At 38.9% G+C, this 144,179-nt stretch overlaps 1 protein-coding gene and 2 long non-coding RNA genes across 5 annotated transcripts; 1 reads left to right on the forward strand and 2 right to left on the reverse strand.

Moving 5' to 3' along the window:
- The first annotated feature begins 2,594 nt into the window (after window positions 1-2,594).
- LOC119157825 lies at window positions 2,595-95,624 on the forward strand. Of its 2 annotated transcripts, XR_005107679.1 has the most exons (5): window positions 2,595-2,657; window positions 23,022-23,119; window positions 59,669-59,805; window positions 81,968-82,063; window positions 95,170-95,624. It is a non-coding gene; the product is annotated as an uncharacterized LOC119157825 (long non-coding RNA). The 2 variants fall into 2 exon arrangements; XR_005107680.1 differs by lacking the exons at window positions 2,595-2,657; window positions 23,022-23,119 and adding an exon at window positions 49,471-52,414.
- CDYL2 (chromodomain Y like 2) lies at window positions 41,575-102,722 on the reverse strand. The gene is made up of 7 exons (XM_037409126.1): window positions 102,290-102,722; window positions 70,322-70,916; window positions 61,289-61,506; window positions 54,117-54,289; window positions 49,254-49,464; window positions 48,381-48,524; window positions 41,575-46,104 (listed from the first exon to the last, which is right to left on the reverse strand). Exons 1-7 carry the CDS (start codon window positions 102,311-102,313, stop codon window positions 45,946-45,948), a joined length of 1,524 nt encoding a protein of 507 aa, XP_037265023.1. The 5' UTR covers window positions 102,314-102,722; the 3' UTR covers window positions 41,575-45,945.
- Window positions 102,723-126,843: 24,121 nt separating this feature from the next.
- On the reverse strand, window positions 126,844-132,885 carry LOC119157616. Of its 2 annotated transcripts, XR_005107603.1 has the most exons (4): window positions 132,733-132,885; window positions 131,432-131,511; window positions 130,926-131,027; window positions 126,844-129,118 (listed from the first exon to the last, which is right to left on the reverse strand). It is a non-coding gene; the product is annotated as an uncharacterized LOC119157616 (long non-coding RNA). The 2 variants fall into 2 exon arrangements; XR_005107602.1 differs by lacking the exon at window positions 126,844-129,118 and having other exon boundaries at window positions 129,665-131,027.
- Between the last annotated feature and the right edge of the window lie 11,294 nt (window positions 132,886-144,179).

Here is a 144,179-nt window from a genome sequence, read left to right on the forward strand (position 1 = left end):
TACAGGAGGGCTAGTTCTTGCTCTGGTGATAAGCGCTGCCTGTAAAGATCACTGTACTGGTGCTCAGTTCTACTAGGAATAGTTTGAAACATCAGTTGTCTGTCAGGGGAAATTGATGTGAGATACATTCCAGTGAGTGCTCAGTGGCTAGCTTGCCATAAATTAACTTAGGACACCCTTAATCTGCAGCGAGTGCCCTGGCACAGCATAGCTTTGCCTCACAAGCACAATCCCAGAGCATAAGCAGCATCTATTGCGTATGCGTTTGTGGGCTCCCCGCTAACAAGGAGATAAGAATTCAGTACATTACCATCTAGTCTTTATGCAATTTAACCTTCATTTGTGTTTTCTTGCAGTTAATTTAATAATTAAGTTGATGAAGAGCTATAATACTAGCTTTCATGTACTGTTTTTTTTTTTATACTGTTTTGTCTCATCTCATGTGATGAGCCTGCATCTTTCATCTCATTTTTGGACTTTTTGCCACGAAGGGGCAAAAACATGCCACATCTGCATGGTTCTTTCTGGTATTACTGTTAAGCTGCAGTGCCAAGTGTTCATGTATATTATGAATATACTGTTTGTCTTTCCCTGTTTCACTCTAGTTGGTAACACCCTCCAGGAACTGCCGCAGAGGCATTTGTTGCAGATAAAGACTACGTGTAGTTTCTAGACCTTGCAGTCAAACCTCGATGCAGTTGAGCTGACCGTTTGTACAATTTGGGCAAGGACTGTTGTCCTGTGAGTGTTCTAGCCACTTGCTTTTTCCCGTCTGATTTCCAGCAAACAACACGCTGTTATTCAAACAGTTGGGGTAATTGCTCTCAGACACAGGGATGAGCTGATGGGGAATTTTATAGGCATGTGTAACTTCTTGAATACCGGGGCGTACGCAGAAAAACCCTGTGAGAAAATGTACTCCTGGTACACACTCCACAGGAGTGATTGATATAAATAACTATTACTGAAATATGTAGCTGAAAAGGTACGTTATGCCTACTGTAATTGTGTATCATTATAATGAAGATTTCCGATGTGTTACACACTTTGCTAAAACCCTACACCACATGAATAAAGTGTCTTCCACTGTCAGGTATTTCTTAATTTTGGCACTGCCCATGCTTTAAAAGAATGCATGGGATCTAATATAAAATGTTTCTGATAAAAATGAAAGCATATTTCTGTGGAATACCTAAAATTACACAAACAACAGGAAAACTATGATATCAAAATTGGGGAGTTTAACAATTTCATTATTAACACTTGTGCTTATCAAAAGGGGTTTTCTACCTGGACAACAGAATGGATTTTAGGGCTGTAGGCTTAAGTTACACATTCAATTTTATTGACATTGACTAAAATGGGGTATCATAGTAAATCTTACCGGGCCTATTAGATTCTGCGTTTATTTTGCAGAGCCTTGAGCTTGTAATTTGCTAATTCTAATTCTGCTTGGCATAACAGGAGGAACCTGATGAAGTTGATAGTCTTGTCCTGTTTTGTAGAGGCGTTTGCATCACTCAAGGAAGACAGTCGTTTGATGTAAGGGAGGCTCAGTGGTAGCCATGCTGCTGATCAACAGCCTGCTTCACGGTAACTGGGGGTCTGCTAATAAAAACTTCCAAGTGAATGCTAAATGCGCATCAGGTTCCCCAAACCTATTTAAATTGCTGAGTACTAAAAATATCGATGAGAACAAAATCGATATTTTGCCTAAAAATGGTTCTTGTGAACTGTCATGCTTTAAAATAACTCTCTTGAACTCTTGGGTGACATTTTAAAGGCTGGGAGCTTTGATACAGAGCTACCGCTTTAACCAGTGAGACTTTTATTGTGTTTTATGTAGACCCTTAGATAAAACAAGCTACATGTCAAGAAGGTAACGGTGCGGAAAGATCTGCGGGGGCATTCATTACCTGGGGAAGAGCTTGCTGACGGCTTCACCCCCGAAACAGACACAGGACGTCCACAGCCTGGTGGAAAACCTCGAACGCCTGGAAGGATGCGGAGCTGTGTAACCAGTAACCCGGGCACAGCCTCCCCGGGCAGGGGCTGAATGAGCAGGTTGGCAGTGTTTTGTTGGCGTGGATGCGGAGGGCTGGTAGCAATACTGTATTTTTACAAAACCTTTGATTAAAACCTGTTCTGACCTTTGATACCTCGGCCTAGGCCATTTTGACAGTCTGTAAACACGTCCAACAGCAAGTGCGCGCCTCCTCCGGCTGAAACGGCTGTTCCCCAGGCTTGGACGGATCCTGGTGCCCTCTGAAGCGGTGCTGCCGCCGCGGCGTTCCGCACCGCCAGCCCCAGCCAGCACGGCGGCCCGGCACCGGGCGAGCCTCCGCAGCCGGCCGGGGACCGCGCTGGGCACCCTGCGGGGCTTCCCCACGCCAACAGCCACCGGCCGCGTCTCCCCGCGGCCACTACCGGTGCTGCACAGGGCCGGTCTCCGCCGCCGCCCCGCCTCGCCGCCCGGCCCGGCCCGCCGGGGGACGGCAGCGAGCGGCCCGCCGCGCGCGGGAGGGGCGCCGTGTGGCCGGGCCGCCATCTTGGAGGCGGCCTGCCCGGCGCGGTGCTGAGGGCCGGCCGCGGGGCTCGGCGGGGCCGGGTGCTGGCGTGGCGGCCGTCCCCCGGAGGCCGTGCGGTCTGTTCCTCAGGTAAAAGTGACACCCAGGCTCTTCCCTCAGCCAGCCCTTTGGGCTACATGTTCCTACGGGCGGCCCCCGTGCCCTCAAATACTGCAGGGATGCTATCGATCACTTGCTGATGCCAGGTGCTCTTGCACAATCCTACTTCATTTGTAACCCGCTTTCCTTATTTAAATTAACTTGATGTTGTGCTCACAACAGCACTATGGAACTAAGCAGACTGGGCTGGACTTTGCTGTGCCCAGCTGTGAGCAGGGCCCTAGCATGGGGCTTCACATGCCATCACACATCACAGCAGGGGCCGCGCTGATACTTGTCAATAACCTTCTCTGTGGTGTTTGGTAAGGTTATGAGGCTACACCTCACTCCTTTCCACCACCCCCCCCCCCGGCTTTGTAGTTATAGCTATAGTAGGTATTTTAGAAACAGCCATGATGTGACCTAATACAGCATTTCTGTTTTCCAAAGGTCAGTAGGATATTTGAACTGGCTGATGCCCTGGCTCTGGAAGTGGCCAGGAACTTAAGGTTGTCCTCCAAAAAAATTGGCATTGGTGCAGTTTATTATATTAGCGATTCATTTTAGTTAGCGTAGTGGTTGGTTTGTCACTTGTTTTGTATATTCTACAATATTGTAATTAACCAGTGGCACCTTAGACTGTGCAGTTTACGAAATTGACCAGAGCTGTCTTTGTGAATTGAAGATTCCAACTTTTAATTCTTCCCCTTCTGTATAGCTTTCAGAGCTAAATAATTGTGTGGATAGTTTTGCTGTATTTTGGTTTGCTTGGTATTCTAACATTACTGGTGATGAATATATAAAATACTCTGTGTATAAGTAGCGTTAGTTAGCTGTGGTTGCAGGCAGCCCACATAATCATATTAAATCAATATTAAATGTGTGCTACTGAATAGTTGACTTTAGGATGCTGATGGTCCCAATTTAATTTAAACTTCAACCCACTAGTGCTTCCAAAAAACCTCAGGGGAAAACAAATCAAAAAGCAAATCCCCAAATGAGTAATTCCAAATGGAATAACAGATCTTCCGTAATTGGTCCACAGTGGCTTCATTTAGGTGGCTGTACAAGTGTGTGGTACGTGACAGCATGACAATCAAAACCTGGTCACTGTGCACTGTCATACAGCTAGCAGACGGCAGCTATGGAGAATGGGGTTTGAGATAACTTTTTTTGTTATAGGATAATTTGTTTATTTTAACTAGGAAGACAGAAGAGGCTGGCTGGAGTTAATGATATTTGAAGAAAAGATTTAAATACTAGAAGTTTCTTCAGAAAGCCAGTTTGTCCTTACTTTGGTGCAGCTGCGTTGCTGTTGGTTCTGTTTTTCAGGATGGCCAAGAATAGATAGTATGAAGGCCAAAGAAGGGTAGTAACAAGGAAACCTTAAACTTTCCTCTGGAGCTTCTTGGTATTCAAAATGGAAACTCTTAAATCATCTTCTAGTTACAACAGGAGCAAAACGTTCTCCCTTGGAATTTTTTCTGCACTGGGCTTGTGTTCAAGGGCTTCTGTTTCTGTGCCTGGGGCTGTGTTCAAGGTGAGGGGGAAAATGCTGTAGTTGAACTAAATCTCCTAGTTGGGAAGTTGCATATTACTTGCAGGGAGTGGTGTGTCAAGTGGAAGCCAATTCTAGTGTCCAGTACTTACTGGCGATGTCGTAATGTTATCTGGAATTGTTTATTAGATCTTACCACGTGTTAGAAGATACTGGATACAGAAGTTGTGTACCGTATGTTATACTGGGGAAGCAGAAAGGCCATACCTGCAAGTGAAGTGAGAATTCTCCCTTTGAGCAGAATGGCATGAAAGACACCTTTTCCATATGAAAATATCTCTGTTACTGGGTTGAATATCTGGGCGAGAACTTGGGACATCATTCGTAGGAGCTTTTATTTGTGGCTCGATGGGACTTGCATCGTTTGTGGTTATGGAACAACAGGCCCGTTTTAGTGTATTGTGGTGCTGCTAGGTTGAAGTTCCCTCATGTCCTTATACCACAGAAATGGTGCTTAAGAGATGTAGGTCATGCCTGGCAAGCACAGGTCGCGTGAACCTAGGTCTCTGGTGCGTCCTTTCCTTAGCTGTTGCATTGCCTTCCATTTGCAGCCAAGAGGATTCCAGAGGTTGCACGGTGATTCGTGTCTGGTTAATGTGAATGAGTTGGAAGGGGAAGAGGAAAAAGCAATGTACTTTTATTAGTAGTAGTATCTAAAGTATGTTTGAAGTGGTGTTGTGTGTGTGTATGTATATAATCTGTATGTATAAATGCATAAAAATTAGTACAACAGTGAAAGAAAGGAAATGGCAAATACAGCCAACATTGCAAATATGGAAGGTGTATGGTTCTTGTTTTCCTCTGAAGCTGCCTGCTATGTTGAAACCTAGCAGTAATACAACAGTGCAGCCTTAGTGATGGCGTTGACTTTTATTTTGAGGTTCTGATTCAGCATATGAAAATCAAGAGAGAAAAAAAAATGATCTTTCTGTTGTCTTTTGAGACACTGCAAATAGGCATTTTAATTTAGGTGTGTTTGACTTGGCTTTGACAGTGAGAGAAGCTGAAATAGCTTAGCAGCAGCAAGAAGTTTTGAATTATCATCTGCCTCTCTGCTAACCTGCGTTTTAGAATTATTTAAGCTAAGTGTAGAATTATCTTCCGAGTCTTGCCATTCCCAAACAAATCAAATTGCCAATACTAATGAAGGATGCAAATGGTGAACAAATACAGCAAGTAAGTAGACTGCCATTTTTCCGCCCAAGAGAAAGCTGGCTAGTAGATTTGCATACAGACTACACAGATGCTAAGTATTTCTCCTTAAATATGATAATTTCTTGTAACAAATACCTTTGTTTCAATTTGACCGGCAATGACAAATGATGCAAGTTATTTTTGTTGTTGTCATAAACTTTTTTAAGTAATTATGGCTTACTCTCCAAAGTTCAATCACCATATTCTCATCTTCATTTCAGCTTCCTACACAAGTGGTGATGAATAAATGCTTCAGCGTAGACCCTTGGGGTCTATGGTACATTACAGAGATCCAGTATTTAGCAGATACAGAAACAGCCAGTCTCAAGTGTATTGAGACACTTAGATTTTAGTTAGTGATGCCCCCCCACCAAAAAAAACCAACAACAACAAAAAAGCCATGGACTTCACATCTGTGAACTTAAGTTGAGATTCAGTTCTGTTTTTATTTTACAGCTTCCTCTTATCTTTTTAAGCAGAACCAAAACCATGGTTTCAAGTCTCTCTTGTCCTGAGGATTAGATGTATGGCCTTGAAGCTAAATCCAGATTTGGTGGTCTAGGCTTGTGCTAGTTTAATCTTTTTATTTTTTTCCTTTTTTTTTTTTTTTAAATGAAACAAAGTATGAACACCACCTCAGCAGCTGGCCATATAAGCTGCCGTTTCACCATAGCTAAATTAGGTTTCTCAGTTTAAGTGTAAAATTGGTCCTTAGGAAAGGGAAGAACACAAGGTGCTGCCCTGAGACAGTTAGCAGGTGGCAGGTTGACACAGCATTTTCCTCCAAACCTGTGCTGGGCCCCTCAGTCTTGCCTCGAAACCAAGTACTGTTGAGCAGAGACTGCTTATAGCGTAGGACAACAGTTGCATACATATAAAGTGTGTGAAGGAATTGGATTAGATACACTGGTGATTTTTTGTTACAAGCAAGTATGTAGACAGGGAATTTGTAATTGCAGCTGGTCTTCTGTAGAAATTGGTGTAATCTCTAACGTTCTTTTCCCAGCAACATTAGGGAGTTCTTTCAATTAGACATCTTTTGAAATTGGTTTAAAAAACAGGATTCTTCTTAGTTTACAAATAGACCCTGGAGCCAGGCTAGTGGTGTTGGTTTTGCATGGTGGTGGGGAATTGTTTAATTCTCCTTTCTGAGTCCTCTTTCTCTAGGTCAGCAGCCAGCGGTGAGGAACATTAAGTAAAAATAAATCTCCTATTTTTAGTTCAGCTACATAATGTCCTATTTATAATACTGAAATTTCAGCTACTACCTGGCCCCTTTCAGTTCAATTAACCATCTCTCCTCTGTTAGTCCTCATTGCTTTTTTCACACCTGCCCCATTTGATTATTTTGCAGTTTCTGCAACATCCAGATAAATGTTTGCTACTGGTTTCAATGCCTCGTGACTACTGAAAATAAAATACTTTAACTTCATTTTTCTCAGGATGATACATGACAGTCATTTTGGTTTTTTTCCTCTTTTGTGTTGTATAAATTTTAACATGGCTCACCACACTGACAATAGGCCAGCAAGAGGGAGACAAAAAAGAGCATATACAGAAACATCTCATGGCTAGCCAATAAGCTGCCTACTATCTGGAAGTGAAATTGTTAAAAATGTGTTGAAAACCTCAGGATCTAGCTGAATTTCAGGGTTTTGGCAAGTGAAAGATGGCCCTCAGCACAGGACCTTAGGAAGAATGTATTTGTGCAAAAGCAGTTTTTACCCTGTCCGTGGTCTTGGAGATAAGGCAGTAATTGTAACAACAGGAGTAGTTCTGAAATAGATTTTTCAGCTTAAAGAATTAGAAGGAAGTGTTGACAGGCTATGGGGCATGGTTCTGCTGCCATTGTAAGAGTGGGCTTCAAAATGTTAGTATCATTCTGGTTAAGCCAAAACTAATGTAGAATTCCCAGCTGGAAGCACCTTATGGAACCAGAGGGACCCTATTACCTACCAGGAACCAGGCACTGAAAATAACTTTTGTAAAACAGTGTTATTTATTTCCTCCATGTGATGTATCTCTTGAAATAAATGAAATGACTTGTAAACCTACTGCTTTTCAACTGGGTTGAGTCATGCTAGAGACTGATGAGGAGTTGGATGGGGGTGGAGGAGGAGGGAATGTGATTCTGGTAATGTGGAGACCTTGTCATTGTGTGGCAAAGTTTGAGTTTTAAGAGCCACGATTATGCTTGAGAGAAATTTTTGCATGATGTGTATGATACATAATGCCAGATATACTGTGCTGGGCTGGGCTGTATTGGAAACTGAATAAACGGATTGAGCAAGTAGTTAGCCAGGCATGGTCAGTTTGTTCTAACAGAAGTTGCAAAGTCTGATGGCTGGAAACAGCCATTTTTAGGAAAATGGGGAGCTGCTTTAAAAGAGGCAAAAATAATGTAAAGCCATAATCAAAAAAAAAAAAAAAAAAGCAAGCAACAAACCCTGTAACCCATGCTGCTTCACAAAATTCAGTGGCAGAGGTACAGAACACTTTATGTAACCAGATTACATATACAAACAGCTCCGTATTTCATGAAATTTCAGGTATTTTCTGAACAACAACAAAAGGCTATTGTTTCATCATGTCATGTTTCATCTCCTTATTTGAATACAGATCGAAAGAGAATTTCTTCTTCTTAGAAAGCTCTTTTTTCCCTTCTTTAATATGCATGCTTTAATATCAGAATAAAGGATAAGAAAAGAAAAATAAACAAGGTGTAAATAAAGGGAAAAGTCTATATCTTATGGCTGCTCTGTCTCAAAACCTTCATCTGTAGTTGGGTAAAAGATTCCTTTTGCAGCAAAAAAGGCAAGGGTTGGAATGAGGTTAGGTGGGATAAATGTGTAATTCTATTGTTATATTTAGTATTGCAGTATCTGTGAGAGCAGAGAAAGGTGGCAGGGTAGAGACAGGCAGAAGAGGAATATTTGAGGGTTGTCAGTCCCTGCTTGAGGAGAGACCACGTGAGTGAATGAGGTCAACAGAAGGGTAAAAATAGAAAATGTGAAAATGTGGTGGGGTGAGAAGAGCCCCTTGGAAAATGTCCACGATGTATGAAGGGAGGAGGAGGAAGAGGAGACTACTGAATGTAGCTCTGAGAAGAAAGACAGGGAGGAAGCCCACTGGGTATATAACTGTGTACCAAAGTGAAATCAGAGTGAGAGATGGGAAATCTGTGGTGTTAGAGATATCAGTGGGGGTTTGTAAGACATGATGATGAAGAGAAGACAATGCTAGGTCGTGAAGTTTAAAAGGCCACCAGTGATGCCTGTGACAGCGGTTTTAAGAGAAGCTAGGAAATGCATTTCTGTAGACCTGAGGTGGAGACTGTTCTGCACTCGCAACAGCTTCCTGAGTGATGAAATTCCCATTTTTAACCTTCTTTACCTTTAACAAGTTATGATCATTTCATGTCTTGTAACAGACATCCTCCAGCTATTCATTAAATGACTAATATTCTTGCACTTTATACAGTCATAAATAATGTGTGTTAGATGTGACCATTCCTGGCAGAGCTCCAAACTCTGTTTCTGCAAAGAAGCATTTGTTTGCCTTCTACTTAATAACAATCAAGGGAATCAAGATACTGCTATAGTATTTCTTCAAATATTTGGAGTGTTTACTGCAACATAATACATTCGCTAGTTAATGCATTTTCACAAATTATTTTTCTTAACGACAAACACCCACCTCCTTCCTGATCTCTGTTCCTCCATTCACCTTTCACTTTGAGCAGCATCCTTTCCAAAGTGTTCAGCTGGATCTGACCCAAGTACAAATATGCTAAGTTACGCCATTGTTATTTTGTTTTTCCTGAAGTCCCCCCCTACCCCTGACCTGTTTAATGCAAACCGATCTGATACTGTCATCTTGGCTTTGTGGTACACTGTGCATACATTTAGTATAGCCTTTCAATTAGTTTTGTGTATTTAAATTCAGTATCTCTTTTTGGCCAATTTTCATAAACCTTGCAAACAGTTCCAAACTGGAAAAGTTTCAAACCTGTTGCTTTACTATTTTCTAGAGCCTTAAGTGCCAATTTAATGTAGCTACATAGGCATCTGCAATGAAACATCTTTATTTGGAGACTGGGGTAAGATAGGAGAAAAGTAATTTGGAAAACGTGGAATTCAGGGACAGCAAGATATTTCCCGTCATTTATGTTAGAGAAGAACAGTTCACAGAAGGAGTGATAGTTTCAAATATTTTCTTTGAATTAAATAAAAAAAACTATGATCGCTCTAGAGCGTAGAATGTGACAGTAAAATGGGACTACACTGCTTGCTTTTGCACACATGCGTTCTGCCTGCTCTGGATGAAAAGTCATGACAGATAGTGAAAAAAGTGTGTAGAAACAGTTTGCATACCTCTTTAAGGTAGCTAGTACACTGAATGGGATTGAAAATATTTGCCCATAAGCAGAGGGGGTATTTATAAACACAGATGGTGAGTAATTTCTTATGGTGGTATAACTGTTCAGTTCGGGCTTGTCTGTTTCTTTGACACTAACAAAATAGATTGGTTTTGTTCCTTGTGAAAAGGGGCCAGAGCCTATCTGTTGGGTTGTGTTAACCAGAATTATCAAATTAAACCATAACTGAAGTTCAACCAAGAAGGTAGATGATCCACTGCTTTCTGGTAGATGTGAGGAATGTGACTGAAACACTGCTTCGGTTTTTGCTTTAAAAGTCTTGATTTTTTTATTAGTATCCAAAAAATTAATAAGATACAGGAGCAATAAAAATTCCATTTGGTATTTGAATATGTATGAGAAAGAGAAGGCTATCTTAGGAGACAGCTGCAAATAAGAGAGTCTTATTCACAGGAAATTGGGAGCACAGTTCAAAGAATAGATTTAAGAAAGTCAGCAGCATTGAAGCAGCTAGAGAAGAATGTGTGCTAAGAGAATACGATGCTAATAATAAATAGAAATACAATGCTACTGCAACCAGTGATAACACAGAAAACAGTATGTAATTGTCTTCAAATGAGATGAAGATAATGAAGCAGAGATTAATTTAAGCTTGAGATACAAACTGTGGCTTCAGAATCCAGAGTTTGTTCATGAAGTACCTTGGAAACTGAGAGCCTTCGACTTACTGCCTGTTCCTTGAATGGTTTTGTAAAATTAAAATACCAAATTAATTGCAGAGAAATCTGTTCTCCATATTTTGTCTTAAAATTAGGAATCTCAAAAATTATTTCCCATCCCAGCCAAAAATGTTTAACTTTTATTCAGTGAAACTAGTTGGTCAAGAAGCATGAACTTATCTTGAAATTAGGTAACTTGACAGTGTTATGTCTATGATAGCTTACTAGTAATCCAACAATTTCAATAGTAAATTAACAAACAGCATAGTAGCCAACTGTTAAGATAAACCCAGAACACACTGAATTCACAGATTCAGTTGACAGGTAATGCAGTCCTAAAATCCTTGCTCTGCTGAAACACAGTGCGACTAACTGAATAAGTCTACCAGAGAAAGACTTACTGTCAGTGATAATTGAATTTAATAAGGAATAAATAATAAATACTGAGGCCTTTATGATCAAATACAAGTTGTCCTTTGTCTTTGCTATATGCTGAGAATAAATGATTAAAAATATTGCTTGAATTTTATGGTTTGCTACCAGCTATGTTTAGAATTTAAGGTACTACTTTATTGTGTATCCTCCAGGTTTTCAATTCTAAATCTGTTTTTCCTGAATAGATTTGGCTTCTGGAAACCTGAATGATTGCTGTAATTTGCAAGTGCAGTTGTGTAATTGCATTTTGCAAACTAGGTGGTAAAAAATTCATTTTCTGGAAGACAGAACAAGGTATGAATTTATGTTTTAGAAAAGCTTTCTTTCCACCATTCAATATCATGATACCTGTATAAAAATAATAAAACAGCAGTACTACGTGAAGGAAGACATGCATGAACATCTGAGCACATATAGAGAACCTGGTTTTCTTCAAAGGACTGGGGATCCCAACCTCATGAAAATGCCATGAAAGCTTTGGTTTTGAGTGCCGTTCTGGAACTCCTCTGGAGCAAGAAGAAAAACAATGATGAACAGGCAGGACTTGTAGAAGGTAGACCCCAAAATCTGTGTGTGATGCTTTAAACATCAAGTTCTTTGCTGGTACATTCTTGCCCTTTCAGCTGAAACGGTGTGGAACTCCTGAAGACTGGCCTGGGATTCTTGAGTGCTCTGCTGTCCAGGACACTTTCTAATCTGCATGACATTCCCTTGCCCTTTTTCCTATCTTTAGACCCTTTTGGGGAGAAAAAAAAAATAAATCTGATTCATATTGTGGATTGCTGTTTCTGCATGGAGATTTTGCATCCTTGCGCTCGTGGCTCCAATGCAGTAAACTTGGAATGAGAAGGCAGCAAAGACTTACTTGTCCCTCTTGTCCCAAATGCTTAGTCATTAAAATGCACCAGCCTTAGAGAATTTTACATGTGAAAATTTTGTCATATTGTGAGGCTGTAATATTTCTGAAGTGATTGAAGTGAGGCATGGTAAAAAGCCACTGCACCAGGAAAGCTTCCAGTTGGTTAAGTAGGATGTTTCCCTCAAGAGTAGTTATGAACTTGGTCTGTTTCTGCAAACCCTTTCTTGCCACTAATTCACTTTCACATATGTGTAAGTAGGACTTGTCTGTTCTAGTGTTGGATGTCCCAGGCTTTAAAGGTTCTACCTTCATTGAATAAGTAGAGAAAAGCAATAAAATTAACAGGTATATGTCTATTCAGCTGTGGAAAAATCCAGTTGCGCCGTCAATTTGAGTGATGGCTTTGGATAAAAAATGATTGTATTTATCTTCCTCTCCATCGTCATCTTCGCTGTTAAAGGAAAGGCGAGTAGATACTGTTTCTCTGCTGGTAGTGTTCATGGCAGCATAGAAAATTAGCTTTAAGTAGGTGCATTTCTGAAACATATATTTTTTAGTCCATGTCACAGATTGGAATTTATTGGCTGTTGTGATTTTAGTTGCCAGTTAAGATATTTTTGTGTTTTATCCTTGGGACCTTTGTCACAGATGCCTGTGGCTCATCAACAGGTGCTCTGTGCATGTTTTGCATGGTAAAATTTGGTACAAAAATTAGGCTTGTACACAACCTCCTATTTGTCATGCTTTTTTGGTATGAAATCAGAACTGAGCCATGATTCTAAAAGTTGTGCTGTTTGAAGATGGTTAAAGTGAATCATACAATCTATTCTATGCAGAAATAAAGCAGATAAAGACCCTCTTCACTTACTGCTCTGTCAAGTTCTTGATTAATGATGGCACGTTAAGAAGAGGAGAAACATGCTATTCATTGTTTCTTTAGTGTTAACGTAAAGCAGTTACTCTTGATTGGAATTTGAAACAAACAGTGATGTTTAGGGAATTCTACCTGTCTTGATATACTTAGCGCCTCTGAAACTATAATTTTCATGCATTCTCCTGAATGTTATCCTCTTCTAAACTCTCTTAGTTTTGGCCCTTTCCCCTTTTTCTGTGTCTCCATTACAGTGCATAAACATAAATAAACACAAATTAAGCTATTAAGAAGCTTTTGATGCAGGTATGTGCAGTAGGAAACTTTCTCTCTTGCCTGACCCTTGAAGAATTGCATAAACATTGTGATGTTGCCACTAAGACTTTCTAGACTAATGTGATCCATTTTGGTTTTCAAGCAGAATGCAATGATCTTTGAGTTTCCTCTTGCTACTTTTTCTTCTGACATTTTGCTGTAATTCTGGAGAAGGAGGAATAGGAGCCCTTTTTAGACAAATCCCCACAACTCCCTCTGAAGGAGAGTTTCTCCTTTTCCCTCAAATGTGCACATTTTACAGGCTGATTAACCTTTAAGACAGACACAACTTTTCTTGTGCAATGGTGCATAAGGTGCATAATGGTTGAGGCCAACCCTTACAACCTTTCTGCTCTTACTAGGTACGAAACTTTAATAAGCAAGTGTTAGGTCTGTTGTGCCTTGGCTGTCTGTCTTGGTGCTGTTCTCTTTCCCAGTGTATCTGTAATCTTGGTTACAGCAGCTGTTGAGGCATGTTGAAATGATCAATGTAAACTACTGTCACTGCTGAAGAAACTGTGTGTGGCTGTGGTTTGCCTCCGTGACAGTCTCTCCCCTAACACGTGTGCTGCTTCCAGACGTGTGGGGTACCAAGCCAGGTAAGCTGTTTTCCTTGGGTAGCTGTGTATCATGCCTGTTTTCCCCCTACTTTTCCCCGAGCTGGCAGTGATTCCAGAGGCAACAAAGCAGTTCATTGACAATCATCCAGGAAGAATTGCTTTGTTTTCTTTATTAAACTGTGAGTTTATAAGACAGAGACTGGAATGGGCTTAGTTCTAGTAAGTTAGAACAGCCTAGAGGGTTTTCTGTGCTAAACCAGCAATCTCCTGTGTACCAATGGTAACATCCCTACTGCAGTGTAAATCGCTGGGTAGCTCAGCATACCTTGTATTTAGCTGAATATAAATAAACAGCAGGATACTTGAAAGAAATAACACTCCAGAGAAAACACAATCCTAGTGCAATTAGAGCATTTCTATTTAGATAATTGCTCACTGAAATTATAAGCTTGGATCTAATCCTCAAAGGATACAGAAAATTGGCAGTTCCAGGATGATCTGCTTCTTTCACTCTTCCCCCCCCCCCCGCCCCCCCCGAATATCTTTGTTTCTCAAACCCTAAATGCTGATTTTTTTTGTGTCTTTTTTTCCTGCTGTAGTGAGAGTGATACTGAAAATGACAAAATAGCAAAGGATGCCCTGGAGATAATCTAGTTTTTGAGGGAATCTGTGTACAGGAGTGATAACAAGCATGGTAATTTACTGCTGCTTGAAAGGAAAACATGACCTCATGCAGTTACAGAGGGGCTTGCCCTAATTATGGGTGCAGACAGGGTGGTCACTAGGGTATTGGTGAGACAGGCAGTAATCTCCACAAACAAGTATTTACCTCGATGAGACTGTTTTCTCATACTCTCTTTTTTATAGGACTATGCTTTTTGTGACTATTTTTTTCTATTTCTAAGAACTGTAGCTTGGTGCTTAGGCTAGAACGTAGAAGTAGAATTTTGTTCCTGACTATCCTATTGACTATGGATGTGAGTTTAGGCAGGCTAACTCCATCTCTTTGCATCTTTTCTCATATTCGTAAAGTGTGGATTACTAGCCATGGGCAGAATGCTTGGAGTTACTTCACATAATTTGTTTTCTTTCATTGCTTCTCTGTTTGTTGATTTATTTCTTTTTCAATCCTTAAATTTTCTGTTAATCTGAGATCCTTCAAAACCAAAAAACTGAGGGTACAAAGAGACTTCCCTGTTACACTACTCAGAATAGTGCTCTGAAAAAACAGTGTTTTGGCCAGAAAGAAACTATTTTTAAATACTGATACATAAACCAAAACTCCCCTGTAATCAATGTCACTGCTTTGTTCAGTTGTGTTTTCTTAAATGTCTCTTCAGTTCTCTGTTTGCCATGCATTCTATGAGACATATTTGCACTTGCATTTATAGAAACACTTGCTGCCTTGAACACTTGCCAAAAAGTAGATTTTTAAGGATGGAACTAGAATAAAGATCTTGGGGTATGTTGCAGTTCATAAGACTAAAATCAGAAGGTTTTAAAAATAACATTTCACCATATTAATTACTGACAAATGATTGAATTAGTTGGTAAAGCAAAATATGAAGCCAGTGAAGATGTGTAGGAAGTACCCTTACTGGTATTGAAAACTGGCTATGTATTTATTAGAATTAGAAGATTCCAGATCAGAAAAATTAAATGTTGCCCCATGTATGACTTAGAAATACTTATTGGCTAAAGGAGTAAAATGTGCCTTGAAATAGTTTTTCCTGTGTGCAATTTTTTCTGCATATTCGAGAGCTCAACTCTTTTTCACAAATATATGAAGAAATGGGTATGTATCCATATGCAGTTTCTGTGCACTAGGCCTCTTCCCCAGCTTTTTAACATTTAAAGGGAAAAAGTGTGGGTGTTGAAGTATGGGGGCAGTTTCAGAAGGCACTCTCTAAATGGTATGGGATTGTGTCATTCTGTCTCCTAAAGTACATCCTCAAACCGTCATTTACTTCTTAATCCTACTTTTGAATAATGAATAATCATCTAATCTCTTCTTGGTTCTCCGTGTAACTTCCATTGCTGAAGAACAGCTTTCCACAGCCATGGAAAGGCACTCTGACTTTCACTCTTCAGGACTACTATGACTTAGATTGGCAAGGGCTTGCTCTGCTCTGTTTTGAACAAGCCTGCAAGGTCTGGGTGCAGGAGGAAGAGATGAAACTGTTTGTTTTTCTTTCCACCCTAGAATGTAATGGCATGTATCTGTTCCAGTCTCTAGCATAAAGTAGAAATGATACAGACTAAGCCTCTGCCTCAAAGGACTGTTTTTATTGATTTGCAATTGGTAAAATACAGCAACAGTCTGCTCAGTATCCTCCCTGTTCATGGTCTGTTTGACACTCCCAAATGGGTGCAGTGTAAAAGCCACAACAATTGAGGATTCTTCTGAGCTGAGTAAATGCTTGTTGACAAATTTCCTTGATTTTAATTTTGAATCATGCTCTTAGATCAGGGCACAGCAGACTTAATGGCTGATGAAGTCATCTACATTTTCCTTTGTTGTTTGTGGTCTGCTGAATGCCCACTTGTATTACTGCAGGACACAAGTTTATGAAGTTGATGTGTTGTTATCAAAGCTTTTTAGTGTGGCCATTATACACCTCTTCCCCCCCCCCCCCCCCCCCCCCCCCCCTTTTCTTTAGCAGCCAGCCATCTGCAAGAGCTGTTTATTGTATCCAAATGATTGTGATAGGGTTCAGTTAGGATATAAACAATAGCAGAGCTGGTTTCATTAGCAAAGGGCTTGCAGAATCAATGTTTGGGTCTGATTCCTCCATTTTTAAACTTGTATCAGTAGAATTCATGTTTAAGTGGTTAACTTCTGATTTACTGGACCTCAAGTGAAAACATAGAGGTCCACAGACTGACACTATTCACATTGATGGGAAACCATTTATATTGCTGCCAAATTGTTGGGGTTTTTTATTACAGTGGCAGTGAATAAAAGCCAGAATAAATCATAAATTTCACTACCTATAATATGTGAGAAACTGAAACATCTTATAGTAGCAGCCCTAAACTAATTCACAGCAGTCATTTATCTTCATTGTTTTCTACAGAGATTGGCTGAACATTTTTAATACACATAACTTTATATGGGCACCGATTATAAAATTTTCCCTTTCTTAGTGTTAAAACACTCTTCACTGATTACATAGTATTTGTCCCAGAGAGGAAAAGAGTAGAAGGGTTCCCATGTCAAATTTTTATTGCTGTAGCTTCTCAAAGAATATATATATATAAATAAAATCTCATGAATCTGAACTTAGGCTGCTGGATTTCTGCAAGGAGTATATCACAGATGAAGCAGGGTTTCTCAGGGGCGGGGATTATACCTCATTACTTGGGAAAGTTAATTGGTAGTGCAAACCTCACAGAAGCATCTACATCTACAGACACAAGATACCTGAGCTGTCCACAATAGCCTCTATTTCTAGCCTTAGAAAGGAAAAAGGGGAGAGGCTTGTGCACTTAAATATTAAGAGTTTAACTAGGGTGAGTCTGTAAGCTGCTGAAGCAAATGATTCTACTTGTTACTGAATGCTGGCAGGAATCACGTTTACACCTCATCTCATGCTACACTACTGTTCTGCCATGCAGTTTTTAGATTGAATGCTACTGGGGGGAGGGTCAGTGTGCACAGCATAGAGGAGCATATGCATGGAGCATGGTATGTGGATGTTCAGGGAGGGAGTTTACCACCAAAACAGCTGCAGACTTCTCTGTGTCATCAGATTCCTGTGAATTCATGTGGAAGACAGTGGGACTGGAAGGCAGCGGCTTGCCTGTATGGAACATACACAAAGATGGGAGTCAGAGGGACTTGGACTCAAGAGCGTCTTCTGTCATATCATATAAAAGGCTGCCTGATACTTATAATAATGTACCTGATTTTCCATTTGCATGGACCTTTCTGAAATACAGTTTACTTTTCCTTTGAATCTCCTTTAATACATGTGTTGGTATTGTTACTGGAGTGAACAGGGGCCTTTTATTTCTGTACGTCTGTGGGGAAGGTCCCCTGCTCTGTTTAGCATCCAAGCTGAATGGATATTAAAGCTGGTGCTGACAATATCATGTCATCACCAGTTCTCTGGAACAGGGCTTGTGCTCATCACTATGTTGAGTGTTTCTTACAGTACTGCATTCTAGAAGGCAGAAAATTACCGGTGCAGGAAGGAGGCTGGATTCTGTGCGAAAATAAAAGCAGGATTGTGTTAAAATAAGACAATATTTGAAATGTCAGCAGAGGCTTTTCAGCATGTACTGCTGTAGCTGTTGTTGCCTCTTAGAGACAACTGGATATTATATGCCTGGAAAGTCTGTACCAGTTTTCAACGTTTCTATAATTTTTCTTACTGGCAGTGGTTAGCACATATCCATACCTAAAACTGCACTAAAAATACCCTTTCTCATTATAACTTGTCCAGTCAGAAGAATAACTGCTGATTCAGGCAGGTTTTGGGACACATGGACTGCATTGTGACTAGGTAGTTTCAAGAAATGGCAGGGAATGGCACTGTGTCATGGCACCAGCAACGCTGGCTCAGGCTGCAGCTAAGGGTTTTCATTAATTTGTCCAGCAGTTTGTACCTGTGCATAGTACAGGTAGGACATCACTAAATCAAAAAGGTTGCTTTCACAGGGACGGATTTATTGAGATGGGATGAAGGGCCAAGAGGGTTGCTTCTTGCCTCTCTCCCTACTCTGCATTGCCTGGTATGCTGACCCACATCCTGGGTCACATAAGCAAGAGCGGCTGTGCAATTCATCCATCCAGACTACAGCTGTTTCTGCTTTTATATCATCTCACAATACTGCAGAGGTTCTTGGGCTATGAACTGAAGCTCGTTTCACTGAGCTAGTGGAAGATCTGCTGCTCCCAGAAATGTATCTTTACCAGAGGTTTCTGTATTGCAACAGAAGCTGTGTGAATGCTCCCTAAGCAATTCTACCTACTGGTGTTAATCTGCCTTTGCTGGAGGGTACTGACCTAGTGGATAATGATGAGAAGGTAGAGATGAGTGAAGACTTCAGCTGAATCTGGCAAAGATGTCTATCTGTGGTTTCCAGTAGTTTGTGGACAGGTGACTGTCTTCTAGCCCTACCGGTAGAGCTACTCTGCAACCTATTTCTGTGAAATTCAAGAACTCCTCTGCAGTATTTCCTGTAGCCTGTCAGATTTGGCTGAAACATTTGAGGCAGTGCTCACACAGTGTGTCTGAGGAGATGGTGGCAATGGCATTGTGTTGGAGCATAAAAATTCCTTCTAGGGTTGTGGGTGTTTACAAGGTTTGAGATGCTCCCCTGTGTAAGCAGCGGTAGCCTGTATTAGTTCACACCAACAAAAAATGTAGCTTGTAAACATGGAGAAGCAGGAAAAGCAGATCAGAATGAGGATACAGGTGCTGTCAGTGTTTTTTCTCCTTTGTGCCATTTAGTCCAGGCTTTCTTCTTTGCTGTTCTCTCTAGTTGCCTGTTCTTTGGGACAATAATGCAGAATTTGAGAGTTTTGGTGTTAAAATATAAGGTCAGGACTAGCCAGCATATGAAGAGAGATAATGTTGTTATGTCCCAGCAATAATAAGGGGCCTGGGAGAGCTGAAGAAATGAAGAAATGCCTTGCCACATTATCTTTTCACATCTTCCCTCCTCTCAGCTTGCTCTGACTCTCACAGCCATGGTATAAAGGCTCCTATGCAGAGTTATCCATTGGTAAGTGTAGGAAACCAGCTGGGGGGAGTAAAGAGAAAGGGAATATTGTACGCTATGGTCTCAGTTATAAGGCTTCAATGATTTGTTTGCCCCAGGACCTAAAACAGCTTGTGGTCTGAGAGCTGAGGTTGAGCTGGAGTTCTGTGCTTTGGGGGACACACAGATCAATAAGTGCGTGTTGGTAACAAAGGAAGACCTGACCCTTGGCTGTCACTTCCATCTGGCAGCTGGAGGCCAGGGAAGGATTTCTTGCAGTGGGGGAAGGGACTGGTTGGTTCTGTAGAACTACAACATGGCTCTTGCTGCTGGCAGGGGCCAGTGACTGAGAGTGGCCAATCCTGATTTGAATCACTGAACTGATATTTCACAGCCAGTCCAAGTCAGATTGTCTTTCTTTTTTCCCTTATTGCTTTTGTGTGTTGATCATGAGCACTGTACTTGCTCTGGTGTAAGCACCAGCAGCTTTGAAGAACTCTAGAGGAGGAAATGCACACAGGGTCACGTAAGCATGCACACACACACAGAAGGAAATCAGGAGTCAGCAAGGCAAGGAGGAGTCAGCAACAGAAAGTGATAGAAGTGTAGGAAGGAGTATCATCTTGAGGAAATCTTATTAGAGGTCCCCTATTCATCGCATACATGTTTTAGTGATCAACCCAGTGAAAGGTTTAGTAATCTTACAGCAAAGAAGCAGAAAAGGAGGAAATTCTAGACAGCGTATTTTTTTCTTGACCAACCAAGCAGTGTTTGGATGAAGCAGACCTTTATTGTTCTGAAAATAAAATAGTGCTCAAAGCCATATTTGGTTTAGTACTTTTCATTGCATCATTAAAAAACCTAGCATCTGCCCTGAAGAGCTTACAGTAGACAAGGCAGAAGAATAAGGAAGCATGTGAAATGATGAGTATTATAATTTTTCAAACAGATGGAATAAGATCAGTAATTTGTGAGACTGTCCACAGCAGGTATTTTTTTGGGAGTGAGTGTTGTTTGAAGGGGTTACTTCCATCAAGGTCAGAGAGTATGTTGTTCCAGGGCACTGTATTTGTCAAGTGCCTAGACTGCCAGGGGTACACGGATCTAGTCTTTGTTGATTGTCAGTTGGCTCAAGCAGACTAACCCTAAGGGATCTGTTCTCCTGTCCTCTGGATGTTATTGATCCTGCTTGTACTGCTACTTGTGCATGTTCTTTCAAGGTGTTGTTAGGCTCTCTGAGTAATGTATTTCTGGCTTAATAGTAATATTTTGGCGCTTAAAACATTTTATTAGCTAGCCAGCTTTCAAAGAATGGGAATGAAATAACATTTCTGGTATGTTACACTAGGAGTTAGGACACGTAGTTAAGCTATTCTGGGTATGTGGTCCCAAAGGAAAAGATTCATGTTCATGCTGGAATGAGAAGCGCTTGGAATCCAGGTACGGAGCCAGGGAAGGGACTGTCTTGCACTGTAATTGACCACACGGCCTGACAGACCACATACAGTGCTTTATTTGCTAGTTAAATCACCACAGCTATACGAGGGTCTGACAGGGATGGGCTGTATGGAGGATTCACCTCCATGTGCCATCTCAGTGTGGAAGTGATCAGCCATGCCTTCTTGGGTCTCATCAGTTACTACTTGTGTCGGACCTGATGTTTCTGCCATCAGGGACTGTTACAGAGATGATTGCTCAGACTTTATCTTCTGTAAAAAAAAAGATAATCTTGCAGTGTTCTGCACGGAGCAGTTTTAGTGAATGGGTTAAATTCGTCATTGCAAAATTTACCCAGAATGCATTAAAGCATGTTAGGTTTGTGAAAAAAGACGAATGCTGCATGGCGAGATAGTTATCCACGCAGTGGGCAGGAGGAAATTGAAGAGCTCTGAGAGTTTTGGTCTGAGCCAGTTGCCATTGTGATGCAGAAATGCAGTTGCCCTATCTAAGGTGTAATTAGCTTTTAGGTTAATTTTATAGTGCTCTTGAATTACCTTCTCTAAAATACGCAGCAATTCTCCTTTTTTTTTGGTGGTTTTGTTTCCACAAATTAGAGACTACACATTAAACAATGCTCTAACATGTAGAAACACACATGCACTCTCACATTATTTTTTTGGGTTTTTTTTTTTGTTTTTTTCTTTTAACCAAAGAAACACTGGAACACAGACATAAACCTAAATGCAGGACAAATGTTGTAGTTATTATACGTATAAGCAATAAGCATAATTTTGAATGTGGCAGTATTATCTGTTGTGCTCCAAAGCAGAGAAACTACATCTTTTCTACACTGACAGAAGCAATAGTAAAAGTTAAAACATCATTTCTCAGTCCTATAAACCAAACTGACTGATGTGCTGTCTGCTGAAATATACATTGCCTCAAAATTGATGCTGCTGTTATTTTTTATATGTCTAAACTTTTCACGATTTGTCTTCGTCAAAGACATAAGAAAGAGGTGGGGGGAAGAGATTCCAAGCATCTGCCCATAATGAAGGATTCTTTTTATTCTGTATTTCAAATCTTTCTTGATCAAACCCGTGCCATTCTATGAACTGCTTCTTGAGAAGGAGAAATAGTTTTTAGCCTTGAAGACAAGAATTAAACAGCTTGCCCTAGAGGGCTCTAAAACTAATAGCAAGGATGAACGCTCTCGTAATTATTCATTCTGGAGTTTCTGGTTTGGAAAATGTAAAGTAAAACAATCTGGATAGTCTTTCTAAACGGTTGCACAGTAATAAAAGATTTTCTTGCCATGAGGATAGGAGATCTTTATTCTAAAGGAGAGGAAGACCTGGGATAGTTTAAAACTGTCTTGCAGTAGCCTTAGTTTATCCTTTTTTGGGACCTTCTCTTCTGTGTTTTATCTGTCAAAGAGGAAACAAAATGTTTCTCATGTGAAATAAATTAACCTTCCTTCTCTCTTCCATTTACATACTGAAGATAAAGCCATAGCTTTCTTGTTACTTCAGGGTACACCAAGGTTGCAGCTGAAGAGGGCCTTCCTACTTTCCTGCTTCTCCCAGTTTTTCCCCTGTTCAATAAAAAAATCATTATTTGTCTGTTTAGCATCCTGTGATGCCTAAAGGGGACAGTTAAGTGCTGTTGCTTGCATGAGGGAGAGGATGAGTGGATTGGAGCGGGAAAGGCAGGGGATGCATTGCCAGCTTTCATCGGTCTAAATTTTTTCTAACAGATTGAAGAGGCAGGCCTGTGCTAATCTGGTTTGTTTTGGCTGAAGTGCGTTTGGTGCCAGTTAAAGCGAACAGCTGAGAGCTGCTCTGAAAGGGGTGGTAACCTCTGCAGCTGAATTGGTGATGAACATCTGGGGATAAACCTTTTCTGCTAACACAGCTATTTGCAAATTGGGTGTTTGTCCACACCCTTAATTTCTTCTTTCTGCAGAGCTGAACCAAGAAGCCAGTAAAATAAATGGCTGCGCGCAAAACCCTTCCATACCATTTGGTGCTGAAAGCTCTGCCTGTTAATTTCTTGTTACCTCTTATCCTTTCCTGTTTGGCCGGTATTTTAGTTTATCGGAATTAAGAGCACAAGGAAGTTTCACTATGACATATCTCAGGAAAATATATTTGAACATACCGCCAGTTAAAGGACTGACAGAGATCTTACTTCACAGTGTCAAGAAAATTTTGAGAATATATTGCTCTTTATTTTCTTTTTTCCCCACTAGCTGAATGACTGATTACTTCAGGAATTAATAGCCCCACCTTCCTTCTCTTCCCATCTCTTGATCTAGGCCGCTGAGGATCTGCAGTAAGATAAAGCAGAGAAAAGCTGGTGGCAGAAGCTGTGTTTTGTGGTTCTGCTGATCTGGTGTCCTTAATTCTTAATCAGGTATTGTTTAACAACCCATGGCATTATTTTAACAGAAAAGATTAATTCAAATTATAGCAAAGCACGAACTCTTCTTTTCTCCAGCCCTACCACCGAAAGTTTTGGAGGAAACCGAGGTATGAATGAATGCTAGGTCTCTCCACAGTGCTGAGCTGTTCAGCCAGAAGCTAACTGAAGCTACCATTTGCCTCTGCTCTGGAGTGGCAGTTGTTGGACAGCTGTCTGGGTATCCCAGTCAGCTCTGTGACACTTCCATGCATAAAAAACCTGTTCCATTTTTAAAGATTGGGAGCAGTGTCCTTAAACAGCCATAAATGAAGCCTATACCTTTATGTGGCATGGCCTGTGGGTGTATAGCATGTACTACTTAAACTTTGAATTCTTGATCCTGTTAGAAGGCAAACCAGTAGCCAATCTGTTATGAAAATTGTTATTATGAAAACTGTCATTGAGAGAGTTCAGTACACACAACATAAAACATGGTTAAGGGAGGTAAAAAAATTGACAGAAGGATTTTCATAGGTCTTCATCTTCCTCATCCTCTTTGTTTTCACTGTTTTGTTCTTGGTTTTCTTTCTCAGAAAATACTGTAAAATGTCAACAGCACAGAGCCTGGAACTGAAAACTTAGATAACTGATTATCTAGTACAGCAGAAAGTGAGGTATTAAAATTTATGGAAGCAAGTATCTTTTACCAAAGCAGAATCTTTTATGCAGATCATAGCAGCTGAAGTTGGTTATTTAGCCTTTCAGAGAGCTGGTTTGTATTTTGTGATGGGAGATTAGAAGCGTTACTGAAATGTGATAAAAATCAGATGCATGTTCTGAAATTAACAACACTATTTCATCTGACTGCTTTGTTTTTTATAGGGTTCAGTACCTACAGCAGTGTAGTGCACACTAGAGGACCTTCAAAATGAAAGCATCCTAGATTTGGTATTTGTATCATGACCAAGGGAAAAAATATTTCAGTACAAGTATATAATGAGCAAGATTCTCCACGGATGTAAATTATCACAGTTCCATTGCTTTTAGTAGATCATGGTATATAAATACAACTTGCGGATCTTCTTCTTAATGATATTCCTTACAATATTTGATGCCACCAATATTTATGTCTATCTTGCATCCATGATAAACTAAACTTACAAATGTCTGCATTAAAAAAACCCATCCAACCAGAAAAATGTTATTTGAGCGGTTTGTGAGAGGTGAAATAGCCAATCCAGGTACCGTATTTGAGCTTCATGCTTTGTTCATGCAGTGAATATGACAAAGTCTTAGCTGGGATCATGTATTGGTTTTAAAACTGAGAAGTTTGAGAAATTGATGTGATCTCAGCTTCCTGCTGTGTTCACTCACACCTGTGAGAGGATATTGAGTGTCAATGTGCTTGGATAGATTAGCGTTGGTTTTGGCAGATGGTACAGACTGGTAAAAATCTAGTATTGTTTCTTACATATCAGTAAGAAACAAGAAGTTGGGTTAACATTTTTTTAATACAGTGTGCTTTGGCTTTCATTGTATAAAAATGTTATGACAAAGTACTGTAGTTACTCTCAAATACACTACCTTCTGTAATGTCATTCTCATCTACCCCATCTCTCAAATTCTGGATTAAAAAGTAAGGAACGAAATAAGTGAAATATGTAAACTGAGCTGTAAATGCTACAGACAGCTCAGATAACTGTTTGAATATTGGTGCCTCCTAGTAGATCTGATGAAGTGCAACTGACTGTAACAAGAGGCTTTGGGTTCGTTCTAAGTACTGCTGAAAAGACCATGAGATTGGAATACAGGAAGCTTTAGGGCATGTCAGAAAGAGAAAGTAAAATCTTACATGAGGACTATGGAGGTTAAAAAAACCCCAAAACAATTTAATTTTGTCTGTGGTTACAGGCTTTGCTACAGTAATCCTTGCATATAAATGCATGCATTCACAGCAGTTTTTTAACGTAATAAGTAGTGCACATACTTTTTCTGTTCTACATTGTGCTTGTTCCTCCTCCTTTCAGCAGTACTGAAAACTGTTCTTGCAGATGGTGGTAATACCCATGTATGAAGACTGTAGTAAGAAGGCTTTCAGTAATAAACACATGCTTATCCAGTAGTGTACTTCAGAGTTCAAAAAGAGCAATTTATTTTTGGAGTTTTTAGTATTGCTTCATCATTAATTTCTTCTCTGTAACAGCAAGAATTCATCTGTAGTTCTTGCTCCACATGTAGTGTGAGTGAGAGGAATGGTAAAATAAGCTCCATTAAGAAAAGTCATGTCACTGAGGAAGATCTGCTGTGTAAAATACTCTGCAGCCTGTTTGTGATGTTCAAATAACAAGTGAACTTCAGTATGTGCATGCCTCCATCAAAAAGCTGAAACTCTGATTGCTGGTTTCCAGTTTATTGTAGGTTTATATTGTCAGATGAGTTTAATGTTGAGGTATCCCTTCTATAAATGTTTTGTACAAATTGCTGAAAGCACGCTGTCAGATTTGCTGGAAAGGTAGCAATTTCAACAGTGAAATTTATGAATGAACTTCCTGTACATTAAAATCGCCAGCAACTTCATGTTTTGTTCTGATTTTTCAGGTGACTTATGCATGACTTATGTTCACACTTAACGATGTAGACAAGGAGATTAATTCCTTCAGAGGCTTTCATGTAGAATGTGTTTGTTCTGTAATCATCAGGTTTTTTCCCAAACAGTCTGAGAGATGAGTGCTATCCCTATTTTACAGGTAATAAACTGTAGCAAAGGAAAATGGATGACAGTTTATACTAATGCTGGTTGCCTAAATTGAGACACCTAGAACCTAAGCTACCTTTTTCCAACCACCATGTGGTACCACACACTCTATGATCAGGGAACAGCTTCCATTGCAGCTGGTCAGTATTCAGAAACGTTGTACCCAAGGATCTCCAGTCAGAAGCTCTGAAATTGTGGAACAGGTTTGATTCAAAAGATTTACCAGCTTTGAGAAAGTAAAGCAGAGATGGGGATGAAATCCCATTCCACCACGCAATATTCAGATGGCCTAATATGAGACTGTCGTCTTTTTGCTTGCCATTCTCTTCCTGCTGCATACAACTTTGCTTCAAATGTGCTTGTGAGCTTGAGCAATAACATGGGAACCTTTTTCCTTAAGCAAACCAAGCCCAGCATGTATCCATCCTGAGCAGTAGGGAGTGTGGATAAGATTATTGTGGCATTACATAATCTAGGGCCATATGATGCTACACAATGTATAGATGTTTACCCAAATACTAGTTCTGCTGACACCTTGCATGGCACCTCTCAAGTTCTCTCCTTCCCCCTCCCACCCCCCTGCAAAGTCTTAGCCTGCCAAATGTGTTTTAGTTCTCTTCCCTAATTACCTGCTGTTCTCTTCCACCTAGACAGACTACAGGCATGGATGTTTAAAGCCTGGCAAGGATGTTATCAGCTGAAAGCAGAGTTGCTGGGCTAGGCTTTACCTTGGTGGGGCTGCAAGGCCAGGAGGATTTCTGTACCATAGCCATAGCTTACCGAGTTGCTGCCACGCAATACCCAAGCATGTTTTTGTGAGAGGGGCTTTGTTAGGCTTCATGTGTAATGATTTGTTTATTTAAAGTGTAAAGCAAATAATCAGGCTGAGTACCATTCCTAAATGGAATCAAAGTAACCTTGTATAACCTCTTCCTACTTTTTTGTGATAAAACTTCTGTAATAAGACAGGCTTGCTCTGTGAGATCATATCTTGTTCTAGCAGCTGGCCCTGGTCAAGAACATTTAACTGCTTAAACAAAGGTGCTCTTAGCTTTGAGTACAGAAGACAAGTTTGATTTTTGTTTCAGGATGTGAAAAATCCAGTCTTCAGGGCCAAGTCTATGTGGTTATATGTTGTTGTACATATTTTCATAGAAACACGCCACTATGTGCATATGTGTATAAAGTAAGTTTAATTTAAGCTTCAACTATACTTATAACCCTCTACTTTCTTCAATGAATAAGAATAACCAGGCATCCTATCATTTTATTATTTAACAGCAAGTTCTCTACCCATTCGGAGGTTTTACTGTAGGTTGTCACTGTGGAAAAAATACAGTGTATCTGTGGCCGCTGTATGGCATTGATGGAAGAGCTATATTGAAGCCTTACTTGGTGACAGAGAGAATTTGTCTATACAAATATCTTTTTCAAATTATTGCTGACAGATGTAACAATAGAAAATAATGATACTTTAATGGAAGTTAATGTTTCAAATGTATTAAGTCCATTGTGGCAGTAGTGACTTTCTGCAGTTGTCCACAGAGCATCCTAAAGGCATATTTAAGATGCATTAAGCAGGAACTATTTAGTGTTTATTTTAAGATACTTTTGAAAGGTAGAGCACAATAGAAGAGAACCTTGTCCATGATCTGTGGTTTTGTTTGCAGTACATTCAACAGATAGTTTGTGTTTCCCCTTTCTGGAACAAATGGCCTTAACTTGTGCACTTGTAAAGTGTGCAAGTACAGTTGAGCATCTGTAATCCTTATGTTTTAATTTGTGGACATTTCTGCACGTGTGTATAAGCTGGGAGCTCAGAGATTCGTATGACCAGTTTTGAAGACATATATGTGGTTTTGATGGTATGAATACCTGAACCTTTTAAAGGTAACAGAGAGAAGAAGGGTGATTTGAAGTTGTTGATATATGTTATTGGAAGGGTAAAAATGTTGAAGGCTGTTAACAGCTTTACTTTCTTTCCCCCATGTGAATTATGTATGTTGTAATAAAAGACCAAGTGTATGTTGGGATGAATGAGTAATTGAATGAACTGTCATATCTCTCTCCCACTCACCAGCTTGTGGAATCCACAGTTAGGGACTGTTGGCAGCAGTCTCAGCTGCAGGGCAGTAGATGTGAAGTTCACAGCTAATCTCGCACACTCACAGTTAAAAATATGTGCTTATTGCTTCAAAGGTATCACTCTGAACTCTCACACTGGCATTCCAGTAGACCTTGTAAAAAGTTACTGTTCGTGAATGTACAAACACAGAAGGGAAAAAGCTCAGTAAATAAAATGGCACTTCAGTCTTGCAAGTAATTCTGGAGTTATTCAGTGTTTGGTTTATGCAGTTGATATTTTCCGACGTATTCTTCTCAAGTGTATCTTCCCTCATAGATCATACCAAAAAACCTGAAGCTCTTCAGTTCAAAAGTTAAAATAGCTTGATGCAGTAAGGAAGCAAAGTTTTGAGGTTGAGAATGACAGTCTAGATGGAAGAAGTAATATCTTCTAGAAGTAACCTTCCCTGGGTGTGATGTATTTTAAAATGTGTTTGGTAATGAATGCTATAGTTAAATTTAGGCTTGCACAGTAAGCCTGTTTTATAAAGTAATTTCTTTTCAGCAATTTTTTTTTCTCATCTTAGAAGATGATTTTGTAGGATTTTAAATTTTGAGAAAGACTGAAAAATCTTTCTTTTCCTCTCTTCTGTCCACACTTCTTATCTATGTTTAGACCATATAATAATTTCCGAGTGTTTTAATATTAATCAGGGTGACAAGCCAAACCACATTGCTGATCTTTTTGGACATTTTGTTCCTCAAAACTTCACCCCCTTTTACTTTTGTGGCCTCCCTCCTTGTCCCTGCTTTCATTGCTCTTTCCCCAGGGAGGCCTCTCTTGGTCTTGGATACATCTTCTTCTAAACTGGGAACAGTTTTTACCCTTCTGCAAAAGGAAAACTGTAGAGAGCTTAGAAATTCCTTAGCTATGTAAAAATGCAAGCCAAGGTCTAGAATGCCTTCAGTGATGTAATTGAAGTCATTTGAATCTCTGAAGTTTCTTGACAAGGACAGGGAAATGGGGATTTGGCATGCCAATAATAAAATGTTTTAGGAAATCTCTGCTTCCCCATATGTTTTTTCCCCCCACCCTTACTTTTAGAGGCACATCCAATTTGTTAAGAAATACTAAAGAGCAAAAAGAAACTTATTCTGTATGATTCAACATCATATTTTAAATTCATAATTCCTGAAAGGAGAAATTGCACTTGTTTAGTGTTCATGGAATCACCACTAATAAGAAGGAAATAAGTAGCTTTTGTATGTCTCAAGTGAGCACATAGTTCATGTGTTTAGGGTAATGTTTTCAGTGTACATGTGTATATACATTGAAAAAACAAACCAAAATTTATCCCGCTAACATTAACAATATTTCATGAACAGAACGCTGATGAATTTAACACTAATGTTTTCTAATTTCCTGCTCTTCTGAGAATCACTTTTAAACAGGATATTGATTCTGTTTACAAAAAAAGAGCCAGTTTATTAATGTAAAATGGGAGTTGTGCCCAGATGAAAATATGTACTCCCTATCTGCCTTATATTGGAGCTAAATGCTGAGGTTTGCCCACCATCCACAAATAGCATCTGACTTTACAGTAAAGGACTTTTGGGACTTCTCTTTTCTTTTTAATTTTTCTTTCTGTATATCCTTGGTAAATTTCCTGTAGAGATTGCTTGACTGGTATCTGCTGAGGGTCTGGTCCAGTGCAAGTTAAAATATCTAGGTTTTCATTAGAAGGTCCAAGGGTCTAATCCTGACCTGTGGAAATTAGCCTATGTTTTATCACTGCTCTCAGTCCATATAGAGTTATGCCCTTTCCAAAGAGAGATTTGTTGACACCATTCATGCAATATGTATTATTTATTTACAAATATACTTGCTCCATGACTAATTTCTTAGCCACTTTATTTGGCATTTACTTAACTGTGGAGCTGGAAATCTGAGTATGTCTCATGTGTGGATGAATGGTTAGCCTGTGTGATGTTGTTTATTTTTCAGAGGAACCTTAGCATCTCTGAAAGACACTTAAGCGTAGAGTGGTGCACATGTATAGAACAAAAATTTGTCTCCATTTCCCCCTGGTATGTGAGCTTTTAAAAAGCCTTATGTTTTTATTGTCTCTTTCTTGACTTGATCAGTTGAGCACAGTTTTGGAGGTTAGTGTGATAATTTGGATGGAAGGGGAAACTGATGGTGCAGTAAGGTGCTTCATTGATACAATCTGGTTTAGGGGATTTCAGTGAAGAGGACTTAAATATCTTTGCAGATTGAGACCAAAAGGAGTTAATAGGTCACACTGTATGTTTTGCTGGAGCAGAGAATTTGTGTAACTAATCTTACCACCGTAACCTACTTACTTGTTTTCTTTCTATAAGCTGGCTGATTCACTTGAATTCATTTGAACTTTCAAGTATGAACTGATTCATTTGAATGATTGGAATGTACCGATTCATTCAGAAATGCACATATGACCAGAGGAAAAGTAAATAGTAAATTGCAACAAACTTACATTGCAAAGAGGGGAGAGCAAATTCCATCTGCTGTGATGTGTCTGAGTTCAGCTGTATCGGCTGGAGTTTAATTTGGGGAAAAAATAATTTTCTTGTAAATATAATGAAACAATGCAATAGAGCATCTGATATTTTTCTGGTAAATGACTGGTCGTGTACGAAAACCTCTCAGTCTTCCACCCTCACAAATAATTTAAATTCCACCCAATACTTCCAGTATTTTTAAAAGGGGCTGTTGACTAGAGATGAGTAAGCAACCCTTCTCTTGAGATAAAGTAGACTCTTTGGCTTGCAGCCCCTAATTCATTTGTCTTGCTGTCGGTCACAGTGGAAGTATCTTTATATTTTTTGAATCAAATGTTGTTCATAACTATGAACTAAAAAAGTCAATCATGTGATACCCACTAACTGCTTGTTTGCTTGTTAATGTCATTGTGTACTCTGAGAACATTCAATTCTCAGTATCCTTAAATTTCTGTGGTTATTTTAACAATTGTTGTTTATGGACTTTGAAATACTAAGTAAATTAATCAGTGCATTACTCCATGCCTCATGTTTAGGCTAGTTTCTACTTCCCTTCAAATCACTAAAAGCTCTCATATCTAATACTTTTCACTCTGCGGGCTGACAACAAAACCATAGATGCATTGAGTAATTCCAAGTCTCGATTTTGAGAAACATTTGATTTCCCCTTATTACCTTAATAAGAAAATGCACTCAGCCATCCTCTTTTCTTGTAGTAAAGCCTCATCTTCAATGTCTTCTTTTTTTGTGCTTTACCCTGTTAGTTTCTAAGCCCTGTGTTTGTGACATTGTTTCACAGTTCTCTTGGAGTCGTAATGATTTGTATCAGCTGCTACTTGTCTTCTGTCTCCTTGTCTCTTGGTCCCCAGCCTCAAACCCCATTTTTAAATCTTATACAAATTTACTGTGCCTCTTTCTGCTTTGTATTGATCCTGAAGACCTCCCTCTAGTGTGATCATTGTAATAAATGGCACTGTGCAAAGGCTAGGTAGAGTCTAATGAGCAAAACTGGCATATGTCCCATCTGTGGGCTTGATCTTATTTTCATTCAAGTTGGTGAAAAATCTCACATTGATTTTAGTACAGCAAGGTCAATATTAAATTTCCATGTATCTGTATTTATAACTCTGCATTCCTGATGGTGAATTTTCCTTCTTCTGGGACAGGAGTTACGTCTTTGTTTGTCTTAGCACAGCATCTTGGCAACTGAGCCAAACCTGTGTTTGGGATCTCATCTCTATTGTAATAGAATCACAGGATCATTTAGAATGGAAAAGACCTTTAAGATCATCAAGTCCACCTGTAAACCTAACACTGCCGTGTCAACCACTAAACCATGTCCCTTAGCACCACATCTACCAATGCCAAAGTCTAGAAAAAGAAAAAGAAGGCAAAAAGATTTGGGTGTTACTGGTCACCTTGCTGCCACATTGGACCCAGTGAATTTGCCCACTCTGCACTCAGTTTTAGGAATTCTTAAGTGAGAGAATTTTTCCTTTTTGCTTGGCTATATTATATACATATGAGCACTATGTCTGATCTCTGACTGTATACATATTATCACGATCCATTTGTCAGTTTGTAGTGACAATGCAGTACCATAAGGCTTCTACTTGGTTTTGGTTTTATTTTTATTACATGATTTAGTGTTATTTACTAATCAGTCTGGGAAGGTTCCTTGAATTTAACTTACACTGCTGTTAACAGCATGTAACATCCTGCTTTGTAGCTAAGCAGTGGATATATAATACCACATGAAATAAAGAAGGACATAATTCTTCTAAAAATATAACATAGAATTCTGCAGAAAATGAACTTCTGGGTTCTAGGGGCCTGTCTTGCAACAATCTCTCAAATCAAAGCTTCCTTCTGTAAAACTTGAAGAACTGAGTCTGTGGACTAAATCTACACACTTAATGTAGATCTTGTATTGGCCAGCATTGCAATCCCTGAATCTGAGGGTTTACGTGATACACAGCAAGTTAGGTGCTGAGGTATCTAACCAGGTTAGAGTGAAGGATCAGTAACGAAGCAGGAAAGCTCAACAAAAATATATGGCCAATGAAGAGATGCTGTCTGCTTCTTTCAAATGTCACAGCCTTTTTCCAGAATATGGAGTGTGGGCGGTGTAGCTGTAATGCCCTCATCTACTCGATGGATTTGAATCTACCTCCTGCATCATCCCAAAGTATATCCCAAATGATGAACAGGATACTTAGAAGTGAAGGAAGGCTTTCTCAGTGCCTCCCATTGAAACTGTTCTGCTTTGCAAAGAGCAGGTAAATGTTCAGAAAGCCAGTGAGAGAGGGCACATGTCAGGGCACTTGTCTGGGAGGGTGGGAATGAGGTTCCTGTCCTGCTTCAGCAGTGTCGCTTTGTGGATCGGCACAACATCTGGAAAACAAACGGTGGTGCATGTTGTCCCAGGGAAGTCCCGAACAATATGGCGACTAAGTACAAATGGGTTTGAGCAAAAGTAAGGTGCAGGACTGAGCAGCGGCAGATGTAATTAATCAATTTCTTGGCTGATGCTGCTGCTCAGCGGTCTCCTTGATGACTCAGTTACATGGTGAAATCAGCTTTCTGAATCCAAATTAAAAAAGTGGCTTTTATGAAAAGGGAAGGTTCTTTCTTGGTAATCTGTTCACAAAGTAGAACATTAACCCGCTGCATATCATACTCCCATAATATAAATGTCATCTTCCTTAATGTTCAAAGCACAGGTTTTACACAGTGAAAATTGGGAGGTCTTGCAGAATAGAAATGAGAACATTTTAGAGCATTAATTGACTTACAGGGTGAGAACCTCACCCCAAGCATGTGGGTTTGGCTTTTTGTTCTTGGCTGGTTGTAATTCTTTTCATGTCAGTTGAAGATGACCTATTTTTCTAGTGGTAAGATCTGAATCTCTGAAAAATCTACTGTTCTTGTCAAATGAACAAGGCCTTCCTCCTGTTTTAAAAACATAATTATTTTCTTGTGTATAACCTGTGGTCAGCTGCTTTAATTAAAAAACCAAAACTGTGATTTAGTGTTTTTGTAGATCATATGCAAGTAATACACAGGCAAAAGTAATCCAAGCCTCTGCAAATCCCGTATCTCAGCCTACCTCTGTTTTGTAAAGTGATATGAAGGCTTATTTTCAAGAAGGAATGTTTTTAAACATATGGCAGTTACAGATGTTAAGAATATGACTGCCTGAAAGCTGCATTACTGAGCACATGCTCAAAATGCTACCTTGGTGGACATTCTGGAGCTATCCAGTGCTCATAAAAGCAGGCATTTTTGTGTTTTTAAAGGGATTATTGGCACAATTCTGAGCAAAGACTTTGCCTAAACACTGAAAACTTGGCAGTGAAGACACAAAAGACAGGTTCTCAAAGGCAGCTATGTAAATTTGGTACTTGATTTCCATTGATGCAAATTTTGAAAGAATTGCATGAGGAGATACCCTGTTTTCTTTGACTTGGAAGGAGCCCTGTTGCAACAGGTCGTTCCACAGGTTGTCTTAAAAACAAGTGGAACTATGGCCTCAGGAAATCTGAGGGTTTTAATGGTGCTGAGATGTACCACGTTAGTTTGCAAATCATAAAATAATTTAGATTGGAAGGGCCTGCCAAGCTTTAGTTTAACAGATTAAAATAAAAATAAGTTTTCAAAATTATTAGGTATATTTATAAACTATTTGTCATTGTGATAATTATATGAGCGTTACTTAAATTTGATATAAGAACAAAGAGTACCTTTTCTGGAACAAGGGCCCATGTTCGCAGCAGCCTATCGTTAATTAGTCTAAAAGACACCAATGGCTATTGCTGAGGAATATAAAGATCTATAAAGAGTATAAAGATTCTGTGAGCAACTTTGGGACATGCTGGACTGTCAGCTACTTACTGCATTTATACCACAAGTAAAGAACTACTGTCATCAGTAAGAGGAGCTGTTAGAAAATCAAAATGTCTCTGTACTTGGTGTTATTGGTTGTTATCTTCTAAAGATAATAATATAAATTATATCTAAGTTGGAAATATTTTTCTCTCCAGTACATTTCATTTAATTTCTGCTATGATGGCAGTTTTGTGGGACTGTATTTCAACTTTATCCTTATGCTTTTTTCCCCTGAGCCTTTATCTTCATTGACACATTTTTCAGTTTTAAATATTTGCATTTTCTTTCAGTTGAAATTAATCCTGGCTGTGCCGGGTTTCTTTTGCTGACTGCACTTTTTGCTTACACACACAGCATTATACCTCTCTCACCATACCTAGCTGCAGCAAAACGTTTTGGTGCCTCTTCCACCAGGTTCACTTCTGAATCGAATGTCTAACCCTTTGCTGTGTGGTGCTGGGGACACGTTTCTGCTGTGTCACCCGTGGCGTGGCCAGCCTGTATTGTGTGTGCTTCCTGACAGGCTCTTCCTTGTTTTCCTGGTGGTTTTTAATTATGACTGTGCAGAAGAGCTGCTGGCCTCACTGCTGCTGTGTGTTTATTTGTTCCTGTATGTGTTGAGAATATGATTCATTTTTTTTTTCATTTATGATGTAATTCCAGTCCATTTATGGTGGCATGCCTTTGTACTTGTTGCATTTTTTTTCAGCACTTTGGATATTTCAATTTTTTTAAATTTATGTTTTTATTTTAACTTCTGTAGCTCCTGTTAAAGAAACTTAAAAGTATGTTTTTAAATAAAAGCCCCTCCTCTGTGACTCAGAGCATAAGTTTCACAGCTTGCCTGTATGCTGGCCACTGTATAGTGGACATTGGAATCCTTTCTGTTTTTAAATGGATTTGCACAGTGCATGAAAACTGAATGCAGCCGATTGCAGAACAGTTTTTGCACTCTTTTTTAGTAGTTATGTATCATTATAGTGCTACTTAAATGCAAGCTGACTAAACATTTTATTAGTATTTTACTACTTAATTAACAACTATCGCTGAAAACAGTCCCCATACTGAGACTTACTCCACTTAAGCATCCCTCCTGATGAAATGTAACTCCACATTTGAAGGAATATATGACATTCTGTGGAATGTTTTTTCTTGGTTGTTTCCTGAAAGTGAGCCACTTATTTAGTGCTGAGTATCTGAAATTATTTAAAACAGTATCTGCTTATGCTTTCTGTATAAAAAATGCAGTCTATATAAATAAAATTCTCAACAATAATTCACATTCTTATATGGGTGAAGAGCCTTTATACAACGAACCACCAAGTTGTAAAGTGTTCAGATTTTTCTGCTGCTAAATCAACAACTGTATTAGTCTTGTGGTGCCACTGCATGTGCCCCTTTCATTTGGTCTGTTACTCTTCTGATTTGTTCAATATGTTTGCAAGCAGCGTAAACTGGTATAACCTGCAGATGTTAGCATTTCCCAGGAATGTACACACAGAAGACCAAAAGGGTGTTTGGGTATGGGAGTGCAAGAATGGGCAAATAATTTTCTATTTGTAACTGGATTTTTATTTTTTTTAAAAAAGTGAAATAGTGCTCTAGAGAGTTCTGGAGCTCTGCAGGATTTCTGGGAATTAGTGCTGGGATAATGATGGAAGATTACTTAGAACTTTCTGCATACAGGAAAGATGTGTCATGATTTCCTTCCATATACTGCAAGCTGACAATCTTCTACATTCCTCTTTCTTCATGAATGTCAGATGGAGGAATTTAGCAGCATACATGGGGAATTTGCGTTCAGAACTGAAGTTCTGTAGGACTTTATTCTGTTCTTATGCTTGTGTAAGTCAAGTGTAAACCATGACAGAATCACTCACAGTGAGCAACACTGGTTTCGCATCAAAGTTATTCTTCAGTCATACTTCTGTATTTCCAGGCCGTAAGATCATGGTGAATGGGGATGCAGTGTTTGAAGAGATAACCTCCTCCTTGCTGCTGTGTTCCTCTGTGGGAGGTTGCCATCTTTCAAGTATCCTAGATCAACCGTTTGAGCTCGTAGCTCAAATTTATCTTCTTTGTTGCAGAGACAGCTGTCTAATCTGCAGTCCCTGCTATGGTTGCTGACATCTGGCAGAAAGACAGGGGTGAAGGCTGGGGTAAAAGTCTTTTCAGTCACTGCAGCAGGGTTTGGCAGGGCTTGTGTCTTAATGCCATAGGTGACTGGTTTTGTCTAAACTTTGGGCTTAGGCTTTATGAGGGCTGTTAGATGGGAGAAAAATTCTTTCATAGATTTGGGCAGGGAAACTGTTAGAATTTCTACCCTGGTTGTACTTTAGATGTCTGTACAAACTAATTCTTATCTCCATAGTTTCACAGCCCAGGCTTAATCCAGGGCAGGACAAATAATAACATTAAAGGGACGTTACTGGCTGTGAGTTGAGTTCCTGTAGAAGACGGCTCAGGCTGTGGAGTTCAGTGGGGCAAGATGTATAAAAAGAATTATTCATTTGTGTAGGCGTTTGTAGGACTGAGCAGCAAGAGGTATGGCAGAGCTAGCTGTTCTCAGCCTTTAACTGGAAGCTGTAGCTGTTCCTTAATGGGGGTAAGCTGTAAATTCACAGCTGGTCTATAATTACCCTTAACTAACACTGTGAAGTAATAACTAGAGTCTTTTTTTTTTTTTTTTCCCTTTCCCCTCCTCCACAGGTGTCCAATGTGGTTATTTACACCTGTGAGGAGTACCTAAGAAAGTAGGTATAAAATGCTGCCATTCTGGTTTGACAGTGTTTAACAACATTGTAAATGAGTGTTCAAATTTTCAGGTGGAAGACTGGGACCTTTTTCAAATATTGTTCAAATATTTTTTTTTTTTTAAATCCTTGATCTTTTCATCCTTTTTTGTTATTCTGAATAGAATATCTAGGGTCATCATGCAAAGTGATGCTTCAGTGGGGAATTTCTTAAGAGGGATTAATTTTAAAATGATTTAGGAAATCTCATGATTTCATCAAACACTCCACAATAACACTGTGAAGCAAAGTAGCATGCACAGATACTCCTTTGGGAGTATGACAGGTCATTTGAGCTGTATTTTCTTTAGGAAATCTACTCCTTTTTATACGTGTGCAGGTTTTAGTATTATAGATCTAATGCTCCCATGAAACCCTTCTGCACTCAGCCTTACTTTGTCAGAGTAAGGATCATAGGACCAGACTGATAACGTGTTTATGAACCTCTTTCTTATCAGTTTGCCGATTGCTATTTTCTTAAGCATTTGTCCTAATGTAAAATTTGAGAGCTTCTGTAAGTTGGAAGAAAATTGAGATAATTGCCTGTACTAATGGAAAAAAAAATTCCACCTTTTTTTTTTTTTTTATGGAATTTTTCATTCTGTTTGTAAGAAAAGCATTCTCTGGAGTGAGGGTTAAATGCATTCTTGACACTTGATTCCGTACCCTGCCTGCTGACTCACCATTTTGTTGGCACACAGCCATGGTACAGTTGTGCAGTATGTTTACCAAGTGCTTCAATCGCAAATAGAGTGCTGTTGGATTTTCTCATACTTGAAACGGTTGGGAAAAGTTTTAGCCTTTCAAATTAGCTATATCGCAGCCTACTTCTTTAAAGCTCAGTTTAATCTTTCAACAGGTTTTTTGAGAAAGTGGGTTTATTTAAGAAACGTCATTTAGAGAGGGAGAGTATCTTTGTGTTCAAACCAGTTACAGCCATGTATGGAAGAGCAATCCTATCAGGTCTGATATGTTTTGGGATATTTCTTTCCAACTGGCATCACATTAGCATTGGGGAAAATAAGTCTGTTTTATCCTGTTACATGTAAATACATGAAAAATAGAATGTCTTGTTTGTCTGGTCTGATTAAGCTAGGCACAGCGTAGTGCTCAGGCTGGTATGGGAATTACAATCACCTTGTCCATTGCTTTTTTCAGATGGTCTGGTCACTGGCGTAAGGAACATGCAGGTTGCTTTATAGTTAATACCTTACATTTTTTCAGGTGTCACTCCAGGGAGCAGCCCTATGCAAAGGCGTGATGAAAGGTCATTATGGCAGGAAAACCCACAGAGGGCTGGACCACTGATATTATTAAGGCTTGCTTTCAGAAATAGAGGATCAGGGTCGAGCAATTGTTGACTCCAGATCCTGCACTCCAACCAGTGGGCATGCTGCTGCTGATCAGCAAAGCCGTGCTCATCTGACCTTTACCCTTGAAACAGTAGGGAATCCCTCGGCAGCTCAGCTGGCAGGAGTTTTGAGTTGTTGCTCATTATGAGCCTAATGGGCAAGAAGTGGACTTGGAGTCTGAGTCCCTGACAAACAACTCGCTGCAGCTGCATACAAAATAAACAAGTGAGAGGCTAAGATAATGCAGATCTTGAATAATTAGGCACGGGCAGAATTTTCTGTGAATGCCTTTATCCATTTAATGAACCCCTTGTACAAAGGGAATACCCTAGAACCTGGTAGGCAGCATATGTAATTGCTAACCAGAGGGCTGGAAGGACAGTGGTGTATGTAGCACTTATTTACAGACACATCACAAACACATTTTGGGATGACTGTGAATAACTTACGTCTAGATGACAGTAATTAACTTAATTCTAACAAGTCAAGATTGCCACTTAGTGTTTAAATCATTTTTCAGTATAGAAACCCTAATGTTAGATGCAGCTTTTTATCTAACATCTGAGCCCATTTCAAACATGACTCTTGGTTGCAAAGAGCATTTTCACTTTTCTCTTTATAGTTGTTCACCAACACATTTCTATAACCAATGTACAAAATAAGTTTCACAGATGTTACATAGTCATCCAGAATCCAAGCCGACAAATGTGTCTGAAGAGCTGGGGAAGGTTAAAACACAGCAGAGCATGTCTTTCTAGTAACAACAGTCAGGGATAAAATTGAAAATGTTGGATTTTATTGAAAATTTCTTAGACGCTGTGGTTAAATTTTCAACTAAGGATAGAGAACCCTGTCTCCTGTGCTAATTATGTCTTTCTGATCAGTGCCATACTATTTTTCGAAGAAGGTGGCTACATGATATTCCCTGTACTATTATGGTGAAGGAGTTTGCTGTGGCATCTGTCAACCACTGAGGCTGACCTAGAAACAACAGAGTCAGTAGGAGGATCTTCATTGATCTGAGTGGCTTTTGACTTAGATCCACAGAGTTTGTTCAAGTGACACTAGTGCCAGGAAGGGATAAGGAAAGGTGATACAGTTTAGCTTAGGATTTTTAAAGTTATTAAACAATAAACTTTTTCCTCTTTCCAAAATGAAAATCTCCTTCTCCCATAGTACTTTTGACAGTTCCAGGTGAAAATTACTGTGTCAAGCCAGATGGACTCAATAATTGGAATTCAACAAGGTTTTTCATGGTTCTATTATTATTTTACAGCTGTAATAAGCAAATTTTGTTAAACCAAGGAAAAAGTATAAATTAAAGCAAAGTGGTGCTAGCACAATTCAAATGGTTTGAATTCTAGAATGGGCTGTTAGTCTGGCTTTCTTAGCAATTTGAAACTCCGTGCTATGATTGTAGATTGGTATTGAGGATAAGTTAGACATCAGAGTCGTGAACAGATGCATTATGTTTTATTAAATTTTATAATCTTCTGAGGTGGTTTCATGAAAAATAAGGCACCAGGGAGAGGTGAATTCCTGAAGTTAATGGGCCCAGAATTTCACCCTCTGACTTCTTCCTCCTCAACCAAACTGTCCCCAGTCTGACTTCTGAGACCTGATTTGCTTAAAAGTCCCAGAGTCTTTAAAATGGTGTCCTGGTTTTCTCACGTGCTTTCATTTGCTGTTCATGTTTCAGAACCTTTCCTTGTTCTTTCCATATGCAATAATGTTTCTATTATTCAAAACTCAAAATGAGGAAGGGCATGTGTTAGTTTATGTAGGGCTTTGATCTGTTTGAATACTTTTTATATTCTAAGTGGTGTTAATACTTGCCCATTCTTTTATACATGCAATTCATAGACTAGTCTTTTGTCTGCTTAAATTTGTAGATTTTCTTTATATCTACTTAATGGATGCCTCTTCCATGTAGTTTGTTCATATATTAATTTACAGCAACAAGGACTAACATTTATCTTGCTTTAAAAAACCTTCACTTGACAAAATATTTGGGTGAATCTTTAAATTTTAAAGAATTTTTGCTTTCCTTTAAAAATGAGTTATTTGAAGTAAAATTCACATGTTGGCGATTTATGTTAAGACCAAAACTTATCAATAGAACTGTTAGACAAGAAAGGTATCATACTCTGTTTATCATATGCACATTGCTTACTGTCCAGTGCAGGCTACGGTAAGTTGTTTCCTGACAAGAGTCACTGTAATAAATAATTGGATTTGTTGATGGTGAAGCAAGACTAAAGTGCTCAATCCTCTGCTCTAAATAGCTAACCACAGTTTTTACTAACAGTGTCTGCAAGTTTAAAACTAACCAATATAACTGCTAGAACATAACTGTTGTCCTTCGAATGAAGCGTAGGTTGTTTTTTCAGACCTTGTTGTATAGGTGGCTTGGGTTACACTGGATCCCTGGAAAAATATCCTTACAGTAATTACAGAATTAATTTACAGTTACTTTTTTAATCATGGATACATGACTGGAAACAGCATTCATGGACGCTACAGCGAAACGATCACCTTGTATACAAGAGACCCGATGGAAGGATTGCCACCTATAACCATGCAGGACCTCGGGGTGATCCAGCTTCACACTGCACCAAGGGGGTTCTGGGCTGAATCTTGGCCTCCCTGCCAAATAGCGCTTCAAAATCAAATTCCCTCACGTGGAGCCAAAATGCTGTATGCAGTAGTTGGTTCTGGGCAGATATGCTGTAGGTGACATGCACATATCAAATAGTGGAAGTAATAACGGTGGAGAAGATGTCCTAGAAGTGTATTTATAAGACAGTTCTCGGTAGTTTTCTTGGATTTGATAATGAGATGATAAATGAGATGTATCATGATGAATAATTTCAGAGAGTTCTTACTGCACTGTCTTTTAGTGCCCTGTTCTTTGCCATTTGAAAACAAAACCAGTTTTAAGTTTAATTTCTTTTAAAAAGCCTGCTGTATGCCTGCTTTCTTTTAAAAGGCGTGAGTCCATGAATTAGCTTTACCATATATCATACAAGGGTCTGTCATTCTGATTATGTAAAATTGAAAATCACTGCATTGAAATGAAGTTTCGATGTTTTTATTCAAAGCAGCTTCTCACAATGTATAAATACTGCATATTAACACACATGAAAAATACAACTTCTAAGGCACCCAGAAATGTGTCCATACACTAGTTACAGGACCATCAACAAATAAATTGTGTACAATTTGATCTAGACAGTCAATATTTGATATATCAGAAGATACAAGTCCCTCAGTACTGTACCAGTTTCAGAAAATATTTACAACACTGTGATATAGGGGTGCCTGTACCCTTATAATATTATAATATGTACTCATTACAAATATTAGAAACTGTTTTAGTCTGTTCCATGGCATTCTGACAAAATAACTTAAGGGCCTAATTTGCAAAGTTCTACAATTAATTATTTGTGCAAGTTCTGAAAATAAATTTACATTGACATAATTTGTGAATTTTTGGTTCTTTGCTTCATCTCAGAGGTTTGGTAATAAGCCTTACCAATAGACATGCCATCCTAGCTGAACATCACTCCTTTCCCAATAGGTCAGTGGATACCTCTTTTCCCCTTACACTTGACATGGATGAGAATGCAGTGTTTGTAGCAGAAAGAGACTATTTGATCTCCAGTACAAATGTCAAACTAGTTCACTGGCGAAGGAACTAATGCTTTGTTAGAATAATGCAATTCTTTGGTCCTTTGTTTTTATGGAAGGCATAATATTTTTATTCACTAAAAATTGAAATTCTGTCTGTGAGTAAGCAAGCTAGTGAATGACTTTCATTGTAGTATTTAAAATAGCAGTAAAGAGATTTAATATGGCTTAAAACATACGGTTAATTGGGCAGACACAGAGAACACATCTAGGATACCGAGTACCCAAATGTACTATGATAAGATTGTCTATAAGTCTCTTATGTAAACTTCTTTAGTGTCTCCTAAAGAGTGCTGGCTTTAGCCAGATTTGACTTTTATAGACCCAGCCACACAAAGCCTGAGATTAAACTACTGTGGTTGGGAGCACAAATGCACAGTTTATATATAACAAAGCCCATGCTGACAAGTCTACCTATGTTGTTCAAAACAAACAACCCGTATTATCCTTTTCACAAGAAAAACTTAAGGCCCTGTACTCTGATTTGCTAACTTTCTTACAGCAATTATTTGGGGAAGTCCTTAGCACTACATAAGCAATTATGTAGCTTTAAAGATTTCTTGTACCTAATGGTAAGGCTTATTCACAAATGCAATACATTTATAAATTACATTTAAAACTGTACAGGCTGGCAAAATAATAAAAAAACCCCACCAAAATAAAACAAACCCCAACCAAAATTGTCTCTTCATCCCTAACATTAAAAGAGCATTTTATTCTAATGAAAAACTATTGGCACAAACCATTATATTATAGGTTAAAGAACAGTTAATAGTAGTGAAAAAGATTGCCTAAAACGCATACCCTAACCTACGACAGAAATATAAAAGTTTATATTCTGAAAATATATACTGTATTAAAGTTTGTAAGCTTATTCATTTAAACAGAAATGTACTGAAATAGTAAACTAAGCAACACTTATCTACAGCAAAAATATACATGCAGGACAACACAAAATAAATTGCTTACCTTTAATATCTACAAATGCAAAACTGTAGATTTTTAAAGATTGTACAAAACAATTTACACGGATAAAATAACATACTTAACAACAAATTGCATTTATACTCTTAAATACTGTGAATATTAGTAAAGGTACCCAGACTAATATGTACAGTACATCTAGATATCTGAATACCTAGCAAGGACAGAAACACAAGAGAAAATTGATTCTGATCTTTAAATACTGGAAAAGAAGCTTTTGACATTGTTATTACTCTTTTTTGAAGGGAAAATAGATTCCATGAAAACTAGACTGTAACTGTATAGATATGAATAATTAAAAATGTTAACTATGGTTAGCGCTTGCTTTAATGGAAAAATAATTATAGAAAATGTATTTCAACCATTCCTTTGTCATAAAAAATGCTAAGATACAGATATCTGAAAATTCAGATGAAATGATGCAGTTTAGAGGTCTAACAACTTACGATTCTTCTCTGTTTGAAAATCTCATATGGAAAGCATACCTTCACATTGCTGAGCAATTTTCTATATTAATCTACAAAACCCAAGCACAGTATTGAAATAAACTTCCTAATATCTTATTAACACATGACTAGGAGTTATGGCTCTCTGGACGGGAATAAAGGAAATAAAGGAAACTGAGGAATCACGGTACTTTCCATTGCTTTTTTTTTTTTCTTTTTTTTTCTGAAGTCATATGCTGGAGGCCTGATTGTGCAAACACGTATGCATGTGAGTGGTTTTCACTTGAGTAATCCCTCTCCTTTCAATGGGACTGCCATACAAGTGACTCACGTGCACATACTGGCATAGCAGGGGGTCCTGTGGCCTTGAGCCAACCAAGTCTTTGCGCACGCGCTCTGTGGCACGGCTGGCAGGTTGTGGAAATAAGCAAGTCTTCGTATAAAACAAGTGGTGCATCTATCACTTCAAATAGTTATCGAAAGAGTTCTTTAAAAATAAGTTACTTGTTTTGGTAAGGTTTTCTTGAAAACATTTAAAACAGGCTAATTAGAAGCCAGATTTTGTCTTTTTAATGAAGAATTTCCATGAGAACCTCTGCCTCTAGGGTAATGATTTCCTTAAAATTCAGTGGTACAATTAGGCCATAGAACAGCTGTTCTAATTATTTGTGGAAAAAGAAATGTTACATTAATGTGTTGAAGGCTACTGTTTACTATAATCACCTGTTTGTTAACTTCACAAAGGCTTTGTTAAAACTCTTCATGGAAAGACCAGGAGGGAGAAAACCTAGCAGCCTCATTTGCAGAGGTTTAAACCAAGAAGCAAGTCACTGAGCTCAAGGATGGAGAGCAAGTACACAAATTACAAAGCAAACAAATGTGCAAAGCTTCTGCTTCAAGAGGTTTTAATTTGGGCGTACTAAATGGCAGGTGAAGTCACAGAGCATGCTTGTGTTATTTCCATATTAATTGCCTTACTAGCAAGAAAGAACTGAGAAAAGATCCAGTGTTCTGAAATCAGTGTCACTGAAAAGTACTGGGATCACATTCTAAAATAGCAGATTGGATTTTTGTCGTTTATTGTGGACTGCTTTTATGGATAGCCGTAAGTTCTTGTAACAGATGGTGGGGTGGCCAGATGTGGAGAGCTGGGAAAAGCGAAACAAAACCTCTCCCTCCACTTGGTTCAATGCCTAGCACCTTGTATAAACTGTTGGCCCACACCCAAAGGCCTCCAGAGCAGAAATTATCTCACACCTGAGGAATCGGGCAACTAGACTAAGGCTCATAAGGATTTGCTTTTAGACTTCAGACCAAAAGGGGATGTTTAAACCTGAAAAACAGTACGATGCCACATAACGGCACCACTCACCCTGTTACTGATATCTGGCTAACAGGAATATAGTAAACGTAAATAAAGCATCTTGTTGGCAAGCCCTTCAGTGCTCCTCAAGAAGGCAGAAAGAGAAGAGAGACTTAAGGGGGACTCACTGTTTCAGAATCCACTTTTTTTCCCTTAACCCTGGCAAATGAATCTATTTCATACAATTTTATACATAGAGGAGCATGCACATGGCTGCTTCTTTTACTCTCCACAGCATTCTGTATGTTTTCTATATATTCTTTATTTTTCTACACATTTTGCTAAAAATGTGTTTGCATTCTCATGTGATGCCATTAATTCAGTCAAGGGAAGTATGAAAATAAGATCTGTGATCAATAAACAGCTGAATATGAACACAAAATAAATAAGTTAAATAAATTCAACAAAGAAAAAAATCCTAGTAGTTTTTGTAAAGCTAACTTTACATATTATACATATAAATTATCAAATTTTTCCATTACACTGTTAGAACTTAGAAAAAAATAATTAAAATATTTCTAAAGCATGGTGTTTGGGTCTACAAAATATCGTGCCGACCCAGTTTTTAGATTGAGCCCTCTGTGTCAGCCCAGATGTGTTGCAACAGCAAGAATAAGTTAAGAAGGACAGACAAAATAAATCATTACAGATGGTATGCCTTATTGGGCCTCAGTGGTGCTTCTCAGCACATGGAATGTATACTTTTATCTGGATGAGCAATGTGAAAGATGCAGCCCTCTGCAGAGATTACGTGCACTGAACAAGCCTGCCTACTTCTCGGTTACACAAAATCAAACCAGCTACAAGCAGCTGTGTAGCTCACAAGGAAATTGACACAACCATATGTATTAGGATACACCGTCACAAACTCCTCACTGATGCATTGCCTCTGCTTTTCAAACACAGGTAATGTTTGACTCGGTTCACAAGTGGAGCATTTTCTCTTTAAGTTAGGCCAAGACATCAGACTTCATAAATTTTGTCTTGCAAGTAGCTGAACAATGAATCCAGTCCTTTGGAAGAACTCCACAGCTGTTTTAACATCTGACACTCTTTCTCATTCACATCTTCAAGTCCGGATTTCAGGAAGCTCCGCACAAGACATTTGGACTCTTCCAATACCTAAAGCCAAAATATCACTCAGTATTTTATTTTGAATCTGAAAGAATTACTGTAGATAATGGCATGAACAGCATTTTTACACTACTAACTCTGTTTTGCCATCTAACACTCTGAGCACAGAAATTAGAATCTAATTACAGCCATAACTCCACTTGCTGATAGTCAGCATCTTTCAGAATTAGGGACTTCTGAAGTTTATGTGTTAGTGCCAACATTTTTAAAAGAAATGAGGGATTCTGAAGTACCTTACTTTATTGACGGTCTGCCATGAAGCACTAGAAGGAGCTGAACTTGCCCCTGTTGAAAATGTGATCTCTTGAAATGAAAACGTGTGAGGCGTGATATAGTGGCTACCTGTTTTCTGGAAGATAGTCTTGAAGATTACAGAGGCTAGAAACCCAAATGTGGATGTCCATCATCTTTAACAATTTTCCCCTCATGCATCATTTCTTTATCAAAACAGAAATTAATAGGAAGGAGCCTTTACTACAAATATCTTTTAAAGTTTATTTATGTACATTTTTATAAAAGTTAAATATTTTATAAAATGTGTTAAGCAAAACAAGCATCCTCTGACTGTGCTCTGGAATTAGATCTGCTTAGCCTATACAAGTAGTCATAACAAATCGCCTAAGGTTTTTGCAATGGAAAGCCCAATCTCAAGCCCTTAGTAAGTGCTGCAGGTTCTTAAAGGCATGAACAGAAGGTCCATGGTTGCTCCCATAGTTCGGTTCGTTTTTCCTAGACACATTTTTAAACACGTTGAGATTGCATCCTTTAAAATTCTTTTTGAAATATGTAACACCACTATGTATCTCACAAGGACCCAACTAGTCAAACAAACCCATTAATAATTCATACATTACTGATTTTCTGAGGGCAGAACGTTTAATGTAAACTAATACAGTGCTTATGGTAAGGGAGACACATACTCACTACTTAGCTTTGTCAACACGTTAAGCCCCGTTCCTGTCTGGGTTACAGGTTTTACACCTGTTGTAACTTTTACTATTTTGCTATTCCAAAGCAGTATTTCTCTTTAACTCAAGTAAATGGTGTTAATTGCAAATTGTGGGGCCTGTGTGGCTTTGTGGTCCGTTTGTGAACAGGTATCTCCAGTGAACTTGGATGAGCTCATCATATTCATTGCTGTTGTGACTTCAGCCCGATTTCCATTTAGGATCTCAGAGAGTAAATCTAGTCTTCGACAGTTTTAACTCTCATCTTTGTCCACAAGTCATCACCACTTTTTCTAACAGTTCTCAAGAGAAAATTTCATTGACAGCCAACAACGGGGAAGGAAGGAAGAATTCACAGTAAGGCCCAGAGGTTTTCCTAACTCATATAATACACTTTATATCAGCATGATCAAATAAGCTTATGCTGCATTTCCAGAGTTTCATTCTGAATGTCTTCTGTGAGATCTAATCTACGCTTCATTTAATTAAAAATCGCCTGTGTCTCTACCTTCTCTTTTACAAAGGATCTTTTAAATGAAACTGAGGGATGCTAAGACAGTTTCAGGTATAGGAAGTACAGCAAGAAACTGCAACAATTTTCACTTTAGTTAGTGCAGTTTTACTGCAGCCACGATCACTTTCTTCACTGCATTTTTTGTTAAATGAGGATGTGCCCAGAATGGCAGTATATCTGCCTGAAGGGAAAAAATCTTAGGAAGTTAAAATAGGAAAGGATTTTCTTTCAACTCTTATGTACACAAAAGGAAAGTTCTAATACACTGTGACCAGACTGTGTTCAAATCCCTCTGTGTCTGCATCTCACCTCTCCTTCACAGTAGAGGTTAGCTGGCACTATCCTACCCTTCTGGTGCACTGTGCAGAACATGTTGCAGAATCAGGAACTATGCAGGTGCAAAAAAGAGAAGTGAGACTCAGCTGCAACACAGTAGGCCAGGACAATGGAAAGGCAAATACATTTTCTTACTGGCCCTGCAGAGATTTCCCAGCACAGTTACATAGCTTCAGATTCTTCCACCTTCATGAGGGAAACCTGTGCTTAAACCATCTTTCAAAATCTGGGGCAAGGAGGTTCCACTCATGTTGAATACTTGTAAAGATGGGGAAAGGAAGTAATCCTCCCTGCCCCTGAAAAACAAGAAACTCCACGACCTCACTGATCCCTACCGAGATTTTCTGTGTTAGCCTTCTCTCACAGGTATGGTTGTGGAAACTGAGGACCCACCATGTGATAAGCCTTGGGAACACACTTTACCTCTGTGAAATGTAATTTAATTACAAAGGAGTTTGATTTCTTACCACTGCACTGCAGGATGCCATTTCTTTCACTCGTAGCATCACTTCTTGGCTAAATGTTGTTGGCCAAAATACTTGTGACACTAGTCCTCTGCTGCAGGCTTCCTGTGCTGTCAGCTTTCTCCCACAGAACAACATTTCATTTGCCTGTGAAACCAAAAGATTACTTGTGATCTTGGGTTATAATTACCTTAAAAAATTTCCATAGTTGTCTGCTATTTTCAAAATTAAATTTACAAATGGTCTCTTGTATCTTTCCATGCTGCAAAACACTTTAAAAGGAGTTTCAGTAGCTATTTAAGGATTGTGCAGGTGGCCAGAGCACAGCATGGATTTCATTTAAGAGAAATGTGCTGGCATGCATGATGAATCTGTATTGCTGATTTTACAAGAGTAACTGTCAGTGATACTGTGCCAAGAGTCATGGAACCTAGTATGAAATATTTTGTGGGGCAAATTCTGCTTTGTTATACTGGCCAAAACTAAGCAACCTTACTGGAATTATTATGGATTGCCTTTAGAGAGCAGAGAGCAGTATCTTGGTCAGTTACTGCACAATCCTAACACAATACAGACAAGCACTCTGCAACATTATTCCACTAATGCATTTCTTCCCTTTTCTAGCATGACCTTGACAATGTTTGCTTTTTTCAACCTGTGTTCAATCTTTTTGGTGTATAGCAGGTGTAATATATTGAATTCTGAGGTCATTTTGTGATTAAAAAATTGGATGGGATTAGATGAACGTTCCACAGGGTTAATTTCCATCCATGGCAATTAAGAGAAACAGTTGTTTTCTGTCTTACTTTTTAAAGAGAGAAAGAAGAGCATGAGTTTAAGAAAAGTTCTTCAGCAATTTGAGGTGGAAAACCTTACCAGTGCAACACCCAGAATTTGTGGGAATGTGTATGATGAGCAGCCAGCTGGAGTGAGTCGGATTGTTGCGTATGGTGTCTGAAACCATGCCTTCTCACTTGCCCAAACGATATCACATAGTGGTAAAATAGAAGCTCCTAACCCAAGAGCAGGGCCGTTGATAGCAACCACAATTGGCTTCTTAAACTGAATAAAAGCTTTTACAAAATCCCTAAAATAAAAAATAGAAGAAAGATCTTGAATACAGAAGAAACACTTAGATAGATACCCAAGCTTAAAGTACTTAATCTGAAAACAAATTAGAACCACAGATGAACACAATAAATACCACGGCCCAGTTTTATGAGGTTAGAATTGCAAGATGCTTTCTAGTTTGCACATGGAAAATTTTGCTCGTATTTAGTCATTTAATCTCTCCAAGTAGCTGGGTTATTAAATAGTTTTGTATATGTTGTATATGAACTGATTAATTGGAATGCACTGATTCTTGTACTTTTTGCAGAATGGTTTGTTTAGGTTTGGTTTTAGTTCTGGACCAGTAACTCATTGTACACATAGCGCTTCTCAGTTTGCTCCACAATGGCTACTGTGGATTCTGATGATCTGGTTTGGCTAACTCGATGAACATACTGTGGCGTGACAGACAGGAAGCTCACAGGTGGATTACTGGATATTTATTTTGTTCCAAAAAGTTCTCTTAAGATCCTGGGTCAAAGGTTACTGCAAGTCCCATCAATGGATTGGGAGATCGTAAACATTTATGGCACACCAGCGGAAAGAACAAGACCTACAAAGGGGAGTCAGAGGGAGAGAGAAATGTTTGAACAGGGCAAGACTTAACGTGAGTGATCTGTTGGGCCTTCGTTGCAACGTCTTCGGCAAAGATGTAACAAAGTAAATGCCCTTGGGTGCCCGTAACAGTAAACGTGAAGCCAGGGGAAATAACAGGGAAGCAAACGTGATTGGATTCATCTGGATGAATGAATTAGAACATGATAAATTCGGTGCAATGAGAAGCTATTTTAAATAAGTTACCTACCAGCAACTGTGGAAAGACATCTGTTGAACAGAACAGCCTATACACCAATTAGGAAAAAGCATGAGTGTAATTGGGGGCAAATTATGGGCTCCAGCAGCTCAGTGTGCAGCAGTATATGGAGGCAAACGAAATGCTCAATTACTTTAGAAAAGAGACATGTATAAATCAAATTCAAAACAAAATAAGAGGTTCTGTTCCTGCACTAGGTATTTGTTAGATCCAGAGTGCATCTTTGCTGACAGAGTTTAGTAAAGAACATGTTGTCAAATGTGCCCTTTGATGAGCTGCAGGTCTCCCACTGAGGTTAAAAAGAGCCAGACTTCTGTACCTGAGAACAGGAGGTGTGCCGTGCAGGTCAGAGTGCCGACTTGGCAAAAAATGGAGAACATCCTGAAGAGAAGTATTTTATTGGACTGAAGTGCAAGGGCATTGGCTATATTTTAAATGAAAATGAAGAGTCTGAGGTGACCCAGCATTAAATGTTCAATGAATGAGTTCTGTTTTTCAGGCTGTCTAGTAATGAGTTGAGTTTTGACCATGGGAAAATAAGAGGCTCGTGGGAATTGATGCCATTCTGTTCACACAGTGAGTAATAAACCAGAATATCAGCAGTCAGACAAAGAGAGCGAAGTAAGTAACATTGTATTTGTCTCTTCAAGACCATTTCTTTCTAGAGGATAGCGGGGTTAAAGAGAATTGTGGTTCATTTTTGTTTGCAGAAGCAATGCTGTTCCCTTATCTCATTATTTCTTCGGTTGTTTATGGTTGATTAATGACTGTGGATCACTACACCTGATTAATTCCAGAATTCTGAGAATGTTCATGGTTGAGCAATTAAGCCTTCCAAGTAGAACTACAGATGGGAACAGGGATGTGATGAATGATAGGTAAAAGAACAAACTATGCATAAATGGTGGCAGCAGATCTGAGGACCATGTGGAGGCAGAAGAAAACAGCATTATGGGGAAAAGCAGGAAGCACGTGGTGATAAATGGGACTGGAAGTGAATATGGAAAAGCAATTAGGGATGTGGAGAGGAAACGGTTAGATGATGGAGAGGAAGAACAAAGCAGAACACATTAATGGAGGGGAGGTGTTCAAAGAAATGTGAAGTCTTCATGAGTGAGGAGGGAAGGGAGGACCTGGAGATGGGGGGAGAGTGGAACAGAACACTGAGAAGACACAATGAGTCTCTGTCATGAGGGAAGGATGAGGAGCACAGAGGACGGTACAATGGATGGGTATGGGACATGCCACCTGCAGGATGGAGTGGAAGGCTACAAATTTGGGAGCTTACGAGGGGAACAAATGTCTGCATTTGGTCTACAGAACCTGCAGTGTCCAGCACTTAGCTGTGTTCCCTGTTTGGTACGTTATTTGTTTCAGTGAGTTGTCTTTGTACCTGGAACCTGGCACGTTTCTGTTTCTCTGAATTTCTCGCAGCAGTTCCTGGCCTAGAAGCTCCTTGTTCCACTTCAAGGCAGTTCTTTGGAAAGGACTTAAAATTGTAACTATTTGCAAAGTACAGCCAGAAGCTCAAAGACAGGAAAAAGTGTCCCATGCAGAAGGCTTCTTGTTTTGCTAGAGGGTATCTGGGAAGCTGACCAGCAGATACACTTCGGGATGCTCAGATACCTCTGCGTTGTTGCAGAGGTCTTGCTGCAGGTCGGGGCTTTTAAGTACATCAAAGGCTATAAAGAAGTTGAGCAAGTCAGGTCGTCCTTCTTTGTTTTCTTCTGAGCACATCCAGAATTTTATGTATCCGATGATGTGAGACAGATGCCGGGAGTGCCTTCCACCGAGTTTCTTGATTGCAGGGCTCCGTAGGCCACGTGCACAGCTGCAGTGCAGTCTGTCCGTCCGCCCTTTCCCTGCTCCCGGAGTGCAATGCCGGACACACGCCTGGATGATGGCAGCTCAGGCCGATGGATCTATGTCCAGTACCTGGAGAGAAGCTACAGCGTCACACATCCGTTAGCTGCAAGCCCCAAAGGCAGCGGATAAGGACGGAGGCCGAAAGAATAAATCATTCGCATGAGATGAGACTTGACGGATATTTAAACTTCAGTTTTAACTTGTGACCAGTATACGAGATCCACACTTCAGAAAGTGGAAAGACACGGTAATCAAAGTTTTAATTTCATTTTGATACAAGTCTAATGATGTAAAGCAGTGGAAGCAGAGATCTGTTCATGTGTTTTAGGACATCCTAACCACTGAAAAAGCGAAGTGTACATTTTTTTCTACTCTTATTACGGTATATTTTCCATGAGTTGAGTCCTTTGTTCACAGAAAGCACAGAGAGTGCTAAATGGAAAACGTAGAGTATTGTTTCCAGAAGTACAATAAAAATCTTATTTCCAGTGGGCCTGAAGCCGACATTCTTGACAAGGAGCAGTACACTGTACCAGTATTTCAAGAGTGCTCTGTGAGCCCAAGGATGGAAAAACTGAGTGTCATAGTCTGGCTTATACTCATGTAAATGTTGAATTGGTAAGTACACCTGTGTATTAAATGTGTGTAGATAAACGTATACATATATAACAATACCTATCTACACATTATTTACATGAATAATATTAAAATTGTATCTTCTAATGGAGTGTGAGTGTGCACATGTTTTCAAACAAGAATACTGATTTTCTTCTGTCACATTTTTTTTTTGTTCCACGTTATTAAAAATCCCTTACGTTAAAAAAATATAATAAATCAGGATGTGTCCTTCAAAGGGTTTTTCTTTTTTTTAAATATCACTACATGATACTCAAGCATAGCTAGGGTCTTAAAAACATGTCATAATTTATTATGTTTAAGAGGTGCATTTTAAATTCTTTCAAAATAATTGCTACTTTGAGAATTTCAGAAGTATTAAACTGAGAATCCAAACTGATCTGCAGTAGTTGTAACAAAGATAATTGGTGATTAATACAAATAATGTAATAAGTAGAGCTGATCTTATGTTATATTAATATAGAAAAAATATTGATCTGTTGTAAAACAAATTCTGTAATATTTGTTCATAGAATTGTTACATAAAATTTTAAAGCTCTCAGAAGAAGAATACTTATTTTTAGGAATTGGGGGGGGAAGGGACCAAACCCTCTCCTGGTACACCGGTGAAATACCATTGGCTTTAATGGGGTAATGTTGATTTATACTGGAAAATCTGCCAGATATGTATAAAGTATACCTTGTGGATAATGGAAATATTTGGTGATGTATTGTGCAGATTGATTTGTAGACTGCATGTCATAAACCCTGGATTTCTATTAAGATAATGTGATATATACAAGGAAAGTCACATTTTAGTTATGAAAATAAAACTACATTTACATATATATTAAGTAATTTAAATTTAAGAAAAAGAGTGGAGACCCTTCTAATAAAGTTCTGAAATACAGTGGCAGACTGCTATTTCAACAGAATATGAGTAAGCCATGGATTCCCATTTGTACTGAAATTCATTAAAATGATGAACATTAAAACAAGTAAAATATCTGCTTTTCAGGAACCACTGTAGAACATGACAATAGCTAATTAGGAAAAAGAACAACAAAGTTGTATTTGAATTTGGAGGAATGATTTGAAATATTAAATACAGAGAACTGGAATAAAATAAATCCCTATGGATATTAGCATTGGAATAAATGTGCTTTCTTTTCTAGTAAGGAAAGGTCCAAGGTTCTTCTTACTAAATAAATTTGTAGGACTGTAATTAGAATGCAATCAACACTTAAATATACAACATTTTTGGACCTGATAAATATCTTTATAATCACACACTGCATTTCATAATTTAGAGATCATAGGTAAGCTTGGGTCACCTTATAGCTTCTGCAATCCTAGTGCTTTCCTTTCTTCTGTCATTGGATAACCTGCCAATTAAATATGAGTAATCTAGGCCACTACAGAATACACTTCCCACTGCGCTGAGAAGTAAGAGTTTACTGTCATCAGCTGATGCATTGCACAATGCTCTCCGAACTTCCTTCATGATCTGTGGATAAAGAAAAGTAAACAATTCGACATGCATGCCGTTGCAATATCATTTCCCTAGTTTTACAAACCTTATTGATTTTGAGAGACTTAAATTTTGGGCACTATTAATACTTACATCAATTATATGTATTTATATAATTTTAATATACTTAGAATGGTAACACTGAGAGTTTACAAAATATTTTATATTTGGAAGTGCTTTGTGGATGCTTACTAATTCAAAAGGTTTTTAGGAGTCGGCTGTTCTATGGGCAATTCTAGCCAGCATATGATTTTTGGTTTCAATTTAATAATTTCAAATATCACTTTTTTATTTTCATCGTGTATATTCAGTGTACATCACTGCATCCTCAGTAACACAGTTATCACAACAACAGCCTATTAACCTCAACAGATTGTAAGCAAAATCTACAAACCCCAGTTTTCAGTTCTTCAACTACTTTGGTTTATATGACTTCAACCACAGCAAAGCAGGACAAGAGGACATCATATACATCAACATGACAAACATATTATTCATTTTTCTATGCTCAGTGATATCGTTAAAGTCTACAAATGTTAAAGCAAAAAAGCCACTTGAAAGAGACATTTTGCCTCTGATTTACAACTGGATCAAACTATTAATTGCACCATAAATCAAACCTAATCAAAATCTGTATAGAATTGAGCTGCTGGTATTATAAGAAAATGGCCCTTCACCCGAGCAGAGAATCGTTTCCCTAATAATTTTTAAAAGGAAATATTATTAATTCCTGATGGGTAACTTCATGTTTGGTCACAATTCAGTGTAGATTGTAAGCTGTAATTCATTTCAGCTGTTTCAGCTTCCCCTCTTCTCTTTAGTGATTTGTTCCTCACTTCAAGGGCTGTGATTTCATCTGGTGTGACACCTCCCATGCTTAAACATACTCATGTGTCAAAGTATTTCCTATAGACAGGGTTCTGTTGAGTCACATTTTTCTCTTTTGTACTGAAAGATTTGCTGTTAGTGTAAATTTAGGTAAAAGCAAAATGTGGCTGGGGGATTAAATATGGTTTTGACATGAGAGAAACCCAAGATTTTTAGCTTGTGATTGTTTTCGTTCACTACTTTCTGTTTCCAAAAATTCTTCAGATCTCTGAAGTGCCCTATTTAAGAAGTGTCCCTAAATACAGAACAGAAGTTTTGTTTATACCATTCTAGGTAGCCTTTTATTTGAAATCCTGTGGTTTGTGAGACCAGGCTTGAGCTTGCATATTCAAACCATGCAGTGCAACACTACCTGTGTGTTTTCCATATGTGTTTGCATAAAAAATGGTTGTTACTGGCTGCTGAGACCAAGACATGAGAAAGCAGGTGGTGAACTTTTCGATGCTTCACTTTTACAAGTGCACTTCAGAATGCCTGTAATACAGAGTATGTGACAGTGGGTGGAAGTGAAGTAATTAAAAGCAGCAGAATTTGGAAGTATATTTGAAATTCTTCTGCAGGTACAAAAATGTCATCAGTGATTTTAGGAGTACTGTTCATTCTCAGAGTCTCAGAGGCTGTCTCTGTCCTCGGTAAAAACATAGCAAACCTGCACATTTTGTAAACGGGAAACAATGGAAATAAACCCCTAAAGCCTCTGTTCAAAGTTAAAAAAGAAACTTCTGAAGGTGGTGGATGTTAGAATAAGAAAAAGATACAGTATTTTGATTTTCTTAGTTCCATGGGGATACAAGATTGTCCTCTTAGTTTATTTTAAATGTTCTCAAAATCTGCTTTTTCTTAGGGAGGATGTATAAATAATATCAGGGAATACCAGTCAAACTTTTTTATACAATATGAGGAGTGTTGCTTTAAATATGATGCCATGGTATAATACTCCATTCTGCAAGTTTCTTTACCATTCCCCTTTCTCCAGTGATATCTGCATATGTACCTACTCTTTCATGTTACCACTGCTACCCTTCAAACGCATCATTACCATGACAAACCTGTCTCTTTTTTATCTTATCCCTCACTGATTTGGATGGCTAAAGCCATCGAAAAGCACACCAAACTTTTAAGCAGAGGTTATACTACTTGTAGGAAAAAACAAGATTCTGCTATCACTGTTTTTCCAATGTTTTGAAGAGGGTGACATTAAAAGTCCGTTATTAGGAATCGATTTCTCAGCTATGGTTGAAAATGGGAAGGCTTTGACAGTATTTCAGATATTATTTTTGAGCAGGAGTGGAAATTTAGTTCCACTGCTCCACTGGTTTCTAGCAAAATAAAACAGTATCAGAAACCATGAAACGATAATGTATCGGTGTTGTCAGGCTCCAAAGAGCTATTTTTTTTTTTTAATATTTGTGAACTAACTTTGTCATCCAAAGGTACTCAGAGGCTCATTGGAATACACCAGTGCCAGCCAAGTCAATTCTCACTCCCTTGTTCTATGCAATGATTCTTTTGCTGGTGCAGACCAAAATTCACTTGGTCACCTTGTCACTCAGCACAGTTGTAGCCAACCCGCTGTCCACTGTTGCTTCCAAATGTCTTGGTGTCACGCCTTTCCTCATTGATTATCTGGGTATGGGTATTTCTCTACAGGTGTTTATACGCTTATAGAAAAGCTACTAACAATAAAATAAAAATTAAAAAGATGCTTTGTCTGTAGGGCTGCAGAACTGTATTAAACTGCAGTACTGTAAAGTAAATATAATTTTGGTTCAGAGCACAAATTTCCATTTAATGCAGTAGTGAATTCCGTTTGCAAATACAGAGATACTATGTGTCCTTAGTTACAGTTCTTTGTCAGATTCCATACTCTTTTTCTCTCTTCCACAACCCTTAAACCTTCCCTCATTTTGGTACAACTGTGGCATTTGTCCAATTAAATTTTACTTTCTCTAGTGGACCAGATCTAATATTACTATTTGCAGGGCTCCACTGCAGTATTCTCCAGTTCCATGCTTTTTTAAATTAGCTTTTTCATGGTCTTTTAGTTAATTTTCAGTTGTGGGGACAGTATTTCTATTCCAGTGCGTTTGACTAAAATTTCTGAGGAAGCATTTACAAAACAGAATGGGCCAGTTATTTAGCTCATGATAATCAAATTACAAATTTAGAACAGGCCTAATGCTTCACTTACTGTTTTATTGAAACCCAAATATATAATAAAATTATCACTTGCTCCAAAGTTGCTTATTTTTCTAATCCTGTCAAGAAAATAAGCTGGTTCGTTCTTTAACAGGACACCTTATATTGCAAAATACACATAAAATGTTTTAAAACTTCATTAAACTTCTAAGAGCTTATTTTAATGCCTTTCACTGGATGTAGGAAATTTTAAAAGGCATTTGGTGCCCTTTGCTTTTAATATTGCTTACATTCTGGGGAAGTCAGAGAGCTGGGAATTGATCACAGTAATTACACAAAGTGTCTTGAACAGAAGTCACTTGTTCATATAAATAGAAATAGTAGTTTAAAAAGGTAACTTCTCTGAATCTCTGTTGATATTCTTAAAGGTAAATAATCTGTAAATATTAATTACAGTAAAACAGAATTTTAAAGCCATTCAGTTGTTCTTAGAATGTCTTCCACACTTGCCCATTTTTACATAAATGTGCTTTTTGTTACTTACTGACTTTGTGCAAGCAGATTCTGTTTGATAAAGGACGGACTTGGGAACCTATAAGGCTGGCTTCAGGCAGAACTGGCCAAGACCCACAGTTTATCTTTGTATGAGAGCAAAAGTACAGATAGCAGTAAACTTGTACCTGCCTTTTTTTTTTTTTTTTTTTTCTCTTTAAGTTAGGAAAAGTTGTAAGTGGAAAAACTGAAAGCAACCCAGTGCTCCAAAATGCGCCTGGCAGAACTTCAAACCCTGTAATTCTCACGGCTGGAAATTTGAAACCTGGTTCTTTTGTATAAGAAGTGTACTTGAAGTAGTTGTATAGGTCCTCAATGGAAACATTAGCTGTTTAGGGAATGTTTTGCTTTTATTTCAGAGTAATATTAATTCCTAGCTCCATTAATAGTATAAAGTAAAACCAGTGGATGGATCCATTTAATCTTAAATTTAAAACAGAATTTGGATCCTTGAAATGTTCTGAGTTAAAACAGCAGCAGCAGCATTCGAGAACAAATTTCAGAAGCAGCAAAGGACCCATGAGAGAAAACGCCCTAATGGAATTTACAATGATGAAATATTTTACCTATCTATTTTTAAAATGAATTTTAAAAGTAGCAAGCCTAAGCCACTGGAATAAAAACAAGCTGTGCTGTTTAGTGACACTGGCTTGGAAGTTTTATAAGGTCTTGTAAAACATAAGAAAGAATTTCTATAGTGCCCTGAACATTTTTGTAGAAAAACCTCCATTAGTACAGTGGCACTCAGCCAAGTTCAATCAGTGCAAATGGTGCTGGAAGGCGCATCAGCACATTTCATGCCAAAATCGCCTGCATAAACCCACAGGTGTGATGTGGCTACCAAAAAACATAGGATGAAGATTCAGGTAGACTTCTCAAGTGTTTCTTTTTGGTATAAATAAGTTCTTTGTTATGTTAATTAAATTGGCATAAATAGCAGAGGCCAATGGTTGAACGAAACTATTAAATTTTATCTGAAGATTAAGATAAAGCACAAAGGGCTGTTTAGGGGTGAGAGTGATTTTGTATAAACTTAATTTTGTAATGATGGCAGGCAGCGCACACCTTTTGGTTTTTTCCTAACATAGATGGCTGAGAATAACCAGACCACTATTTTAACCACACCAAGTAGACCTGTTCTGAATAAATTAATCATTTACTATTTGGCAAACATAATTTACTGAATGTTTAATAAAGCTCAAAGTCAGCATTTCTTTTGACAAAGTGAAACACACTTTCTTCATTCTGTAGGAATTTCATATTTGTACTTTCTATTCACTGGTGATAAAAGGCATCAAAACTGACAAAGTTGTAAATGTCCCTAAAATACTCTGTCAGTTTGTCTCACCTATGGCTATGGGTGACAAACTGCAGGAACAAGGCATTCAACATAGTCCTTTCAGTTCCTTGGATTTTTAGCTGTAATTGCCAGCAAGGATGTGGAATTGCCAATATTGGAGGTGCTGGGTTTTGTGGTGTGAATGATCATGGGCAGCAGCCTGGAGCGAGGCCAAAGAAGTTGTTTCATGTTTGCCAGCAAGCAGCCTTTGGAGGGCAAGAGCTTTCAATTGCTCTCAGCCTGGATGAGTTTTAAACAGACAATCTCAGTGTGGAGAACTCATTACCTTGATTAATTCCTGACCATCCAGATCCTGGTCAGTAATGTGGTTTTCTAAAATGTATTTTTGAGTAAGCTTCAGTAAAGGTTCTAGAAATAGTCTATACTGGTGATGCAAGAAAAGAACTGTTATATGCTTATCATTTATTCTTCCACAGAGGTGGGTTCCCAGCATATTGGAAGTTTTCAAAGAATGAAACGGATTGGCTTGGCTGACCTGAAGAACCTGAATTAATTCACTGGTTAGAGCATTTGAACACTGCTGATGCGGAACAGCACAGCCAGCAACGTAAAGGTATGTCTGTTCACCCTGAGCATAGTAAGGCCTTGATTTTATACTTTTTCAGGCCCTTGAGCTCTTCAGTTAAATTACCTGCAGGGTCAATTAGTGGTAATTAATACATGGATGGAATGATGGATTTCAGGTAATTGAATGTGTTTTAAGGAATTGGTATTAAAAGCAGGTGTTTGGTGTTCTGTGTTAATTTACAAGACAGTCCTTTTAAATATTATATAGTTTTAAAACTAGGAGTGATAAATGTATGTACCATCAGTTTTAACTATTTAGTATCATTCTGTGTATTAATGTCCATGTGTAGGTGTGCATTTGGGAAGGGGAGTCAAATTTAGGGCCCATCATACCTGACCGTGGTTTTATCTGACGCTCATTACATGTAATTAATTTCAAAGTTACTCAGTTTCTTACTGAATGAAATAGTTCCTCAAAGCTACAATCTACTTTTCCCTCAGATGGTGCTCAAACTGATATTTCATACGTTCTTATGTTGAAGTTACTGTGTAAGACAGAGCTGCACTGGCGTGTCTGCAGGGCAGAAAAAGGCAGAGATCTGCCACACTGTGGGCAGCTCGTGGCGGAACTCTGCCTGCAGGATGCTCCGACAGGCAAAACTGGGGCCGGGAGGCAGCTCCTGGTGCTTCCTCTCTGGTCTATGGTAGCCCCTTTCCATCAGGCCAGTAGTGCCCATGTGGAACAGGGCTCAGGCATGTTCTCTGCTCTCCAGGACATGCATCCTGATGCAGGCATTTATTGACACCCCTTTTGTTCTGACATGGGAAAGGTATACCAGGGTATTGCCGTCCACTATGCTGGGATCACAGAGAATGGAAGGAAAAGCTTCTCAGCCCTTCCAGCGACTCATGTATGTACTGGAGTAGTACAAGCTACGAGTCCAAGTCTGACCTTAAGTGTATGATGTTTGGAACAAGGGAATTCATCAATATAATCTATATGTTGCACAACTAAGCAATTCAGCTGAGAACAGAGCCCCTAATTGGTTAAGGTTTCATAAATAAGGACTCATAAAGTGATTCAGAGAAAAAGCAATTAGGGATCAAGATGTACTTTTAGAATTACTGTCTCGGGATATAGCCTGAAATTCTCCATATGCAACAACTGGAGCACTGTTTAAATTAATAAAATGAAAGGGACCAGATTTCTCCTAAGGATAGTAATATCAGTAACTTCAACATGTGAAAAACTGACTCACACAATCCATGCTGGAAATACCGATTCTGCCATTCCTTTCTTTACTTCTAATTTTCAGTTTCAGACATGTAAATTAAAAATTAATTTCTATTGCATTCTTTTTGACAGGAATCCCAAGTGTGAAAAAGCTAGATATATCTGAACTCTATATTTCTTTTCTAAGAAAATCAGTTAGGAAAAAAAATACATAAAATCCAGTTCAAGTGTAGTGTTTCCAAGATAACCCACACATTAGGATGGCTTTCTTTGGCTTTTATGGCTACATGCTTACCTCTGGGGTCAGTGCATTGTTATCTGAAGTCTGACTCGACAGCAAAATATGTGTGAAACCATCTTCTTTCCGGACTACAATGTCCCTGAACCGGCAGTTACTTTCGTTTTGACGCACACTGTATCTCAGTCTCTTATCAAAGACATAATCTTTCTCTCCATCCAGTTTCCTTTTCACAGTGCTGTGTAGATTCAAGCTTCCATTGGCCAGAGAAGAACCTTTCAGATGGAAAGAATCAAAGCACAATTATGTCTATGCCTTCAAAGAAATAGAGTGATACTTTCTAGCTCAGTATTTACAACAGCCTCTATGTGATAAATTTGGTAAATCAGAAATATGCCTGGCTAGCCAAATTTGGCCTCAAGCCATCCTTCCTATTCTATATTCCAACACGCAGTACTTTTTCTTCTTTGATCAGACAACCTCTAGATCTAATGAACTGTAGCACGTAGGACTGGTACTCCTAATGGGATCAGTTTTGCTTTGAAGATGAAAACAACTGCACCGCAGTCTTTCACATGCATTTGGGGTGATCCATGAATTCATAGGAAGGTTCTGATTCAGCTTTGGAAAAACTTGACATGACAGGTTTATTCCAAATCCCATCTTTTGAAGTTACATTTTCTTCCTTTTATGGTGACCAGAAAGTCATGACCAGATTCCAAGGACAACGTGACTACACACCTGGTGCACACCTCTATGTGACAGTAAGTCAGGGGAGTTCTTACTAAGCTGCCACAACTGGCATTTTCTTCCACGTATCCTTGTGGCTGGTGTTAGAAGTAGCAGTTAGCTGTCCCCTGCTCTGATCCCGAGCGTCTGCGCATTACCTTTTACAGGAACAGTAATTACTGCCTTTTGACAAACAGGTATGATATTAATATTGGACTTTGTACATAGGAAATAGTAATGCTGATGCCATTTTGGAGGCTATCCAGCTTAGGAAAGAAAGGGAACTGACATGATACAGTTCCTCCTTAAAAACAAATGAGGCTAAAAGTATGTCAGTTTTAAAAGACGGTTTATTCTGACTTACACTGTGTATGAACTGTAAACTATTACTTTGTTTATATTTACAGTTCTTCTGTAATAGGCAATATATTATGATTGGTAACAATGCTGAGCCAGAATGGTGGAAATATCTGTACAAGATTTTTATGCAATACTCCTTTTCTAATTGCAGATGTTTCACACTATTGCCATTGAAAGTAAAGCAGAGACAGGCTCCTGAGGAACAGAGATTAAAGTCACTCTGTTCATTGGAATAGTTTCCAAATCTGTTTTTTGTTTAAATAGACATGAGCCCACAATACGGTGTATTTAAGAAAGGCCAAGAAAGAGCTGAATGAAAACACCTTTGTTTGTTCTGTTCTTTACTCCTGCCAAAGCTGACCTGTTCCAGCTTCTGGTATCAAATAGCCAGGAATTTTTAAAGGGCAGATGACATGACTATTAGAACATAGATTTAAATTGTATCGTTTAAATGACCACTATCCAATTAAAAGTGCTCTGTTGGAACAGAATTGAATGGTGAATTCGTAACAGATTATTCTCCAAACCAAAACCACTTACCTTCACTCTGGATTAGCTATGTTTCTACTTAACGTTTATGCTGGTAACTGAATTTCCTGATACCCCACAGCTGGAAGTGACCTGTAGGATTGTTCATAGTGTGTGAAATGCCTGTATATATACCCTGCAGTTACGATACATAATGTTAAGATATATAGAGTGCTTAATAGTATTTAACTGGTGCGTCATTGGGCCTTGTCATGTAATGTGTGCATGCGTGTACACATATATCTATGTGTACAAACACACAGAAATGCATGTTTGTTAAAAAGTCAGCTATTTCAGTCAATCATAAACCTCTTTTTATGTTAAATTAAGAGATACCTAAAGCATCACCTTATTATATTGAATGGAGGATTCAACTGGTGCAATGCAAACACTGACAAATTACATTAGATCATCAATTTGAAAAGAAGTAATTTGAAGCCAGCAGAATTTGAAATTTGTTTTCTTGACAAGATTTATCTACAAGTGCAGAAATTACCATGTGCTTGTATCTTAAAAATTATGAATAAGGTTTTGCAACTGCATATATTTTGACATGTATTCTTACAAACAAAAATCAACTTAAGAAATTACTAATGGAAAACTAGTGTCATTGGGAATAATACACTGCAACAAATTACTTATTTGACTGAGACAGACTTTTAAATATTACATTTTTATCTATTCAGTCCTTACTATGTTGCTTGACCCAGCAATAAACTACTAAGATGTGAAGAGTTCAGTCTCACAAAAAAGTGCAAAAAGCTTACAAAATCAGAGGCACAAATGAACATTGAATGGAAGAAGTGTCAGACTACCTGTACTGATTATCAACCTAGTGTTGAAGATTATGCCTCATCTATTTTAAATACAGATGCTAAGAGAATAGCAGAAGATTAATTCACACAAATTATCAAGCTCAACAAAAAGCCTCATAGTAATAATTTTGTTTATGTTTTTGTTGTATTCCTTTGTTTGAATAATGTATCCAGGATGTAAATTAAATACATGATGTAAGAAACTAAAGATCTTACCACTATATTTTAACTATCTGCACGCCAGCAGACATAAATTTAACCAGAGGAAAGATCTAAATTACATATAAGAGAAACAGAAACGGAAAAGTGTAATTTCCAAGAATAGATGATTAACAGAGCAACATATAGCGGGTAAATTGTTGTTTCAGTAGTATATACAGCACAGCCCTGTAATCTTGTTTAATCTGATAAACTGGAAAAAATGATCAGCAAAATCTAAAGACAACACTCATGTGAAACCAGGCCAATTTTGCATGCCCGCTGCATGGATGTAATGGAGCTACTGAAGCTTTGCTCTGGAGCCACCAAAGCACCCAGATTTTCTCTGCATGAGGGTTAATAGTTAGCACCTGCTTAATGCACACAAGGGTAACACTGCCTTAATATATCAAGATGAAAAATGACTGTGACGTAGGAAAAAAGAGACATTCTCAAAGCAATCTTGCTGCATGTAAAACAAATGAAGGATGTCACAAATTACGTAAGCTTACAGTACCTCTAAATGTGGTTTACTGGCTTAGTAGTGAGTATTTGATGCTCAGTCTAAGTACAAAAAGAAAGCAGAAGGGGAGAAAATACTTCTTCCTTAGTGGGAGTTTAATTATCACCTTGTTTTTAATCAGCACTTTCAATATTTTTTAAGGGAACTTGAGATATTCCCAGACCACTGGTGCATCTATTAATCATCCTCCAGGAATGGCAGTAAAGGATGCTACTTAAGGAGAAAATGCAAACTGGGCCACTTTCTGCAGTCTGCCCTAGTATCATCCCTAAGTGTTGTATAGGAATATGAGAGGCTTCAACCTTCCTGTTTCCTTCGGTATTTGCTTGTGGACCTTTTCAAGGCTTTCTCTAATCCCCTTTTGAGCCTGTTGATGCTGCCTGTCTCCACAGCTTCCTATGGTATGAGTTGGAGAAGTTGTGTAGCCACTACACAGAGAAGAATTTTCTTTCATCTGTGCTTTTATCTGATGTTCTACCAGTTTCAGTGAGTGGTCCCTAGTTCTGTTGTTGAGGGGTTTAGTGAACGACAGTTCTGCATTCACTTTATCTGAGGCCTTGATGATTTTGTAAACTTTGATCACACTCCCCCTCAGCCTCCCCTTCTCCATACTGAAGCCTTCTTTTATTCTTGTAATCCTCTGCGGTTTAGTTGCCTGTCCCTGGGTCTTCTCTAGCACTCCACTACTGTCAAAGGGGACAACTTGCAATGATGTTACTGCTGCTGCTGTTGGTACCAGAAAGTGCTTAAAGACTCCAGATTGAGTCTGAGACTGGGGCTCCATTATACTAGGCACTGCAGAAAACATTAGAAATTTATAGTCTAAAAAGATGAGGCAGTCAGAGAGTAGGAAAGGGAAGAGAGAAAAGATCGCAATGAGCCTCAGATCACTCAGCGCTTTGGAGGATTCAGATGTCCCCATCTCCTTCCACTGCTGCTATCCAATACAAGAGGACACCTCAAGCTACTGTTATTTTCAGATATATCTTGTCTTAGTGTTTCATCACAGTTTCAGTGGCTCTGTGCCACCACTCTACCTAGTGATCCTTGTGCTGGTACTAGCATGCAGGTAGTCAACTGACCAGATGAACTCTTCTGGCTGGAAACTCACCCAGCCAAACTGTTAATTTTCAAACAGATCAGGTTTGCCTTGTAGCCTCAAGAGTACTAAAACAGGTGCAGGGGAAGGGATGGGAATAACGATCAGGATATCCTGGGAAGGAGAGTGGGACTGTTCCTTTTGTGAGCAGCAAGCATTTAAGCTGAATGAAAAAGATCATGGAGTTAGGGCTTTAATTTTTCTAGGTGAAATAAACCATGCTGCCTTACTCTTCCTGGTAAAACAGCTTGGCATTCCTCAGTCTTCCCCATAGCCTTTTTCTGTCTCCTTTCTGTCTTTCTTGTGGGTAATGGTTAATACTGTGCATACTTAAAAGCAGTGATCTGTTGATAATTTACTAATAATTTCAGACTTCTTCACTAAAGGAGCATCTGTAAGATATCTAAAAGCAATGAGTTTTTATCCAAACCGAGAAAGCAAGCATATTTGGTTGTCTTTTACTGCCAGTATTGCTCCAGAATAAATAAAACAGAACAAGCTAAAAAAACAAGAGGAAGCAGTGACTAAGTTCACAGAGAGTATTTAAATTAAGGGCACCATGAGACTACAAAGATTTTCCTAATGGAGAAAAACAGTGGTTAGTGATACGTGACAAGCAAAAATTCTTCAGCAGATGGTACAGAAACAGAGTGATGTAGAAAAAGGAGAGACAAAATTAAAAGGGAATGTTTTTTGATGCTGTCAAGAAACTTGACAAAACAATCACTCTCAATTACAATATCTGGAGAGAAAGAGAAATGTGGTAATAGAAGACGATATATGTAATCAGAAAGAATGGTACTGTTAACTCCTGAGAGCATCACTGGATGTTGTCCCACAGACTTTTTCAACATTTTCCAATTTGCAGACCCTTAAATAACTGTCAGTGAAGATGACTCTACTCTCCTTATGACAGGATGTGTGGAAGGTAGAGGAGAGGTTTTGGTGGGAAAGGTCTTTCCCAACTTCAGCAAGGCTCCAGGCCTCCACAGGGGTGCATATATGATTTTGTGCATACATCTGTAGGTATACAGCCATCCTTCTGGGGTAAATAGCTTACTGGGGAGAGTTTTACCTATAGGTTGATCAGGAAACGCTGGTACCCGAGTGAATGTCTACACAAAACGAAACACAGGCTGGTGGAACTCCATTCAAGGAGTCATCAAAACCTAATTTTCAAATAGCTATTATTTGTTTCAATAGAAATGGCATGCCACAGACAAACAAATGAAGATACTTTTTGATTAGTTATAGTTTATAAGTTACTAATTATATTGCTTGGTTCAGTATGCTGGTAGCTAAACATTATTATGATATGAAAGAATACTGGTTCAAGTTGATGGGTTTTGAAGGCCTTCAACTACAGGCCAACACTGGCAGCAGAGCTGGGCCTATAAATGAGTTTTCAAGTTGTGAGGAATTTTTGAGTTTTCTGAACCTAGGCTTCATCTCAAGCCCAGCTTAAACTTTCTACACACACGACTGGTGCACCCTTACGCTTCACTGTGAAATGAGTCTGACATTCATTTGGGCTCCATACAGGCAATCTCAAAGCTGACACAAATGCCAGCTTCACTGGATTCTGCATGGGGCTGCCCAGGAGCCACAGCTTCTGGGAGCCAAACCCAGGTCCTCCGTGTTCCCTCTGTGTTCTGCATATAGTGCCCGGGAGCCCTGCGGGCGCTGATGGGACATGCCGCGCTTTCGACTCGCAGACTCTGTGGCAGACTGCCTGAAACCTCTGGCATAGCTGGCCGCCTCGAAGCTAAACGTGGGAGCGCTGCCAAGCAGACTGCCACATTGCTCCCGGTCTCAAGGGACAAAGCCTTGGGACCCTGGCTCAGATTTGGAGAAAGTTTTGAAACGCAAGATGTTTGGAACAAAACTTCTGTTATACAACAAATTGGCATTTTTTTTCCCCTGAAACTTTCTTTATTTGGAATTTGTAAAATTTCAGACCAGTTTTCATGTGACATCTATCCCAATTAAAATGAGTTTGGGATATAACAGGACACATGGCAGAATCACATTGGCATCTTCTGGGCTGCTTCCCTGTGAGTGTGAATACTGATGGAGTTCAGTAAATTGCTGGACTTGCTGAAGAGTAGTGTAAGTTTCTTCAATCTGACATTTCAAATGATGTAAAATCCTGTATCAGAAAATGTGACTTCTCTCAAACTTATAGGGCAATATTAGGAAAAAAAGCTAGTATTTTTATTTTGACCCTTCTTCATCAGTTTCTGCCTGCTCTTACTTTGGTAGCCTCATCTCTCCTCTTTGTGGTTTTCTCCACTGTGAATGCGCTGGGTATCACAAAGCAAGACCGGAGGGATTTCTGACCTTGGGAGTGCTGCTGACTATGGGTTTTTCAGATGAGAACCAGGTAGAGATTTAAAGATTGCTTGCTTTTGCTTACAGGGAGGTCAGAATGCAAGGGAGAAAGGACAGCAAAATACAGAAGCGGTGGATTTGGAGAATGCAAAAACAGTCATAAAGGAACTTTTTCAAGGAGCTGCAGACATCAGCTGTTAGACCAGGAGCCCTCTGTGCATGGCAGAACACCTGGGTGCTTACGCAAAGCAGCTTTCTACTGAAATAGAGCTCTCTTACAGGGATTATTCAAACAGGGGCTGATGGATGCCATTCATTAGCTCTCGTGGGGAGAAATGAAAGACTTATTTGACTTCATAGTTCTTTGTGGCCCTTTGTTTTTTGTTTTAAAAAAAGAGATTCTAAAATATGGGAATTAATGCATTTTAAAGACACATTTTGTCTAAGAACTTCCCCAACGAATAACATAAAACAAATGATAAAAAAACTTCATTAGAAACAGTAAGAAAGCAAAGAAAAATAACTTTATACACATCTGTACCTAGATACGCAAGTCTTTTTAAAGAAGCAGGTAACTTTGTCAGCACTCCTGTATGAGCTCAAAGTCATCAAAATACAGAAGCCTGCGCTCTCAGTTTGAGGTGTCATTGACATCAGCAGGGCTACGTAGGCATTTAAAGCTGACCACGCATTTTGCTGGTTTGGGAGTCTGTAAGAAGATATTTGATGCCTGGCTTGAAAGATCCCGGTAGTTATAGAATGTAATCAACTAGACTGGGCAAGGTCAGTCCTACTTCCCAAATCAAGTAGCATTTGCTAGGTTGCCAGTAGGGTGGAAAATGGAAAGCAAAGAGATACGATTTATATTGACTTTTGAAAAGTTTTTGGCAGAGCAATTCACAAGAAGCTGTTAAGGAAATGAGTGCTATCATGGGCTATAGAAAGTGGCTAATAAAAATAAATAATTGGAACAAATGGTTACTTTTCATCATGTCAAATGATTAGTAGTTGGCTGCCCCAAGGACCTGCAGAAGGATTAGTTTATTTAATGTACGTATTAATGAACTGGGAAGAGAAGTATGAGAGGAAAATTTGAAGGGAATACAAAATAAGTAGAGTAAAAACCAGAACAAAATTTTGAAGAGCTTCACTGAGTCATAAGAAAAAGGTGAATTGGCAACAGTAAAGCAGATTAAATGCATAATGAAAAGCATCATACATATAGCTGTGTTCTAAATTAACTGTAACCAGCAAAGAAAAAAACCCTAAGAGCAACTGTGTATCCTCAATGCAAACCTTTATGCAGTGTGTAACAGCAGAAAAAAATAATACTCAAAAGGTTGTATCGCCACTATATCAGTAAGCAGTAGGAAACCATTTGGAACAGCTCCTGCTGTTTTTAAAAGGTATTAAAAAACCCCCACACACCAAAGGCACAAGAGGATACGGAAAACTACTAGGAATCTGGAAAGACTTCCACATGGTAGGAAGGCTAAAAAAGCTAGGGCTGCCTAATGATTGACAGGATACCTTCCACTTTATCTCTTCGTATAGGGACAAGAACTTCTTCAATGAAAGTAAAGGTCAAAAAAAAAAAAAAAAGCCCAAACAAACCCACAAACCCCAAAACCTGATCAAATAAAATGTACACCTCATTGTTAACTCCTGAAATTACTGCCACAAAGCACCACTGAGGCTTTAAATTTTGCATTGGAATTTTGAATTGGAAAAAATTGGAAAAAAAACCCCAAACCTCAAAGAATTGGACACACATAGATAATGAGGAGCTACTTAGTTGCATTAAGCTGAACAGCATCTATAAAGAACATAAACCTTTATTCTTTGACAACTAAGCTATTGGGTAACTATGAGGATCAGAAAGAAATGTCTCCTCTTTCTTCTTGTTTATTTTGAGGCTGTTTGTAACTTCCCATCAAGTATGTCTTGCAACTACTGATGTATCCAGTCACAGTCAGAGACAAGGACCTGGCAGTTCTGAGTACTCCTGAATATGACGAGCATTAATACTGAGGAACTGGAATGGTATTCAGCCATTCCACTAGGATACTTTAGCAACAGCAGTATGGATTTTGCTTTTAAAATCATCCTGATCTTTCTAGACCACTGGGTCTGAGCCCACAAGTAACTGAGAAGTGATTTGTGACTTGGTCATACGCAAAATCAAAGCTGCAGTATTATACATATCTCAGCTGTCATTCCTACTCGGTGCCTTGTCATCATTTCCTCACAAGGACTTTATACTGCAAAGGCAGGTAACAAACCCCACTGCTTCATGTCACTCCTTGGGAAATAGAAGGAGGGCAGCCAACTGATAAAAAAATGGTATAACACATTTGGAAAGAGTGTGAAACCTCACGCTCTCTCCATATCACTTGTGGAGCGTGACAATGATTTTTCCATGAGTGGCCTCTCTATTTGCAGTTGCCGCAATTAAACACAACCCCCCCCCCGCCCCCCGAAAGACCGTAGCTGTTTAAATCACATACCAATTCCATTCACAACAGGTGAATCATTACTAACTTCCAACACACTGGGCAAATTTTGTTCTCCTTCGTGATCATTTAAATCCACGTTTTGCTGTTGTGAGCCATTCCCAAAATGCCTAGAATCTTTTTCATGACTGCCATCTCCGTTCTGCAGACCATTATGTGGCTTTTTCAGTGGCATGATCTGTAAACCGCTGGGAGTAGTTCGGTAAGTCACAGTTTTAGCAGCCCTGTCATTAGCAGATGCTGGCTTTGCTGCGTATCCTCTTTTCTGTTTTTGAAGAGATGGATTAATTCTCTTTCTTTTGTGTGTTGACCCTTTAGACTTCCCAGATTCAGAAGGTCTATGTGACATTTTCTCAACAGATGTCCCTCGGCTTTCCCGCAAAAATTTTGGAGCGCTGGCCTGTTTCCCATGTCTCGATCGCTTTTCTCTAGTAACATGTAGTCCATTGAACTCATCAATAAATTCCTCACAATGTAATAGATGATGTTCAGGTTCCCAGGTGTCTTCATTGCTTCCGTACCCTTTCCACCTGATGAGATATTCCCATTTGCCCTTCTTGTTCTTCCTTTTGTCTACAATCCTCTCTACCTAAAAGAAAAAAACAAAAATACTGTATTAGAAAGAAAAATAGTTTGGTCATGAAAATTATGTTCTTCATTTACAGCTAGGAAGGCCTCCCTGACACTGTAAAGGCACCTTAGTATTAGTAAGATTCTCCTGAAATACAATGCCTAAGATATGCACTGACATGGAAAGCCTAACCAAGCTAGCCAAAATGTGGCAATCTATTTTACAGATTTAAATTTACCTTATTTTCATAGGATGCAGTCCCATTGGATGTATATAGACCATGCTGACTGCTGAGGAGAACCTACTTGATGTGTGTACAAACTGCTTGACGTAACGTTTAGGAATCAGTGTTACATGTGTCTGTTCGACAAAGAATTCCCATGAACAGACCTGGCGGTGCAGGAGAGGAACGCGGTATTTTGACAGCAAGGCCATTTCCCCTTCTGAAAACATTAGGAAGAGACATAAACACCTGGTCAAGTCTAATCGGGGAACCTGCAATAGCCATAGTGTTAATGAATGTATGATTTTTTTGAGAATCCGGTTGCAAAACGAGATTATTACTGTTACATTCCTCAGCTACCTCTTGTCTGAAAGAGCTAAATATTGCATCTTTTGCTACATCGTCAGTTCCTGATCATTCTCCTCAATCCACACATGGTTTCCCTATGAACATCCCCATATTTCTTCATGTCTTGGAAACTCTCTTGAACAGAGAACTCACTATAACAAATGACAGTATTTCACACCAGAGATCTTACTTGCATTAGTGTGCATCCACTTTGCTACTTCCAACTTACAAATATGTATATTTGTACATGTATATGTATATGAATGCAGTATTTGAGTAAATACACAAAAATTGCGAGTGCACTAATTAAAAAAAAGGAAACGAAAGGCATAAAGGCAGGATTCTTACGCAGAAGTAATGAATTTGATGAACCTATGCCAGAGAATGTCAGTTTAAGGCACATTTCCGCACCAAGGGATAAGGGACTGTATTGGGACTACAAACTGAATGAGAATTAACAGTATCATGCTGTTGTGGAAAATGGACGGTACAACTGAAGAAATCTTTGTGCTGTCTCAGCACTGGCAGCGTCTCAACTAGAAGGAGACGGCGTATGAAAACCCGAGCACAATCAGGGGACGCACATCATGAGTTTAAATTGCATCAAGTGAAATTCAGATCAAGTCATTAAGAAAAATGTTGTAAAGGCAGTAAGAATTAAGCATTGGAATAGGTAATGTGTGGCAGGTATGGAGGGTTTTTAGAACAAACAGGTTTTGTTAGACAAACATCTGTCATCAAAAGTCATTGCTGGAAAATCGGGTTATGATGAGAAAACCTTTTGAAGTCTCTCCCAAGTTTTATTTTCCGATTTTTTTAATGTTTTTATATTTTTAAAATGTGGCTTATAAAGGATAAAGATGCCACCAATGAAAAAAATATAAATCGTTATCATTAACCAAAAGCACTATTGTTAATTTAGCAAAAATAAATAAGTGGATAGCTAATGTAATAGCTTTCAGGGCTCTTCAAATAAAAATCATCTGATGTGAACAACAGTGGAATCTGTATGGAGAATTTAACCTTGAAGAAGGGCAATCACAGCAGTGTAAGTAATTGTTCTTTTTAGGTCCCCTGTTAGAGCAAACCAATGGATTAATTCTGTCTGCTCACTGGCTGGAACTGTACATTCATAGAAATCTTGGTGGGTTCCCCAAAGGAGTCTAAATGTAATTAGCAACTAAACATTATACTTCTATCTCAATTCATTTATGTGGGAACTGTGCTAAGATATCTGTGTCTAAGTCATAGTGGACAGCTTTACTCCATCTCCAGGGCACTCGACTGCAGCATCCCAAACAGCTTGTTCCTGTGCTTTGTCTTATCAAATATCTGCATAGAACCACCAGAGAAGCAAAACAAGGCATCCTCTTTACTCTGAATTTAGCACAGTCCCCTTCAGGATTGCTCAGCATGGCAAAACAATTAGCTGCAGCTCAGTCCAGGCAAGTCTGAAATCGTTTGTCTAAAAAGAGGGAAAAGTCCTCACAAAAAAAACCAAAACCAAACAACCGACCAGCTTTTTTTTTTTTTTTTTTTTTTTTTTTTTTTTTTTGGTCTTCATTTGGGGTGTGTGGCTTTCAAATGTCAAACTAATAGACTTATGATTTTGTTGACTTTATAGAGAGCAGCTATCCAAATTATCTCTGGCTTTAAAATACTTCTCATCCTCCCGTCTGGGGCTAGCCAGAAAGACTGTACATTTGAACCATGGAACTCTGTAGAGGTGTGTGGATTGTTGGTGGATTTGTTGCTTTAATTACTGCAGCTTACTCTACCAAGGAGCAAAACATACGTATATATATACACACACACACATATATATGTATGTGTCCTGAGGAAAAAAAGAAATTGCTGCTAAATTCAGTAGACCACAGCTATCATTACTGTAGAGAATTTGGTTTAGTGCTATTCCGTCTGTAGTAGCTAAACAATACATGCCTTCCCCTCCCGTTTTCATTCAGGAATTTGGACTTGGAACACAGACTGTGTCAGGCTGATGCTACCTTGGAGTAATTTGTCTTCCTTTTGAGGGATTACACCAGTTGCATTCCTCCACCTGCTCAGTGAAGGAAGAACCTGAGGAAGGACAAATACTTTGCCATTCTCAGAACCATGTACAAAAACCATCTCTTCAACCTCAGCTTTTGTCACTCATGCACATATCTTTAAATTTAACTATACTGATTTCTCATTTTTGCATTGTTGTTCTACTACATGCAGGAAAAGTGAAGGGAAGAGGTTTTGTGGAGAGCGTTTTTTTAATATGGAAAACATTCAAATATTTTGGTGATGAGGCATTACGCATTTCAATTAAGAGGATAAAAACATGAGTGGTCTTTATTCCCGGGAAACAAAATACTGGCAATGGAGAATGTGATTAACCAGTTCAACACATCATGAAGGGAGAATAAAAGTATTTATGAAATTGGGTCAAATTTCATAAATGGTTTTAGAAAAAACATTCAGAAAGGAAATATATTTAGGAGAGACTAAGCTTTTCATTACAAGATTTTCAGAACAAAACTGTCAATGTTTCACTTCTAATTTATGTAGCAAAACTAAAATGAAGAGGGACTAAATAAGCTGAAGACAATGTTTTGTTTCTGGTCAACCCTCTTTTCAATTTATTGTTTTGCTGGGGAGAAAATGAAAAAAATGTGGCTTGATCCAAAATTAGTTGTTTTCCTTGAGTATTTTGGTTCAGCCATCATACCCACTGTCTTGACTAATGATGCATAAAAAGTCTGAGTAGATATTTGCCTCATCCTCATTACTGCCTCATTGTTCATTACTGAATGCATTTGAGGGTAGCATCGAATGTACTTGACCTCTCAACATGGTCCCTTTTCTTTCTCGGGGCTTTAAGTTCTTCACTGATACTTATTCCCCGCAAAGTGCCACTGTGCTCCTTCACCACATACAGTGAAGTGCTTCAGTGTAGGCATAAATATCAGGGTTTTACCCACACCTGGTACTTTCTGTCCCAGTCTCCTTCTATTCACAGTCCACAGTAATAACAAACATCACTACTTTGTTTTTTTAATGATGAATATTTGTTTTAACGGGTAGTATATAAAGTAATAATATTTCGCATTTACTTAAGGTTACACAGATTCATATGAGCTTTCTTAATGAGAAATATTTCTGTGACAGCTAGTGATTAATAGAAATAATACTTTCATTCCTTCCCTAGAATAAGCAAAACACAGTCCTGAGAATATGCAGAAAAATATCTATGGTTTCAATGTCTGATTTTCCATTTGTCCCCTCAGTTCTGCCTTTAACAAGAACCGAATGACATCTTCCAAAAGTGACCTTAGTAGATGCAGTTTGCCACATCCTTGAATTCACTATATTTGGTTTGGAAAACTAAGTAATTAAATTTATTAAAAGTGAAATGACTGCAAACAAAGTTTGCAGGTGTATCAACAGTTAAGAGAGTGTTAGGATTGACATACACCATTACTTGCCTTTTTTCTACATTCTTTCTATATGCCCCTCTTGTCTAATTTCGGATGAGTTGAGGTGCTGATATATCACCATATAAATGTGTTTAAAGAGAACCGATAGAATGAGACCATGGCATCTGTGCAAATGCACTTGCAACAAACACAGTTTTTATCTTCCAACTAGCCTTAAACCTAGCTCTATACACAGCTGCACAAACTAGGATGAAAATCATAATAAAAGCCTATTTTTTAAAAAAGAAAAATAATTGTATTCTGAACAATGTGAAATAAAAAAAAATAATAATCAATTACAGTACAAATATGTAGAGCTTAATAAACTTAGTGTTGTGCTTATATATGCAGGTACAATACACATCTTCCTTCACAGAAGATTCAGGGTCAAAATCACTCATTTAACAGTGCAGTGTTACCGTCCACTTATAAAAAAACCCTACAAAACCCACCAAAACACCAAACAACCGTCCACCTAGGCTAAGTTAAAAGAGGGTAATTCCTATTGAATTTTTTCTACAGGTATAACTGTAAAGTCAGAACAGCGTATCTTACAGTTCACAGTTCTAAAGAGCATAAATAAAAATCCTTACGTTCCTAGAAGACAGCTTCCAGGAGATCAGTTAACCTCCAGAAAGGTTTGGAGGACTGCCTGTCTACTTAGTGATTTCCAAAATAAGTACATGTCATCTCCTCTTCTTGCCATGTGCACCTATGTAAACAATTTAAACTGTAATCTGTGATGCTCAGATGGTCTCTGTTAGTGTACTGTACAGGGCAGCAGACTGATTTCATGACATACACTAGAAAAACTGCTTTTCATTACTATAAATTACAGGACTTGCACTGGTTTATGTGTTTTTTTCATTGGAGGCCTTTGTCCCATGTTGTGCCTCAGGGTGTTGGAAGGGTATTTGAAGGAAGTGCCAAGGAAAGAAAGGCAGTAAGATTTCTGAGAGAGATAAAGGCCATCTGATTCAACATGTCTGTCTTCTAAAAATTCATGACTGCCCTAACTTCCTCCTTTTTGTTACCTCTGCTTAGAAATAATGTGTCTCATTAGTTGCAACACTCTTGCTTGCTTGCATTTGTAAGTTATTTGTGTTCCTCTTCTATTTGTATTTAAATTCTCAAAATCTGGTAATTGGAGCATTTGTTCCAGATGTACAAAAAATATGGCACTGTATCTTGTGAAGCAGTCAGTATTCACATTAGAAAAATAATACTGGAATGGATGCTGGGTCTCTCTTCAGAATCTGACCCACAGTTTAAAACGTAGGGCCAATCAATGTGCCAGCTAGTGACACCCACCCCCTCCCAGCAGCGAATTTGTGTAGTTACCTGGAAGGTCAAAATGAAAGTGAAAGGGCTAGATAGTAATAAAAATGAAAGAGAAGACATTCCTCATCTGAACTATTCACAGGGAAAACATCAAATGACATCTTCGCAGGAATTTCAGTGAACACCCCATTAATGTCAAGAAGACACTGCTTTTTATTCAGTTCCTTTTTTCTCTTCTTAAGCATATAGATTTTTAATTTTCTACAACCTTCTTAGAATCAAAAGAGGTCTTAAACTTGCTAGGGAAATCCCCAAAGTTCCGCATTTTCACTGGAAAAAGCTCATCAAGCCTTATATTACGCATGGTTGCAAACCACCGCATTAGGTGTACGTCCTCCAACACATACATACGAAGACTTACAACAGAACAACTGCGAAGACTTACAACAGAACAACTGCGTGCTGTAAAAGCTCCTGCTGCTCACTGTACGTAAGGCTGGATCTTTGATCTTCCGCTCCTGATAGGCAGCAACGCTGTAGAGGCTTCCAGCTACATGACTCCATGGTCCAGGTTTATGTAGAAACCCAGAAACCACTGCAAGTTAGTTGTATGTTACAGTAGTGACGTGGCAATTAGAAACTACTGCTAAAAGTGGTGTTTTCACATTCCTGAGACTTCTCCGGACGCAGCATTTTGCCTGCATGAGTACACACTGCTAGTTACCTTCTCTGGCATTCAGGTGTTTTAAAGAAACTGAAAGATTCAGTTGAGGCGCTTAGGCAAGCAACGTGATTTCCTCTTTGTGTAAGGAGTCTTCTGGAAGAAGGAGCTTGCCTTTATTAGCAGTCCAGATCAAATGAAGCCCTAGCTGAAAGCTTGCAGAAAAAGAGCCAGCCGCAGCTTCCGTGTAGACTCATCTCTAATGACCTCACATCATTTTTCTTGGAAGTCCCGCCTTTCTCTGAAATTCAGTCTCATTGAACCTGGAATTCTGGTCTGGTCTCTGTTGTTCCTTACTAGCTGAAAACTGCCCTGATGCCACATCAACTGCCTGGTTCCACACGAGGGCTGTGTTTTCCCCTTGATGTCATCTGTCCCTGTTGCTGATTCTACTAACAGAACCTGGTTTTGTGCCCTTCTCCCATTTTGTTTACAGCAGCTTTCACCTGGTCAGGACTCTGTTAAAGCCATTTCCCTCTCTTGCTATAGATTTAAAGATGTAATCTAAATAACTAACTTTTATTAGGATATTTAAGTGTATGTATGTAAATAATACCTGTGGTGGAAGCGCCTCAATCATTGTGGGTTTTGGAGCAAACTGGAATAATAATACTAGTAGACACAAGAATCTTGCACTGGAAGAAGGGCATTTTTGTATAGACTGATACTGTCCCTTGGGAAAGGGCTGGAAAAGGAAAATTGACAAGATGACATAGGGGGAAGGGACTTCTTGGTCAACATGTATAGTCCCCGTCATTGTAGGCAATTACATCATATAAACACTTTCATATTGGCTATGTTCATAATACAGAACATATTTCTTCCCCAGGCTCATTGCTGATAGGTTGCATAGCAAACAGCTGTTCATTCTTCAATGTAACCATTTTGTAAAAAATATTTTAGGTTTTCATTTGGAAAGCAAGGCAGTTTTCAAAGGTGCAAGAAATCCGCACTAAAAAAGGCATTCTTTAGCAGTGGGTTAAAGTAATCTTGACAATGTTCTTTATACAGAGGAAGCACAGGATTTTTCCCTTTGCAGTCCACGTGTGCACCCCTGTCATCAAAAGAGCTGGGAATGCAATGTGGGAGCCATCTCTTTAGGGCTGTTCCTCCGTACATGGTTTAACCCTTTCACTTACAAACATTAATCAACACGTACAACTTATGTGGAAATCCAAAGAACACGGGGTGGGGTCTATTGATTTTAAAGCATAATGATGCATTTCATTTATCAAATCTGTGGTTTCTTTTGTAAAATAAACCAGTTCGTTATTATATTTCCATGCTGATATTCCGTAAGGAAAGGAAAGCAAGAAGCAGGGCATACCAAATTCTTGGTGTCCTTTATGTTAAAAAGTGGTCAGGTCTCCACACACCCTCTACAAACTTGCTAGTGCCACTTATTTCAGAATGAATCTGTTAGAATGCTCTCTCAAACATTCGAATTTGATGATGAATGCTTACTTTTATTTCAGTACTAAAGTACAGCTGGTAGATTTTACTATACTGCTAGATTTGTTTTGCACATTATAATGCACAGTTTAAATTTAGAAACAACAGAAATTTTCTTGGTTTGTCGACCAAGAAAGTAAAAAATAAATGCTATTCCTATTTACTATCATAAGCAAAATTTAAAAACACAGTTAGTGTATGCTGCTAATCTAAGAGAATTGACACATGCATGAAGTTTGCTGTAAGCAGAACTGTACTTGTACAGTCTGTCTCTGTGACAAGCACAGAAGACTAAAAGATGAACGAGAAATCTAAATTCAAGGAGACAAAATATTTTGCTGAGCTTTACAAAGAGCTGGCTGTTTTGGACACATGTATGGCTCTCAGCTTTCTAATACCATGGACTTCTTCCTCACGTGTTTCTCGGCTCAGTTCAATGGGATTCTCCAGTTTGAATCTGAATTTTATACTGTCTGAATTTTATACTGTCTGAAAGAATGTGTAGGGGAAACATGTATGTTTATCAGAAAAGCAAAGTTCAGCACAACCTGTTAAGGACCTGATTCTGCCTATGCTTCCTTCACAGTACTGCAATTCAGCAGAGTTATTCCCCCTTTACTTAGATGCAAGTAAAATCCAAGTGGGAGTCCCCGGGACTTAAACCGTGAGGTTTTTTACTTTTATTTTAAAAGCAGTTTATAGGAATGGGAGCAGGACTTGAAGAGGCTTCTAAGCAAACCAGTGTTTATGGGAACATATCACAGTTCTTTTAGTAAAACTGCCCTGGAATTTGTTAAAAATACTCATGTTTCCAAACAGATGTGAAATGTGTAAGCAGTAGTGAATAAATAAAAATATGACTATCACTAAAGGTGATTTTCACCAACATTAAAGCAAGTCCAGAAATGTGGGAAGCAATTACTAATTTACATAAAAGCTGCACCTGAAATCATTAGGAAAAAACCTGCTGTTTTCTTTTACGTTCATTTACAGTTTGTTCCTGTTTACCTTGTTCAGTTCTAGCTTATTTTGTGTTCTGTTGTACACTGCCCTCAGTCTTTTTCTCCACCATATGGGCCTCATTCAGATTCAACTTAAGGCCAGGACTTCAGTGCAACACTTTTACATCCATCCCAAAGCTTAGCCAGAAGTGAAGATTCCACATTAAAAAAATACAAAGGTTCAGCTATAATACAGTATAAATAAATATTTGAATTACTCTGCTGAACTACCACTCAGTGACTCATTGCTTTACAAATGCTACTGGTACAACTGTCATAAAATAAACCACATGTTCTTGTGTGGTAGGTAGAAAAATATTTGCTTAACCCTTTTACAGCAAAGTGGTAAACTTGAACAGAAAGAGAGCAAGCCTAGGTTTTGGGGAGCTGTTCGTCACTTGGTGGTTTCCCTGGGTGCTGAGGACTTAGGATTGCTATGTAAGCACGAGCTTTCAGCTGTTCAGAGAGGCTTTACCAACTTAGCGTGACAACTGAGAACTGTCCGAGGGCAGCTCGCTGGCTTTGCAAAGCTTACAGGCCAGGGAGATCCAGGCGGATACAGCCCACTCAGAGGGCTAACAAGGCGCTAATGGTCAGCCTAAGTGGCCATTGTACAACAGCTCTCCTTAACAAAGTCTTTGCACTCAGTTTTACAGGGGTCTTTGCAAGAGGACAATGTAATGGCTTTGCAGGTATTTTCAAGGAGCCTGCCCTGGATTGAAACGATAGCTTGATAAAAGTAAGGCTCTGTATTAGAAAACAGGACAAATGGACAATTACAGCATGTATTAGGTAGTTACTCCAAGATAAGGGATGTGGAATAGCAATTTTTGGGTATGGTATGTGAAGAATCTCCGGTGAAAGTTATGTGTTTTCTAGCTACTGTAACACAGGGAGATGCAGGTATTTTTGAAATGATCAATACACATTTGACAGAGCAGCAAGTCAGAAAGAATTCCCAGCTTACACACCCGAATGTGAAGAAGGATGGTAATCTCTCCCGCACCACTGAGAGGAGGGAGAAGAAAATGAACTCGCTGTGTTACATTAATGCCTGGACAGGGATAAGGAAATGTCAGAAGGATAAATCCTATATCCATTTCATGCTTTCTATCCAAACTAGAATAGGAAGCAATTGGTTTGGAGCATCCATATAGCAAAGGTAGTAACAGTCAAATTTGTGAATAATACCACGCAGGGATAGGTTTTAGAAGGAAAGGGCTAAAAATAGGTAACTTTTTACAATATAGAAGGTTGAGGGGTGATCCTTTAAGTGAAAAGCTGAAGTAGCAGTTTGTAAAGTAGTGGGATAATAAGAGAAGTCATGAAACACAAAGGTTTCTTTCAGAATTCAGTAGAATTCTTCATTTTCTTGGTTACACAAATGAAGCTAATGTGATGGCAGAATATGGGAACGAGCCAAAAAGAAAGGTAGAGCAGAAAAAAAGAATAAAGAAACATGCTTTAGGCAACTATAATGGCATGATAGGAGCACAGAATTTTATGAGGAAGTATCCAGGATACCAGTGCAACATCACAGAAAAATGGCACATGAAATTTCAAAAATTATCTGTGAAGGAATAATTGTCCAAAAGGAAGAATAATACATCATTATCCCCTCAAAAATAGCATTCAGATGAGCAGGGTCAGTAGCCCAGATTCTGGCCTCAGTTACTGCATTGGTTTCCACTGCAGATTTGTGTTTGAGATCCAAATTCTGTCCAGTATGAAACCAATTTACTACTGGTGCCTGGAAGGAACAAACTCTCTTAAAGACAGTAGTAAAGGCAGTTAAGCAAGCTGTAAGCCTTCATTAGGCGGATGCATTTCAAATCAGGTATCTGAGAGCTGCAGCCAGTTAGAAATCTGCATTTAAAAAGTGGGGACAGTGCTCTAAACCGTAGATGCAAAGGCATAAGAGCATATTCATTGATTTAACATAAGACTGTGTTTTGCAGCAATTAGATGGACTGTGTGTGAGGAGGATGTTTGCTTACAGTGTGGATGAAAGGCACTAACACATTTGTGCTTGTATAAATGGCTGCAGTGAGTCAGACTGACTACACCACACTGCCGGCAGGCTCCAGCCGCACGCTACCATGAAACTCCTCTGGCAATGGCAGAGTCCCCTGGGAGCTGCTAGCAGAACAGCATGCTGCGGAGGGGACAACCACAGGTTGCCCTTCTGCTGTCCTTAGGCTCTAAGTCCTCTTGAAAGCTGACTTTGGCAACAGATGGTCACCATTCCTTGACCTCAGTAAGTCCTGTTTCAGCTTGGTAATGCACACAAGCTAAGGAAGTGTTAAATGTTGAATCCATAGTTCTTTTAGATCGCTCTTATACCTGATGATAGGCTTTCAGCCAAGTGTTGGCGGTACTTCCAGTTGTAGGGGTTGCTATCGACTGGAATCCATTACTCCTTTCAGGGGGGTCCCAAGGAACACACTGGGGTTTCTCTGGTGGACAGGTACAGATCTTGCCATCCTGCTAAAAATGCCTGCCAGATCACTCCAAGGGTTACCGTGGAAGCATGTGCCGCATCTCCATGCTGATGGCTATCTTCTCTTTCTGTTGGATAGGTGATGCAGATGCATCAAGCATCAGACCGAGACTGGAACTCTGATGAAGCTGAGGAACCATTTAGAAATGTCTGTACTCGAAGCAGTATTGAATATGTAAGTAGTGAATATATTACTGAGGAAATTTTCCATGTATTTGTTAGTCAGATTCCTAACTTGGCGGTTGTGTTAATACCTCAGCTGCTCCTGGATGCATTTACAGCAATGATGTGGCAGAGGGCTTTGATCCATGTGCCTCTGTAGGATGAGGCACTATATTTTAATAAATGTAGGATTTCTGAGATTTATTCCCCACATTTGTCTTACTGGGACTAGGGTAGTGTACCTTCCCTGCATGGCACTATGCCAGTCACAAACTGAAGCTGTGGAAGGCTGCAGCTGTCTGCTTGTTATTAATTGAGGGTGAGTGCAGAGACCAACACACATTGGTGCTCCAGCACCCATGCTGCTTTCCAGATACGAATGGAACCTTAAATTCACACTTTACGATAAGAAACCTCTGAGTCACATTTAATACTAAGATCCCACTGGCAAATGGTTTATGAAATTACAAACAGGAGTTTTAACAAATAGCTAATAAGTTGATAGAGACCTTTATCAATCTCTCACCTAATTACTCTTCTGGTTCTAAGGAATCCATAATAATCTTCTGATGTCCTCACTATCATCCCTAGCACAAACTATACATGTAGTCAAATGCTGGAACAAGTGTCCAGAGAGGCTGTGGAATATCTACCCTTGGAGACACTCAGAACCTTACTTAACAAAACCCTGACTAACCTAATTAAGTTGGTGCTGCTTTAAGCCAGGGGTTGGATCAGGTGATCTCCAAAAGTCCCTTCCAACCACCATTATTCTATGATTCTACGATGCGTAACTTGTGCCTAAAATATTTACTAAAAAATCTTTATTAATTCTTTCCCACTTGCAAAAGCAGCTCCATTTGGAAAACCGAGCTCTATGCAATCTGTGGAAGTGGGTGTATGAACTGACTGAATTAAGCTGAGCTTAGATTTGCCAGGCAGCTGGAAGGGAGCTTCCCACAAGCAGTACTGAATTTCCTTCTTTCCTTGACCCGATACCGTCAGGGTTTCTTGACTTTCAGGTCATAGGGCAAGAGCAATCTACTCTCCGAGATGTACAAGGGAGAGAGGGGTTGGATGACCAAGGTCAGCCAATCACAAGGTTAAAAAGATTGTCTTAGTCATCAAATGGACGTTTTTTGATATGAGATACATTGTGAATTCAGCCTATTTTCAGTGCTTCTATGAACATTCAGTATTTATGGTATAAGCAGAGCAAGGCATGTGACAAGTTGGGGTATGAACCATTATATGAACTGGTACGAACCAGTTGGTGTATGCTCCATGATAGCAGCTACGGAGTTGTTCTTCATCCAATATGAAGGAATTAAAGACAGGGATAAGATGGCTAACTCAGCATACATTTACCACAAAGATAAGAGGAAACATGCTAATAAAAATGTACTTGTAGTTCTTGTACCTATCCTGGAGGTTTGTGCTAAAAGAGTAACAGAATGGTCCACAGGACAGGATGCTTAGATGGGGCTTCAAAGTCTGAGTTTCTGTTTCTAGTTCTCACCACCTCAGCTGTTCTCTTCATTTTTATGTGCCTTATCTGAAAAGAACACCCTGTCTGTAAAGTGATTTCAGACCTGGTGTTGAAGATGGGAAAGGTGCATTGAAATAATTTTTATGTACAGCAGTCTCCAAAATGAAAATTTTGATGAAGCAAATGTGTTTTGAAGCCAAGTGAGCAATATAAAAATAGGAAAAAACTGCAAGACTAACTTGTGCTGTATATCTGCATTTAGTATTTGCGCTAGCTGCTGCTTGTATTTAGCAGTTCTGTAGCAGATTCTGCAGTATAATGTCCCGACAAGACAGAGAGGTTCCTAGCATGCTAGGGAGGGGTAAGAGACTCCTAAGCTGAATACACATTTCCTTGTGCTGGGAAAAAGTATCCACCTGGATTAGGTGGCTCTGGAATTACATAATCATTTTCTGATCACACTTCCACCTTTCTTTTTCCCCAAAGAGCAGCTGTGTACAAAGGCATACATAGAAAAAAATAACATAGAAATAAATAGTAATACACATGATGGAGGAGTGTTATAGTCTTACTACTTCAACAGAAATACTCATAAATATTACTTTTATTGTGCTTGCCAGCTGTAGCCTAATGAAGGAACATAAACCTCATCCTTTTGGACTATTTTTAGGGATATTAACTTTTTAGGGATTAATAGGGTATCTAGAATGCAACTGAACTTGCCTTCTAGATAATAATAATAAGGAACTATTTTATGTCTTGATGCTTTGAAGGTTTCAAGAAGATATTCACGTGGTTAAAGGTTTTACTTTAATTCTAAAAAACCAAGAAACTTCAGGCGGTCATGAAAGAAGGATTTAAAAAACCTGACAATTTGCCTTTAAATAATCAGAGAATTTCCCTAGAGAGTATGTACTTCTCCAATTACTACTCTGAAATGTTATTTTCATAGTTACAAAGCACCATGCAAATCTATCCTACTAAATGGATACTAATGATCATTACTATTATTTAACAGTGTAACAGGTAGAGTTTGGAGCAGCGAGCACTTTCCTTTAATATGTAGTGTGCCATAATGTTTTACTTGTTCTTACAATTAAATGGTCAGAATATGTTAATACCAAAATCTAGTATAGAGTGTGTGTCAGGTAAGGGCTAATGACTGCTTAGTGCACCCGAAAGACAAATATGTTAGTTTTGCAGTAGAGAAATTCAACGTCATTCTGGGAAAGACCTTGCCCTTCGCTGCTGAACGCCACATGCGGTATTCAGAATAGGCACCGTGCAGTACAGGGCAAATACAACACATGCAGTACTGTATGCTACAGTATCTTTACAATTTGTGCCTTGTTGATTCCTTTAATGCACACAATTTCAAACAGTGCAGATTTTAAGAGGCAAGTTCACACCTGTGAATTACTTCTAAAGGAAATCAAGTATTTTACAACACATGCAAGGATATATGCTAGTTAGATGACAGCCACTGGGGGAAAATGAATGGATCGTTCTTCAGTTTCTCTCTAAATGGCAAGTCTTCTGAAGATGACGGTAAGGGAGAACAAAGTACATGAACCACCTGTACATCTCCTACTTGTTGGAAATTCTCCTTACTCAGATGAGCACTCTGAGGTGTTTAGTAAATTCCTCTGATGGCCATATAATATCAAGTATGTTTTATTCAAGATAATGAAAACGTCTGAAATTTTCCACTTTCAGTTGTTTGATGATGTACTTTCTTATTTTTTAAACACTTCATAATACTATACGTATTAGCAATGGAGAGCCCTGTCCAAGTTAATAAATAAGCTACTTCAGCATTGCGTAAGGAACATAATTGCATTTTTTCTTCAACATAAAAAGCTATTTGGCTTCAGGTTTTTTATGGTAGACATTTAGAGAGCAAAGACATTTTTTAGGCTTTCTTCTACCCTAGAGTTAGTATTTTAGGATCTAGGTTCTTTCCCCTGTCTAATGCCTGTCTAGTTACAGGACCCATAAGTCAGGAACATGAGATCTAGTTAGGTAAGTAACTGTGGGCTTTGTTCAATGAATGGCATCCAATGATAATCTAAATACACTGCCTGTACAGTGAGAAAATTTATAATTCTAAAGAATTAGAGTCTGAAATAATTTATTTGTAACAGTAAAAAGTACTGAAAAGTACTACTACATGAGTGATACGCACTCACACACTAGAACTCATTCTCGAACAGTTCATCCCCATGCCTTTCTCAAAACTATAGATTTTTAACCACTGTTTAAAATAAAAAGCTAGTAAGATCCTGTTCATCAGATGTTCTAATAATAATGGTGAAAGAGACTGCATGTTTGAGCTTGAGCTTTCTAGCATTTTAGGTGTTTATTGCATAGTATAGTCTAAAAATGAAAAATACAAAACTAGTAAACTAAAAGTGACCTTCTAGGGTGAATGACATAGGATACGACAAAATTTCTTTCAGTGTCACCCATTTGACAAATAATTGTTCTGTGGCTCTAAAACTTTTTAGTGTCTTGATAACATTTTGAAAAAAAATTAGAATAAAACTAGAATACAGATCTAGAGTAAGTTTTATTACTATGGCACCCGAAGAAGTACCAGCGCCACTTCCATTTATGAGGAACGTATGTTCCTTTCCAGTATCGTGGCCCAGGCTTGTTTGTCTTTCTTGACATTACTTACAGGCTCAGATTCGCAGATTGGAAGGCCAGAATGGACAATTATATCCATCTAGCATGTCTTGGGTTACACAGGCATGTTTCTCATTCAGCAGTTCCACACCAGGCCCCAAATTCCGATTTAGTTAAACCACACCTATTAGAAGATCATTGCATCTTAATTTGAAGTGATTCACAGAAAGTGCACCATTGCTGTTAGTGAGTCTTTCTCAGTGCTATAAATAGCACTGTGCTATAACCTTAATGTTAAAAAGTGCATCTCGTTTCTACTTTATGAAGGGTAAACTTCCAGCCACTGGTGCCTTTTATATCTGTTTGCAGGATTTAAGGTTTGGAAAATGAAATTAGCTAAGTAGATTGCAGCTTACTGAACAGATGGTCTCCATATTTAAGTTTTGTAAAATTTGGGTGCTAATGTGATGGCTGTGTCTAAAATTTGTAGCTGCTACAGAAGCCATATTCTAAAACTTCATCCTAAGTGTTAGGGTTCATCACTTGTGTTTGAAAGTTTGAATTCACGTTTTTTCATATCATTTTCAGGGAGAACGTTTTTATGAAGTGCAGAACTATAACAACCGCATTCACCAGACGAATGTAAGTCACTTATTTTCTTTGGTTTATTGCTTAGAAAAATAATGCATCTTTTAAAGGTGGCACAATTTTGACTAGAGCAGAACGAAAAACTAGATGTAAGGAAGTTGTGCAGTGTTCAGTTCTGTGCCTCAGTTTTATTCCTGCTATGCAAAAAGTTTACTACTTATTGTCTTAAATCTGTACCCCTGTGTTCAGTCATATGGACAAAAAGAACAGTCTTTCCTTGTGCTATACTGGATCACTGCATACAACTATATAATTACCCACATCTGTCTCCAAACTGCTTTACATCCGCATAAATCTGTGCCCTTTCTGAAACAGGACAACAACATCCTCTATTGTTTGTGAAAAATTCAAGTGCTAAGTATTTATTTGAATTTATTTAGAGTAATAATACTGTACAAGTACAAAACTTTAAAAAGAAGTCATATATGGAAGTTACACATGCTGTAAAAAAATAATATTCTACCTTTAAAAAAATAAATTTTTCAGCATTTGCGTTTTTTTAAACCACATGCTATGAATTCAAAAATACTAATAAAGCAAATTAAAACAGAACATTCAGGAATGTTCTGAAAGCAGACATATAAAGTGCTAACCAAATGTAAAGGAAGAGTTTAAATACTTTGAGTTTACTGGTTTGTATATGTTTTTACCATAATAAAGTACATTCAAGTCTTTCTCTCCAAAGGATCGGTATCTTTTGGATGCATGTGCCCAAAACCAAGAAAGGAGTTAACTTTGCTGACCTGAGAAACCATTCACTAGGCACAAGTGATTCAGCATAAACTGCCTTGTGGGAAATGAAGAAGTAACTGTATTTTCTTCTCAACCTCAAACTTACTAAATAATTTGTTGAGACTGTTGGGGTATGTAAAAGAACTGCTGTCACTTTAGAGCAGACAGTGAACCCAAAATTACATGATTTTCTCAAATGAAATTCATGACTAGTGAATCAATTCCTACTAAAATAACGCAGTTCTGCATTTCAGAGATCAGGGAACTCCGTGGGGTAAATTCAGTCAGCAGTTTGCATTAGTGGTACATGAGCTCAGTGGTCCAGGGCAGCTGAGTAGGAGTGAGATTTTCATTCACTGATTTAAGTACATAAGCTACACTTCCCTGTCCTTGTAATACTTTTGTAGCCTACATGAAAGTTGTACATATTGTGGTTAATTTTGAAGCAAAGCTTTCCGTGGACTCAGCTGTGGACAACCTGTCTTACTCTCCAGGCAGCCGGGTACCAGAGAGCCGGAGATGGGCGGTGGGGCTGCAGGGCTGCCAAAGGACTTTCCAAAGACAAAGCCAGCAACATCCTGCAAATTCCACTAGCAGCACGAGGGGGTGGGATGGGAAGAGCATGGAGCAGGGCTGAGCACACAGAAGTGCCTTAGCGCCTTCGAGTGGAACAAGCAGTTTGGGATTAGGAATGATCTTGAAATCACTGTACATATTGCTTACATTCTGTGTCCCTGCTGGTAGCGTGACTGCCTTATCTGTATGTCGCATGGGAGATTTACTACTTTCTTGAGCTACACACACACAAAAATGAGCAGCATAGATCTATCATAAGGAAAGGTACAGCAACCCTGTCATGTTCTAGGATGCCTTCATTTTCCTGAAAGAGCCACAGCCTTCTGCACTATGAGCATTCCAGCAAGTTGTGAATATTTTCACTTAAGGGCCAGACCCTCAGGTATCCTTTGGTTTTAAATATCTGAAAACCTTTTCAAAAGGCTTCATAAAAAAGGAAGGGAAAGATAGTTTTACCGAATAGTAGGATAGCATTAATATTTTTAATATACCTAAACTATGTTCCTGCAAGTGAAAGCAGAACCTAGCACATCAGACATTACCCTAACCATCTGAGTCAAAAGCTATAGATTTTGTCTTAACAGAAGTCACAAAGCATTACACCACTGGTAGATTCTGATACATTATTTAAGCAGTGCTATATCATAGCTATGCACAACCAAACCTCCAGGACTGTAACGAGCAAGGTCAACTTGGTTAGTTGAAGTTCTGTTTTTAAAATGACTTTTATAAAAATATTTAGCCCTAGGGCTTTTAATTTTCTTGGTATATCTACCATATTTATCAGCTTTCGGAACTTAAGCGCACTGGAATAATTTTATAGAAGTACTTTTACAGTTTAAGGATTCCAAAATAGACTGTCCAAGAATATATAATTTACGATATATGCCCATTAATAAAACTGCACTGTAGCCAGATAATAGGTGTGATAGTATTTTTAAAATTATGCCAGTTCATCGCTCTGAGTAATTTTTAGGTTTCTATGGTGAATGTTTTTTCTGCAGAGAAGGCCTGAGAGTTTGCTGGCTGACTGAGTCTTTCCTCCAGTGCATTTTCAGTCCTAACCACTATGGGACATAGGTGTTAGAAATAGTTTCCAGAAGCAACCTTTAACTTTAGGAGGACAGGGTGAGAACACTGCTTATTGTCAGACTGAATCCGTTACAGACATCCATTTCTTTTGATGACAGTGATTATATGACGTGGCTGATGAGGAGTTGATAGCCACGACTGTAGAATTAATAACTTGGGAGATCTCCTTCCACCCTGCTTTGCTAGAAATGAGATAAATGGTGCTGCACTGAATTTTGCCCTTTGAAGGTCAGTGTCCCTTCTGCACATGAAACGAATCTTTGCCATTCGTGGTTTACAAGAACAATATTAACATTCATGAATGTTTCAGCTTTAATCATGTGATGAGTCTGGTTGACAAAAATGCCAACTCCTTAGCTTCCGTGAGTTCTTATTTCACCAAGCAAATCCGTTTTTTTCTGTATGAGTATGGACCTCCCAGACTTCTGTGCACAGCTGCAAACATGGTGACCCAGGGCAGTGGGAGCCATTTGCGGCACCATGTCATTTAAACTCTGTTCAGAGAAGTCAGATCAACTTGATGCCAAAAAAGGCTGCTAAAGCAGGTGAGCTACTTGCACTAGGGATGCTGATGTTACTGAAATGGGTGCAGCATAGAACTGGTGCAGCTTTTCAGAGCTCTATAGTGTATATGACTTAAAGGTCAGCCTGAGAGCGCCGCTTTGCAGGACTGGCAACTCTAAAGAAACTCTCAGTCCTATATAGGATTTATTAAGCTCATTAAAATAACACCCAGTCCTAAATGAGCCACAGCTTTACTTACTCTCTGTTGTGGCTCTTGAAACTCAGAGAGTGTGATTCCCTCACACAATAGCAGCAAGAAACCACAGATCGAAAGCAGCTGCCACCATGTTTGCAAAGGGGAACATGCTCCTAACAGTCTGCAGTTTCTGTCCCAGAAGTGCTACTGGTTTACCCCATTCAGAGATGTCTCTGTTTGAGTCAGAGGTTCAAGTAACCTTCTCAGAAATGGAGCTGAAGACTAGTCACTTAGAAAGAAAAAAAACCCACACCCAGAGAAGTGACTGTAAACCATCCTTGGTTTAGCCTCTGTCTCCCCCAGTTACACTGCGTTTGTCGCTGCAAAGCCCTATTACACTGCTGTATAATCAGAGGGGGAATGAAAAGGTAGGTCTTTGTATCAGTTCTTCTGTGAGATCTAAGGCTTATCACGCAGTTCCTCTGCTAACCCTGAGGCTTACTACTCAAGTACTTTCCAAATCTTGAATAAGTGATATATCAAATACTAAATATCTGTAGGCAATCCCCAGATATCCCTTCGATGCCTGTAAAAGTGTATGCATTAAAATACACATCCAAAACATACCTTTGTGATTCTCAGTTTTAAACAACATCCTCGGCATGTAACCCTGCACTTTGAAAGACCAACTGCCACTGGACTGCAACTTTTGATTACTGGAGATGCTTGTGATCTTAGAATGGCTGCCTTTTGGTGGAAATAGGAGCAATAGCAGCTGGACACAAAGAAAGAAAGATGTTTAGGGACAGTTCTGCTAGAGCTGTTCTGAGCTGCACAAAACCCTAGAATTAATAAAGGAATCTAAAAATTTTACAGAAAGCATTATGTTAAGACAGAAATTATTTCAGTTACCCAAGGAATTCTGCCTTGTGGCTTGCAGGTTAAGCAGCATTATAGAATGCTGTCCTTGGTTTGTCAACAGTACTTTGGACACATATCTTGAAACAGACCATAGAAAATCAAAGGGCAGATACTCTAAGATGTAACAGTAATGCAGATTACATCTCCTAAATAAAAGAGTAGTTTACACATCTTAATTGACCAGTAAGCAAGACTTTTTTTCCCTTTATACTAAATAGGCTACAAGAGCAGCAGTTAATAGCTGCAGAGGAAAACTGCATCTGTCATGGTACAAATAGAAGGTCCAGTTCACATTAAAAGGAGACTTGCCTTTCTCTTCTGAACAGGGCAGGTTGTCAGTGGTATTTGATATGAGCGGATGAAGCACAAAAAATAACAGCAGCACAGCTGCAGAACAATTCAAATCACTGCCCACTGTAGCTTGTCAATAAGCGGTAACCATGCACACACTGCAATACTTGATACTACTTCTAAGGGCGAGAAATGTGGTATCACCGGCACTCACTAGAAATACCGTAAGTAATGTCATGTCAGAAAGCCAATGTGTAGGATGGTCAAACAATCCAGGAAAAAGATGCGGCATCTTTTGTGGCGCTCATGACCAAGCTAGGGGCCGCGCTATTCAATTGGAAGAAGCAGCAGTCTTCCACCAATTCTTTTAGCCAGTCCTTGAAACTTTCTGAGGCAGCAAGAACAGTTCATACGAGATTATAAGCTACATCAGGCAGTCCATGTGCTGAGCCATGCTGTTCTTCAGTGTTCTATCAGTATAATGAGAGATGGATGAAAATAATAATCCAAAGCTTGTGACAAGTACAATGAAAAAAAAAAAAAAAAAAAAAAGAGGAGCATGTCTTCCTTGGAGCTTGGAATTTTTGTTATCTTGATCCACTTAATAAATGCTGTACAACATACTCCTTGCATAGGCCTCAGTCAGCAGGGAGAGATGACAAGGCCACCTTGGCACTCCCCCTTTAATCTGTTGTCTGATGCCTCATCACCTCCTACCATCTCCTTTTTTGACTGTTACAGTACATCAGTTCTGACTTTTCAGCACAGATGAAAATGATGAACCAGTGGCAATGTTTAATTACACAGGAGTGGAAGCTGCTTTTCAACTTTTCATATTTTTGGATTGTGACAAGCTTGAGTTTGTGCACCCGGACCCTATTACAGTCTTGCTTCCAGTTACTGCAGTCGAATCACCAAGTTTTAATTGCTCATCATCAGCCACTCTTTACCCCTTCAAGAACTTCTGGGCTATTTCCCCTTGAGTCACGTGAAGGCATTTTAGTACATAAATGCAGTTTTCCCTATAATTCCTAGTGCATAATTTGAGATCCAGAAAGTTTCCATCATCCTCCTTGTATGGATTTTGATACTTAATCACACTCTGATTTAATTTGAAGCTATACTGTTACATTGTACCATTGCTAAACCTAAAAGGTTGCAACTTCCTCTGCTTAGGTAGAGGTAAGTTCAATCAATTCTCATCCACGAAGGTCTTCTCATGCTCTGTCATCCTAAATTCATGCGCTCGCATTTGCACTGGAGTCCACTATTCCTCCCTTACATTAATCACCAGAAAACTTTGTGATCAACATCTCTGCAGTCTAAGTCTCAGGCTCCATTTAGGAGCCTAGCAAGCACTACCGTGCATTTTCTTTCCACGTGAACCATATTTAGCAGCAATTCCCCTGCACCTTTCCTGTCAGATTTCCTGTGCTAAAACACCTGAAACCTATCACAAAAAGATTTATGAAAGACAAACTCATCAGGTGTATTAATGTGATAATGTGCTTTTATATTTTGCAAAACAGTCCCTTCTCCAAAAAGGGAAATGATTTAGTGGTTTCAAAAATACTATTAGAGCAAATTTCAACTGCGTAACATTTAAAGGAATATCCATTAGCATAGACAAACAAGTTTTTGTCTTTCAAAAAACCTTTAAAAAAAGTATTTTTTTAAAAAAACTATTCTGTAGTATCTCTTCTATTACTACGACTAATAAGATACGTTAGCAAAGCCCTCTCCTTTGTAGTTCGCCTGACATCTGAGAACAGTTTACAATAGCGCTACTCATTGCAGTGACTGCAAGGTGATGTAAAAAAAAGTAAATTTTGTATGTGTGAAAGAAATTGACAAGTTGAGCTGGTTAGTTAGAAATTAGACTGTTTAGTAAATATGATTTCTGGAAAAAACCCCAACATGATGGCAACTTGATGCGTTTGTTAAAAGTTAGTGGCTTTTTAACGTATATTCAGGAAAGGCCTTTCAAGATTGATAAATGTGTATTAACAACCCTGTACAGCGTTAAGGAAGCCTATGAAGACCATAAAAAAATGTAAATATAGAAAGGCTGTGGATAAACCCTTTTAGATGCTGAAATGCTTTTCTCATAGAAGTAGGAGAAAGCTGGGTTTGTTCATTAGAAACATTTTATTACATTAATATAACTTTCTAATATTACTGACTTAATCATTTGCCTCATTCCATATATTTACTCAAATGTTTTCTAGTTTACCTTCATCCCTTTTACCCCAGTTACTAGCCAGGGCTACAGCAATGAGCCAAAACTTCATTTTTATTATGCATGTTTGATCCAATGTTACTTCATCACCTTCTTCCTTCTTCTGCTTTTTTTGTTTGCTTCTACCACCTGTTGCATCTTGTTAGAAGTCTAGATTGTGAGGTCTCTGAAACAGAAACTGACTTTTTGTGTGTTGGAATCTGAACCCACTATTCTGATTTGTCCTTTACTTTGCAAGGATACTAATTGACAGTGATTAGGAATTAGAATACCAGAATACAACTTGTAAGGCAAGTATGTTTGTGATCCCTGCAGACCGTATCAACATCTTAGTCAATACCTATGTTTGTTTAATGACTGTAGTAAGTACAAAACTAAGAACTGCCATACGAGGTCAGACTAAAGGTCCATTTAGCTCACTATGTTGTATAATCTAGTAGAAATTAGTACTGGGTGCTTAGTAAACAGCATCTGTAGAGTAAGGGCTGCCCTTGCTCTATACCCCTAGGTTCTGGTGATTAACAGTTTAAAGATTTTTTTTTGTGCAGAAAGGTATAAAGAGATCTGTCCTTCAAGAAGCTGTTTTACCATTCTTTGAAACCATTTACAGTTCTGACTTCCACAACATCCCATGGCGGCGAGTTCCAAGATTTAAATACTGTGAAGAAGTACTTCATTTGCCTAATCATTTCATTTGCAGCATGCCTTTTCTTGCGCAATGAGAAATAGCATTCAGCGCAGAATTAACTAATCATCCCCCATTTGTCTTTTCCATACCATTCATATCTTCCTTGATCAGTTCTTCTGCCAGCCAGAAAGTTATTATGAGGTGTCTCTTCACTGACAGCCATTCCATACCGTGCAACACCCTGTTGGCCTTTCTCTGCATTACTTCTACCTCGGTGTTCTTCTTGAAATGGGTGCAGTACTGCAGATGTGGAAGCACAACAGTATTCCCCAGCAACATGATGATGATCATCATCTTCTGTTTCATTCTCAATTGCTTTTTTAATAACACACAAAATTCTGTTTGCCTGAGGTTTACCTCTGATAAGCACTAATCTGGTCCCATGGACCGGACACCCTTTAGGAGCTGCAACACATCTTCTTGTCTAGTTTCATCTGAAGGGAGTGTGGTCACTGGTCTCCAAGACAGTTCTGTGATGCCAACAGAGCTGCGGTAAACGGGGATCACAGGGAGATTCACTTCAAAAGCACACAACTGATCCAAAATAAAATACTAATGTGGACACACCCAAAAACTTTCCATAAAGATTCCAAGATCTCTCCTGAATAGTAATGGCTTCTTCAGGGCTCATTGTTATGCATGCATAATCAGGATTCTTTTTCCTTTGATCATTAGCTTGCATTTATAAACACTGAATTTCAGCTGCTGTCATCCAGGTCTTCACTGTCAACCTTTCTCTTGACAATGCTAATAATCATCTATAACTTAGCAGCAATAAATGTGATTATTTTCCAATAATTGATGACAACACAGGTCCCAGTACTGATGTTTGGAAATTCTATCATAGCCACCCTTCATTGCTTCCTTGCTGTGAACCAGGCAGTCTAAGAGATGACCCGACCTTCTGGACCACTGCTTTGTTTCATTAGCAGCTGCTCCTGTGGGATCATATAAGAAGGTTTTTTGAAAATCCATTTACACCAGGCAGAGCCATTCTTATCCAGATAGTGACTAACAGTTCTGTGAGATGTGCCTTTCCACTGAAAATTCATGTTAACCCTTCTCAAAACCAAGACATTTTCACAGATATCTTCTAATTCTGTGTCTTTTTATAGGTGCTACTGATTTGCATCCAATGGAACTCAGACTTCATGGTGTGTAGTCCCTTGTATCCCTTCTTAATCCGCTGGGTGCAGAGCACATGTTAATGATTACATTATTGTAAGATGATATCACATAAACCCCACAAAATCTAAATAAATGAAGTGCCTTATGGAAGAAAGTATCCTCATTGTTCCTGTTTTGCCCCTCTGAAGGAATGGGCTGTGAGTTTTTTGGCTGGTCTGTGAGAAATCTAGCACAGCCCAAGTGGGGCAACTGGTATTTTCAAAGAAAAGTGTCTTTCTGACAGATGTGTTCACGCTGTTTTTGGTTTAGTGTTTTGTTGTAGATTACTGATCATGATGCTACTGGTATAATTTTGCAGGAGTCAACCTATTTCACCTTCTTTAGTAAGCTGCAACAAGAATAATTTTTTCCTACACATTGTGAAATCCAAAACATTGTGAAAGTTTTGAGAGACCCAATAGATTTGCAACAATATTTTATATTATGACTCATAATGAGATAGTATTGAAATAGTATTGGAGTCTACATTTTCTCTATGTAATAGAAGAAAACCAATTGAAGTGTATTTCCCTTCAGCTTTGCAATATTACCAGCCTAAAGTTTTGATAATAACAATGAGTGTGACATTGTTATTCAACACGCCAAAAGGATGATTTGCCTTTTGTCAAAAATGGAATATTCTTACTCGCATGACTGTAAAGCAAGCCAGCATTCACATACCTCACTACTAATTGCCCCTACATTGCAAATATGTCACTTTAAATTGTTTAATGTATTATATTCTAATAGTTTAATCTCAAGGAACAGTTAACTATTTAATTAATATTTTTTTTGCCAGTGTCATAAAATGTTCTGCAGAAATTGTCTGAAAAATATATGGGAAAGGAGGAACAACAAAAAGGAATTGCACTGATGTAAATGTACAGAGCCAAGAAACTGTAATACTGCTAAAAGTCAAATGAATGGACAAAGAAATGCTATTTACAACATAGCTGGCCATCACAATTACTCCATTGATTTTAAAAAAATAATTAGCCAATTTCTTTCAATATTAGACCACATTTAAATTTTGCCATTATTTGAACTGTCTCTCTCCAAATATTTTAGCTTTCAGAAACAATTACTAAACAATGACTTTATTGCTGGGTTTTCATTTTGAATCAAAGACCAGCCCAAAGTAGAGCACTGTATTTGTCATTCAGAAAGCGTTACAAAAACTTAGGTCATTTTAATCTTTGGATAGGCATGAACACTAAACCTGGAACAATAAAGGGAAGCATGTTCAGTTCAGTGTCTTTGGTGGTGGAAAAGTCTTCACCGCAAATGCTTAGGCCTTCAAGTGTGATACAGAGTATATTTTTAGTAGCCCTTCCAAGCAGGACTATGCTTATGACATGTACCTTGAGGTAAAACTACACTTGATCCAGATAAAACAATCAAGATTGTAACAAAACTGTTACATCCATAAGAATCAATGGGTTTTCAGTATCCCCCCAAATGCCAAAGAGTTTACAATGTAATGAGGAAGTTGGAATCGTGGTAACAGAGTGACGTTGTAGGTAAACAAGACAGTCATTATGTGCACTGTAATGTTCCATATGCGGCTGGACACTGGAATTTCTTAGCAAGATAATGAATATTGCCAGAGTTATCCAGTTACACTTTTGAAACTCACTCAGTATCTCTAATCTAGAAAGACCTGGGCAGAAGGGTCCTGGGGTTAACTCTTTGATATCGGTCTATATCTCAGTTTAATCTATTGTCCAGATGATTGCCCAGTTTAGGATTGAAGAATATTGTCTGTGTGGCAAATCACACCTCATTTAGAATAGAGTCCTGAAAACTTTCATCAAGCAACCAGACTTCTTGATTCTACTGACTAAGGGTAATATGCTTACAGGTCAACTGTCCTCAAAATAAGGTGTCTTCTAAATACTGATCTTGATAATAGATCAACGACCATTTATAGATAAATAGTTGATTCTTCAAAACAGCTGTTAGTAAAGCTTTTCCACTAAAAAATCCAAATAAAGAAGATGTTACTTACAGATGACCAGCTGCTTAGCTGGTGGGCACAAGCCCGGTACTACTGAAATCAGCATTGCATCCATGCCTTGCCATGCTACAGGAGTAGGTGCTTAATTCTGTTCTATATTCCCCAGATCCTCCTTCCAGTCACTATTTTCTGCTTGTGAAATCAGTTTTGTTCCTTCACCATGGAACTGTTATATCAATAGAGGTTGATTTAAGTTAAGAAATAGGAAACGTTTACTTAGACATACCATCTTCTTGCAAGTGACCTCTGTCTTAGAAGATACATGTGTGAAATACTTTAAAAATAATTTCTGCTTTCCAGTTCAATAAGCAGGTTTAAGTAAGTCTTTTCTAAAAAGTGACTTCATTGAAAGAGATGCAAGATGGAAAGCCACAATGCTCAAAAATGCATTTCCTCACTTTGTAAAACAAAGATTCTCTTAACTGCATCTGCAAACCAAAACTAGCATCCAAAAGTTCAGTCATGTTCTCTCCCATTTGCATGTCTCCACATGTAATAAGGATTCGGCAGGCCAAACAGCGCCATTATTATCTTCAAGTTTTGACTTTGCTGGTACCTGAGTGCAGGTATAAATGGGAGATGTTGTAACTCATCTGGAAATACATTATCTTTCTGGTAGGTTACGTGAGCTAAAATAAACTGTAGCTCATTCTTACACAGCTGCATAAACAGACTAAGATTTAATTGAAACCTGTCACTATGGTGAGCAAGCCTCCTATCCATGGGCATTGTATCATTTCAGTGAGAAGATGCCATTTTTTAAAATGTCACTTTTCCACAAAGAGCAACACTTCAATGCAAAAACTGCTGAGTTTTAAAGACTGATTTTATTATTGTGATCCAGAACTACATGCATGTGACAGTCCCCTCCAGAGATTTAGCTATAATCTTTAGATCACTTACCTAAGGTGTTGTAATATAATCTGACACAATGTTAAAATAAGACTTTAGATGTCAACATCATCGTTCCTGAATGTCTAATTGTGTTCATTGTATATAAACCCCCAAAATATTAAATAAAAAAAAAGCATCAGTCAGCTTCATGAGCATCTCTGTGATACTGATAACTGATTCATATATTCATCAATAAAGGAGGATTTTATTGCAGTCAATGGGATGCCCTGTGCTAGGAAAAATAAAGTTAGGTACACTGTTCATATTGAATTTTTCTCCCCTCTAAAGCCATCTCATACACTTTTAATACCAGAGCTTTTGTGAGAGAACTATTTGGGTTCAGATAACTTGAGAACTAAGTTGTGCATGGAAAATACAAAATATTACTTCAAATGGCAGACAACAACTTTAATGTGAATCCACAAACTTGGCATTTAAGAGTAAATACATTACCCTTTATATTTGTTACCAAAATTAATGAGGATTTCCTATCAACACATCCAACAGAGTATTTGAGTATATAACAAAATTACTGAAGGCCACTGTGAACACTCCTTTGCCAGTCCTTTATTTTCAGTTTGTTATCTCTAAGGAATATGCACCATAGTTCTTTAATATTTAACAGGTTCCCTCTTATGAGAAAAAAAAAAAAAAAAGGAATATTCCATGACTCTTTCACCCACTCAGAAAAATTTGAAGTCATAAGCACATGGAAGTCAAGCAAAGCCAAACTAGTATTTTATATAGGCTGAGAATTACACTAAAATATATAAAGTGTTCCTTACTGTTAAAGGGAAAAAAATTTACTTAAAAAAAAACCTTCAAAACTAACACCAACCTTCTATCATATAATGGAAGTAACTCTTTTGATGTAAAGTCTCTTGGTTCTAATACACAAATCTAGAACTGACTACCAGTAAACACAGAATTCCCAGTGGATATTCTTTTGCTTCTAGAATAAATCGGTACCTGTTTCACAGTCCTAAAAGAAAGGAGGTATTTCAGATTATTAGAAGCCATTTCTAAATAGAAAAAGGTACCTAGTTAACCAAATGCTGTGGTTATTTTGTCTGTGATCTTATTTTGCTTCAATATAAAGATAAATTAATTGACTTTAAAAGGTTGAAAAGCCTTTTAAAATAACTTGACTGTCAGTGAAGGAACTGACAGGGTAAATATGCACATCTGTTTCCAAAACTTACAATTTTATACTTAAGTTTCTTGAATGCCACCAAAACATGAGTAGTTAGTGTAGGTAATACACACTGTACTTTTAAATGTGCTTTATCATGGCTCCTAGATCATGATTTGCTCTAACAAAAATAATTTTGCAGCCAATATTAAACACTCCAAATTGCAGAGGTAATTATTGTCTTATCTACTGAAGTTCAGTAAGAATCCTTGAAGGACTCAGTTATTACTAATGGAGTCAAAGGGGAATCAGGAGCGTAGTATACCTTTGGAATGTCACAATAAGCCCCAAATTATTTATTTACACAAACAGCCCCAAACTATTTCAAGCTAAAATCCTGAAACTTTTTAATGGCCATCCTGCCATCTGCATAAAGTTTTACTTGTTCAGGAGGACAAAAAGGAATGACGTATCCAAGTAAGAACAAAGGTGTCGGCTCTGAAAGTATAAAGCGCTTCATCTGACGTGCTCACTGGTGTGGGACATCAGAGCTGTAAGAGCTTCCTTCTAAAGGTCCCTTTGATACGGTTGGTTTTCTGGGATGGGAAAGAGCCGGAAAGCAAAGCTGAGCCGTGTTCTAAATGAAGCTGCTACCATCTACACACTTGCTACCTACTAGACATACAACCTCTTCAGCTTTCTAGACATTTCTTCTGACCTCTGTCATGGAGAACTTTGCAGTAGAGATGCAAAATGCAGACGATTGATAACCAAAGCCCTGCACATACTCTTTGCCAACATGTCCAACATGCAGATGAAAATTTTACACCACGACCGGCCTCATGAGAAGGCCATATTCGAAACACCTCACACAGCAAGCAATGAAGAGCCACCCTTCTTCCCCCTACCTGTTCTGGTGGATACAATTCTTCCATATTTTACAATGATAAGCAAAAGTAGTTTGAATGGATTAAGAAAGAAAGGAAGTGATTCAGAGGCTTTGAACTGCAGCGCTAACAATTCACATTCATCCATGCAAATGCCTGCCAAGTGACTGGGCCTAAAACTGGCTGCAAACTGGGTTGTAAGTCTGCTCTCTCACAGAACAGCTACATGCCAGGTTACTACTTGAGGAACATCTCTTGTATGCTGCGCAGTAGTACTCAACGCACAGCCCACATCCAACTGCCAAACATTGTCATCTTATAGTAACACAAAGATCACAAAAAAGTAGAATTTGTAAATGATGAGTAGGAGCTAAACCAGCATGGCTACCATTAGCCCAAGAGGTACTAGTTTTACTTCTTTCTAGAACTAATCCAAACATCTAAAGAAAACCTGGACAACAGCAGACAAAGAACCCCTATGCATCCCAGAAATGACTAATACAAAATCGTATTGCTAACTTTTTTGGGTCAAAGTTGTTCTTCACGGAAGTCCCACTGGTTACTCCAGAGTCGCAACAGCAATACAGCTGACATGCAGTATCCTTACAGTTGCAAAGTAATATGAATGACAGATATCGCAAAAAGGTCAATGATACTATTCAAATCATCATGTACACAACGTAGGAAGGCGCAACTGCCGTTCACTTCAGTGGAGGTCTGTGTCCCACACAGCAAAATACAGTCCTAACAGCGCAACATCATCGCTTATCTACGACCTTTGTTAAAGACTTTGAAAGACCACGACAAAGTAAAAACTGTCGACGTGCAACCTGCCAGATCCTCCACTTCTTGCACGTAAGACCCTACAGCTGATCATCAAGATCATCAAACCGAGAGTAAGTCCAACCATGTCCAACCAACAGCAGCAGCAGCTCCACACCCAGGCACACCCCGATGGTTGTGCCGTGCCTAATCATCGGCACCCAGTTCCAACTGGAAAGCGACGGTTCTGCCCTAGCCCTCCAACTGTGTGCTCTGGGCAAGCACAATGCAACTGGCCATTTCACCAGGCAACGCGGAGCCCGAGGAGATGTTCCAGACCAAGAAGCGCAGGATGGCCAGTTGTGTTTGGCATTTTTTTATCCTGGATGGTAGACAGCCACCCTGGTTCTGCTTACCGGGGCTGGCTGGGTCCAGTCCTTCTTACTGTTCATTTCTGCTCCCTCCCACCTCCTGCCCTGGCACGGCAAGAGTGGCTAGACTTGTTCGCAGTTCGGGCATTAGAACTGGGTGCCTGAGGTCAAAATTTGGCTGGGTCTCGCCGCCCGCCTGCCAGCTCCTTTCTCCCTCCCTCCCCCCCGACCTGGAACCCGGGCTGCCGTCGCCCGCCGCATCGCCGCTCTCCCCGCCGCTGCGGCCGGGGCACGGCAGCACGCCGGGCTGCGGGGGGCCGGCGCCCGCCTCACCTCGCACCCCGGGCCGCCGGCCCCGCCGGAGCGCGGCCCCCGCCAAACTTTGCCGTCCGCCATGGTGGCGGGGCGCAGCGCGGCCCCCCCGCTCCCGGCCCGGCCCGGCCCGGCCCGGCCGCCGCCCCCGCCGCCCCCCGGGCGCGAGGTGAAGCAACCTGGCGCCGGCTCCTGCACTTTGCACAGCGGGCGCAGAGCCGCCTCCATCCCTGCGCCTCCCGGCAGCGCTAAGGCGCATTTTTTCGCACTAATCTGCACATTCAGCACGTCCAGAGCGCCTATGACTTTACCTGGACTTTCTCCACTCTCCGGGCTCATCACACTGCGATCGCCTCCCCATCCTACCGCTAACTCTCGCTCTCCTTCACTCCTTCCTCCTTCTCTCTTGCAAGGCCTGCTAAGATCAAGCCCGATGGAAAGTAGAGAGAGAAAGAAAGAGAGAGGCAGAGGGAAGGGAGGGGAGCCGCTCCATCCCTCCCTCCCCCGCCGGCACACACGCCAGCCCTTTTCCCCCCACCCCAGCCCTTCCCTCGGCGATTTCCTCCGCTCTTCGGCAACTAAAAAGGCTCCGCGGAGCGGCTCCCCGGGGCGCCACCGCTGCCCTCCGCGGCGCCCCGGCCGGCACCCCACCGCCGCCCTCCCGCCCCGCGGCGCCCCGCGGCCCCCCGCTACCTCGTAAAGGTCCCCTGAAGCCATGCTGGGTTGCGGGACTGAGCTCCTCCGCGCCGTCTCCCTCTCTCCACCTCTCCCGCTCCCCCACTCGCTCTCTCTGTTGAGTAAACTGTGTTTTGCAGAATGACAGGCTTTGGGGCTGGCTGTGCGCAGAATCAGAGGCGAGGAGAGGCAGAGAGGCAGGCGGCGGGGCTGGCGTAACCAGCAGCAGCTCGGGCGCACAGCGCCGAGAGCCGCGTCTCCCCCGCGGCGGCGGGGCCGGCGCCCCCCCCGCCCTCCCGCCGCCACCCTCCCCGCCCCGGGGGGCAGACGGGCACCGGGACGGGTCCCCTCACGCCCTCCGGCAGGGAAAGTCCCGGGGCCGTTCGGAGGGCGGCCTCCTCGCCCCCCCCTCCTTCCCTGCTCCAAGCCGGGAGCGCTTCAAACTCTTTCCGCGGCCAAAATAAATAAATAAAAATAAAATAATAATAATAATAATAAAATATAAAAAAAAAAGGGGGGGGAGGGGGGAAGGAGCGGCCGCGCGGCGGGGAGGGCCGCGCCGCCCGCCCAAGGTCACCGCGGGGAGAGGCGGGCGCGGGGCTGGCTCCCCGCCGCCGGCCTCGGGCGGCCCTGCCGGCCACCTTCCCGCCCCCCCGGCGCCGCATGGCCGCCCCACCCACCCCATGGCCATCGCCGAGGAAGTGGAGGTGGCGGGAAGCCTGCCGCCAGCCCCCCGAGGAGGCGCAGCCCGGGGCAGGTGGTGGGTTTCGGGGCCACCTCTGGCCCCCGCCAGTGCCCACCCTCCGCCTGGCGAGGGAAGGTCTCTCCCGCTCCCTTTGCAGCCATTTTGCAAATTAGCCAGCCCTCTCCAGGAAATGGAAGCCACCGGCCTCCCGCCACCTGGCCTTCATGGGGAGGCAGCGGGCGGGCGGCGTGTTGAAGTGGCTGTGGGATGCGGGGCGGTGCGGAGCCGTCAGCCATTACCCCGTTAGAGCCTTCTGGGCCTTTTCTCTGAGGAGAAGGGCCGCCCCATGGCCGCTGGCATCCTCACGGCCCAGCATGGCGGCTTACCTGAGCAAGCAGCACCATGTGAAGATGGCACCAAGTAAGCTGGGCAGCGTCTAGACCTCCCACCTGCCTTTAGCCACCGTTACTGTCGAACGGCTCCTGCCCAGGAGGTCCCAGGTTGAGAAGGTTTTCTCCCACCAACTTGGCCATGAGTGAAAACAAACCAGCTCATCGTGACAGGAAGCCCCTCTCCCCGCCGGCCATGATGGAGTCTTGAGGCAAAGGGCCCTCAGCGTGCCGCCACAGCCACCATGAAGCAAAGGGCTGTGCTCTCTGGAGGCTGCTGGAATATCAAGTCGTGTTTGTGAAGGATTTGTTTCTCCCAGTGAAGCATTGAGCATTCTCTTGATACTCTTTCTTGATACGAAATGCGCCGTTAGGGTTTGCTCTGACCAGCCCTTCCCACCTTGGCTTCGCAGCCAGCCTGCCATAGTTGTTACTGGCCTTTAGACGCCGTGTTCTCCCCTCATGGCTGGCAAGTGGTCGTCATTCCCCTGGAGTCTGGGAGTAATGCTGGGTGCTGCGCAGTCTGGCTTTGCCGTGGTGGTGGCTTTCGTTTGTCTTCATCATGTTGGCATTTTTCATCTCTTGATTTCCATCCTTTGTGTAACACCACACTCCGTGTTAACATGGAACTTGGCGCTGCCCAGACTGTTACCTGAGGGGCAAGTTGGAGCCGGTTATTGAGTGTGATACAGTGAGTCTTGGCATGGTTAATGAATATCGCTGGTATCAAGTGCTGAATTATTTCTGAAATTTCATTTATGGCAAAAATCCTGGTGCGGGCCGAGCGGAGTGAGGCCGAAGAGTCTTCTGACTCAGAGGTTTCCTGTTTGAAATATCGATATTGGGTATTTTGAACACTGTCCCTTTTTATCATGAAAGTAGGAAATAACACATGCACATCCAGCTCTTGATTGACCCCATCTCCTGAACTGTAAATATTACCTCTAGTGATTATGAGCTTGCCAGCTAACCAGCTTAGTATTGACTTACAGTTCAATAAAAACTATCCTATGGTAGTTTGGAGCCCAAAGATGTTTATGGTTTGTGTGGGCTGCTGGGTGGTGTGATAATGTTGAATTCCTAAGGACAAGCCGTTCTGCTTACATAAAATGTAACTGTTGTTTTTTATTTTTTTATCTTAAGTAACTGGAGGGTTGTTCTCTGCTTTTCAATTTGCCAGCGATATTTGGATTGTTGGGATTTGATATTTGAAGAGTAAAATGTTGAAAGGATTAAGAAATACTGTAAACTACCCAAGCCTTTAGCAATTTTAGTAATTAGTGCAGCAAAAATTTCTTAATTCCCAAGAAATAACGTTACTTAATAATCACACCCCATGGTTTCTTCTTCATAAATCAATTATTTTGTCTTATTGTAAAGTGACTTTTATTGTTTACAGTAGCAAATCAGCTCTTTGGAGTTCTCATTGAGCAGAATATGCCATCGATAAGTAGACATTTTAATACATTTATCTTCAAAGTTCGCTTTATTACACCTACTAATTTGCTGCTTTCCACAACAGTGAAAAAAAGACAGTGAAAACCAGTGAGTCATTTTTCAGATGCATTCTAAAACACTCCTCCTCTGAAACCCTTGGCTTTCTTCATAGTATCAACTCTTCCCAAAGGTGCCTTGAATGAATTAGAAAACATCCCTTCCCAAGCTGTAGAAGAATATATGTCCTTTCTTTTGAGACAGGTCTGATAATCTGACTGTTCTTTCTGGGCTTTGCTGTTATCCTGCTCTCAGGCAGCTTAAATTAGAACAACCCACCCTCCACCATATTGGAAGACATCTCCATGACCTGATCTATATTTTAGGAATTTTCATTTGCATTGTAAAGTGTTTAAATCATGTTAACATGGTCAATATTGTTGCTGTAAGATTCACAACCCAAACAAATATTAGTTTGGAGGTTTTGAAAGGGTGAATGCTTTAGTGAATACTTTGAAGAGGGGAAACATCTTTTTCCTGATTACTCATTCCTTGTTTTAGAGTACACAGTCTCTTGGGATGCAGTGGTGTGTGAGTCAATAGTGAGGAGCAGAAAGAGGACTTTTGTGATTGTCAAACCGAGGAAAAGTTGATTGTGGTTTCTGTGTGTTTCACTGTCATTTAGCAGAAAACAAGGTTTTATGTTTTAAAAAATCGAAGTGACCTTCATTTGCCCAGCAGGTCTCTGTTGTAACTCACAAATTCATGCGATATACCTTTCAATCTTTTGGAAAAAATAGAAATATTTAAACTTACTACCATTTTTTTTTAAGTTTCCAATAACAGATTTTCTGGAAATACATATTTTTCCAATTGCAATTGCCTTGAAAATGGAAATATCTTCACTTTGAAATGAAATTGCTGCAAAATCCAGTTTTTGTACAAATTACAAACTCTAAACTGAATGTTTTTGCTAAATATGTGATTATTCATTACTCTTATTGTTTTGCCGCCTTCTCCTATTTCCCATCCCAAGAGAGCAATGCAAGCAAGGGAGGCATTCCAAGTGTGATACGTCACATTTGAACACTTCTTTTGGTCTGGTGGATGCTCTGGTTTCCACTACTTTAATTACAGGAATTATCTCTCAGACTGAAGAAACTTAAAATTGAAACGATTATATTTCGGAGAGCTAAAATACTGTTGTCATAGCTGTACCATTGATTTGTTATTGATTGTTTAGTCAGTCTGTCCAGTGCTATGCAACTACTGTAGGTACTGTACAGTCAATAATACAGTTCCCCCAAGGAGTGTACAGTTGAGTAGTGCATTTTGGCAGCAAGCTCTATGAAAAGTCACTGTAAAAGACTGCATTGTCTCTTGAAGAGGAAGCTAAATGACAGGTGAGAGTAAATTGGTAGATGGAGAAATTGAGAGAATTCCTTTACTAAGGTATGAAAATTAAATGCGAAAAGGGTGAAAATGAGGCACGAGTAAGAGGAAGGAGAGAAGGACAAGGAACTAAAGGTGAATGCAAGGGGAAAGCTGTGCAAAGCCTTGGCTCTGTGAAATGAGTGGCAAAAGAGAGTATTTTAGCAGCAGCAGCAACTGGAAGTGAAAGCAGGGAACAAAATAACAAGATGTCTATCCCTTACCAAAGAAGGGAGGATGACCAGAACGTGGAAAAAGTCAGTGAGGGTAAAAATGAAAGAAAGTGGTTTAGTGTGTTCATAAAGAGAGAGTTGACAGCAAATGGTGCGGAGCTGCAGCAGGAAGAGGAGAGTCACTAATGACGCCACTGTTCTGGCGGGGTGATAGGCAGGATAATGGATTTCCTAGGGCTTGGTGCTGTGATGTCTGTATACTCACCTGTTAGGTCTCAGAGAGCACTGAAATACCCCAGGAAACTTGTCGGAGAAATTATCCAAGATGTAAGTCAACTAGGAGTTGCAAAACAAGATGAGGATGTCCTTAGCATACATATAGTATCTAAAAATTAGAGAATAAATGAACATGAAAGGAAAATAGGAAGGTGCCATTTTTTAAAAAGAATTAATTTACATTGTTTTGTGGCAAGAAGAAGTAGACTTGGGAAAAGCCCAATATGCTTTACTCTGTGCCACGCTGTCTTTGAAAGCAAACAAGTAGTTGTGATTGCTTGATTCTGATGCTAAATTAATGTCTTCCTCCAAACCCTTCTTTGGATCTTAAAACATGCAATTACTTATCATCAAGAGGAAGCTTTTGAAATAGAAACTGAAATACCACAGTATAATGAAACAATAATATATAAAAAACAAAGAAATGTTTGTTTGTTGGTGTCCAGCGTATGCCATGGAACAGAACTTTTCTAGGGTTGAAAGTGGCAGCTGTTCTGAAAATCATCTGTACTTCTTACAACTTCATGATTCTGTTCTGTTCTATTAAGTATGGCAAATATAGTTTTGCCTTATTTCGGGAAGGGGGAAAATGAAACTTTGACCAAGGATGCATGAAGAAATGGATGACAACTAAGATATATGGAGGAAGACATCAGTATGTTAATACTTCATATGGGAATCCATATGATGTAGTTGTATATACTTGTCATTATTCATCTAGACTTAGAAAATAAGGAAGTCCCATTGCTTAGCACATATTCGCTGGTCAGTTACTTTCCATGGGAAATATTTCATATTAAGTGTAATGTGTGGTGTGATTTTGTGAGTTGATTCATGTGATCTATTGTTTTTAACAGGTCTCCATGCAAGTATGAAGATCAACTTACTGCAGTCATTTTAACAGACTGAGATCACATGAGAAAGAGAGATGGAGGAAAATCTGCCTTAAAAATTAAAGCACAGAATGGTGTGTCACAGAAGGAAACAGAGATTGTGTACACCACCACAAGCAGAAAAGGCCAGTACAGAAGTTAACCTGCAAGAGGAGGCTTCACTGTCAAAAAAATGTTTCCCTAAAATTGTACAAGCAGTGTTCCCAAAGAGCAGTCACTGAAGAAAACCTGGTAGTGACTAAGACTTTGCATCAGACAGAAGTGGCTCAGAATTGGTTTCTGGTGTGAGTCAGCAAAGGTATGTTTTCTGTGGATTATTACCACAGCCACATAGCAGCCATTATAGAAAATGCTTTACCAGGACACATACTTGTTCTGGAACATAAATGATATATGTAGGGCCTCACTCAAAAAACATGGCAATGATTGGAAGTATTCTTTTAACTTCTGTGAATTTAGGTGCCTTCCACACCTGTTCATCTCTCCTTTTTCTGGTTCCTTTTGCCTCTTGCTATACAGTTGTATCATTCACCATCTTATTTTATGAAACTAGAACTGTGTCTGGCAACAGGGATTGAAGCTAATCTTCGTTATGTCTTTTCTTATGTTGAAAATTAAGATAGCTTTGTCTTTGACTGAGCACATTTATTCTTTTGACAGTACCTCCCAATGACACCCAAAATAACATCTTTCCATATTCTGCTCCCTCTTGTTTGCAAATGCCATTTTTCCACCTGACATGTTGTCATAGATAATAGGAAGGTGCCAAAACATTCCTGCTGAAAGATTTGCGAACTTTCTGACTAAGGCAAAAAAAAAAAAAAACAACGGGAAAACGTAGATCATGTAGAAGTCAATTTCATATGGGAACTCTTGTGTATACAGAGCTTTCAAAATTGATGGCTCAACAGCTGAATTTTCAACAGATTTAGGAAATCATGATGTACATCAGGCAGGAGCAAATTGCACACATTATTGTCTTATATTCCTGTATATCTTGAACATCAGGTAAGAGTCCAGTATTAAGAGACTGGTTTGTGGCCTTATTTTTATGTGGGTAGAAATAGAAGTGTGAAGTGGATAGCTCAAGTGGTTTCTTCTGTTAAGCAGCAAATGACGGTGTGTGAACACCTAAGAACGATACAAGTTGTAATGCAACATGGGATTTGAAACTTGCCAACTTGAAAGTGCCAATTAAAGGAAGTCAGGATACGTTTTATTAGTACTATCTGGACAAGATGTATTAGAGTCATTATGAAGAATCCATAAATAGCAAGACGATAGAAAACACTGTTAGATTTAGCTGACTGAAAGATTACCTTAAGGGAAGACATCTGATTAATTCAGTAGAGTTTACGCATAAGAGTGTATGTAATATTCAGAGTGATCACAGTATATTGCAGCACATTAGTAAGCTAATGGATTTTTTTCCCTGAAACTGTGCTCTGTAAAAATGCACCGAACTAGCAATATCTACAAGTACACAAATATGCAGGGTCTTAACACCTAGGTGTATAATTTTATATGTTAATGTTTTGTGGCTTTTAATGAAGGACTCAGCTTGTATGTCTCTATTTGCTGCTCACAAACCACTTCTGTAAAGCTAGGCTGCTCACGAGGTTTGCATGATGAAATGGAACACCACTGCATGATTATAACAATGACTGCAAAACTACACAAGGACACATAATGTTTCAGAAAACGAAAAGAATTATTCCTTACTAGTAAGAGGTGATATGGAGCCTGATCCATCTGTGGAAGGGATTACACAATGTCAATACTTGCGAGGATGGGGAGCCTGAAGCCGGAAAGTGCCTCCAAGTCTATTTTTCTGGGCTTACAAGCTAAAACCCTGGAATACACTGAAAGTGTTTTAAAAACATACAATTATTAGAAAAGCTCAGAAGGGTGGTGTCTGGAGAAGACCTCTGCAGATCATCTAGTCCAACCCTGCAGCTCAAAGCATTGCCATCTAGAGCGCATTTGCTCCTGGCCATCTCCAGTTGGGTTTTGAATATCTCCAAAGATGGAGATTCCACAACCTCTCCAACCTGTTCCAGTGGTCAACCACCCTTACAGCAAAAACCCTTTTGTTTATGTTTAAATGGATATTTAAATTAATTTCATAAAGCTAAATTTGATCAGTTTATTTTTTATGAGATTTTCAAAATACTTTCTAGAAATTTATTAGTATCTTGAACATGGTGATCTGAAAACTGAACTATATTACGACTTGATGATTCTAAAGGTCATGACAAATTGCAGAGTTAGGTATGAAATCCATACTGCAACTCTCAGGCCCTGGCTCCAGCGATTAATTGGATTACCTGTGGCATTTTTTCTGATTACCTTCTTTAAGGAGAGACTTCCTTTTGCAGTTACAAGATTCTTGGTCCCTGGCAAATTATGTTAGATTTCACTCAAAAAAAATGCATGTATATTGTGTTTCAGTATCATAACACAGCTCAAAATATTATTATGAACTAGTAAAGGATTAGCTACTTTTTGCCCAGAAGTTTAAAACAAAGAGCTTTTAGATCTTGACATAATGGGAAAAGCCAGTTTTAGTTCAGGGAGAAGCAGCATGAATTTTTTCTGGTGGGCATTCAGAAATTCCTTCTGTGCTGAGTTAGCTAGAGTTACTAATGGCACCCTTTTTTAAAGATGTATGTGTTTACAAGGGTTTTCTTTAGGAGCACGGGAGCTAAATTTTAAAAGGATATTTATTTATTTTGCTAAGATGTTTTATGTTTTGAAATAATATGTGTCATATAGTGCCTTATCATACAGTCTGCATTTTAAAAATATGTAAGTGTATCATGCATGTTAATTACTTGTTATTATAGATGCCTTTAAATACAAGCTAGTGGAGCTCTCCATTTACATACAAGGGCTGTTGCTGGCTTTGGTAATGTCTCTAAGAAAAGAATGATACCCACTGTGAATGAATATACAACAGGCTCTACATTATAGTACATACTTAACTATGCTAATCCTTAGGACTACTTTTTAGCGTAAGGGCTATAAACTAGGCCTTGTGGGACCTAGTATTTGCATTGCATTTATTTCCAGGAAAAGTGTGCTTCAAAAGCATACTTACACATTTTTTGACAAAGAACTTGCAAAACGATAATAACTTGGTGTTAGACATTATTCTAATTTTTATACTCTCATTTTTATTTTTAGAAATTAACCATTCTCAACTTCAGAATTGTCAGGAATGTAACACTATTTAGTTTTTGCACCAGAATGACTTAAAAAATTTGAATCCCTTTGCAATACTGATTTACCAATAATGAACCATTAAACTTTTCTTTAGTGTCTCTAACAGAGTGTATCAGATGGCATATAGCGTAGAGATGAGATGGCAGCCAGCCCACCTGTGGTAGGCATGGACTGGTCCACAGCCTCCACAATAGGGCTTTCTTAAACCGAAATGAACTGACTTAGAGTGTAAGTTAAAAGAACCAAATGAAAAAGCCTAGTTTTAATTTGAAAGACTAATTCATTTATCAGTGTGAATCGAAATACATTCTTGAAAAATCGGGGATTGTAAAGCCTGTGTAGAGATGAGAATCAGGTCTGTACCTTTTCACTCAAATCCAGATTTCCTCACAGTCTGGTTGGAGCAAAGCAAGTTGGAGCATATTAAAAGCCACAATTCAGTGGATTTAAAGTAATGACTTCAGTATAGCAGCAGCAATTCACCTTGCCTGAAATTCTGGCCTGGAGTCTTTAACTGGAGGTAGAGCACGTATCGGTAGGAACCGAAGGACTTACTCCCATCTCACCTCTCACCACTTAGTCTTACTCTGGGTTATTTTAGTTCTGTAATAGTGCATTAATTTTACTTCTTCATCTGCTCTCTTGGCAACATGTTACTTCTGGTTCAGAGTTTCCTGAAAGCAGAAATTGTGTCTTTGTTTCAGCTTGGCATTCTGGTCAGTTGTAGCTGTAATTCTCATTGACTTGTGTCACTCGGTGTTCCCCTCTATTGTTAAACAGTGGGACCAAACCACATAAGCCTATCTAAGCTTACTGTATGGAAATAAGAGCTGAATTTTGTTTACTTGTAAGCTCATCCAACATACTGTTTATAAGTATATGATACAGATAATTTTTCATACAAGGCATAGTGCAGAATATTGGTATTGATATCATTGGATAACAATCTTGGTTTGTTTTTTGTTATCTTGGACAGCCTCTGAGTTACACTTTTTTTGTGCACAAACCAGTCCATTCTCATTCTAATTCTGGCTAATGAAACATATAATTATCTGTTCTAGTTTTAATAACACAGTTTCGGAGCATGTGTCAGCTAAGTATCCCTGTGAAAATGGCTGCCCAATTCCCTATCACTGTTTTTGTTTTGTTTTCCTCTATAATGCAGAAATCTTTGTCAGGTGGTCTCCACCCTATTAGTCCCTTGAACTGAATTTTAGTTCTGTTCTGGCAGTAAGGGCAGATGTCTTAGGTGAGCACCTGGCCTCAGTGAGGTTAATGCAAATTTTAAATTGACTTAGAGTCTGGGACCTTGCACCTGATGTCACTATGCTACGTAGGGATCATTTTCAACCCTTTCAGCCTTGTTGATGGAAAGCAGTACAGTTTGTCTACATGCTAAGGGATACGATGTGATAGCTGTTGAGCCATTAAGATGGCTGGGGGACTGAGAACCTCATGGAAGAAGGGGCTGAGGGACAAAGGTTTGTTTAGTCCAGGGAAGAGAAGCATAAGGTGGGTCTAAAAGTGGAACTATGAGGTGGTAATAGGGAGAATGTGCCCAATTTTCTAGGTGGTGCACAGCAAAAGGATGAGGGGCAATGGTCACAGGCTGCAAGAAGGGTGACTTTGACTGGACAGAAAGAAAAAACCAAACATAATGAGAGAGGTTAAGTGCTGGAGCAGATGCCCAGAGAGGCTGTGGAATCTCCAGCATTGGAGATTTTCAAGAATCACCTGGATAAGGCCCTGGGCTGCCTTATCTAACTTTGAAATTAGCCCTTCTTTGAGAAGGAGGTTGGACTGAATGACCTCCCGAGGTCCTTTCAATGCTCAGCTATTCTGTGACTGTAGGAAACCAGAGGGAAAGTTGTAAGATTTTTCTGCTTGATCTGTAACTGCAATTCTAAGGATTTTACTCCTTGAAATTGCAACTGTTAACATCATGTCAGTACATAGTTATACAAAATAAAAGTGTTCAAATTACCTTGTGTGGGTGGAGGTAATCTGTGCAGCCTTGAACTGCAAATAGTAATTAAAAAGGGTGGTAGCAGAATGTATCCTGTGCTAGAACTTCTGCTATCTGCATTGCTGTATGTTCTTTCTTCACCGGGCTGTGTACAAATACCAGGGCACCTTCAGCTGAAGGAAGGCAGGAGGCAAGTAAACTTATGAGACAATCATGGACTGCCTGTGGTTGTTACGGTCCTGGTGTACTCCTGAAATGTGATTTTCAGCTAGTAAAACACACCTGCAGTTGGGTATTTTTCATTTCTAAGAGGACAAAGTCTGGTTTCCACATCTTTGTGTTCATTCATACGCCGTTGTATTTAGGTTTCAGGCTATTTCAAAGTCTGACTCTTGAACTTTTCCAAAATGTCAGCAATACAAGTCCATTACAGGGCAATGTAACCCAAGGACATGATTGTTTGATGGCTACTTGATGATTCTTGTATGTACCTGCCAACATTTTATATTCAGAAAGTGGTAGAGTTGGCTAATGTGCCTGGTCACTCTTTCTGTCTTAGCAATCTTGGCGCTGTTTGGTTAGCACCAGCTGCAATCTGACCAAGAGTTTCTTGGAGGGTTCAGTACTTGGTAGGCCTCTTACAAGGGGTAGTTTCCTTGGTTCCTCAAAGCAGCAGAGGCAGTGCTTGAACTGAGAGCTGTACTTACTGTCCCACACAACCTGAACCATACTGTGTGCCACCTTCCCATGCATCTGCACAAGCGTTGAGTTGTGGTCAGATGCTGAGCGCCAGCACTGATTGAGCCATACCTATGGCAAAAATGCTGCTTTGCTTCCGGGTCAGAGCCATAGCTGTGCACAGTGGCTAGCAGCAGTGGCCAAAACACAGTTGTCTCTTCGTACACGTGCCATCTGCCCCAAAACACCTCTTTCCTGTCCTCAAGTATCACCCCCGTGCCGCCCTGTCTGTAAACGCTGCGCTGACCCGCCCGTGATGTCTCACTGTGGCCAGCAGCGCACGTGGGTATGGTGCTGGTTGCTCTGATGTACTTCTTGGAGGTGACGGACAAGCTGGGCTGTGGACTCTGCTGTGTAAATCATGTGATTGCTTCCGTGGCTCTGCTGTCACGTGGTGACAGTGGCAGAGACAGAGCTGCCCTTGCCTCCTTCTGATGCAGCCGGTTGTGCTCAGTAGCTGCCTCCTCGCTGACTACCCATGCGATCAATTGAAAGACTGAAAAAGCAGTTAACGTGGAGGAAGGCTCATAAAAAAAGTAGTCTGCTCCCAACTAGAAAAGGAAAATATGCCTGTGAAATATGTTTGAAGTCTTGAGTTTCAGATCTAGATGAACTGTTACCCATGTCACAAAACCAGCCGCATTTTCTGGCAGTCTCAAAAGACTAATACTGGTGGATATAAAACCAGAACTTCTCTGTCATCTTAAGTGGTGGTCTGCTTAGCCCAAAAGTTATGTGTATCAGCTGTCTACTCTTGAAAAATCCATGATTATGCCTCAGTATCGTCATTAACTGTAACCTTCTTGGACAGTAAAATTCCTAACAGGGCAAATCTTGCCCCTACTTTCACAGGATTAATAGAACAGAAGTAACTCATGAGCTGGCCTTACACAGCCCTGAGAACATGCTACTGATTTTAACTGTGTTGGACGGTGGCACCCTTAAAAGCAGTATCTCCACTTGACAGTTAGAAAACGTACTTTACAAAAACGTAGCAAGGAAGATTAATTTCAAATGTAGTAGATACATTCAGCTATCTCCTTTCAGATCAAAGAATAGTCTTTTCTCTCAATAGTATCTCACGAGTAAAGGCTGGCATGAGGGAAATTTCATATATGTACAGATGTCATAGTTTAACCCCAGCTGGCAACTAAGCACCACACAGCCGCTCGCTTAATCCCTGCCCTGCAGTGGGATGGGGAGAGAATCGGAAGGGTGAAAGTAAGAAAACTCATGGGTTGAGACAAGGACAGTTTAATGGGACAGAGAAGGAAGATAATAATGGTAATAATAATAATGATGATTGATGATGATGATAAAAGCAATGCAATTGCTCGGCACTCACCAGCCAATGCCCAGCTAGTTCCCAAGTAGCACCCCCCAGCCAGTTTTCTCCCAGTTTTGATACTGAGCATGATGAGCACGATATGGTATGGAATATCTTTTTGAAGAGTTCGGGTCAGTCCTGGCTGTGTCCCCTCACAGCTTCTTGTGCCCCTCCAGCCTCCTCGCTGGCAGGGCATGAGGCACTGAGAAGTCCTTGTCTTAGTATAAACAAAACTTAGCAATAACTGAAAGCATCAGTGTGTAATCAACATTATTCTCAACCTAATCCAAAAGACAGCACTGTACATGCTAGTAGGTCTAACCCAGCAGATACCAGGACAGCAGAGAAAATGTGAAGTTACAAAAAGAAACTGCATTTTTTGTCAGAGGACAGAGACTACAGATCTGAGTAGTCATTGCTGGGGCTTACAGCAAAACTGAGCAATTAACAAATACAGCTTCTAACTCAGGAGGAGTTCTAAATCAAATGAATAATCAGCTACATTAACTACTGCTCCTTTGACCTGTGATTGGTCTTGAAAGCTGTGCAAGACCTGGTGGCCTTAAAGGCTCTTGTTACATACTCTCAGCTCTGTTTTCAGTAGACATTACTCTTTTTCTGTTGTGGGTTTTTTTTTTTTTTTTTTTCTTTTTTTAAGAGGTAATTCATTGCTGTGGATTTCAGAACTAGCCAAGGAGGAAAGAAAAGTGAGTGTATGTTGAAGAGATGTACCAACTTTATCCTTCACCTAGGTTAATCTTTGGAATGTAGTATTTAAGCAACAAGTCTCTGCCTAGGAAAAATGTATTGCTGTTCTACTGTGGTGTCTTCAAAATGTATTTTGTAAAGTTAGGCTGAACCACAGCAATGACACATTGTACTTGATAAAAATAGATATAAAGGATTAATTTTCTAGTTTATGTGTCTTTCTTTGTGTGTGTCCACGATAGATGACATGACAAGAGTCCCAAGTGCGCTCTGAATACTAAATCATTCATAAATGCTGTTGACGAGTATTCACCTTTCAGGTTGGCAAATGCACTGATTCCCTTGATCTCATGGTCTTTCTCCAGTGCTTCTCAGCAATGGACTTAGATGAGAAATGGCGGAACAGCACTGAGGCTTCTCACCATGCTTAAGGGCATCAGACATCTTCACTATGTGAGAAAGAGATACGGTGCCTTTCTGATCTATCATCCTGAAATTCCTTTGAAGAGAGACGTGGAATTCAAGTAGAATTTATAAGGAAAGCGATTGGTTAGAATACAAAAAACCCCCAACAACCACAAGCCAAACCCTGAGAAATAAAAGATAGCAAAGATATAGAATTAAAATTCCTTCTCTCAGATCAACGCTGGCTTGTTCATCCAGTGCTTTGTGTTACTAACTTTCAGACATTTGCTGTTTTGCAGATTCCAGGCTCTACCAAATAAGCAGCTTTTTCTAATACTCAAGCTAATTTTCTTTGTGTGTTTTTTTTACATCAAAATCAACACTGACTTACCAAATGTGATTACATAGTCTCTGGTTTTTTTCTTTCTCATCACTGATACTGTATTTTTCGCACTTCTTTTCCAGAAGTATTGTTATTGTATCCATCATGAAGTCCATGGGTGATATGATTACACTGATCTTTGCATAATATATTTTTGTGTGGACATATGTCTCGTTAATTTTGTTGTATAGGCTGTCACTAAACTTTTAAAACCTACACCCCCATTGGACTTGGTTAAAAGCCTTTTGAGAGCTTCTGGAAAATTCAGGCTGATTTCAGTGGCTTTTTATTGGATGTTTAAGAACCTTTCTTGATGTTTTCTGGTTTTATTCTTAGATCAAATACTTCAAGAATTATAAATTCCAAAAATACCTGAATAATAAAAAAATCTAAGCTTGCATCAGTGTTGTCCCCCTGTTCCGTGGTGCTGGTGAGCTCCAAAAACAGGCACATCTGCAGGACTTTTGCTTTGTCCTTTTCTTAACTGAGATTATTGATGAATACTCGATGGGATTAGGGTTAGGAAGCATGATGTGGCAGCTCTAGGTTAGTCATGGGTCCCTGGTAGGTCTCAGGAGTTGCCAGTGTGTCCTGTGCCTTTGCTTTTGCAGCGATGCAGATCTGGCCCTTTAGGATGCCCATGGACAGTTAATTTTTGCTGTGCTCCTGAAGCTCATTAGGGGAGTGGAGGACCTATTTTAGGGTAAGGAACTAAAAAAGACTTGGCTTGTTCAGCATAGGAGGACAAAACCTGAGAGACAGCATGAATACATGAGGCAATAAACACAAGACACAGAAAAGAGCTATTTAACCTAAAGGGCAGTATTTGCTTATGAAAAAAATGGGTCTAAACTGGCCTTGAATATATTCTGGCTGGCAATCAGAAGAAGTTTTTTTAATTATAAGGGATTCTGGAACAGCCTACAAATGAGGCAGTGGGTTCAGAAAAAACATCAGCTTTTAAGGTGGAGCTCAATTTTTCATGAAAAGTATTATATAACACGGTGTCTACAGACTGCATCTGATGACTCAGGAGATCCCTTCCAGTCCTATATTCCTAAATTTTCCCGAGCAATTCAAGTGAATGAAGAAAATGTCAAATTTAAACAATTTGTAACTCGGCTCAGCCTGACTACAATTCAATGGGATAAATAAAAGGCACTTTTTTAGCTTAAGGGCATTCTGCCTTCTGCATTTCAAAGGCCTGTGGCAACCATGGTAGCTTGTCAAAACAGTCGTAAGAATCTTTTAAAATACAAGGGTTTAAACATTCTAAATCTGGGACCTTCCAATAACAATAACATTTAATGTCTTTTTAAAACTTTCTGAATCCTCCCCTGTAACCTAGGGGAGGAGGAAGAACAAGCTCCATTTTCATCATGAGTAGAGGGAAAAATTGGTATACTCCATCTAACAGAAAATTATTATGCTAATGTGAATTATCTGTGGCCCAAGACTGGTCTGTAATTACATGTGCAGTACACAAGCGTTGTGGATGCACATAACTGGAGAAGAAGTTGTATGAAATGTTCTTCATCAATTTGTTGGTAAAATGCTTCATATGTTTTACAGAGAATTTTGTTATGTTTACTAGGTCCAGACCATCGGTTCAGTAACTAAATTCTCCATTCCCATTACGCAAACTTCCTTTATTAACACTTATAGCTTGTTATTGTTTGGGAATGCTGTAGAACTCTATAGTAAGGCTGCAAAAATCGGGAGAGGGTAATGCGTATTAAACCATGTTCTTGTTTGCAGGCTTCTCTTGGTATTTGGGATTTTATTGTGCTCTAGGCTCACTAGAAACTCTTGCTTTGGCCTAGATTAATCCGTTCAAGCAGAACACGAATTACTTTATACGTGTGGATTAAGAGTCAGTTAATGAGGACAGTTGGTATTGCCTCTTTAGTGTGGCTGAGTTTCTTACAAGCCAAAAGCCTGTCCAAGGCTGCAGTTCTCACCTGCAATCTTAGCAGCAAAACCTGTCTGAGAAATAACTAATCAGTGCACTTTTTTCCTGGCCTAATTGCATTTCTTGTGAATCAGCTAAACCCACTCTGGGACTTCAGCAGCTATTTCTGGGTCCCTGAAGGGAGTGGGGATTGCAGGAAGCTTGCAGCATTGCTCTGCTACTGCTAGCAAATTTATCAGTGTCAATGGTTTCCAGACTCTTTGTCTGAACATTAAAACTAGTAAGTTGCGAGCAGGACATTCTTCATCTAAACTTTTTTCATTGAAACTTTTTCTTCTTTTCTGGAAAGAAAATAGCTTTTCAATTAAATAGCACTTTTGGGATGGAAGAAGAACTTTTGTTGGTACATTTATTTCTTTACTTAAAATCTGAAAACATACAAATGTTCTCAATTCCGATAATCAAAAGCATGTTTTACACAGACCCCCTTCCCAAATTTAATAAAATATTTTCGTCTCTGATTAAAACTTTCCATGGAAGAAAAAATACGGCTTCCCATCTGCCTGTGCTCTATACTGTTTGGGTTTTCACAGGTGGAGTCTGTCTGGGAGAATTTTGAATCCCTTACAGCTGCAATAAATAGGGTAAAAAGTACTTGTAATATTTGCTGAGTGTCTATCCTTGCTCAGTGTTAGCCAACGCTTACAAAGTCACATTTCAAAAAAAGCAATAGAAATTTAATGTTTCTGTTGTTTTGTAGTATAGTACTGGCATTTTCTGTAGTGAAAAGGTTACCTTTTTTGTATGTTATGTTTCTATGTGAAGAATATTCCAATTTTCAGCTAAAATGTGCTGAAAGAATTCTGGCTTGTCTTTTAACATCCATTACTAAATATTCGAATTCTCCAAAGTGCAGGAGGATACTTTATGCTGTTAATGGCCGACTGACCTTTATATTAACACCACTTTGAAGACAGTTTAGTGGCTTACCTCTTTAGCAAAATTAATAAATTCAGGGGTTCCATTAATAAGTATCTTGATTCATAGTTTTGCTTTAAAACATAATTATGTGTTACTCATAATGCTGCTTATACTCCGCTGTATTCTGTCTCTCCATTCAAAAGCTGGCCTGTGATGTAGTTGCATTTCCATTCTTTCTTTTATCCTTAAAGCCACATCTTGAAATCAGTGGGGCCACATCGTTGCAACAGAAAAGTATTTGGCACTGCGTTGTCTGAGAGTCTCATCTCTCTGCACATTGTTCTTATTGTAACTGGAAAACATATGTCCCATTATTTCTGTTGTGGAAATATCAAGTAGATGTAGAACGTCAACTACAGTTGTGGGGGGAGAGTGTAATGGCTGGGGAGGCATCTGCAACCTGAAGAACAGCTCTCTACATTGGTTGCTCCAGCTTTCCAAATGGTGGTAAAATTCTGAGACCAAATAAATGGTAGACATTGTTTGTTTCCTGACAAAAAACCTTAACTTTCCTTTCTAAAATTGTGAAATTTATCTCACCTTTTCTGTTTCAGAAGACTGTTGTTTGAGGATATGCTGAATACCTTTCCTTTTTTTCTTTTTCCCCGTTAGCAAGTAAATCTCTCATTGAGCTTTTGGGCAGGCAAGAAGTTAGTTATGCACTTAAATATTGTGGTTATTTCTATGTGAGTAGTACTAGGGTAGAAAATTTTAATTCAGCTGCAGCTTTAACCAAAACAATTTTTGTCAGGCCTTTCTTTCATACAACTAAACTGAAACAGTCATGAGTCAGCAGTGCATCCTGCATGACTCAGCAGTTACCTGACTGGGGATATTCTAACATAACTGGTGCAATTAAAAAGAAAAGGCGGCAAAAATGAAAGTATATGACTTCATTATTAGGACTCATCTCCTCAGCGCAGGTAACATGTCATCCATAATTTGTTATGTCCTCTGCATTCACAAAATACTGAGAGGAATCAGTTATTTGGGTGTTTCCAGCTCCGGTCTCACGGTACTGATTCTTTGATTGCGATCTGCCATGTTGTATCTCTAGTGACAGTTCCTGCAGCACTGCTTTCTGCCAAACAGCTCAGCCTGGGTCACACACGCAATTTCTCAAAAACAAATGTCAGGCGTGTTTGGGAGCATTATTGTTCATTTGTCTGCACAAGACGGGAAGACTCGTGCACCCAAATGGAGTTCATGCCTGTCCGTTTAATCACTTGTGTATGGAGGTTCCATCACTCCTAGCTTGAAGTGATTTGGCTATGAGATGTGTGTATACTAGAATATATTTGTATGTGTTGTGTATGATCTGGGTATGGCCTAGCTGGAAGTTGGAAACTAATTTCATGACTAGTTTCATGTATTTTAATCATTGGTTCCGACAACAGCATAATTTATTTTAGATGTATCCTAGGATTTTCTGTTTAGAGTTACTTCTCGTTACACAGGCTAAACCAATGATTCTGAGCCGTGGTGCCTCTCTTTCCTTTTGTGCTTGCTATGATTATAGCACTTGGCATCCAGTGTCACAAACACTTGCTCTGGAAGCTATAACAATGTCACAAGAAAGGCCAACGGCATTAATCTGTTATGGAACAGAATTTTTGTTTAAGTCCACGCCTTTTCATTTTAAAGGTCACATGATGACATCAAAGATCAATAAATGGTTCATGTGTTATATTTCCGTGGTGAGGAAAGAGCAGATTAAGAACTGCTATCAAAAGCAATTGAACTTTTTCAATGGTAACAGCTTTGCATTTTGACTTGGGGTGTTATTTATGCAATAGCCATATTCCCATGACTCCATCATAAATGAGTTGTGAAATTCAATAGTGTATCCTGGCCAGGTAAATAAATGGGGACGAAATATTATAATGGCTTTCACATTTTGTATCCTATGTATTTTATCTCAGATAAATAGACTCAATAAATGTTACAGTATAGGCACTTGTACCACAAATATTACATTTGATTCCTAATGGGTCATAAAGTGTCTGTTGCAAACCTTCAAAGAAATGTCAGTCTGTTCTATGGAAAATGTATTTCAGTACTAAATTTACTTTGTACTATTTTGCCCTACTGAACTTATTCCTATCTTATGTTTCTAAACTATGTAGATAGTAAAATTTATGGTTTGGGTTTGATCTGCCTCTTGGTTACAGAGATCTTAATCCTGCTGAAGTGAAGTAGTAAAAGCTGGATTCTTTGCATCCTGTCACATTTTAATGTGTTCACTATTATATTAACATAAGAATAATAATATCAAACCCTATTATAAGCTACATTAATTTTATTATTTGAACATATAAAAAAAAGTAATTTACAATATTGCATCAGAGTAAATCTAAATTATGTTACAGAGGTCTGTATTATATAGAATCGATCCTCCATCATGTTTAACAGTCTGACCTTAAGTGATGTGACTGATGGTATAAACTGAAGTGATGATGCTAAAATAGAGGATGGATGCAGCACCAGCTATAGTCTTGTGACTTTTGATCACTTGAATGAGAACTCAATTAAAATTTTGTGTTAATATAAGAGTAATCTTTAGCTAAAGTAGGTTTAGATCAATTATCTAGACCATAGACACAATTTAATGCACTAATGCTTAAGTCAACTTCAAAAGTTACAGAAAAGGTGAAAATCTTAACTTTGTAAATTAATATTCCATAACTGATAACTCTGAAATAAGCTTGTTTCATCTAAGACCAGACTTTTATAGATGTGGCTCATGAAAAGAGAAGAGCTATTTATTGTAAGTAGAATATGGCACATATTGTTATAGCCAAATGTAGAGTTGCATCTAGATGATAGTGTTAGCTCCACATTTACTTTAGTATTTAGGATGATGGAGTCCTGATGATTCCGTTTATGTATAAAGGGAAGTTCTTGTACATTGCAGAGACAAGGCTAATATATATAATTTCTCTTAGTTCTTCCATACAGGCTAGTACAAGAATAACTAGTTAATGGTTGCAAGATGTCAGTAAATCTTGGCTGCAGAATATTAAAATTGTAGAATCTAAGTTAATTAAGATTCATCATCTTTATATTATTAGATATATGTTACTGAGGATTACATGTGCATTATAGCTATGGTCTTTGAACGGTCTCTGATCATCATAAATCTTTGAGCTAAAGAAGGTGGATGGTTAAAATGGCAGTGTAGTGAAGCTGCAGCTGAAGTCTTCAGGTACACCCGACCATGTGGTGGGTCTACCCTGGCTGGACAGCAGGTGCCCACCAAGCCGCTCTAACACTCCCTTCCTCAGCAGAACAAGGGAGAGAAAATATAATGGAAAGCTCGTGGGTTGAGACAAGGACAGGGACATCACTCACCAATTACCGTCATGGGCAAAACAGACTTGACTTGGGGAAATTAGTTTAATTTATTACCAATCAAATTCGAGTAGGAAAATGAGAAATGAAACCAAATCTTAAAAACGCACCCCCCCACACCCCCTAACACCCCCACACCCCCTGCCTTCTTCCTGACCTTAACTTCATTCCCAATTTCTCTACCTCATCACTGCCAGCGGTGCAGGGAATTGGGATTGCAGTCAGTTCATGGCATGGTGTCTCTGCTGCTTCTTCCTCCTCATGGGAAGGACTTCTCACACTCTTCCCCTGCTCCAGTGTGGGGTCCCTTCCACAAACTTCGACATAAGTCCTTTTCCACAGGCTACGTTTCTTCATGAACTGCTCCACCATGGAGTGGTGAGCTCCGTGGGCTGAGGGCACAGCCTGCCTCACCATGGGCTTCACCAGGGGCTGCAAGAGAATCTTTTCTCCAGCGCCTGGAGCCCCTCCTGCCCCCTCCTGCACTGACTGGGGTGTCTGCAGAGCCATTGCTCTTTGGCTACAGTTGCTGTTGTGCAGCAACTTTCCCCCCTTCCTAAATACGCTGTCCCAGAGGCGCTACCACTGTTGCTGATGGGCTCAGCAGTGGCCAGTGGCGGGTCTATCTTGGAGCCAGCTGGCATTGGCTCCATCGGACATGGGGGAAGCTTCTGGCAGCTTCTCACAGGAGCCACCCCTGTAGCCCCCCTGCTACTGAAATCTTGCCACGCAAACCCAATACAATCCAGAATGCCAGGAAAGTCCAGGGAAGTTTTCTTTAACTTGTATTAGTTTGTAGACTGTTGTTTAATGTTCAAGGTTTGTTGACACTGAGGAAGAATATAAAACATGCATTGCTACATGGTTAAATATTTGTGAAAAAAAGTGAGATGGCATCCAGTTAGCATTACTATGGCTGCCCCTTAGACCTGGTGTTGGTTCAGGGAACCATTACAAACCCATCTACTTCCAGCTGTCTTTGAAAGACTTCCCATCAAATGAGATGGGATTGAGCCAGATCCTTTGGCTGGGATATTTAAGTGTATTCTTCAAGAACTAATTTTCAATAAGTGACAGGAGAATTACATAGAAAAAAGGCATGGGAATGTACTTGGGACAGATAAATGTATTCACCTTCAAATTAAAATTTTTGATCAGAAAACTAAAGTTTAAATGACCTAATTATCCCATTAAATCAGCTCAGGTATCCAAAAGACTCTCCAACAAGATCTGTTGAGCAATAAAACTAAAAGAGTAGAAAAGACCCATGAGCAAACACTGACAACCTATCCTACCTTGAACCTGTTCACCCAGGTTTTCTAATCCCCAGGAAGGTTTGCAAGGTAGCTGCCATTGCTATTGCTTCTTAGGCAGAATGGTGATTTACTGGACTGCTGGTGGATGCGATCTGTTTCATCACACAAAGAGTAATTTGTTTAAAGCCCGTCAGAAGTTCACCATCTTAATAAGAGGGAGATTCCTTTAATCTGCAATAATAGTAATTAAACATTTAAGTGTTACACACTTTCATGTGTCTTACATAAATATTCTAGAAATAATTTACATACAAAAAGTGTCTCAAACTGACTCCTCTGGGGCTGGTGACATGTGTCCCTTTCCCTTAGTGGGGTTAAGACTTGGTAAGAGAGAGTGATTAAAATCACAGTTACAATGTGAATTGTAGGGAGACTTGTGTCGTCTCCAGAAATAATGCAGTAACCATTGCACTGTGAAAGGAAGAGTAAAATGATCCTCAGAGACACTATTTTTCTAAAATGTGGAAGTAACAAAATTTTTGTCCTGTTTAAAATTAAAGAACTTTTTTCAGCTGTGAAGTGTTAGAGAGAATCTTGTTGCTTTTTCTTCAGAAAATGAACAAGTCTCTCACCTTACTCTACTTGCCTCTGCATGTCATGCTCTACCAAACATCATGTACATATGTGTCCAAATGGGTATTGTGCCTGGGAAGAAGAGGACATCTTACACAAAGCTCTTTATGAGTAGGTGTAAGCCATCTGAATGGAGTGGCAGACATTTCATTGCAGCAGCAATCCACCAGATATGCCTTTATGTTCTTAACAAGTCCTGAAAAAGCCAGTGACTTAAAATCCTTTGTGTAGAATACTCTGACTAAAAGATTTTATGAGGTGTATAATGTCCCATGCTTTGTGCTTCCTAACTACCAGATTGACTTTTGCAACTCAAATAAAATCTGACATACTGGGTCTTCTGACACATCAGCAGCTAAACATCTCTAAAAGGCTGAGACCAGTGTGTTTCCAGGCTCACCCCCCCGTTGTATAGCTTAAATGCGTCATGAACAGGGAGGTCAAAGAACATAAGGTTTTAAAAAGCAAGTTTAGAAGCCTGTTTAGTTTTGTAAATCTGATCGTACTTTCTTCTTCTGTTTTAATAGGCAAAATACAAGCTGTTGTCTTTAATCTTCTGACCTGATAGACAAGCAATTTGTTGATGTTCCCAGTCATTAATAAGGGACTTCATGTGAGGTGATGGAACAATTGCTGCTTTAGCGCTGTAAAGATTTGTCACGTCTCCTTAGAAAGATTTAGCAACTGTAGTTTCTAAGTCGTTAATCGCTTTTTCCAAGAGCTGTATTTCTGTGGGCTTGGCTTTCTTTTTCAGTATAGACAGTTCTCAGAGTTTTGAAGTCTTTCCTCATTAAATTGTTAAGAGTTTTATCTGGGCTTGGTGGAAAGCCTATCTCATACTTGTTGCTATAACTAATGGTTTCAAACTGCATATATTGCCTTTGAGATAAATGTGGATAGAGAAATTTCAAAAGTGTCATATTCCATTACAGTGTGAAATTCCATGAAAGCTAAAGCACATTGAAAAATTGCATTGTCTTCTCCATCATTTAGTTTCAAGAAAGAAAGAGCTCACAAAAATGTCAAAACTCAGTAAACTCCATATTAAATATAATGAGCTTTTGGCTTCGGTACTGCCAGAATCACTGGCAGATGGAAATGTTGTTTAAAACCTTTGTAGAATCTTTCTCCTGTTTTCTAGCTTGAATTTTTTCAAGAATGGTTAATACACCTGGACAGTTTGTTGTTAATTCGATGCTATCATATAGCTTAAATAGACATCCACCCTATTTAGCTCTCTAATGTACTACTGACATCAATCATAAATCTTTTCAGGCTTCAGTGTCTTAGGCTGAACCTAAGTTCATTTAGTTTTCTTGTGGAAGATAAGCTCTGCCTTTCCCATTCATCTTAGTAATGATTTTCTGTGCTTGATCCAGTTTGTGTTCATTTTTCTTGAATGGGAGTTGCTGAGGCTGTGCATAACACTGGGATAGGAGTGATTCCAGTATCTTGCATAGTGGCAAAATAGAAATATTTCACCTGCTGTCCCCTAAGCTTGAATCACAGACTCACTGAATTGTTGAAATTGGAAGAGACGTCTGGAGAAATTATACTCCAACCCCTCTGCTCAAAGCAGGGTCAGAGTATCAGTCAGTTGGATATCTGTCAGCACAGTATGTCAGCTTAATACTCAGTAGTGGTCCAAAAAAAATAATAATTGGATATTGAGAAAAATCAGGAAAAAATATAAACAAACGGAAAGCAATATAATGTCACTGCGTGCATAAAGACACAGTTGTGCACTTTAATCTGTAACACTGTATATAAAGTTTCAGTTCTGTGCCTCAAAGGAAATACAGTAGAACTCCAGAAGATGGAAAATCATGGAAACAGCATGCCAAGTCAAAGGAATGAAACTGCTTCCTCTTGAAGAATGAATGAAGAGTAGGACTTTTTAGCCTGTAAATGAAGGATATGATAGAAGTCCATAAAATCAGAGTGGCATGGAAAAAGTGAGGAGGAGATTGGGGCATGAAATGGAAGTAGTAGCAGGCCGGTTCAGAAAAGCAAAAGAAGATGCTCCTTTAAACCCAAGGGATTTAGCTGTGGAACTCTCTGCCACAGGATGCTGTGGATAACAAAAGTTTTCATACGTTCAAAACAGCTATTTAATAAGAGACTCAGTCTTGGGTGTCTGAAAGAGTGTTCTGGGAAAATACAATTTCCTACTAACCTTCTTCTTTGCACTCTTTGTGTGATAATGTGCACAGTTTTTCAAAGCTTTTGTTTTTCAGTTAGAATGAAGTGAGATTTCAAAATCTTGAAATCCTGTGTAAATATTATTTCTCCTTAGACCTTTAATTTCTAGAGACCAGTCACAGTGAAAGGTTCTTTTGAAGAATTTTTAGGTAATGCAAGAGTATGATAGTATGATGGGCCTGATACTTGTTCTCTTTCACCGTTATTATTTTATTGAGTTAATAAGGGTACTTCTAATTTACATTGGGGAAAAGAAAGAGACCACTATTATCGCTTCAGAGGGTGAAATTATAAAGACATCAGTAGACACAAGAAATGTATATTTCCACCAAAAGATACATGTTTTCTGAGATCCTTCAATTTGCTCAGATCAGTGTCATCCATAAGAAATGGGAAAATTGTACATGCTGGTAGTGTTCTGAAAAAACAGAATAAAAACTAATTAAGTTAATGGCTGAGGGCTAAATTCTCTTTCATATGAGTATGTCTTCATGGGTGTTACAAAGGCTGAATACTGTAATATTTAATGACCACCCAGAAGTCAGACTTGTGAAAAGTGAGGACTGAATGTTTTTATTAATTGCGCAAGCAGTCAGATGTACCTCTGGTCACCCAGAGTCTTTTCAAAGAGGGTTTACTGGGACCACGCGCTGGGACTGGACAGGAATGCTGGCTCATTCACATTGCAATAGGCTCCTAATCACAGCCATTTTCTGACTAGTAACTTGATATCTAACCTCACAGAAACGATATTTTCAGCAAAAGTTTATGCATTATACTTTTGTAAATATAGTGGAGTAATGTCTTCAGCTTTAACCTTTTGATAATCTTGTGGGAGAGAATAACATTTTTTTGACTAAAACCAGGATAACACAATCTGATCCTCCTGCTCTTTCTCAAAGAAATGTCCTACTCAACTGTACTTATCAAGCTAAGTAAGTATCTACTGCTGTTTATTCTAAAAGTTTGCCTTTAAACCTACTGGGAATATTTTTGATTTTGTTTTGTAAAAAAACCTGAAAAGTAAACTGTGAAAACCCAAAAATGCTCAGCCAAAATTTTTGTTTTAAAACCACAAGTTTTGAATTTGGAAATGCTTCCAGTGTACCTTATTTCTGCTGTCACCTTCTTAGAGCTACACTTCAGTCTTCCTCTCATGGAAGTACAATACACTCAAACTACAGCTGTGATCCACAACCATAATAAAACTTAAAGCCTTCTGTGTATTTCTTAGTGATATTTGTTTTTTTTAATGAATCAGCATTTTTTCAAGGAAAGCCAACACTTTTTTTTTTTTTAGCAGAAAAAAATGTACCCCTTTTAAAACCCAGATGCAACCATCGACTTTATGGAAGCTTGGAGGAAAATCTGCTTTTGTTCTAGGTATTTTAACCCTTTGAACTTAGGCAGATTCATTCCTACCAAGTTAATTTGTGATTCTTTGCCTGCAGTGTTTCCTGTTGCTTATCAGATCAGACCATTGTCCTATGACACCTCACAATGAGCTGTGGTCTACTCCTTAATTACTGTTTTCACTGTTTTCTGTTAACCTGCGTAGTCAATGGAAATGGTCCGGAGCCGGTCCAGCAGCTTCTCCCAAGTCATCGTGCTTGTTTCCTGCTGAGGGTCTTGTAATGGCTTTTCACTGTTTGCCTGTTCCAGCAATTATTTCCTGGTTTCTAGCCAAATGGTGATTCACACAGCATATAAAGGTTTCATTCCACTTCTGTTTTCAGTTTCCAACTTTCTGGTCTTTTCCTGCAATTTTACTTCCAGAAGACGTACAACCTTTTTTCTTCCCTTACAACCTTCTACTTCATTCAATTTACCATAATTTGTCTACTCCACCTCCTCCTTTCACACTGTTAGAACAGAGCGCTGCTGCAGAGTTTAGGGGCTACAGTAGCTTGTATTTCTTTCTTTTTTACTCTTGAAGATTTTTTTGCAATTATCACAGAGTTTTAAGTTTCCCATATTCTCTTCTGTATGGAAAAGAGTTTTTTCTTCCAGCGAAACACATTCTGATATGGGACTGTCTTTTGATGCATGGTCTTAACTGTGCAGAAGAACACAAAGAATAGCTCAGCTTTGCAAGATCTTTTTTAATGAGGCCTCGTACCCAGCAATGAATATTGGAACTGGTATTCAGAAGTAACAATACTACATAGTTTCTTCCTTCCCTTCGTTTAAGAAGCAGGACTCCACCCATATGCAAATAGCAGCAAGGTGTTTGCAAGTAAAAAGCCATGAATAATGATGGTTTTCTGTTCAGGAAACACAGTTGTTCTCTAGAATTGATAATGAAACGTAGAAGGTATCTTAATAAACACATCTGTTTTAGTGTAAGGTCAGAGCTTTTAAATGCATGAGCTTGCACTCAGAAGTGACATTTGATTGTTGAATATAATTTTTATCATGAGCTAATTTTGTCACACTTCCTTGATGACTCAAAAATGCAATATCAATCTTCCTTTCACAACCTGTGAGAAATACAGTATCAGTAAAATGATTAGAAGTGCTTATTTGTACCAAACCATCTGACATTAAATTGCATAGTCTATGGGAGAATATCCAAACTTGACTCATTCTGAATCTGTAAAATATTGAAAGAGATAGGTAGAAAAACAGCATGAAAACTTTAACCTACAGTTTATATCCAGTTCTGGAGAGAAAAGACATTTAAATAAATTACTAAATGAAGGAGAAACAGTAGTTTACATTGCTGTATTAACAGGAAAAAAGGTGTTGTTATTCATAATACTTGTTGCAATTTTGTGTTTCACCAAATGCAGAATTTTTGTATTTTGGTGGGTGGTTTGGTTTTTTTTTTTTTTCCTGTTTAAGGTTTAAATTCCACACTCAAATGAAAATGAAAGAGGAAGGAGAGAGGAAAACTAGAATATATTTATGAACATATTTTTATATTTGTTTATGTGCTGTCCAAACCTGTGCTGATCTGTAGACCAAGCACAAGGACTCAGTTGTAATTGATGTTCTAGACTTCTAGTTGGATTTTGACACTTCCATAAGCATAAAGACTGTTTTAAGAAGCCAGATAACTTCCTGGAGACATATATAAAGAAGAATTTATTTACTCTCTTAAAAGTTTTTGGGTTATGGTTTTTAAAATCCTCTTCAAAGGATTTTTTATGTAGACTCCCATATCAGTGTGCATGAATGATGGCCCATAGTTGTTCCATGCATATTTTTTAGGCCCTCGCTAAGCAGTAGCAGTTCATCAGCCAGAGCAAGTGATAGTGTGAATTCAGTCCGTCACAGAGTGACAGCAAACCAACCACAGGCAAGGATCCCTTTGATGCAGGAGCTCTCCTTCCCTTACAGTGAATCCCCTTGCTTTTGTGTACAGGAGTCTGGACTGAAAGTACAGTATTTAATGAATTTTTAAACAATGCTTTTCTTGTGGATTGAAAAGACTTGTAGTAAAACTGACTTGCATATGATGAAAACCATTGGAATTATTTCCTTCCAAGGGGAATAAAAGCAATGCATGAGTGCAGCCTGTGAGTTTACTGGCATTAATTATATGGTAGTGATATTTTGTGTGTGACAGAAGAATGAAGTCATGCTTTTATCAGTGGCATTTATATTAGTATTCTTTTTCGTGGGAGATACATGGGTGACAAAATGTTGATGTTCCTTAAGCTATTATTGTTTTATTATGTGATTGATGTTATTAATACACTGTTGTTATGCTAATGAATTACTAGGGTTTGCGTCTCAGGGGTTTGTCCGCAAAATATACACTGAATGGAGAAAATGTATGAAGTACAAAATTTTTATATTTGCTTCTGTATCACATATGTGAGAAGTTGCTTTTATTATATATTGATATATATAGACACGTTAAAAAAAAAGTATTGTGAAGTGACTACTCAACCAGTGAACTTTCTTGTCAAATGGAAAGGCAAATCTGCGTGGGATTTTTCAGTAATAGAACTTCCTCCAGTTTGTCATTGCTTATTATTTTGCAGTAAATATGCCTATTTTCAGCTGAGTTAGCAGGTAATGAAAGAAACTGGTGGTCACTAGAAGACTTTCTGTTGTTTTCAAAGAGCAGTTTCTTGAAGTCTTTCCTAATCTTGTGTTGTCAAGGGGAGACTTTGCAGAAAAGTTTCTACTGCAACATCTCCTACAAAACACTGCTGTTCCATATTCTGGTAGACTTCTGCAGATAGTCTTATTTTTAGATGGAGATACAGGATATGGCTTGCCTTGAGTGTAGTACAATATTTACATTGCAGACCACTTCTTATTTTGATTTCTTACCATCTTTGGAAACTGTGATCCTGATATCTGAAGAAGAGTACTGTAAATCATTCCTGGCATTTCTTGGGTTATTTTGCTGAAGGTGGCTAACTTCTGTGGTCACTGCAAAACAGATTATGCATAATGCCTGTAAGTTGGGTTCTGCCTAGTTACTTTTCTGTTAATAATAATGAATGCATAAGCAGTGAGTTAGTCCAAACTGTGAATCCTGAGTTCACTTTCATGACCTCTCGCTGCTTGTCGCAGTATTTTCACAGTATCTTCCCACCTGCCAGTTAAGATTCTTCAGGTTGGTCCCCTTATGATGCTCATATGCCGGGGAGAGAATCCTATAAATGCTCTTGAGGTAGGGATGGAGCTGATTAACAATGATTAGCAATGTGATCAAAGAGGTTGGAGAAGATTTTAAATGCTCTCATCAAATATACAGCCATCTGCACGAAAAGGAGCAAGCACAGAGGAAATACAGCTTTGCTCATGTGCTACATATTTTTCAAATGTCTTACGGTCTGATGTAAGCCTGGTGAATTCCAATCAGCAGGTATACTTTTCTCACTGTTTGAGAAGATGTTCGTTGTGAAGTTGCCTGAAATGCAAAACAATGGTGATAGAATAATGCTGTAATGGAAGATCAAACTCATTCTTTCTGCTACATTAGTCTAATTTTTGTAATGCCCTCCCATGAGCATATAAGATCCTTGATGCATGGAGCAATGCTGGCATAAGTTATTAGCTTTCTGCCCCAATTTGTTTGTTCATCTTGGATAGTCATAAAACGTGTTTGTTTCAGACCGAAGTCTATGCCTTCCAATTAGATAACAGTAAAGTATTTTCTGCTTGCTTGTTTATTTCTATAAAAATATTTGAGGGAAGAAGCTAAACTATTTTGACTTTTAAAATTATCTTTTCAAGAATAAAGTTTTAGGATCATTGCAAATACCTAGCAGTCTACATCAGCATGAAATTGTTGAGATTGCTTGTTTGTGATAGCAAACCAGTTAGTAAAAGACTTGAAGCATAAGCTTTGTGATAGATATTTCCAAAACTATGGTGATCAGTATTTTCTGTTAAGTCTGGCACTGTGTTATAAATTAATAATGACTCAATTTTTCCCTTTAAATTCATTCATCAGAGTGTCCAAATTAGATTATACTGACTCCAGGCTTTTGCTGCAACCCTCTGTGGAAAAATCCTATGAAATTTAACAGGAACAAGAATAGTAAGATTCTAGGAGAATTAAACAAAGTCCCACAGAAACTTTTAAAATTACCCCTAGAACTAAACAGTAAGTGATACCTTAGATAGACTTTTGAAATAGCTCATAAAATTGTGTAGCAGTGATATAACTTTCAAGAAAATTATGTAGGATTTTTTGGGGAAAAACTGTAAAAGCATCAAAAGACTTTTTTAAATTTCCAAAATAATGTTTCCATACAGCAATATTAACGTCTAACCAATCATTAAGAAATCAGATCTATAATGGAAAAAACCCAGGTAGAATACAGTGTCTTTTAGTCTGCATCAGTTGTTTTTACATTCCAAGCATTGCCATCTAGTTTAAAATGGGTGCCACACCTTGTGGCCAGCTTGAAATGTTGAACTCACTTCTGGTTTCAGCTGAGCCTTCAGAAAAAAAATGTGATGCTTATCACTTCTGTTTGAGATATTTCCCTGTATGCAGGAAGATTCCAGTACCCAGCCCATCCTTTACATATGATTAGGCCAATTAATTTAGAAATCGTTTAAGGAGTAAGAAGGTTTCAATAGGAAAAGAAAGAAGGAGATGCAGTGTGAGAAAGTTACTTACCTAGAAAGGGTCAGCTCCAAAGATGAAGAAACGTTTGTACCTTCCTTTGTAGGGCAGCTGACAGTGCAGGCTCCACCAATACAATGATGTTTAGTCCTGATGACAGAGCGCTCCACTCCTCAGCTGAAATCTAGTACAATGAAGAACCACTTCTCTCTAGCTGAGCATATACTGCGCTTTGTGATGCAAGAAGCACTGAAGACGTGAATAAGAAAGCAAAACAAAAAACTTTCTATTGCCTGGTGGAGCTGGGATGAATCACACAGCTGGGTGTGGAAAACTGCCTCTGACCTTAAACTCAGGCACAATTTCTGATGAACTGAGAAGCTCTGTGAAGTTGTTTCTGTAAGTGAATTATGGAGTTTGATCACGCAAAACACTTTCAAAACATAGAGAGTCATTTTGAACTTGACTTCTAAAATGTTGCTTTCAGTGTTTGATAGGAATGATTGTTAATAAGTTTTGAGTTTCGGCTGAAGGTGTTGTCTTGGCATTACAGGAATCGTAGATGCACTGATTTATTTTAGCTTCATCTCCTGAGTTTTGTATATAAACATTGATCATATGACATGAATTTTGCCATCATGTTTTTAGTTTGCAAGATGATTATGTTGTGTTTGAGAACATAAATTTTATTCCTATTTTTTCCATATCCCTGCTTTGAAAGGTGCGTGAACAACTGTTGCCTGAACTCCTTTTTGTATAACCCTAACACCTTTTCCTTCCCTTTGTAAGAGTTTTGGTTTTCCCACTCTTCTATGAACGGTTTGAATTCTGAGGAGGTGTTAGTGTATTTTAATTTGCCATGTTATTTTTGTATTGGAATACTTTCAATAGGACTGTGGGGTTTTGGTTTTTAAATAACAGCTACTTCTATTGTTAATATTCAGAGAACATGGTTTGACCTATAAGCTTGACTTTTGTGATCGTTTCTGGAAGATTGTGAGCCATCTGCTAGGTATTTAAAGAAAGTAGATGTCCATAAAACTTAGGGAAACATCACTGATATGTGCAAATCTGTTCCTGAACATTTCTACTCTAAAGAACCAATGATTCAGTATTCTCTATTTCCTAAAAGAGAAGCTATACCTGGACTTAAAATTTAACTTAAACAAATTCAGCCAAAATTCATGAGGCTCATTATGAAAACAGAAGGTGTTTTGATAAAATCACTGTGTTGCCAACTGGAATGTGACTGAGTTACCTTAAGAAAGGTCAGCCTTTGGTGCAGTTGGTTTTAAAGGGTAGCTCTTTGCAGACTCTGGTAGCAATAAAAGCTATTCTCATCTGTTTTGCCTAATGCTTTTATACTTTGGAAAACGTTACACCGTAACCACGGTTTACCCAGTAATTGCCTTCTTTAGGATACTCCCAGAATATGAAGCACGTTGCTCACAAATCAGGGTTTTCACACGCTGAGAAGAAATTGGCAAATAGTTTGAATACATAATAGGAACTATACTAAGGTTTCTATTAACTTCTCCAGTAGAAGAATGTTGCAGTGGTCAAATATTTTGCTATTAAAGAGCTGGCTAACAACAAGGAATGTGATTCTGCTAGATATCACATCTATTTATAACCGATAAAAAAATTAGATGCCTGCTCAAAACCAAGCATAGAGGATGGCATTTGCCAAAAATACCGTTTCTGCTTTAATTTCCCCCACCTAAGTCAGTGGTAGGATACACTGATTTCAGTGTTAGCAGAATGCATCCAAACATGGAATTCCTTTAAAAAAGTTACCAAAAGAAAACGTTAACTCCCCCAAAATATGCAGTCAGTCTAAAATTACTTTTAATATTAGACTAACTTTGTAAGGAAAATTACTCAGCTTAAGAACAGTAGTATCTTATGTAGATAATCTATTAATTATAAAAAGTAAAAATAAATGTATACAATTGAAAATATCACTAAGAGGTTAGTGTAAGTAAAGCAAGAAAAAAAGTGGTGAAATAGTCCATTTCTCAAACATACTGAGAATAATATTGTTGGCGTTTCTAAAAACTTGGTAGAAATTAATATTTAATTCTGCACAACCTACTCTTTTATCTTGACTCTGCTGCAGTCCTGCTGCTTGGAACTAGAAAAGGAACCTCAGTGGAGAAAGTAAAGTAGGCTCTTTCATACTTTTCTCCAGCAAAGCCCAAAGCCTTCATATAAATGCCATAAGCATTTATAAAAGACGTAAAAATAAGTCTCGTTGTTAACTGATATCTGGCACAATTCTTGGAATGGATTCTGACATTCTGGTCTGTATGTTCCATTATACAAAGGGCATGGGGTTTGGTCACAGCCGGCTGGAAGAGAAATCCTTTACTGTAGGAGGACACCCTGCTGGGGCTTCAAAGCTGGAGCTAAGCCCAGGAGCTCTATCCTTACTAATATCTGCTCTGTCTTCTGCACCAAGGAGAACTCTAATGAAGGAGAGGATCCGTTTTTGTCCAATAGTTTCCTTATTACATTTCTAGGTCTCCAATACGATTGCAAATCTGTAAAAAGGGAAAAGTAACATTCAGAACAGTACGTCTCCTGTGACCTTATTCTTTGTCCAGTTGTGAGTATTAAATATCTTATCCAGAATTCTAATGCCAAGGTTAAAATAATTTCTTCTTGAACTAGTTTACTATGATGAAGTAGAATTGTTCAGGAGACAGATTGCTCTGAGAGCAGAAGATTATTAAGTGCAATTCACTTTGTTAAACTGAGCAATATGCATTGCTAAATTGAGCTTTTCTCAGTGCTGGGTGGTCATTCTTCTAGTCGCATGATGAAGTGATGGGATTGGAACCAAATTCCCTGCTTGGATCTGATCGTCATACCAATTCCCAACATCTGAGCTCCTAATTACGATTTATTAAGAACTTGGCATGAAGCCCAGATCTGTTAAGGAACCAGAATTCAGTGTCCCCACCGGAATCATGACACTTCACATGTCAGACCAGGTAGCAGTTGCGGATCCCAGTGTGCCAGCCTGCTGGGTGATGTGACAGCAATGCTTAATCACATCCTGACCACACCTGGCTATGCTGGGTGGCGTGGCAGAGAAGGCCTACACCAACAGCCTGGTGCTAGGACGTATGGCAACCTGCTTGGGTGCACTGCCACGGCCACCCTCCTGCTCCAGAATCCCATATACCAAATGTGGCTGAAAACTAAAAAAGGATCTAGCCACTTTTGGCTGAATTATGGGATCCTGGAGCAGGAAAAAGGCAGTGACATTGACCTGAAAATGTACGTAGTAGTGAGATTGCAATGAAGAGGCATGTAGTAGTGAGATTGCAATGAAGAGGCATGAGACAAGCCCCAAAGGTGAACTTTATATTCAGTGTATGAAAATTGGGGTCCAAAAATCTTATAACAAGACTAGTTTCTGCTGTTTGTACTAGTGATGGAAATGTTTGTGTAAATATTTCACGTTAGCAGCTTTCTGGAAAAATGAGAGAGAATGCTAAACTGTATTGCATTGTCTGGTAATAATATTGATGTTGAGTCAACTTGTCATTCTTCTTTCCAGTAAGCTGAAGCAACATGGTGGTTTTTTAGAGATTGTTTTGGATTGTAGTTAATTATAAACAGCAAGGCAAGATGGTTTTCAAAATATTCCTGAGCTAGATACCTAGCAGATATAGCACTAAAAAGTCATTATCTCCATTAGTTATTAAATACTCCATTACTGTATTTTAAAAAGCAGATAAAAATTCCTTCCTTCACTGGTATAATGCTGTTCACCTAAGTTCTCTGGAACTTATTTTGTGGACAGTACCATTAATGTGACTCTTCCAACTTGTATTAAGCTATCAGTTTCTGCAGTTGAACATGACTGCACTATTAACATGTATTTGAAGAGGGAAAGATGCAAAGCTTACTTTAATATCCTTTATTAGAAAGAAATAAAGTTCACTTTGGCCCAGTGTCGACGGAATGAGATGACTCCATTTGAAGGAGTAACTCCTTTGGAGTCAGTCTCATCATTTATACCAGTAGAAGATGTATCCTTTTGCAAGGGTATTTGCTGTTGTAAATATTAACCTACAAGAATTTGGCAGCATGATGAGACCATTCAGCTGACTGATGCAGGACTGGTAATCCTGCACTGAACATATGGAGAATCATTGTGTATTTGAGATATTTAGCTTTTGCCATCATTTAACTTCATCAGCCTTTAAAATAATGAAGTGACTTATTTGCCAGAAAATACCTGTATGGACAAAGCTTGCTAACATTTCTAAATGCTTGCCTTCTTTTTCGGTTATATAGTAGTTCTTCTGGAAGACTGTCTATTCAAAGACTGAGCCCATCAGATTTATAAATGTATGGAATAACTTCAGTATAATCATGTACTAAGTATCTTGAAGCTGAGGAAAAATCAGATTAAATGTTAGAGGTATTTTCTTTTCCTACCACAGGGCCAGTTCTGCCCTTTATGTGAAATGCAGGTGACCTCTGTGCAGCCGCAGAGGAATTTGACCTTCAAGCAGTATTTTCTCAGCAATGACTAGGCACCTTCTTTTGTTTTTAATACAGCCATATAAAATTATCACCTTAATTAAAGGGAAAACTGTAATCACTTGGCCTTTTGCTTAATTTTCAGGACCCTCTTGTTCCCTGGTTTGTTGAATGAAGATACTGTGTTTTCTTTCATACTGCACTATAGTCAGTTTAGTAACCCTTCCCGTTCCTTCTGACTGGAATTATTTATCACAGTCAGAATTAGAGCTCACTCATCAGTAAACATGGATTTTATAAATTCATTACACTTCCTTCCTCTAGCTATGATTGCGTACTTCTTTCTTAATGAAGATTTGGCTTCACATTCCATCTATAGAAACTGTTTCAATTGTAATCTTTAACTGACAGCTATACAAAAAGCAACATTTAACATGATCGTAAAAGTCCCAGTATGCCATAAGTCAGGAACAAATAGTCTTGGTAAAGGTTGGTGGTGATGCCTACAAAAAATATACCAAAACCACATGGCAGTTCTGCTATCAATAATTACCAACCATTTTGTAGAAAATTCCATTTGACCAGAGCCTTCTCTCTGTTGCCCTTGTGAGATTAAAACTCGATAAATGGACTGAAGTTAAAAGATTAGCTAACGGGAGTAGACTAAATTTTTGAAGCTTAGTAAATAAAAAATAGAAGGTGAATTGTATTGACACTACTATGACATTTTGGGCATTGGCTTCTCAAGAAGCTATAATTTAATATATCAATTTCTGCACAAGAAAATTAAGGAGTTTCCTGCATTCTGGAATGTAGGTTTCTATATTCATTTTCAGAGCTATCCTCCTCTTTTACAAAATGCTGTCTTCCTCCTACACAATTTAGTTGTTTCACAGTTGTATTGCACAGCAGACAAACTTGCTATAAATTGACAAATAATGCAGGTCTTTGGTGTAATTTAGAAAGCAGCCTGGAAGTCTGAACTTTTAGCCTCTGTGAAGATTTGACTTCTTGTGGATGAAAATTGTTTGTGGACTTTTCCCTTATTTGGCAATGAGATGATCAAGTAGATGGTGTTAAAAAACCTGGCAACCCTAGAAATAGTTTATTTCACACGTTTAATTGCATTTCTTTAAATGTATTTGTGAACAAAGTCTGTGTTTGGGGCTTTGAATAGTTAAAGATTAAAATAATGCCGAACGATTGTTACACTTCCCATAATTCCTTTCAATTTTTCTTTGGTTTCTTTTTGGAGCCGGGGTGTATTAGATATGTTTGCACTTGAAATTAGACATGAATATACCTCCTTTTGTGAGCAGGAGTGGAGTCATGGCCTCTGCCAGGTGGAGAGCCTCTATCAGCGGTAGACTGGCCTCCCTCTTCACTGCCCTGACGCAGCCCCGCGGGCTGGTGTGCTGGAGGAAGCAGGCAGAGCCAGCGGCATGACCCAGCCTTCTATAATTAGATCCTGATGTAAACGACAGAGTTAAGCCGTAACTACTCAACTTTCCTAAAACTGCTTTTGTCATTGCTTGATGCGTGTTGGTCTACTGAGCAAGCAGGTATCAAAGCTAATCCTAAAAATGCATCGTTATTTTTACAGTGACCTTTCTAAATAACCTGAAAGTGGTGTCATTTGGATCAAATCAGAGCTGTTGGTAGTTCATTAGGCTCATGTCACTGTGCATTTGCCTCCAAAACATTTGATCAAGTATATTCCTAGTACTTGTTTAATGCACGTAACCTAACATGAGACTATCTTCTTTCTCATTTAAAATAAAATCATAATATACTTTGGCTTTGGTGTGAAAAAAAAGAAAGGAAATGTTTAGCTATTTTGATTTTTTAAGGGTTGAAATGACAAGGTCTCTTCATCAGAATGGAAAAATCACTGTTTAGTTGTCACTTAAACCTTATCCTTTAAACTTTAAATATCCCGGTGTTACTTTTTCTGATGCTGTAGTTATTTTCAAATTACTTCTGTGAGAGCTGAAAAGCATGTAGTAAAAACATGTATTACTTGCAGAAATAACTTAAAACTAATAGTATTCTGAAAAAAACCCAAGCTACCCTGTACTTGAAAGCAGTTTGATAATTAAACTGAACAATTTAAAAAGTAAAAAAAGCAAAGCAATTTGGAAAGGAAATAATTTGTATAACTAGCAAATATTTAAATAGAACAGGACTATTTCCTGCAGTGTAGGATTCTTTGCAGAGTGTTTCAAACAGTTGAAATCACAACAGGAAGTAATTTGCTGTTGAAAATAAGATCACATGAAACTCACTGCCTATAGTGATAAAAGGGAAGTACTTCACTTGGTAAAACTGCTAGTTACGTGAAGGCATCAGAGCAGTTTGGTGACACTGCGTGTTTTAAATTAGTTTGGAATGTTAGAAACAGGAGTTGAGGAGACATGACAATCACATGTAACAAGCATTAAATGAGCGCAGGTCCCACTGGACATCAGATTGCATGAAGTGGCTGTTTGAAAACATCAAAATCTTTATCATAGGTGCCTGGAAGTGTGAAACCAATTAAAAAAAGATGCACTGTCACACACACACACACACACGAGAAATAATTGATGACAGTGAATAAATTTCTTTTTAAATTCCTGCGCAGACCAAGGTGTAAGTATGGACCTGTAAGGAGAAAATTAAGCACCTTGAAAACCAATTTGCATATTTCCTCTAAAGTGACCACAGAAAGGATGATATTTGATGATATCTGGTTATGCATTTGGAGACAGTAAACTGTGATTCTTTTCATTTTGAAGTATTGCCTGTTCAGGTGTCAATGGCAGCCTTTTTCAGAGATTGAAGAAAAAAGTCAATTCTTAGTATTAAGCAATGCAGGAGGATTAAAAATCTTCTGGAGCTGATGCCCAATGTCACTCCTGTCAGCTGTATCGGCTACTACTTGTGTCCAATTTACAAATGACACTGATAAAACATAGCATTTTTATAGGCCTCTTTTTATACAATTTTATGCCTGTTTTGTGTTTTTTTTTTACCGTGTTGTCACTCTTGAAGGGCCTCTGAGACTTTCAAGGCTGAAGTTGCTCCTTACCCCGCTGTCCTTATATGCCTAAAATACTTAAAGCAGGACTATCTCTTTTCAAAAGCAACCTCTTTTCTTAGGGTTTAATGCCAAAATTAATAAGAATTGTTCAGTTGACCTCTGTAGCCCATGCATCTGGTTTTAGAAACATTAGATCTGTTGAGTACATCTTTGTAAGGAATCATTCTTAGAAAATATTTACCCTTACTTAGTCATTCTCTGGTACTGCCAGGCAGCATTCACTGTGTTTGGATGGGTATACTTGGCCATTCAATAACAGACACGAGAACAAGGTCATCTGCTCTAATCTGTACTTAAGTCACAAGTGTGATAATGTGGCATATTCCTGACACATATGTCTGTGCTAATGTATCCTTTTCAATTTATAGTAAAAGAAATTCAGTTCTATGCTTCAGTGTTAAATTATTATAATCTGAATTTTAATTAAATCTTTCCTATACAAACATGGCATTTTAATGTCAGTAATAAAATAGTATTTTATTTTAAGTAAGTCGCTAGAAAGATGTTATAATAGTTGAGATCAAATATATTTGCATTCATGCTAGGGAGAGAAATGATCTTGTTTCCAGGTATAACATAGGTGCATGATTTATCAGTTTTTCTGTACTATGTCCAAGTGCCCATACATATGTAAACATAATTTGCATTTCTAAATTAGTCACAAGTGCTTTTTCAGTGGAAGTGTTATTGCTTAGTGTCATGTGTTTCATTTTGCCAGGGCTCACACATTGTCTTCTTCCCTCTCACTGAGATCATTTGAACTTTGGTAATGAAGTCAGTTGGAATTGCTTGACCCATGATTAGTTTGTCCCTGTATTTGACTGGAGGGAGATTCATCTGCTTTCTGGGGATATTGCAGTGTGAATGTCCCGTATACCTGGTGCAGTGCAGGATGCACTGCTAGGAGCTGTGGCTGCTGTAAAAGATCAGTGGTCTGCAATGTAAGCGGACTGCAGGCCAGACAGGGATAGTTTGTGCAGTTTAAGAAGTTTGGTTCTTTTTGTTGCTTTGCCTCAGCATCACAAAGCAACAGGCTTGGATTCTGCTACTGATATCGGCTCAAGATACACATGATGTAATTGTTTCATTCCCAAGTACCTGTACAGTTGGGACTCTCATTAAGGTGAAGGTTATCAGTAGAGTGAAACTAGTTAAAGTTTTATTTCCCACAACACTTTTTAATTTTGGAGTTTCTACTCAAAATCATGGTTTTCCAAATACTCTCCTTTAATCACAACATGCTATGTTGACACAAGTTATTTACTTAGTAAGCATGTCATACCTCCACATTTATGCATATTCATGGAAACAAAGAAAAAATTATGGTTGCTTCAGACCAAGTGCAATCACATACACGCTGATAATTTACATGTGTATTACACAACTATTTATTCAGACTTTAAAAGGGGAAAAATCAGTTACCAAAGCAACTGCTATATTGTGTATTACTAATGCTATTTTTAAGATAAAGAACATTGGTAAGGCACACATATCAGTATCTCTTAGGAACAAGTACACTTTGTGAAGGGAAAACCACCACAACTATTATAATCATTGAATTTGTAAAAGAAGAAGTTCAGACCTATTTGCTAAGTATTTCTTTATAATTTAGTTTTATCACCATTGTTACAGCATTGGAAAGCATTTTAACAAGACTTTTAGCTAATATTCAGGAAAAAAAACCAAAGAGAAATACTAATATGCAACAGCAAGGGCTAAGTGAAATACCTTCGCATTCAGGGTAAGCCTGGTAGATCAAGCAGCATTTGCAATTCAAGGTGTGCAGCTGAACGTGCAACATTTATATCATTACAGAAGACTATAAATACAAGCTCCTGATCATAGTTTTCTTCCCTTCTTATCTGCTCAGCCAGCAGAATACTCCCCTATTGTTGCTCTGAGAGTTGAGAACATAATGTGCTCTGTATTCCTTGCCACAGAGCAAATGCTTGGGACAGAAGATGTTTGCATATCACTGTTATGGGGCGAACAACTATGATTCTGTGTCATAGTGGAAAATAACATGACGTAAGCTTCAGTAAATCATTTTTGTCCAAAGTGCACTCATAACCAAGTTACAGACTTTTTAAATGCCTGTTTCTACTTTTTGTACTGGCAGTCCAAAGGGCACAGAAGAATATGGTCACTTTAGGAGGAGTTAGGTTTTATTAATCATATTTCAACTTTTTCTGTTAACAACCTTTTCATGAATACACTCATATTTCCTTGATTCTAGTGGCACTTCAGAATTGTTTATAACATAATAGTTTCCCCAAAAAATCCTGCTCCATGGCTTACTATAGCCAATGCATTGTGAGTGCCTAATGTTGATCAAAGTCCTTCAGACGGGATAAGTCAAGCGATGCTATCCTGAATATTATGGTATGTTTCAAATGCTTTTTGTAAACCTGTGGGGTTATGAATGTGAATATACCTTCCTGTCAGTATTAGAGAAAGACATGTTTTCAGAAACCCTGAAAAACTTAATTTGAAAAATGCCTGTGACATCACTTGTTCCCTGCAAAACCTTTGTCTTTGACCAGCCAAGATAAAGTGATAGTGAAACTGGAACTAGTGGAGCTACTCTGATGGTCTAAATGAAAACTAAGATGTTCTGGAACAAGTATTTTGCTTATTTGGAAAAAAAGGAGTTATGTACAATTTGCCCAAAGTCAGTCCTGATTCTTACTTGCAGAAAGTGTTGATGCATCTCTTTGAAAGACCAGACCATTTGGACTCTGGATTACTCACTTACATAAAGTTACCGGTGTGATTATGTAGCTGAAGAGCAGGGCCCAAAATGAGCACCCAAGAAATGCTGAAGTGATGCAATATAGGGGACATCCACTCCTCCCTCCAAGGAATTTTTCTGAATTTTGTTGTGAAGGAGTATTTCCCCAGCTCTAGGTGGGATTTTCCAAGATGTGTAAACAAGACAACTTGCAGTGAAAAAAGTGTGGCTGGGTTTTCCTACAACACATGGTGATCTAGTCTGTTCACTTAGAAAAAAAAGTGATTTATGTGATATTATTAATCTATCCAGTAACTTCTTCCATCATTTATGTTGCTGGCTGAATAAGGCTTAAAATTGTCTGCTCTCTTCTTTGATGAATACCAGCAATGTTGGAGTCCATTGCTAATCCAATATTAATCTTTTCTCCACTCAGGTGCAGTATAGTGTCTTGGTTACTTGATTCAGGGTTAAATGTCTATGGAAAGGTATTTTGGGAGAAGCGCAAGCCATGGATCAGTGCATGCGTCCTCTTTGTGGCTCAGCTCTGCAGAATACTGCAGGGGAGCTTTTGTCTCTGATGTCAGGATTGAAGCGCACAGAAGGCAAGTCATCCAAGTCCATGCGGAGCTCTCCATTTTCTCTGTCGGTTGTGTAAATCCTGTTGGTCTCTGATGGAAAGTAAGTCTGAAACATTTAAAGACAGTTCATCCCGTTTAGTATGCCTCTGCAGTAGTGGAAACTGATCATGTGTATTGTGTCAAGAGTGTGTCACTTTCAACAAAGATGAAGATGGGAGAAAAGATGTGAAAAAAGATGCATCATCTTTTTTTAATTTGTCTTTATTCTTTTAACTCTGGATACTAAGGGTTTTTCCTGGCTCCCTCTGCTGGCTATGAAGCTGGCTATGAAGCTGGCTTAACTTTTTTTTTTTTCCACCACAGTATTATTTTTGCTGATTAAAATAGCTATGGCAGCTTTGTGTCTACCTCAGCCTTCCACCCCCCGCTATCCTGCTCTACACATTCAACAGTTGTTTTTATGACTAATTTCTCTTCTCCCTTGTAAGAATACTGTGTGATTCATATTTAAAAATTAATCCATCCTTTTAAAAAGACAATGGTTACTCCAAGTACATAAACAAAGGAGCAAAAAAAGATAAAAACCCGTGAAGTTCCTAAAATATTA

Source organism: Falco rusticolus, chromosome 15 (assembly GCF_015220075.1).
Source record: "Falco rusticolus isolate bFalRus1 chromosome 15, bFalRus1.pri, whole genome shotgun sequence".
Taxonomy (NCBI): domain Eukaryota; kingdom Metazoa; phylum Chordata; class Aves; order Falconiformes; family Falconidae; genus Falco; species Falco rusticolus.

Excerpts from the sequence above, each read along its gene's own strand:
- CDYL2 (XM_037409126.1), bottom strand. The coding sequence starts at position 102,313 with ATGGCTTCAGGGGACCTTTACGAG. Across the intron at positions 70,917-102,289 it reads CTTCAGGGGACCTTTACGAG|GTAGAGAGGATTGTAGACAA; the intron begins GTAGCGGGGGGC and ends TTTTTCTTTTAG. Across the intron at positions 48,525-49,253 it reads AAATTCTGGGTGTTGCACTG|GCAAATGAAATGTTGTTCTG; the intron begins GTAAGGTTTTCC and ends TTGGTTTCACAG.